The sequence below is a fragment of the Ahaetulla prasina genome, chromosome 6, assembly GCF_028640845.1.
Source record: "Ahaetulla prasina isolate Xishuangbanna chromosome 6, ASM2864084v1, whole genome shotgun sequence".
Lineage (NCBI taxonomy): Eukaryota > Metazoa > Chordata > Lepidosauria > Squamata > Colubridae > Ahaetulla > Ahaetulla prasina.
The window spans coordinates 109,854,055-109,997,391 of NC_080544.1; the positions used below are offsets into that span (position 1 = coordinate 109,854,055).

At 47.0% G+C, this 143,337-nt stretch overlaps 3 protein-coding genes across 3 annotated transcripts; 1 reads left to right on the forward strand and 2 right to left on the reverse strand.

Annotated features, from left to right (window-relative positions):
• Window positions 1-11,997: 11,997 nt before the first annotated feature.
• Window positions 11,998-12,674, reverse strand: LOC131201341 (uncharacterized; the record flags this gene model as incomplete). Its single annotated transcript, XM_058189161.1, has 2 exons — window positions 11,998-12,078; window positions 12,615-12,674. Coding segments are annotated over 2 exons (141 nt in total), but the record flags the coding sequence as incomplete, so codon positions are not given.
• Window positions 12,675-15,238: 2,564 nt separating this feature from the next.
• ECEL1 (endothelin converting enzyme like 1) lies at window positions 15,239-102,109 on the forward strand. Its single transcript, XM_058187323.1, has 17 exons — window positions 15,239-16,049; window positions 64,021-64,089; window positions 67,723-67,833; window positions 70,324-70,416; window positions 71,712-71,836; window positions 75,401-75,623; window positions 77,147-77,245; window positions 78,339-78,413; window positions 84,456-84,559; window positions 86,010-86,068; window positions 89,404-89,455; window positions 91,830-91,897; window positions 94,590-94,714; window positions 95,440-95,505; window positions 99,457-99,552; window positions 100,417-100,493; window positions 101,772-102,109. Exons 1-17 carry the CDS (start codon window positions 15,288-15,290, stop codon window positions 101,869-101,871), a joined length of 2,304 nt encoding a protein of 767 aa, XP_058043306.1. The 5' UTR covers window positions 15,239-15,287; the 3' UTR covers window positions 101,872-102,109.
• Window positions 102,110-106,175: 4,066 nt separating this feature from the next.
• LOC131201342 (intestinal-type alkaline phosphatase 1-like) lies at window positions 106,176-135,876 on the reverse strand. The gene is made up of 11 exons (XM_058189162.1): window positions 135,857-135,876; window positions 131,927-132,081; window positions 125,301-125,416; window positions 124,647-124,821; window positions 121,114-121,286; window positions 118,231-118,365; window positions 114,995-115,067; window positions 113,330-113,464; window positions 112,825-113,016; window positions 111,029-111,145; window positions 106,176-106,441 (listed from the first exon to the last, which is right to left on the reverse strand). Exons 1-11 carry the CDS (start codon window positions 135,874-135,876, stop codon window positions 106,176-106,178), a joined length of 1,557 nt encoding a protein of 518 aa, XP_058045145.1.
• Window positions 135,877-143,337: the final 7,461 nt, after the last annotated feature.

Below are 143,337 nucleotides of genomic sequence, written 5' to 3' on the forward strand. Positions count from 1 at the left end.
CTGTCTTTTTGTCTTTCTTCTTCTTTCTTCCTTCCTCTTCCCTCCCTTCTTCCCTTCCTGCCTTACTTCCTTTCTTTCCTCCTTCCTTCCTTCCTCCTCCTCCTCCTTCCTTCCTTACTCCTCTTCCTCCTTCTCTTCCTTCCTTCCTTCCTTCCTCCTCCTCCTCCTCCTCCTCCTTCTCTTCCTTCCTTCCTCCCTCCCTCCTCCCCTTCCTTCCTTCCTTCCTTTCCTTCCCTTCCTCCCCAGCTCTGGCTGCACCTCATGAAAACAGCCTCAATGCAAACTAAGGTGATTAAGAGACACCTCTTTCAATCTCCACCCTCCCCCCCACATTCCCAAACAGCTTGGCTTACTGGCTTGAGCCCCTGGAGGGAGGCTTCGATCCCACCTGAGGATGAGCCAAGGTTGGAAACGAAAAGGTGATGTTTGAAATATCAGGTGAAGCGGGTTACCCGAAGAAGCCCTGGGCAGGGAAAAGAGATTCTGAAGTTCAAGGGCAGAGGCTGGCTGACTCACAGAGCTGTGGAGGTGGTAGGGACCCCAAAGGTCATCTATTCCACCCCTCTGCATTGTGCAGGAATACCAAGGACACCTTCCATGAGTGAGAAAGAGCAACAAAGATTATTTGAGGGCTGCAGGCTAAAACATATGAAGAACGGTTGCAGAAACTGAGTATGCCTAGTTTAATGAAAAGAAGGATTAGGGGAGATATGATAGCTGTGTTCCAGTATCTCAGGTGCTGCCCCAAAGAAGAGGGAGTCAAGCTATTCTCCAAAGCACCTGAAGGCAGGACAAGAAGCAACGGGTGGAAACTCATCCAGGAGAGAAGCAACCTGGAACTAAGGAGGAATTTCCTAAAACAATTAATCAGTGGAACAACTTGCCTGCAGAAGTTGTGAATGCTCCAACACTGGAAATTTTTAAGAAGAGATTGGACAACCGTTTGTCTGAAATGGTGCAGGGTTTCCTGCCTGAGCAGGGGGTTGGACTAGAAGACCTCCAAGGTCCCTTCCAACTCTGTTATTCTGATCACTACAGGAGGAGGAAGAGAAGAATTAGAATACAAACTGGCTATTTTTTAAATCATTTCTACTGATGTCCTGCAACGTCCACTCTTGCTTCAGATAAGATGCCATCACAGGAGATCTGGGGCTGTGTATGATTCTCTCTTCACACCCAAAATGTAATGCTCACCTACCCAAGATCTTGGATCCTCCGTGGCTCAACACTTCCACGTTAGACCTGGAGCCCATACCACATTTCTGACACCAATACAATTGAACGTGTCCAGAAATATTTTACAAAAAGAGTTCTCCACTCCTCTGAATACAACAAAATACCTTATGCCACCAGACTTGAAATCTTGAATTTAGAAAAGTGAGAACTCCGCTGCCTTCGACATGACCTGAGTTTAACTCATAGAATCATCTATTACAATGTCCTTCCTGTCGAAGACTACTTCAGCTTCAATCGCAACAATACACGAGCACACAATAGATTTAAGCTTAATGTGAACCGCTCCAATCTTGATTGCAGAAAATATGACTTCAATAACAGAGTTGTTAATACTTGGAATACACTACCTGACTCTGTGGTCTCTTCCCAAAATCCCCAAATCTTCAACCAAAAACTGTCTACTATTGACCTCACCCCATTCCTAATAGGTCTGTAAGGGGTGTGCATAAGAGCACAAGCATGCCTACCGTTCCTGTCTTATTGTTTCCTTTCGTTATATCCAATTAATATAGTTATTACATACTCATACATGCTTATATATTGTATAGTTATATAATATAGTTACATGCTTATGCTTATATATACTGTGTGACAAAATAAATAAAATAAAATAAATAAATCTTCTCTAATATACGACAGAGCTACTGATCCAGTTCTACAGATGAATTATTGAGTCTGTCATTTGCACCTCTATAACTGTCTGGTTTGTTTCTGCAGCCCAACAAGAAAGACACAGACTTCAGAGGATAATTAGAACTGCAGAAAAAATAATTGCTACCAACCTGCCTTCCATTGAGGACCTGTATACTGCACGAATCAAGAAGAGGGCTGTGAAAATATTTACAGATCCCTCACATCCTGGACATAAACTGTTTCAACTCCTACCCTCAAAACGACGCTATAGAGCACTGCACACCAGAACAATTAGACACAACGCCATCACTCTGCTAAACAAATAATTCCCTCAACACTGTCAAACTATTGACTAAATCTGCACTACTATTAATCTTCTCATCATTTTCATCACCAATCTCTTTCCACTGTATGACTGTAACTTTTTGTTGCTATCATTAAGGGTTAAATTGCAACCTATGACCATCATTTGTGTTGTAAATGTTTTACCTTTGAAGAAGGTATTTTTTTCCCTTTTTCTTTTATGTACACTGAGAACATATGCACCAAAACAAATTCCTTGTGTGTCCAATCACACTTGGCCAATAAATTCTATTCTATTGCATTCCATTCCATTCTATTCTATTCTATTCTATTCTATTCTATTCTATTCTATTCTATTCTATTCTATTCTATTCCAGGAGATCAGGCTCTCGGCCAAATTCTGCATTAACATCCTGTCCAGATGCTTCACTCTGTGTATCTAAATCTTAAAGCTGCCTGCTTCAAAACTTAACCAAAAAGTCGCCCCCAAATCTCCCTCTTCCACCCTCCTCCCACAGGCTTCTAGTTGTCACCAAATAGGCCAGTTTTGACCAGTGGTGGATTTACTACCGATGTTCTGTCCCCCTCGCCTCAGTCCGAGCGATGACTTAATTAGCTGGCAACTATCAGCTCTGGCAGCAAACTAGCAAGCGTCTGCCAAGTGTCTCTGTTATCTCTCTTGATGAGTCAACCAGGAACAAACAGTACTTCAGCTCTAGTTAAGCAGTTGATTTGCTTGCTACGAAGAGGTATAGCAGCCCTTGCTGCTTTTATATCCTGTGGGGTGTGGCTCCATGACTCAGCACTTCCTAGGCCTGCCCCACCCCTGCTTCTGTTGTTCCCGCCTCTCCTGCCTATGAAACCTAGGGTCTAGCCAGGCCTGATTGCCATCAGCTGGGTCTGGAAGCGTGACCTGGTGGGGGGGAAGAGTCAGGGGACGGAGGCCTCGTTATCTCCTCCATCTGGCCTGCCTCTGGCTCCTGGAGCTGAGCCAGGGAAGCCAGTGCTCCAGAGGTAAGTCCTGATGGCCCTTCCCCCTCACTTCCCAAGTCACTTTCTGGCAGGGGGCCCAGCTCGGGGGGCACAGACACAACAACTGGTTTGTCGAGTGCGCGCACGCTCGCTTCATGCGTGCACATACCCGGTTTGCGTGCACGCTTGCCTTCCGGACTTCTGTGTGCCCTTCCGCGCATGCGCCCAGCCTCAAAAACTAAATAGGATGTTATAGAGCTGGGGGTGGGGCAGAGGGGAGGGGGGGGAACCACCCATGATTTCTGCTATCGGTTCGGGCAAACCGGTCTGAACCAACTGAATACTCACCTCTGGTTTTGACGGACCGAATGGCTGAGGGAATGAATCAAAAGAACCATTTCGGGTTGGGTTTTGTAAGGCTGCACTGTTTCCCCAAACCTGAACACTTCACGGTATTACCTATCACGGAGTTGGAAGGGACCTTGGAGGTTTTCTAGTCCAACCCCGTGCTGAAGTAGAAGACCCTATATAGCAGGGGTCCCCAACCTTGGCAACTTTAAGCCTGGTGGACTTCAACTCCCAGAATTCCCCAGCCAGCTTTCCAAATGGAACTTCCCTGGTCCGACACCTTAAAGCCACAGGACATGATATTGACTTTAAAAAGACCAGAACTATCGCCAAAACTGAACACTTTAACAACAGAATAATCAGAGAAGCCATCGAGATAGAAAAACGCCCACACAGCATGAACAAACGAGATGATACCTCCCGCCTACCAGCCATTTGGAAACCCACCCTTATTGACAAACGAGTCCCTAACACGAGGAATGACACCAGACCCACACTCACGAGGTCCACACAGGATGTCACCACCACACATCCATCCAGAAAGCAGACCCAAACCCACACTGATCATGAAGCACGACTAAGGACCAGAAGCCAGACCACAGCTGCAACTTTAGCCATTTCAAACCCCTCCAATCCATACATGCAGCAGACTGACACCCACTATGAAGATGTAGCACGACCACGACCACGAAGCCAAACAACAGCAATGCAGCTCACCAGCTCAAATCCCCCTGCAACTCAGACTAATCTGAGCACAACCAAGCCCCCACCCAAACAGGACACACCCCCAGCCAATCAGAGCACAAAAAAACCCCATCCAATCAGAGCACAGCCAAGCTCCCACCCAATCAGTTCAAACCCCCACTAGCAGTTAAAAAGGAAGAAACAGCTGCAATCACACATTGCTCCCAGAAGCACGAAGCTGAAGCCTGAAGATGACGAATGAGACTTCGTCGAAACGTCAACCAAGACACTTCCAATTTTACGCGGGAGAAAACCCGAATAACCAAAGACCTACATACAAACACCCGCGAAAATCTCAGAAAACAAATATATATATATATATATATATATATATATATATATATATATATATATATATATATATATATATATATATATATATATATATATATATATATTTCTGAGGTTTTCACCAATTTTACTGTGAGAAAACCGAACAACCAAAGACCTATATATATATATATATATATATATATATATATATATATATATATATATATATATATATATATATATATATATATATATATATATATATATATATATATATATATATATATATATATCCACTGAAAGGATCTTTGAGGCCAAGAGGGAGCCGAGTGGCTTAAGGTTCAAGGCCCAGCCGTATTTCCTCCGTGATGCTAAATCGAACTGGGGGCCGTGTACATTTTTATCCTCCGCCGTGTCTGTTTATTCCGAACGTAATCGGTCAGGCAGAACGCTGTCATTTGCTTATTGACGTTTCTCCAGTGGCTAAGTATCGCCGCCTTTTTTTAAAAGGCATTTATAAATATTTATTGTTTCGCCGTAATGATTGCCGAAGGCGGATTAAAGCTCTCGAATGACTCATAGAGGGGCTTCGGCGGTCAGGGGCACGGCCAGCAGCTCTGGGTGGGGGCGGAGGGGTCTCCCTCTTTCGGTGCCCCCCATCAACCTTTAAATTCCGGAGCAAATCGAAATCCAACCTCTGGAGCTGCTTGTCAAGATAAATTCACAAAGGTAAAATTTCAGCGTGTGATGCCTGGCAGATTTGATTAAACCAGCATGCAGACGTCTTTTATTGTTATTTATTTTTATTTATTTATTTATTATTTAAATTTGTATACCGCCCTTCTCCCGAAGGACTCAGGGCGGTTCACAGCCAGGTAAAAATACAATACAATAAATACAAATTAAAATACAATTAAAAAACTTATTAAAATTGGCCAGGATTAAAATTTGGAGCTAACAACCCATTAAAACCCATTAAAACACTAACCCAGTCCAGCGCAGATGAATAAGTAGGTTTTAAGCTCGCGGCGAAAGGTTGAGGTCCGGAAGTTGGCGAAGTCCTGGGGAGTTCGTTCCAGAGGCGGGAGCCCCCACAGAGAAGGCCCTTCCCTGGGCGCCAGACGACACTGTCGCGCCGGACGGCACCCTGAGGAGCCCCTCTGTGAGAGCGCACGGGTCGGTGAGAGGTATTCGGTAGCAGCAGGCGGTCCGTAAATATCCCGGCCCTATGCCATGGAGCGCTAAAGACATTCACCAACACCTTGAAGCGCACCCGAAGGCCACAGGTAGCCAGTGCAGCCGGCGCAGGATAGGTGTCACTGGGAGCCACGAGGGCTCCTCAATCACCCGCTGAGCTGCATTCTGGACTAACTGTAGCCTCCGGATGCCCCTCAAGGGAGCCCCATGTAGAGAGCATTGCAGTAGTCCAGGCGAGGCGTCACAAGGGCGTGAGTGACTGTGCACAAGGCATCCCGGTCTAGAAAGGCGCAACTGGCACCAGGCGAACCTGGTGGAAAGCTCTCCTGGAGCGGCCGTCAAATGGTCTTCAAAAGACGGCCGCTCATCCAGGAGAACGCCCAAATTGCGCACCCTCTCCATCGGGGCCAATGACTCGCTCCCGACAGTCAGCCGCGGACTCAGCTGACTGTACCGGGATGCCGGCATCCACAGCCACTCCGTCTTGGAGGGATTGAGCTTGAGCCTGTTCCTCCCCATCCAGACCCGTACGGCCTCCAGACACCGGGACAGCACTTCAATGGCTTCATTGGGGTGGCCCGGTGTGGAAAAGTACAGCTGGGTGTCATCAGCGTACAGCTGGTACCTCACACCGAAGCCACTGATGATCTCACCCAGCGGCTTCATATAGATGTTGAACAGAAGGCGAGAGATCGACCCCGCGGCACCCCACAAGTGAGGCGCCCGGGCCCACCTCTGCCCGCCACCACCGTCTGCGACCGGTCGGAGAGATAGGAGGAGAACCACCGATAAACGGTGCCTCCCACTCCCAATCCCCCCAACCGGCGCAGCAGGATACCATGGTCGATGGTATCGAAAGCCGCTGAGAGGTCTAATAGGACCAGGGCAGAGGAATAACCCTATCCCTGGCCCTCCAGAGATCATCCACCAACGCGACCAAAGCCGTCTCAGTGCTGTAACCGGCCGAAGCCGGACTGAACGGGTCCAGATAGACAGTTTCCTCCAGGTGAAGGGGAAACTGATATGCCACCATACTCTCTACAACCTTCGCCGGGCGGGTTGGAGACTGGACGATAATTACCTAAAACAGCCGGGTCCAAGGAAGGCTTCTTGAGGAGGGGCCTCACCACCGCCTCTTTCAAGGCGGCCGGAAAGACTCCCTCCAACAAAGAAGCACTCGTAATCCCCTGGAGCCAGCCTCGTGTCACCTCCTGAGTGGCCAGCACCAGCCAGGAGGGGCACGGGTCCAGTAAACATGTGGTGGCATTCAGTCTACCCAGCAACCTGTCCATGTCCTCGGGAGTCACCGGGTCAAACTCATCCCACACAACATCACCAAGACCGCCCTCAGACGGTCCCGGGTAAACAAGCGCAGGAACGGAAGTTAGTCCTCGGCTTACGACCGCAATGGAGCCCCCAAATTTCTGTCGCTAGGCGAGAGAGTCGTTAAAGTGAGTTTTCTGTCCCGTTTACACGGCCTTTCTCTGCCGCTGTGGCTAAGGGAATCCTGGCGGTTGTTCACTTAGTAACGTGGCTGTTAAGCGAATCCGGCTTCCCCCAGCCTTGATTTTGCTTGTTCAGAAGGTCGCAAACACTGGAGACACTGCGACCGTCATAAATAGGAGTCAGTTTTCGAGCGTCTGAATTTGGATCACATGACGGTTAGGGGGAATGCTGCAATGGTCAGTAAGTGTGAAAAGCCGGACACAAGTCACGTTTTTCAATGCCGTGCAACTTTGAATGGTCACTAAATGAACGGTTTATAAGTTAAGGTTATAAGATCTATAAGTTAAGCACAGGACCTGTGCTTAACTCATAGAATCATCTATTGCAATGTCCTTCCTGTTGAAGACTACTTCAGCTTCAATCACAATAATACAAGAGCAAACAATAGATGACTCAATGTTAACCATTTCAATCTTGATTGCAGTAAATATGACTTCTGTAACAGAGCTATTAATACTTGGAACACACTACCTGAATCTGTGGTCTCTTCTCAAAATCCCCAAAGCTTTAACCAAAAACTCTCTACTATTGACCTCACCCCATTCCTAAGAGATCTGTAAGGGGCGTGCATAAGAGCACAAAACATGCCTGCCGTTACTGTCCTATTGATTCCTTTCATTATATAATATAATATATAATATAACAACAGAGTTGGAAGGGACCTTGGAGGCCTTCTAGTCCAACCCCTTGCCCAGGCAGGAAACCCTACACCATCTCAGTCAGATGGTTATCCAACATTTTCTTAAAAACTTCCAGTGTTGGAGCATTCACAACTTCTGCAGGCAAGTCGTTCCACTGATTAATTGTTCTAACTGTCAGGAAATTTCTCCTTAGTTCTAAGTTGCTTCTTTCCTTGATGAGTTTCCACCCATTGCTTCTTGGTCTACCCTCAGGTGCTTTGGAGAATAGTTTGACTCCCTCTTCTTTGTGGCAACCCCTGAGATATTGGAACACAGCTATCATGTCTCCCCTAGTCCTTCTTTTCATTAAACTAGGCATACCCAGTTCCTGCAACTGTTCTTCATATGTTTTAGCCTCCAGTCCCCCTAATCATCTTTGTTGCTCTTCTCTGCACTCTTTCTAGAGTCTCAACATCCAATTAATATAATTATTACATACTTATGCTCATTTATATGCTTATATATTATATAGTTATTTTTATGCTTATGCTTATATATACTGTTGTGACAAAATAAATAAATAAAGAAAAATAAAGTTGAGGACTAAATGTAAACATGCATGAATAAACATTGAAGGGTGGCGGGTTGGAATTGATTAGGTCAGGGGTCTGCAAACTTGGCTCTTTTAAGACTTGTGGACTTCAACTCCCAGAGCTTTGCTGGCTGAGGAATCCTGGCAGTTGAACTCCACAAGTCTTAAAAGAGCCAAATTTGCAGACCCCTGGATTAGGTCAACGGTGGGCAGCTGAGCGTGGCTGGCCCAGGAATTCTGGGAGTTGAAGTCCACAGGTCCTGAAAGGGCGATATTTATATCCTGGCTTGTATGTCACGTAAACCCCAGCCCTCTTTTCTCCCAAAAATGGAAATTTCCATGTTTGAGCTCCAAATCCAGAAGGGAGGGAAAAAAAAAATTAGGATTGAAAATCCTTGTGAAGTGTTGATAGGCAACATACAAAGCCAGAGATGTTGGCTGCACTGATGGAGAAGTTAAAATATGTGATGGGATTCTTGGTAATCTCTGAGCTCGGTTGTTTTCTTGTAAGACGTTTCATCACCCAACTAGGTAACATCATCAGTGCCAGAAGGGAGGAGAGAGAGGAGGAGGAGGAGGAGGAGGAGGAGGAGACTGTAGGGTTCTTGGTGGTCTCTGAGCTTGGTTCTTTTCTTGTAGACGTTTCATCGCCCAGCTAGGTAACATCATCAGTGCTAGAAGGGAGGAGAGGAAGGAGGAGGAGGAGGAGGAGGAGGAGGAAGAGACTGTAGGGTTCTTGGTGGTCTCTGAGCTTGGTTCTTTTCTTGTAGACGTTTCATCGCCCAACTGAGTAATATCATCAATGCTAGAAGGGATGGTATTTGCAGAAAAGAGGAGAAGAGGGGAGGGGGAGCAGTAGTAGTAGTAGTAGGAGGACTGTGGGGTCCTTGGTGCTCTCTGAGTTTGGTTGTTTCCTTGTAGACATTTCATCACCCAACTAGGTAACATCATCAGTATCATCATTTTCTGCAGGAAAACAACCAGGCTCAGAGAGCACATAGGACCCCAGTGTTAAAACTCCGAGCTACAAATATTCTCTTCCAAATGTGTGCGATAGGTGACTCAATTGTTGGGTGTGTGTGTGTGTGTGTGTGTTTCTCCTCTACTTCAAAGGTGGCCTTGACACAATGTGCTCCAGTTTATTAATCAAGTAAAGTTTCTTCTAACAGTCAGCCCCACTTTGCAGGAACCAACCGCAAGGAAAACCCGTACCAAGCTTAGAATAGAATAGAATAGAATAGAATTTTTATTGGCCAAGTGTGATTGGACACACAAGGAATTTGTCTTGGTGCATATGCTCTCAGTGTACATAAAAGAAAAGATACGTTCATCAAGGTACAACATTTACAACACAATTGATGGCATGTTGAATGTTATTAGCATGTTGAATGAACGAGTCTTTCTCCAATCTTGGCAATTTTAAGACCTGTGGACTTCAACTCCCAGAATTCCATGCTGGCTGGGGAATTCTGGGAGTTGAAGTCCACAGGTCTAAAGTTGTTCAGATGGAGAAGCACTGGGGTAGATTTTCTATTGGGGTAGCCTCCAATGGTTACTTCCCACTGAAAATACAGCCGGAGAGCTATAGGCCTCCTGTGGTACGCCAAGAGGTCACATCACGGGGGGGGGGGCTCCTATTTCCCCCCCCTCCACACACGCACACATACACACATATATTCCAGGCCCTGCAATTTACCCAGAGCAGAGTGACACCGTCGTATAATTGATGGAGTATAAATCTCCATTGGAGACACCCCACTGTGGATGGCGTCTATGATGGGGAAGCATCTGCAATGCAGAGTCGGGCTCCCAGTTGACTCAGTCTGGATACTTGGGGGAGGGGGGAAGAGGGAGGAGGGAGGGAGGATGGAAGGAAGGAAGGAAAAGAGAGAAAGAAAGAAAGAAAGAAAGAAAGAAAGAAAGAAAGAAAGAAAGAAAGAAAGAAAGAGCAAATGAAGAGAAGGAAGGAAGGGAGATAGAGAAAGAAAGAAAGAAAGAAAGAAAGAAAGAAAGAAAGAAAGAAAAAGAGCAAATGAAGAGAAGGAAGGAAGGAAAAGAGGAAGGAAATGGATGATAGGAATAAGTAATGAAAGAGAAAGGAAGGAAGGAAGAGAAAGAAAGAGCAAATGAAGAGAAGGAAGATAGATAGATAGATAGAAAGAAAGAAAGAAAGAAAGAAAGAAAGAGCAAATGAAGAGAAGGATGGAAGGAAAAGAGGAACGAAATGGATGAGAGGAATAAGGAAGTAATGAAAGAGAAAGGAAGGAAGGAAGAGAAAGAAAGAGCAAATGAAGAGAAGGAAGGAAGGGAGATAGAGAAAGAAAGAAAGAAAGAAAGAAAGAAAGAGCAAATGAAGAGAAGGAAGGAAAGAAGAGAGGAAGGAAATGGATGAGAAATAAGGAAGTAATGAAAGAAAGGATGGGAGAGAGGGAAAGAAAGAAAGAAAGAAAGAAAGAGCAAATAAAGAGAAGGGAGGGAGGGAGGGAGGGAGGAATAGAGGAAGGAAATGGATGAGAGGAAGAAGGAAGGACAAAAGGAAGGAAGGAAGGAAATAAATCCCCAGCTAGATCTCCTTGTTCGGCCCAGCACAGTTACAGGCACGTGGATTGTTAGTTCCAAAACCACCTGTTGGGGACCTTAGTCAGGAACCCAGAGGTCATGTAGTCCATCCCAGTCTGAAGTAGAAGCAGCCCATCGTCAGATACAGACACCGGCGCCTGCGACCCCATCCTGAAGGCTTGCGCCCAGTGGATCTCGGAAGCCCCGATCCCCCCAACCCAGTTGCCTCCCAAGCATTGCGGGGGAAAGGGGATCTTCGGAGGAAGCTAATGGGGTTAGTAGTCAGACTGAGCCCTCAACTAAGCCAGGGAGTCGGACTCGCACAGCCCCGGGACTCCCCGGCTGGGAGAAGCCTTTGGCCAGGCGGGTCGTGGGAAGGCCGCTTCCCCATCCCGACCAGCGCCTGCCCCCCCCCCTCCCTGACAAGGGAGGAAGCCGGCCCCTCCCCTCCCCTCCCCTCCCCTCGGGGTCCTCGCCCAGCTGCAGAGGGTCGCGCCTTCTCCGCCTGCCGGCCCCTTCCCTTCCCTGCGCCTCGGAGCGCCCGAGGGATGAGCTGAGCCTTGGGACCCTTCACACGAGAAGCCCCAGCCTCGGGAGGGGGGCGGGAGGCGGCGGGGGCGGGCTGAAGAAGCCCCTTCCTTCCTTTCTTCTCTCCCTCTCCTCCGCCTCCTTTTCTTCCTCCTTTTCTTCCTCTTTCTTCCTCCTTCCCTTCTTCCTCCTCTTCTTCCCTCTCTTCTTCTTCCTCCTCTTCCCCCTGCTCCTCTTCTTTCTCTTCTTCTTCCTCCTCCTCCTCTTCTTCTCCCTCTTCTCCTTCCTTCCCCTCCTCCTCCTCCTCTTTCTCTTTCTTCCTCCTTCTCTTCTTCGTCCCCCTCCCCTCCTCCTCCTTCCTCCTCCTTTTCTTCCTCTTTCTTCCTCCTTCCCTTCCTCCTCCTCCTCCTCCTCCTCCTCCTCCTCCTCCTCCTCCTCTTTTTTCCTCCTCCTCTTCTTCCTCTTCCTCTTCTTCCCTCTTCTCCTCCTCCTCCTCTTCCTCTCCTTTTCTTTCTCTTTCTTCCTCCTCCTCCTCTCTTCTTCTTCTTCCTCCTCCTCCTCCTCCTCTTTTTCCCCCTCCTCTTTCTTTCTTCCTCTTCCTTCCTCTTCCCCTCTTCTCCTCCTCCTCCTCCTCCTCCTCCTCCTCTTTCTTTCTTCCTCCTCTTCCTCCTCCTCTTTCTTTCTTCCTCTTCCTTCCTCTTCTTCCCCTCTTCTTCCTCCTCCTCCTCCTCTTCCTCTCCTTTTCTTTCTCTTTCTTCCTCCTCCTCCTTCTTCCTCCTCTTCTTCCCTCTCTTCTTCTTCCTCCTCTTCCCCCTGCTCCTTTTCTCTTCTTCTTCCTCCTCCTCCTCTTCTTCTCCCTCTTCTCCTTCCTTCCCCTCCTCCTCCTCCTCCTCTTTCTCTTTCTTCCTCCTTCTCTTCTTCGTCCCCCTCCCCTCCTCCTCCTTCCTCCTCCTTTTCTTCCTCTTTCTTTCTCCTTCCTTTCCTCCTCCTCCTCCTCCTCCTCCTCCTCCTCTTTTTTCCTCCTCCTCTTCTTCCTCTTCCTTCCTCTTCTTCCCCTCTTCTTCCTCCTCCTCCTCTTCCTCTCCTTTTCTTTCTCTTTCTTCCTCCTCCTCCTCCTCTTCTTCTTCCTCCTCCTCCTCCTCCTCCTCCTCTTTTTCCTCCTCCTCTTTCTTTCTTCCTCTTCCTTCCTCTTCCTCTTCTCCTCCTCTCCTCCTCCTCCTCCTCCTCCTCCTCCTCTTTTTCCTTCCTCCTCTTCCTCCTCCTCTTCTTCTTCCTCTTCCTCCTCTTCGTCTTCTTACCCCTCTTCTTCTCCTCCTCCTCCTCCTCTTCCTCTCCTTTTCTTTCTCTTTCTTCCTCCTCCTCCTCTTCTTCTTCGTCCTCCTCCTCCTCGTTCCCCCCCTCCCCCAGCTCGGATCCCGGCGTCCCCACGATCTGACAGGTACTCTGGGAGAACGAGCAGCCGCGGTGGGCGGGTCGGGGAAGGGGGTGGTGGTGTCGCACGGCAGACCTCTCTCTTTGCCGCCGCCGCCGCCGCCGCCACCACTCGCATCCGCCGCCGCCCGAAGCGATGCCAGCCGTTCCTCCCCACGCGACTTAACGGGAAGCCCGTGGCAAGAGCGGCGAGAGGTGGGAAGACGGGTGGGGGGCGCTCAGGGCATCTCTTCAGCCCGACCGGCGCCGGTGAGGGTGGGGTGGGGGGTGGGGGAATCACCGTGGGGGGGCGTGTCCGCACCTTCCTCTCCAACTTTCCTCGCGTGCTTTCCTTCTTGCGTGGCGTGGGAGGGGCAACAGGTTCGGCGGTCGCAGGGGACGGGAGACAGGCATGGGGGGGAAGCACCTGGCTTGAGAGGGGAAGGCTTGGCTTGGAGGTGAGGGGGGGGTCTCTCGCGGGTTTCCCCACTGGGAAGGCGCCAATTGGCTTCCCGCGGGGAAGGGGCGACGTAACCAGGGGGTGGGGGCAAGAGGGAGAGGAGGGGGAGATCCTGGTCGCCCTCCCCCCCCCACGAAGTGGTTCCCTCTCGTCCTGAGGGTCCCCCGGCCAGGTAACCGGCTTCGCTTTCTTGCAGGCTGCGCGGAGAGGAGGAGGAGGAAGAGGAGGAGAAAGAGGGAGAGGAGAAGGAGGAAGAGGAGGAAAGCGGGTTACTAGAGGAAGAGGAGGAAGAGGAGGAGGAGGAGGTAAAGGAGGAGAAAGAGGAAGAAGAGGAGGAGGAAGAGGAGGAAGAGGAGGAAAGCGGGTTACTAGAGGAAGAGGAGGAGGAGGTGAAGGAAGAGAAAGAGGAAGAGGAGGAGGAGGAGGAGGAGGAAGAGGAAGAGGAGGAGGTGAAGGAGGAGAAAGAGGGAGAGGAAGAGGAAGAGGAGGGGGAGGAGGGTGCCGGTGGGTGTCCGCCGTCCGGCTTCGGACCCGAGAAAACTTCTGGAGGCTGCTGTCCCTTCGTCCGACCCTTTGACTCGGACAACCCGGCTTCTTTCGGGGCGCTCTCCCTGCGCCCCACTCCGCTGGCGGATCCCGGTTGTCCGGCAAGGCTCCGATCGGGCGCAAGGAGGGAGTGGGAGAGGAGGCTCCCCCGCTGCCACCGTGTCTGCCTGCCCCTTGGGGAAAGCCGAGAGAAAGAAGCCGAGGGGACGAGGCGGGTTTCCTCGAGATCATCCGCGCGTTCTGGGTGGAGGGAGGGGAGATCAGCTACCGCTGGAAGGAAGGCGCCCCTTCCTCCGGCTCGTAACTGATCCCCGAGAAGGCGAGGCGGATTCACCGGGTCTCCTGGCTCCCACGATCTCCGGATCCCTCTGCGCCGCTTTCCAGACGGCGGGGGATCCCGGCGGGGGTCTTGCCCTGGGCTCCTCTCCGGATTATACGAAGCCGGCTCATTTAAGGAAGGGAAGGGGGGAAAACCCCTTTATTTTCCGAGGCAGCATCAGCTGCGAATAAAGGGAAGATTTGCCCGCCCGGCTTCTCTGAAATCTGGCCTTGGAAAAGGAAACAGGAACGGGCTGGTTAATCAGCGGACGAGAGACCACTCGGAGATCCCAGGATAGTTAGCGGTGAAATTTGAGGGAGTGGGGGAGAGAGAAGAGATTCCCCGCAGAAACCAACGGGACCCATTTCCCCCACTCTCCTCCCGAAGGAAGGAGAGCGAGGCGGCCCTAAAGTGCCGGTAGGGTCGATCCCGCTTGACTTTCAATCCCGGATCGAGTCCTGCAAAAAGAGATCGTTTGGGCGGCGGGAAGCTCCCTGCCCCAACGTTGCAGATCCCGGCAGTGGCTTTGTCTCTTAGTGTGTGTGTGTCCCCCTCTACAACCCCACGCGTGTTTTTCTTTTAACATGAAGAGAACAAAGGAGAGACGGAGGAAAATCCCAGCAAGGGACTAGATCCCGCGAAAACGGATCAATGAAACAAACAGATCCCTTTTCCCGTGTTAACTTGAACTCCGTTTTTCCCTTGTCCGGGGTGGGAAAATTCAGTCGCGGGTCTCTTAGGATCATCATCATCTTATCCAGATTTTGATCCTTCTTGCAGCTCCCGAAAATCATTTTCTTTTTCAGAGCGGATCCCTCGCCTCGGACTTTGAAAGAGCGGGCTGATCCCCGGGTGCATCTTTAGTGGGGAATCCTTGAATCTATTTTTTTTTTAAATTTGGTTTTTGGTTTTTTTTGCTCTCTCCAAAGATCTGGTTGAAGAAGCTGCAGCTTTGACGCTTGGCGCGGGCGCCCCCTGCTGGACGCTGCTGTAGAATGGCTGCCCCATGACTCCGGGTTCAAATGTGACTCTGCCGCCAGCATGGAGAAGACTTACTCCTTGACCGCTCACTACGATGAGTTCCAGGAGGTGAAGTACCTCAGCAAGTACAGTAGCAGCGGGGCCCTGCCCAACGGCTTCAACTTGCAGCTGGGCACCGCCGGGACCAAGAAACCTCGCTGCGGCCTGCCGCGTTGGAGCCGCAGGGAGATCTGTTTGCTCTCGGGCTTGGTTTTCGCGGCCGGCCTGTGTGCCATTTTGGGATGCATCTTGGTACTCAAGTATCTAGCTCTGGATCAGGCTGCCTATTGTTTGGAAGGATGCCAAGAACGCCGGGCCTTCACCAAGGCGTCTCGGTTCATCGCCACCAATATTGACCCAACCATTGACCCTTGCAAGGACTTCTACTCCTTCGCCTGTGGCGGCTGGTTGCGCCGGCATGGTATTCCGGAGGACAAACTCATCTACGGCACCATTGCGGCCATCGGCGAGCAGAATGAGGAGAAGCTGCAACGGTTGCTCCAGCAGCCCGTAAGGCGTCCTTACCGGGCCTCGGCCGAGCGGAAAGTCAAAGAGTTTTTCCGTTCCTGCCTGGATATGACCGAAATTGACCGCCTGGGTGCCTGGCCGATGCTGGAGGTCATTGAGGACTGTGGAGGATGGGATATGAGGGCCCTGGGGAGGCAAGGCCGGTGGGACTTGGACGAGCTGTTCTACAAGACGCAGGGGGTCTACAGCACCACCGTCTTCTTCGCCTTGACAGTCAACCTGGACAGCAAGAATTCCTCCCGCTACATCATTCGGGTAAGTGGATGCCACGGATTGGGACAGTGACAGCCACTGTGGGTGGATCAGGAGAAGAAAGAGATGGGGGGTGGGGGGAGAAGGGAGGACCAGAACTCTGGGATCAAGTGAGTCCATAGGTCTTTTGGGTATATTGTGGGGGTTCCCTGCAGGGACACCTGCAGGGACTAGCACAATGTTTCTCAATTTTAAGATGTGTGGACTTCAACTCCCAGAATTCCCCCCAGCCAGCAATAGCATAGCTGGCTGGGGAATTCTGGAAGTTGAAATCCACACATCTTAAAATCGCTGAGGTTGAGAAACACAGGTCTAGTCGTTTGGCTCTCTTGAGAGCTATGTTGACCTCTAGTGGCTGTTTCATGAATTGCACCTGATGGTTTGCGTGACAAAAATATTCCTATTTTCAATAAGTGATCGGTCCAGCTGAGATTATTCTGTTCCCAGCAATTAGAAACAGCCTTCTCTCCCAACACTGGCAAAAACGGTGCACCCCTTTGTTGTGTCTGCAGGGCCCGAGCCGGGCTTCCTGGCAGAAAGTGACTTGGAGAGTGAGGGGGAAGAGCCGGCAGGGCTTCCCTCTGCAGAACCTTCCTCTCTGGCTCCGCTCCCAGAGGCAAGCCAGGTCGAGGAGGAGGAGCTGACATGGCCTCTTTCCCCTTCCCCCTCCTTCCCCCTGGCAACGCCCCAAGAGCCAGCTGAGGAGGATCAATCGTGGCTGGATGCAAGGCAGCGACGCCGAGTGAAGCGTGCGCTGCAAAAGAAAGGAAGGGGCCAGCCCAGGGAGTCCTGAGTCACGGAGCCACACCCCACAGGGTATAAAAGTAGGTGGAGCTGCCTTTGGGCTCCGTGACGGACAAAAACTGACTTTTGGAAACTTTGGTTGCTTTATTGCGAGACTCAGGAATTGGCTTTTCGAACTTCTGTTTACTTCTGAACTCTGGGTTGCTCCAGCAACAGACCGCAGTAGCACTGAAGAGATAAGGAGGACTTGGCAGGCAATCACAGGTTCGTTGCCAGAGTTGATATCTGTAGCAAGAATAAATTGCTGGCAAATAGAGTCAGCTCGTGTGTCTTCTGGGGGTGGTGGTTGAGGGGGGCAGAACATCCTTCGCACACGTATGTCCACAGGAAAAAGGCCCATATGTCATCATGTTGTTGTGATTTTTATCAACTACCTATGCATTTGTCACTGCAACTGGTCAGAAAACCTGCAGATCTTTTGTACCCAGCCCAACCAAGTCTCTTTGTATTTCTTCAGCCTCTTGGAAGAATTCCTGCCGTGTCAGGAGTTCTGTTTTCTCAATATTGATGATGCTTAGACACGAAAGGGGACATGGTGGCTCAGGGGCTAGGATGTTGAGCTTGTCGATCGAAAGGTCGGCAGCTCAGCGGTTCAAATCCCTAGTGCTGCCGTGTAACGGGGTGAGCTCCCGTGACTTGTCCCAGCTTCTGCCAACCTAGCAGTTCGAAAGCAGGTAAAAAATGCACGTAGAAAAAATAGGGACCACCTTTGGTGAGAAGGTAACAGCATTCTGTGTGCCTTTGGCGTTGAGTCATGCCGGCCACATGACCACGGAGACGTCTTCGGACAGCGCTGGCTCTTTGGCTTTGAAACGGATGAGCACCGCCCCCTAGAGTCGGCAACGACTAGTACGTATGTCCACAGGAAAAAGGCCCATATGTCATCATGTTGTTGTGATTTTTATCAACCGCCTATGCATTTGTCACTGCAACTGGTCAGAAAACCTGCAGATGGTTTGTAGCCAGCCCAACCAAGTCTCTTTGTATTTCTTCAGCCTCTTGGAAGAATTCCTGCCGTGTCAGGAGTTCCGTTTTCTCAATATTGATGATGCTTAGACACGAAAGGGGACACGGTGGCTCAGAGGCTAGGACATTGAGCTTGTCGATCGAAAGGTCGGCAGCTCGGCGGTTCGAATCCCTAGTGCTGCCGTGTAACGGGGTGAGCTCCCGTGACTTGTCCCAGCTTCTGCCAACCTAGCAGTTCGAAAGCAGGTAAAAAATGCACGTAGAAAAAATAGGGACCACCTTTGGTGAGAAGGTAACAGCATTCCGTGTGCCTTTGGCGTTGAGTCATGCCGGCCACATGACCATGGAGACGTCTTCGGACAGCGCTGGCTCTTCGGCTTTGAAATGGAGATGAGCACCGTCCCCTAGAGTCGGCAACGACTAGCACGTATGTGCGAGGGGAACCTTTACCTTTACCTTAGATATGAAAACCAGGCTTGCTTGGATCCTGGATAGCTCCATCACCGGAAGGCAAGACAGGAAACGATGGAGGGAAACTAATCAAGGAGAGAAGCAACCTGGAATTAAGGAGAAACTTCCTGACAGTGAAGATGATTAACCGGTGGAACTGCTTGCCACCAGAAGTTTTGGGTGCTTCATCACTGGAGGTTTTTAAGAAGAGACGGGACAGCCATTGGTTTGAAATGGTATAGGGCAGTGATGGCTAACCTTTCACCATCGCGTGCCGGGGTGGGGTGGGGGTAGGGTCAGCACGCGTGTGCCCACACCCATAATTCTATGCACCCCACCCCCGCACCACCACCACCCACACTCCCTACGCTCCTGGCATGCGATGGCCCGGTAGGCTCATTTTTCTCTCTCACTGCACTCCAGAGCCTTTCTAGGAGTCTAGGGAGGGCAAAAACAGCCTTCCCCCTCCCCCGAGGCCAGAAATGTCCCGTTTGCCAACTTCCAGTGGGACCAGAAGGCCCATTTTTTGCTGTCCCCAGCCTCCAGAGCCTCACTAGGAAGTTGGCAGATGGGCAGTTTTCGACCTCCAGAGGGCCTCGGGGGGGGGGCATTTTCACCCTCCCCAGACTCCTAGAGAGGCTCTGAAGGCTGGGGACAGCAGAAAACAGTCTTCCCCACCACCCCCCAGAGGCCTTCCAGAGGCAGGAAACAACCTGTTTCCCTACTTCTGGTAGACCCAGAAGCCCTGAAAAATCAGCTGGCTGCTGTGCACATGCTCACTGGAGCTGAGCTCGTGTGCCCACTGATATGGCTACGCATGCCACCTGTGGCACGCATGTCATAGGTTCGCCATCGTGGGTATCGGGTCTCCTGCTTGAGGAGGAGGTTGGACTGGAAGACCTCCAAGGTCTCTTCCAACTCTTCCGATTGATTGATTCGAAGCCCCAATACTGCACGCATTATTTAATGTATTTATTTTCCCGGGCTCGTGGACCGCTTCAGTCATGAACGACTCTCGGCGGCATTCATCCCCGCCTCGTCGATGGCGGCGCGCACAATGCCGCTAAAATGAAAACAAATCAAGAATATTGTGCAAACTCCAACATCCGACGTATCGGCGTTTCGGATGAGGATAATAATCGCATCAGTCTTTGTTCCTAAGCAGATTCTCCCAATTTGGAATCCTCCAGATGTTGTCAGCCGCCACTCGCAGCCTCGTAGCGTGACAGATTGTCAGGATGGAAACGCGGGCGGGGGGCGGGGATGCTGACTCTTAGGATCCCAGGGGTGGTAACTCCGACACTGCCTTTCTCCTCTTAGTAACCCTATCTTCCGTACTCCTAGGTTACACGGTCCAAACTCCCTAGCTAGCTCCTCAACCCAGCAGCACAGTGCTTTTAACACCACGGGGAGAGCTTTTGTGTACAAAGAATTTGAGGACGGGGGGGGGGGGCAAACCAGCCCCTGGCGGATGCCCCCTCGGTTGTGGTTGTGTGCTGTGAAAATCTACAAGAGTCTGCAAGAGTTAAGAGGGGTAGATTTGCACCAAATGGGGTGCCCGTAATCCTCCCCTCTGCCCTTCAAACATTGTGCCCGTTTGCGGGCCGCGAAATGGACCTTTCAACGCAAACCAAGGTTTTGAGCATGATGGAATTCAGACAATTCAATCGACCCAGAACCTCGGTGAGCTTCTGTTGCACCAAGATGGTTGTTTAATGGTGGGGAGAGGAATGAAAAGGCACTTCGGGTGAAGGGAAATGGGGAAGGGTCCCATTTCTCCGCTTGGCTCCTTTAGTGCTAAAACCAGAGAGATTTGGGGAAAAACAACAGGCACCTTTTGAAGGGCAACTTGTCTTTGGATCAACACAATCCTGGGACCGTTGTAATTTTCCCATCATTTGCTGGGATGGCCGGTGAGAGGAGAGCAGAGGCAGCTCGGATCATATAAAACAGGCAAGAAACAATATTCGATAAGCAGCCGATCACGTCTTCCGCCGTGTTTAATCCGGTGATTGAATGATGTGCACGCAAAGCATCGAGTCTTTAGTTAACCGTACGGTCTCCGTTTGCGGGATATACACAAGATCACAATTCTGGGGGCCTTCCCTCCCCCTAGGTTTTAAGCCTGAGATTAATGGCCGGTTTATTTATTAATTAAGCATCGATCTTGTTGTTAAAATTGACCAGCTAAAAGAGAGACGGCTGACACGGAACGTAATGTCTAAGTTTAAAGAGCAGTGTTTCCTGGAAACGTTAGGATGGGTGGATGGATTTCAGGGCTGGCTGGGGAATTCTGGGAGTTGAAATTCCTGCAAGCAAACTGAGGAATTCTGGGTGTTGAAATTCCTGCAAGCAAACTGAGGAATTCTGGGTGTTGAAATTCCTGCAAGCAAACTGAGGAATTCTGAGTGCTGAAATTCCCGAATTCTGGGAGTTGAAATTCCTGCAAGCAAACTGAGGAATTCTGGGAGTTGAAATCCATGCAAGCAAACTGAGGAATTCTGGGAGTTGAAATCCATGCAAGCAAACTGAGGAATTCTGGGAGCTGAAATCCAGGCAAGCCAACTGAGGAATTCTGGGAGTTGAAATCCATGCAAGCCAACTGAGGAATTCTGGGAGTTGAAATTCCTGCAAGCCAACTGAGGAATTCTGGGAGTTGAAGTCTACCTATCCAATGGTGAGTTTAAGATACCTTTGCTACCGGTTCGCTTGGGCATGCGCAGAGCGTACTTGATGATGTCTGGGCAGGTGGGCGGAGCCGTCTGCCACTGCTATTATTGGTTCACCCGAACCAGGGCGAACTGGTAGCAACCCACCACTGTACCTATCTTAAAATTGCCACGTTTTGGGAAGCACCGTTCCAGAATGATGGAAGATCTGTCTAACCCAGGGGTCTGCAAACTTGGCTCTTTTAAGACTTGTGGACTTCAACTCCCAGAGTTCCTCAATCACTCATGCCTTTTTTCCCCCTCTTGCCTCTTATAAAGTGGAGAGATTGCAGAGGAAGGGATTACAAGAGCGTAAGCTTTGCTGGCTGAGGAACTCTGGGAGTTGGTCCACAAGTCTTAAAAGAGCCAAGTTTGCAGACCCCTGGTCTAACTGAAGGATAATGGCTGGGGAATTCTGGGAGTTAAAAATCTATTCATGCTGGCCAGGGAATTCTGTGAGTTGAAATTCCTCCAAGCAAGCTGAAGAATTCTGGGAGTTGAATGCCTTTGCAAGTCGGCTAGGGAATTCTGGGAGTCGAAGTCTACCCATCTTAAAGCTGCCAAGGTTGAGAAAAAAACCACCAATTTAAGTGATAAGAAACAACCAGGCCATCTTGATTTTTTCTAACTCCTCTCTCCATACACCCCTGCAGTGCAGGCCTCACCTTTGAACAGGATGGAAAGATGTCCCTGCTAGTTTGCTCCCACCCGGACACATGGGCTTTGTAGTCCGAGTTCCAACTCCTTGTTGTACAGCTAGTCCTCACCTTCCCACCACCATTGAGCCCGATATATCTTTCGTTAAGTGAAGCGAGGTTTCGCCCCATTTTACCACCTTTCGTGTCACGGTTGTTAAGTGAATCTGGCTTCTCCCCATTGACTTGTTTGGTCGGAAGGTCGCAAAAGGGGATCATGTGGACACTGCAACCGTCGTAAGTGTGAAGCGGTTGGTCGCTTAGCAACCGTTTAGATTGCTGAAGCTATGACACCCCCACCTCTGTGGTCACATGACTCATATTTATGGCCGTTTGCCGTGCCCCACAGTCACAGAACTGTGACTTACGACGGCTTTTTTGGGAAACCGACATTTGCTTCAGGTTCCCCCGAAAAAAGCAGCCCCCCCCCCAGCAAACCCTGGGTTCACTTAACGACCACTGCAAAACAGGTCGTAAAAATCAGGTCCGGCCCCCAGAGGGCCCTCTTTAAGGCTGTCACGACTGTAACTGGCGGGCTCAATGACGGTCGTAAGTCGATGACCATTAAGGCGGCCGTCTCCAGGAGGGCCTTTTACCAAGTTCGCTTGGTCCGCCAGTTGCGTCCCTTCCTTGACCGGGATGCCTTATGCACGGTCACTCACGCTCTGGTTACATCTAGGTTGGATTATTGCAATGCTCTCTACATGGGGCTGCCCTTGAGGTGCACCCGGAGGCTACAGTTAGTCCAGAATGCGGCTGCGCGAGTAGTAACGGGAGCCGCTCGTGGCTCCCACGTGACATCACTACTCCGTCGTCTGCACTGGCTTCCTGTGGTTTTTCGGGTGCGCTTCAAGATTTTGGTTACCACCTTTAAAGCGCTCCATGGCTTAGGACCCGGGTACTTACGGGACCGCCTGCTGTTACCCTATGCCTCCCACCGACCCGTACGCTCTCACAGAGGGGGTCTCCTCAGGGTGCCGTCCACCAAACAGTGTCGGCTGGCGGCCCCCAGGAGTAGGGCCTTCTCTGTGGGAGCATCGACGCTCTGGAATGAACTTCCCCCTGGCCTACGTCAAGTGCCTGATCTTCGGACCTTCCGTCGTGAACTTAAAACACACCTATTTATTCAAGCGGGACTGGCATAATAGTGTAGAATTTTAAATTTGGGGTTTATTAATATTTTAAAATTTTAAAATCTAAATTTTAATTTATCAGCCTTTATAATTTGCTATGTTTTAAATGTTGTTTTAATTGTATATATTTTGTTTTATCGTTGGCTGTACACCGCCTTGAGTCCTTCGGGAGAAGGGCGGTATAAAAATTTAATAAATAAATGAAATTGAATTTTAAAAGCTAGACGAAAGGAACAAAGCAAAGAGGAGTAGAATATTCTGTAATTTCACGACATTCTTCCATAATAAATGTTTAATTCTGTCTATTAAAATCACTACAATTCAAATCTTAAGGGCTGAATTAAACCAAAGGTTTATGGAATGAAATAATAGAATAGAATTTTTTTTTCCACAGGAAGATAAATTCCAGATGTTTGCAATATAGTTTAGCAGGTTGGAATTATGATTTCCCTCTTCCTTATAGCCATAATATCTGAGCCATTGTTACTCAACCTTGGCTGATTTAAGATGTGTGGACTTAAGTGCACAAAAGTGCTTACCGTTCCTGTCCTATTGTTTTCTTTCATTATATGTGTTTATAGAATAGAATTTTTTTTATAGAATAGAATTTTTTATTGGCCAAGTGTGATTGGACACACAAGGAATTTGTCTTGGTGCATATGCTCTCAGTGTACATAAAAGAAAAGATACGTTCATCAAGGTACAACATTTACAACACAATTGATGGTCAGTATATCAATATAAATTATATATAATATCAATATAAATGATATATATATAACATTATATATCATGTTGTGACAAAATAAATAAAAATAAAAAATGAACTCCCAGAATTCCCCAGCCAGCATGACTTACTCTCTTGTAATATCCCTTTCTCTGCGATCTCTTCACTTTAGGAGGTTAAGAGAAAAAGGAACAGACACGGCTGGCTGGGGAATTCTGGGAGTTGAAGTCCACACGTCTTAAAGCTGCCAAGGTTGAGAAAAAAACCACCAATTTAAGTGATAAGAAACAACCAGGCCATCTTGATTTTTTCTAACTCCTCTCTCCATACACCCCTGCAGTGCAGGCCTCACCTTTGAACAGGATGGAAAGATGTCCCTGCTAGTTTGCTCCCACCCGGACACATGGGCTTTGTAGTCCGAGTTCCAACTCCTTGTTGTACAGCTAGTCCTCACCTTCCCACCACCATTGAGCCCGATATATCTTTCGTTAAGTGAAGCGAGGTTTCGCCCCATTTTACCACCTTTCGTGTCACGGTTGTTAAGTGAATCTGGCTTCTCCCCATTGACTTGTTTGGTCGGAAGGTCGCAAAAGGGGATCATGTGGACACTGCAACCGTCGTAAGTGTGAAGCGGTTGGTCGCTTAGCAACCGTTTAGATTGCTGAAGCTATGACACCCCCACCTCTGTGGTCACATGACTCATATTTATGGCCGTTTGCCGTGCCCCACAGTCACAGAACTGTGACTTACGACGGCTTTTTTGGGAAACCGACATTTGCTTCAGGTTCCCCAAAAAAGCAGCCCCCCCCCCAGCAAACCCTGGGTTCACTTAACGACCACTGCAAAACAGGTCGTAAAAATCAGGTCCGGCCCCCAGAGGGCCCTCTTTAAGGCTGTCACGACTGTAACTGGCGGGCTCAATGACGGTCGTAAGTCGATGACCATTAAGGCGGCCGTCTCCAGGAGGGCCTTTTACCAAGTTCGCTTGGTCCGCCAGTTGCGTCCCTTCCTTGACCGGGATGCCTTATGCACGGTCACTCACGCTCTGGTTACATCTAGGTTGGATTATTGCAATGCTCTCTACATGGGGCTGCCCTTGAGGTGCACCCGGAGGCTACAGTTAGTCCAGAATGCGGCTGCGCGAGTAGTAACGGGAGCCGCTCGTGGCTCCCACGTGACATCACTACTCCGTCGTCTGCACTGGCTTCCTGTGGTTTTTCGGGTGCGCTTCAAGATTTTGGTTACCACCTTTAAAGCGCTCCATGGCTTAGGACCCGGGTACTTACGGGACCGCCTGCTGTTACCCTATGCCTCCCACCGACCCGTACGCTCTCACAGAGGGGTCTCTCAGGTGCCGTCCACCAAACAGTGTCGGCTGGCGGCCCCCAGGAGTAGGGCCTTCTCTGTGGGAGCATCGACGCTCTGGAATGAACTTCCCCCTGGCCTACGTCAAGTGCCTGATCTTCGGACCTTCCGTCGTGAACTTAAAACACACCTATTTATTCAAGCGGGACTGGCATAATAGTGTAGAATTTTAAATTTGGGGTTTATTAATATTTTAAAATTTTAAAATCTAAATTTTAATTTATCAGCCTTTATAATTTGCTATGTTTTAAATGTTGTTTTAATTGTATATATTTTGTTTTATCGTTGGCTGTACACCGCCTTGAGTCCTTCGGGAGAAGGGCGGTATAAAAATTTAATAAATAAATAAATAAATTAAGACCGCGAAGAGAGCAGGCAGGAATTGGATTGTCGGCCTTGCCCCACTGTGCGAATCCTGCATCTCCTTTTATGTTCCTCATCTTTTCTAAAACGGTGTTATAGTTTTATACGCAAGCGGATTATTTCGTATTATCAACCGTAATGTCTTTATAGCGTTCGATAAAAGATTATATGAAGAAGAAGTACGATCGTAGGACGGCGACGCTCAATCCAGGTGGCAGACAATTCATCGGCGACAGTCGCAACGTTTGCGTGTTGTTGTCCCCAGGTGCCTCCCCCCCCTCACACAACCCCGCCCCCTGTGGCCCTAAAGTCCCCATTGCCATTTAAGCATTCTGCTTGGGGAGGGAATGCTGGGCTTTGTAGTCCGAAGCACAGACTTACAACCATTCGTTTAGTGTCCAAAGTTAACACAGCACGGAAAACAGGGACTCCCGACCGTTGTTCACACTTTATGACCGTCGAAGCATCCCCCATGGTCACATGATCCAAATTCAGACGCTTGGCAAGGGACCCCATATTTACGACGGTCCTGGGATCACGGGATGCCCCTTTGGCGACCTTCTGACCAGCAAAGCCAAAGGGGAAGCCAGGTTCACTTAACGACAAGGTTACTAACTTCACTTAATGGCCGTGATTGGCTTTGCCACTGGGGCACAAGGTCAGAAAATGGGGCAAAAACTCACTTCCCAACTGTCTCGCTTAGCAACGGAAACGTTGGGCTCGATTGTGGTCATAAATCAAGGACTAGAGGGATAATATTTCCTGACAGTTAGAACAATTAACCAGTGGAACAACTTGCCACCAGAAGTTGTGAATGCTCCAACACTGGAAGTTGTTAAGAAGTGGTTGGATAACCATTTATCTGAAGTGGTGTAGGGTTTCCTGTCTAAACAGGGAGTTGGACTAGAGATCACCGAGGTCCCTTCCAACTCTTCTCTTCTCTTCTCTTCTCTTCTCTTCTCTTCTCTTCTCTTCTCTTCTCTTCTCTTCTCTTCTCTTCTCTTCCCTTCCATTCATATTCTGTTCTGTTTTGTTCTGTTCTATTCTATTCTATTCTATTCTATTCTATTCTATTCTATTCTATTCTATTCTATCCTATGCCATCCCATTCTTTTCTTTTCTTTTCTTCTTTTCTTCCTCTATTCTATTCTATTCTATTCTATTCTATTCCATTCCATCCTATCCTGTGCCATCCCATTCTTCCCTTCCTTCCTTCCTTCCTTCCTTCCTTCCTTCCTTCCTTCCTTCCTTCCCTTCATATTCTATTCTATTCTATTCTATTCTATTCTATTCTATTCTATTCTATTCTATTCTATTCTATTCTATTCTATCCTATGCCATCCCATTCTTTTCTTTTCTTTTCTTCTCTTCTCTTCCTCTATTCTATTCTATTCTATTCTATTCTATTCTATTCTATTCTATTCTATTCTATTCTATTCTATTCCATTCCATTCCATTCCATTCCATCCTATCCTGTGCCATCCCATTCTTCCCTTCCCTTCCCTTCCCTTCCTTTCCCTTCCCTTCCCTTCCCTTCCCTTCCCTTCCCTTCATATTCTATTCTATTCTATTCTATTCTATTCTATTCTATTCTATTCTATTCTATTCTATTCTATTCTATTCCATTCCATTCCATCCTATCCTGTGCCATCCCATTCTTCCCTTCCTTCCTTCCTTCCTTCCTTCCTTCCTTCCTTCCTTCCTTCCTTCCTTTATATTCTATTCTATTCTATTCTATTCTATTCTATTCTATTCTATTCTATTCTATTCTATTCTATTCCATTCCATCCTATCCTGTGCCATCCCATTCTTCCCTTCCCTTCCCTTCCCTTCCCTTCCCTTCCCTTCCCTTCCCTTCATATTCTATTCTATTCTATTCTATTCTATTCTATTCTATTCTATTCTATTCTATTCTATTCTATTCTATTCTATTCTATTCCATTCCATCCTATCCTGTGCCATCCCATTCTTCCCTTCCCTTCCTTCCTTCCTTCCTTCCTTCCTTCCTTCCTTCCTTCCTTCCTTCCTTCCTTCCTTTATATTCTATTCTATTCTATTCTATCCTATTCTATTCTATTCTATTCTATTCTATTCTATTCTATTCCATTCCATCCTATCCTGTGCCATCCCATTCTTCCCTTCCCTTCCCTTCCTTTCCCTTCCCTTCCCTTCCCTTCCCTTCATATTCTATTCTATTCTATTCTATTCTATTCTATTCTATTCTATTCTATTCTATTCTATTCTATTCTATTCTATTCCATTCCATCCTATCCTGTGCCATCCCATTCTTCCCTTCCCTTCCCTTCCCTTCCCTTCATATTCTATTCTATTCTATTCTATTCTATTCTATTCTATTCTATTCTATTCTATTCTATTCTATTCTATTCTATTCTATTCTATTCCATTCCATTCCATCCTATCCTGTGCCATCCCATTCTTCCCTTCCCTTCCTTTCCCTTCCCTTCCCTTCCCTTCCCTTCCCTTCATATTCTATTCTATTCTATTCTATTCTATTCTATTCTATTCTATTCTATTCTATTCTATTCTATTCTATTCTATTCTATTCCATTCCATTCCATCCTATCCTGTGCCATCCCATTCTTCCCTTCCCTTCCCTTCCCTTCAAATTCCCATTCCCATTCTATTCTATTCTATTCTATTCTATTCTATTCTATTCTATTCTATTCTATTCTATTCTATTCTATTCTATTCTAAAGATTGAGGGAAGGCTGAATTCGGGGAACCAGCCTTCCAAATCCAGCGTGAGTTTTCTTTTGTGTCCAATTGTGTCTCAGGGCAGCGAGCAAAAGAATCATATGGGGGGAGATGGGTGGGCTGGTTTTCACACCTACAGCTTCTCCCCTCCCCCGACTGAAACCTCTGGAAGGAATTTTTTTCCCCTGCCATAAAGGAAATTAAAATCAGTAGGGTAGAACACCGTTTTTCAAAAGCGGCGATTCACATCCCAAATAATGCCGTTGCGATTGGAGACTTTGGCCGTAAGAGACAGCAGGGCAGGGTCTGGCACGGATCAACAAAGACGCCTTTTCCACATTAAAGTCCACGCAACGCTAGACTCACACAAGACTGTGAATGTTGTACCTTGATGAACGTATCTTTTCTTTTATGTACGCTGAGAGCATATGCACCAAGACAAATTCCTTGTGCGTCCAATCACACTTGGCCAATAAATTCTATTCTATTCTATTCTTTATGAAGAACGGCTGCAGGTTTTGGGTTCAGCTGGTCTGGAGGAAAAAAAAAACAATTAGGGGAGACATGATAGCAGTATTCCAGTATTAGAGGGGCTGCCATAAAGAAGAGGGAGCCAAGCTATTCTTCAAAGCCCCTGAGTGCAGGAGAAGAAACAATGCTTGGAAACTAATCGAAGAGGGAAGCAACCTGGAATTGAGGAGAAATTTCCTGACAGTGAGGACAATTAACCAGTGGAACCGCTTGCCACCAGAAGTTGTGGGTGTTCCATCACTGGAGGTCTTTAAGAAGAGACTAGACAGCCACTTCTCTGAAATGGTATAGGATCTCCTGCTTGAGCAGGAGGCTGGACTAGAAGACCTCCAAGGTCCCTTCCAGCTGTGTTCTGATTTTGAAATGAAAATATAGGGTCTCCTGTTTGAGCAGGGGGCTGGACTAGAAGACCTTCAAGGTCCCTTCCAGTTCTATTCTATTCTATTCTATTCTATTCTATTCTATTCTATTCTATTCTATTCTATTCTATTCATTTTTTATATTATTCTAGTCTATTAATTCCATTCCATTCATTTTGTGTATTCTATTCTATTCTATTCTATTCTATTCTATTCTATTCTATTCTATTCTATGATTTATATTGATATATTGATCATCAATTGTGTTGTAAATGTTGTACCTTGATGAACGTATCTTTTCTTTTATGTACACTGAGAGCATATGCACCAAGACAAATTCCTTGTGTGTCCAATCACACTTGGCCAAAAAAATTCTATTCTATTCTATTCTATTCTATTCTATTCTATTCTATTCTATTCTATTCTATTCTATTCTATTGTTTTATTCTTATTCTTATTCTATTCTGTTCTGTTCTATTCTATTCTATTGTTTTATTCTTATTCTGTTCTATTCTGTTCTATTGTTTTATTCTTATTCTATTCTATTCTATTCTATTTTATTCTATTTTATTCTATTCTATTCTATTGTTTTATTCTTATTCTATTCTGTTCTGTTCTATTCTATTCTATTGTTTTATTCTTATTCTGTTCTATTCTGTTCTATTGTTTTATTCTTATTCTTATTCTGTTCTATTCTATTCTATTGTTTTATTCTTATTCTGTTCTATTCTATTCTATTGTTTTATTCTTATTCTGTTCTATTCTATTATATTGTTTTATTCTTATTCTGTTCTATTCTGTTCTATTGTTTTATTCTTATTCTATTCTATCCTATCCTATCCTATCCTATCCTATTCTATTCTATTCCATTCCATTCCATTGTTTTATTCTTATTCTGTTCTATTCTATTGTTTTATTCTTATTCTCTTCTCTTCTCTTCTCTTCTCTTCTCTTCTCTTCCATTCCATTCCATCGTTTTATTCTTATTCTACTCTACTCTATTCTTATCTTTTCCTATCCTATTCCGTTCTAATATTTTGTTCTGTTCTGTTCTGTTCTATTTCAGGCTTAAATTTCTTTTCTCCTAAAAGCTGGCATTTAATATACAGGTAGTCCTCAACTTACAACCACAACTGAGCCCAGCATTTCTGTTGTTAATTGAGATGTTTCTTACGTGAGTGTTGCCCTATTTTACACCCTTTCTTGCCACGGTTGTTAGTGAATCACTTGCAGTTGTTAAGTGAGTAACCCGGTTGTTGAGTGAATCGGGCTTCCCCATTGACTCTGCTTGTCAGAAGGTCGCGAAAAGCGATCACGTGACCTTGGGACAAGCAACGGTTGTAACTATGAGTCAGGCGCCGATTTTGATCACATGACCAAGGGGATGCTGCAAAGCGAAAGTGAAAAATGGTCATAAGTCACTTTGAACAGTCACTAAATGAACTGTTGTAAGTCAAGGACGACCTGTGCCTTGGGTTTTGGCAAAACTAGTCCCTAGCAAACAACTGATTCACTTAATGACCGTTAGTGAGTGTTTGCAAGTTACAACAGGGGCCTCTGGTGGCTCAGACTGCTAAGACAGTCTGTTATTAACACAGCTGCTTGCAATTACTGCAGGTTCAAGTCCCACCAGGCCCAAGGTTGACTCAGCCTTCCATCCTTTATAAGGTAGGTAAAATGAGGACCCAGATTGTTGGGGGCAATAAGTTGACTTTGTATATAAATATACAAATGGATGAAGACTATTGCTAACATAGTGTAAGCCGCCCTGATTCTTCAGAGAAGGGCGGGGTATAAATGCAAATAAAAAAAAATAAAAAAAACAGCATTGAAAAAAGTGACTTATGACCGTTTTTCACCCTTACGACCACTGCAGCGTCCCCATGTTCTCATGTATGACGGTTCCAGAGTCCCAGGGTCCTGTGATCCCCTTTTAGAATAGAATAGAATAGAATAGAATTTTATTGGCCAAGTGTGATTGGACACACAAGGAATTTGTCTTGGTGCAGAATAGAATAGAATAGAATAGAATAGAATAGAATAGAATAGAATAGAATAGAATAGAATAGAATAGAATAGAATAGAATTTTATTGGCCAAGTGTGATTGGACACACAAGGAATTTGTCTTGGTGCAGAATAGAATAGAATAGAATAGAATAGAATAGAATAGAATAGAATAGAATAGAATTTTATTGGCCAAGTGTGATTGGACACACAAGGAATTTGTCTTGGTGCAGAATAGAATAGAATAGAATAGAATAGAATAGAATAGAATAGAATAGAATAGAATAGAATAGAATAGAATAGAATTTTATTGGCCAAGTGTGATTGGACACACAAGGAATTTGTCTTGGTGCAGAATAGAATAGAATAGAATAGAATAGAATAGAATAGAATAGAATAGAATAGAATAGAATTTTATTGGCCAAGTGTGATTGGACACACAAGGAATTTGTCTTGGTGCAGAATAGAATAGAATAGAATAGAATAGAATAGAATAGAATAGAATAGAATAGAATAGAATAGAATTTTATTGGCCAAGTGTGATTGGACACACAAGGAATTTGTCTTGGTGCAGAATAGAATAGAATAGAATAGAATAGAATAGAATAGAATAGAATAGAATAGAATAGAATAGAATAGAATAGAATAGAATTTTATTGGCCAAGTGTGATTGGACACAAGGAATTTGTCTTGGTGCATATGCTCTCAGTGTACATAAAAGAAAAGATACGTTCATCAAGGTACAACATTTACAACACAATTGATGGTCAATATGTCAATATAAATCATAAGGATTGCCAGCAACAAGTTATAGTCATTCAGTCATAAGTGGAAAGAGATTGGTGATGGGAACTATGAAACGATTAATAGTAGTGCAGATTCAGTAAATAGTCTGACAGTGTTGAGGGAATTATTTGTTTAGCAGAGTGATGGCCTTCGGGAAAAAACTGTTCTTGTGTCTAGTTGTTCTGCTGTGCAGTGCTCTATAGCGTCGTTTTGTGACCTCCTGACAAGCAGAGTCAACGGGGAAACCAGATTCACTTAACAACTGTGTTAGCTACTTAACGACCGCCGTGATTCACTTCACAAATGTGCTGAAAAAGGTCATAAAATGAGGCAAAACTCACTTAACAACTGTCTCGCTTAGCAGCAGAAATTTTGGGCTCAATTGTGGCCGCAATTCGAGGACTACCTGCATTAATAACATTCCTAATATATACATTAGCATCGCCACCGGTTACACTTCTGCTAATGTCATTCTGGTTTACAGATAACCTGTTTAGAGAGACCTTGATTTCATAGACACACAAACGCACAAACACGCAACAGACTTCCGTTTAGCAGACCTCGAATGCAGCCAGTCAAATTTTCAACCCTCCTTCGTGGCGCCTCTCGTACTCCAGGCAAGAACAGTTAAATTTATATTAATTTTACATCCTTCTCAGTGATTTACATCCTGTGCATAATAACTCAATTACATAAATGATGCAAATTACACGTTTTGCAGCATCTCTTGACATCCGTTGTTGCTTAATGACACCCTTACCCAATGACGGAGCCACAAATGATGTAATTTGCAATTTAACGGATATTTGGGGATGACAGATGCCCTGTCCCCATTAGAGGGTGAGTTTTTGGGCGGGGCGGGGGAGTCAGAAAAGTCAAAATGGCAGCAGGAATATTTTAAAATAAAGCGCATATAAGCAGTGTTTTCGGCGCCTGGGAACCTGAATTTTTTTAAAAAAACACACAAAACGACGCAATGTCATTTATTGTTCTCTTTAGCACAGGAATGTGCTAGATGAGTCAGTTTGATTGCGGGAACGCAAACCCACAAACCTTCAGCTGCCGGAACAGACAGCTGCAAATTTATCTGTGGTTTTTCTTCTATTATTATTACCGTATATACTCGAATATAAGCCGATCCGAGTATAAGCCGAGGTCCCCAATTTTACCCCAAAAACTGGGGTAAACTGGGGACTCGAGTATAAGCCGAGGGTGGGAAATGAGGCACCTACCGGTTGGGGAAACCCTCCCTCAGCTGAGAAGGCTGCCGGCCTCCCCGCCCCGCCCTCTCACTGCACCGGCAGGGCTTCAGTCCGGTAAAATGTGAAAAAAAGAAAAAAAAAACTCGAGTATAAGCCGTATATACTCGAGTATAAGCAGAGGGGCTTAAAAAAAAAAAAACTTGAGTATAAGCCGTATAGACCCGAGTATAAGCCGAGGGGACGTTTTTCAGCACAAAAAATGTGCTGAAAAACTCGGCTTATACTCGAGTATATACGGTATTCTTCGAGAACAATTTAAAAATCCCTGCAGCTCAGGCAGGGTCTCGGTGTGTTGACAATAGCGTAAAATATACGGAAGCTAAGAAACCAGCGAGGAGGAGTGTGTGTGTGTGTGTCTCCTGTATCTGAGCGGCAATCATGAACACAATCGCGACTTGATTTCAGAGGAGGGAGGTTTAAAAATACAGAATTCTGGTTTCTCAGCAAACCGTTTCAACGTTGAAACTTCAGGTTGATGTGCTAAGGAAGCGTTTCCCCCCCCACACCTGTATTTTTTTTTTTTGAGACGTGTCATTCAACTTGATGGAGAGTTGGGGATGATGGGATTTGGAGTTGTTGCGTCTGCGGGATGGGTACTAAGCGTTGTCGTCCGGAGCTGTATTGACAAAATGCGAGGTCCAGAGGTGAGATTCACATACGGTAGCACTGGAAATGTGAGCGCAGGCGCAACACACATTGGTTTCGCTTGGGCACATGCGTGCGACGTCAAACAACACAGCAATTCGCTCGGATGCATGCGTGAGGCATCAAAAACACAGCAATATAGGATGGAATTGCGCCCACTACCGGTTCGCTGGAACCGGCCAGAACCGACTGAATATCACTTCTGGTTAGGTCATTATATCGCACCAGTGTTTCTCAAACTTGAAATCTGAAATGTGTCGACTTCTACAGAGGAATTATTGAGTCTGTCATTTGCACCTCTATAACTGTCTGGTTCGGTTCTGCAACCCAACAAGAAAAACACAGACTTCAGAGGATAATTAGAACTGCAGAAAAAATAATTGCTACCAACCTGCCTTCCATTGAGGACCTGTATACTGCACGAATCAAGAAGAGGGCCATGAAAATATTTGCAGATCCCTCGCATCCGGACATAAACTGTTTCAACTCCTACCCTCAAAACGACGCTATAGAGCACTGCACACCAGAACAACTAGACACAAGAACAGTTTTTTCCCGAAGGCCATCACTCTGCTAAACAAATAATTCCCTCAACACTGTCAGACTATTTACTGAATCTGCACTACTATTAATCGTTTCATAGTTCCCATCACGAATCTCTTTCCACTTATGACTGTATGACTATAACTTGTTGCTGGCAATCCTTATGATTTATATTGATATATTGATCATCAATTGTGTTGTAAATGTTGTACCTTGATGAACGTATCTTTTCTTTTATGTACACTGAGAGCATATGCACCAAGACAAATTCCTTGTGTGTCCAATCACACTTGGCCAATAAAATTCTATTCTATTCTATTCTATTCTATTCAATACCCAGAAATCACGGTTCAGTGTGATGACTAGAGGATTGTGGGAGTTGAAGTCCAGGCATGCTGGCTGATGAATACTTTTAACAGGTCCGCCCATCTGAAATCTTTGAGAGACACTGAACAACACAAATTGTTGTGCCTCGTCCTCCCTCCTCTCCTCAGCCGGGCCCCTCCCGTCTCCTCCCAGGCCTGCTATCAGATTTGGAGTCTGATAATGAAGATGAATGGCCTGTCATGCCTCCCGCCCCCAGCCCTGGCCCCATGCCCGGACAGGATGTCAGGAATGAACAAACAAACCTCACTCCTACAGCGTGTGAGCAGGAACCGAGCCACGTGCTGGAATTACCAACAGCAGATCCAGCTGAAGAGAATTCACAGTGGAAGGATCCCCGCTTCCGGAGATCTGAGAGGCGACATCAGCAGAAGGAAGGGAGGGGCAGGCCTGGATAAGTGCTGAGTCATAGAGCCACACCCCACAGCCTATATAAAGGACCTGCTTTTGGCATTCCAACTTTGAGTCAAGCAAAAGTCTCATTTAGTTTGCTGAAGTCACAGCTTCGATTCCTGCCTGCCCTGAGAAATCTGAAAGGAATTTGGCAAAGCTGCAGAGGCTTCGTGGCCACGCTTGATACGGACTTCCTAGACCCGGTCGTCGGAGGGGGAGGGGGACACGACACAAATGCCACACCATGCATCAGCTGTGTTTGCCAGGACATAATAGTGTTATGTACCAGGGGTCTCTAATCTTAGCAACTTTAAGCCTGGAGGACTTCAACTCCCAGAATTCCCCAGCCAGGCTTCAAGTTGCCAAGGTTGGAGATCCCTGTTATGTACTATACAGATAGTCTTCGACTTAAAACAAGTTAGTTTAGTGATCATGCGAAGTTACAACAGCCCCGCAAAAAGTGACTTGCGACCCTTTCTCACACTTATGACCGTTGTAGCATCCCTATGGTCATGTGATCAAAATTCAGATGCTTGGCAACTGACTCATATTTATGACGGTGGCAGTGTCCCGGCGTCACGTGATCGTATTTGCAATCTTCGGACAAGCAAACTCCATGGGGAAGCCGGATCCACTTAACAACCGGGTTACTAACTTATCAGCTGCAGTGATTCACTGAACAACGGTGGTAAGAAAGGTCATAAAATGAGCCAAAACTCACCTAACAAATACCTTGCTTAGCAACAGAAATTTGGGGCTCAGTTATGGTCGCATGTCGAGGACTATGTTAAAATATTTATTTGCATTTGTGCAATGAATTTTGCTGATGGAATTAAATCATTTTTCAGTTTATATCACACCCTGAAATAGTGAAAGAGGCGAGCCTGCTAAGCTACTTGCCAAAATCTAACCAAGATTAATAATACTTCTAATAACAACAACAACAACAACAACAACAGAGTTGGAAGGGACCTTGGAGGTCTTCTAGTCCAACCCCCTGCCCAGGCAGGAAACCCTACACCATTTCAGACAAATGGCTATCCAACATTTTCTTAAAAATTTCCAGTGTTGGAGCATTCACAACTTCTGCAGGCAAGTCGTTCCACTTATTGATTGTTCTAACTGTCAGGAAATTTCTCCTTAGTTCTAAGTTGCTTCTCTCCTTGATGAGTTTAGCCCTAATTAAATTTGGCGTGTTGTGTGCGCAATGTTGGAGAAGCTCAAATATACCCTCTGAAGATTTAATAATTAAAAAAAGTATTGGATTGCGCCGAGATGGACAAAACGACACTTGAATTGAAAGGATTGATGGACTCGGATTTTTACATAATATGGGAGAAATGATACAATTGGATCAAAAATAGAAAAATGGGAAAATAACGGAATGTGGATTTAGTAAAAATCTAGCGAATGTAGGCACATACTAGTGTGATGATATGTAAACGGTCGCAGTCATGCACAAGAGTTGAATAAGAATTGCTTAATTGTAAAAACTCAATAAAACAAATTTAAAATGAATAAATAAATAAATTTGGCGTGTTGTGTGAATACAGATGCTAGATCCTTACCTTGCTTGGTGAAGGCTGTTGTGAGCCTTTTATAGAAAGCAGGGGTCTCCAAACCTGGTAACTTTAAGACTTGCGGACTTCAGCTCCCAGAATTCCTTAGCCAGCCATGCCGGCAGGGGAATTATGGGAGTTGAAGTCCGCAAGTCTTAAAGATGCCAAGGTTGGAGAGACCCCCGGTCCAAAAAAATCTAAATTCCCCATTTAACATGAGTTCTATACTTTCTCCTTCCTGCAATCCCATATTTCTAAAATGCACAGTGGCCAAAAAATATGGTGTTTCGCTTAGGCGCAGAGCAGAGCTGGGTTTCAGCAGGTTCTGACCAGTTCTGGAGAACCGGGAGCGGAAATTTTGATTAGTTTGGAGAACCGGTAGTAAAACTGCAGACTGGCCCTGCCCCCATCTATTCTCTGCCTCCCGAGTCCCAGCTGATCAGGAGGGAATGGGGATTTTACAGTAACCTTCCCGTGGATTGGGGAGGGAATGGAGATTTTACAGTATCCTTTCCCTGCCCCGCCCACCAAGCCATGCCCACCAAGCCACGCCCACAGAACCGGTAATAAATAATTTTGAAACCCACCACTGGCGCAGAGATGCTCTCTAATGTTCCAGGGTTGAATTATTGCTTCAGACAAGCGAACCCAAGCACCAGTTAAGCTTCTCATATAGACTCACAGAGTCTCCCCGTGTGTGTGTGTGTGTGTGTGTTTGTGTGTGTGTGTGTGCATGCAAAATTTGCAAAAAACGCACTGGAAGACAGCAAGGATATTGTTAGAAAATCTGATAAGAAAATCGGGCATTTGTGTTTGCCCAGTTTATTGTCGGAAGAATAATTTGTTTGTTCAAGAATAAATAAAAATGAACTACGGACACCTGTGAGGAAAAAAAGAATTATTTATTCCCCAAAGCAAAAGGATTTGTCTATGGGGGCAGCTCAGGGACGCGGTGGCTCAGTGGCTAAGACGCTGAGCTTGTCGATCGAAAGGTCGGCAGTTCAGCAGTTCGAGTCCCGAGCGCCGCGTAACAGGGTGAGCTCCCGTGACTTGTCCCAGCTTCTGCCAACCTAAGCAGTTTCGAAAGCACGTAAAAATGCGAGTAGAAAAACAGGGACCACCTTTGGTGGGAAGGGAACAGTGTTCTGTCCGCCTTTGGCATTGAATCATGCCGGCCACATGACCACGGAGACGTCTTCGGACAGCGCTGGCTCTTCGGCTTTGAAATGGAGATGAGCACCGCCCCCTAGAGTTGGGAACGACTAGCACAGATGTGCGAGGGGAACCTTTACCTTTACCTATGGGGGCAGCTCAGTAGTGGAACTGAGGCGGTTCAGGCCGGTTCGGGCGAACCGGTAATTAAATTGCTGGTTGACCCCTCCCCTCCCCTTCCAGGAGTCCCCATGCACCTCATTTTGGCTCCCAGGTAAGTGCAGGGAGGCCTCCTAGGCCCAAAACGGGGAGTTTGGGGGGGACGTATTCCCCCCCCCTTCCCAGTGGCCTGTTTTTGCTCCCGGGGGTGTGTGTGTGTGTGCAGGAGGCTGAGTGCTGCCTGTCACACCCCCTGGCCACGCCCACCATGGCCACACCCACCCAGCCGGTCATTTAGGGCAGAGAACCGCTGGTTAAATTATTTGAATCCCACCACTGGGGCAGCTACAGAGAAATGCGGCACAGCGACATAGTTTTACAGGGGAACTTGCCCTGGGTGTGGAAGTGTCTACGTGCGGATTCTAGCGTGACCCCTTGAGAGGCGTGTGCGTGTTTGTGTGTTTGTGTGTGTTCATTCCAGAGAAGGGGTTGATTAAATCAAGTGATGTGAATTGGGTCTCTTTCTTTGATCTGTGAGCATAATAATTATGTTTACATCGCGCTAATTAAATTTGGTGTGTTTGCTTGTGTGCGTGTTTACCATCTGAAATAAGTGTTTAATTAATGCTTACGTTTATGTACGTGTAAAGGATTTTGGAGGCTATTAATCAGAAACTTGTGAGTTAGGTAAGATATGATTCCCTCTACAGGTAGTCCTTATGATCACAACTGACCACAAAATTTCTGTTTGCTAAGTGAGACAGCTGTTAAGTGGGTTTTGTCCCATCTAACGATCTTTTTGCCACAGTTGTTAAGTGAATCACTGCGGTTGTTAAATTAGGAACACGGCTGTTGAGTGAATGTGACGTCGCCATTGACTTTGCTTGTCAGAAGGCCGCAGATGGGGATGTTGTAAGCATGAAAAACAGTCATAAGTCGGTGCCGTTGTAACTTTGAATGGTTACTAAATGAATTGTTGTACGAGGAAATATCTGTATATTTCTTAGAGTTTTGTAAATTTATACATTCTTCCCACGCTACTTCAGCAGTGTGGGAAGAAAATTCCGTTTCGATTCCAAGCCGCGAGAAAGGCCCTGAAAATAAAATGGAGGATGGATGCAGGGAAAGAAGTTTCCAGAAACTTCAGTGACGGCAACATGTTTCTGGGGTAGCTGACAAAATGGCTGAGTGAGTGGATGGATCTTTATAGGGTTCTGATTGAGATGCTCCAGGGGGGGGTTGTACAATGTAGTGTTGGAATAAAAATCCAGGTCCAGTTCCAAGCCGGGAATAAAATGGAGGCTGCTTAAGAAAGAAAGATCCATTTATTTGATAAGCAGAACCAACACACACAGCATGCGGTTCTGGGGCAGCTGACGAAATGGAGTTGAGAATGGCTGGTGGTCCATTTTATACCTTCTTGATTCCTATGGGGTCATGTAGGGGTCATGGCTGGCTCTATAGGCAAAAATGCAAATCCTAGGTGTTTTGTCTGAGCTAATCTTGTCAACCTTTGGCTTTGCCTAATTGTGTCGCTTATCGGGAGCCTCAGTCTGACCCAGTCTTTCTGAATGGATTACCAAATCTGCATTTCTAAAAGGTAGCCTCCTCAGTTTCTGCTTGGGGCAGGGAAGCTGGGGCTGGTGTCTGCCTCCCTTAAGATTTTTTTTTTCATTTCTCCTTTACGGGAAATATTTTATCCTACCTTTTTTAAAATACCCCCCAAAATATTTCATTCTCTAGGAGGGGTGGCTGGGTGCTGACTTTCTACGGCAGTGAGCCTTGTGCCCTTTACAATTTCAATGGTGGAGGGTTAATCCTATTATGTTAATCCTATTATGACAGGCCCTGTCCTGTCCTTAGAATTTGGGTGGGGGGAATGTAAATTCCCATTGCCTCCAGCCTGGCTGAAGGCGTTTTTGTTTACAAATAGGATGGCCTAAAATCTTTCTGAATGGCTACAAAATCTGCTAAAAAAAAAATACAAAATCGGTGTCAGTTTTGGAAGGCAATTTTCTTTTTGCTTCTTTTTTTTTTTTATTCAAAAGGTTTTACAGAAAAATTTTCCCCCCCTTTCCCCCCACCTCCCTTCACAACCCCCCTCCCCCCCCCCGACTTCCCGGAACGAGCACAAGGTATAGTTAAAAATAAAACAAACATATGCTAAAAAAATTTCGTCCCAACTTAATTATACCCCTACAATCATCAATTCCTAACTTCCCCCGAAAACAATCAAAAATAATACATCGTAATCGTTCAAAAACAGTCTGATAACTCTTAGTCTGATATCTACTTCGAATATAGTCAATCCATTTTTCCCATTTCTTTAAGTATCTTTCTTGCGTATTGTCTTTCAAAAAGGCTGATATCTTCGCCATCTCAGCCAAATTGGCAACTTTCAATATCCATTCTTCTATTGTAGGTACTTCTTTTTGCTTCTTAACTGCCACATATTTTAGCTGAGAAAGTTGGGAGGGGGCTGTTGTTGGAGCGGTAGAAAGTTAGTCATAACAACATTCCGTATTCAAGGACATCCTGCGTCTGACAGAGACTGCCTGAAGATCGTATCCAATTGAGTGGGAAGAGTTGATTGGACAATGTGATGAACTTGTGGGTGTGGGGCAGGGCTGTGAACTGTCAACTGGGTGTGGAAAACCTGGAAGCTTTCAGTTGTCGGGTTTTCCCAGCTGTGCCAACATGACATCTCTAATAAATTGGAACTTTGAGGAACCTCAAGTCTCAGAGCTTTATTTCCGTTGTGGGTTTTCCTTGGAACCCTGACAACCGGAGCTGCTTTCTGCCTTGGTTAACATTTTTTTTCTCCTTTGGGGAAATATTCTATCCTGCTTCTTTTTAATATTAAGAATAAGGAATATTTTAATCTGGGGAGCGGAAGGGCGCTTCTTACAGCAGGTCAGTGGAGAAAGCCGGCCAGGGACATCTAGAGCAAAGAAGATAGCAGGCAGCCACCACCAAGCCTGCTTTTCCAACTGGCCATAAATCCAGAGATTTATGGAACCTGTAAGCAGGCACTCCTTTCGCTTTCCACTTGGCCTCCCTTTGTGATGGAGTTCCCTTCTATGCAGCTGATGGGCTGACACTGAAGGGTTCTTTTTTAAAAAAAAAACAAATCCTGGATTTCTTCTGGATTTATTGGCCCTCTCTCAGATTTTCCAGAGGTTCCTTAAATCACTGCTCTATCACAACATCTCTAAGATGGGGTAACCCAGGAGCAAGAGGAAGGGTGGCGGGGGGCGGGGGGGGGGGCACAAATGAATAGAATAGAATTCTTTATTGGCCAAGTGTGATTGGACACACGAGGAATTTGTCTTTGGTGCATATGCTCTTAGTGTACACAAAAGAAAAGATATGTTCATCAAGAATCATAAGGTACAACACTTAATGAATAGAATAGAGTAGAGTAGAGCTGAGTTGAGTTGAATGGAATTCTTTATTGGCCAAGTGTGATTGGACACACAAGGAATTTGTTTTTGGTGCATATGCTCTCAGTGTACACAAAAGAAAAGATGCCTTCATCAAGAATCATAAGGTACAACACTTAATGATAGTCATAGGCTACAAATAAGCAATCAAATCATGCTAGGAAACAATAGAATAGAATAGAATAGAATAGAATAGAATAGAATTTTTTATTGGCCAAGCGTGATTGGACACACAAGGAATTTGTCTTGGTGCATATGCTCTCAGTGTACATAAAAGAAAAGATACCTTCATCAAGGTACAATACTTACAACACTTAATGATAGTCATAGGGTACAAATTTAACACTTAATGATACAACACTTAATGATAGTCATAGGGTACAAATAAGCAAACAGGAAACAGTCAATATCAATATAAATCGTAAGGATTTAAACAACAACGTTACAGTCATACAGTCATCAGTAGAAGGAGATGGGTGATGGGAACAACGAGAAGACTAATAGTAGTGCAGATTTAGTAAATAGTTTGACAGTGTTGTGGGAATTATTTGTTTAGCAGAGTGATGGCGTTCGGGAAGAAACTGTCCTTGTGTCTAGTTGTTCTGGTGTGCATTGCTCTGTAGCGTCGTTTTGAGGGTAGGAGCTGAAACAGTTTATGTCCTGGATGTGAGGGGTCTGTAAATATTTTCACAGCCCTCTTTTTGACTTGTGCAGTATACAGATCCTCAATGGAAGGCAGGTTGGTAGCCATTGTTTTTTCTGCGGTTCTAACTATCCTCTGAAGTTTGTGTTTTTCTTGTTGGGTTGCAGAGCCAGACCAGACAATTCTAGAGGTGCAAATGACAGACTCAATAATTCACCTGTAGAACTGGATCAGCAGCTCCTTGGGCAGTTTGAGCTTTCTGTTGTGCAGAAAGCTGGAGTTTAAAATCCTTTTTTGGGGGTTCTTTTTGAGAATTTGTCCATAAAATGGCCGCCAACAAGGAAACAAGGCAGTCAAAACATAGCTTTTTCCTGACATTTCTGAACTAGGAAAATCTCTTTCTTTTTTCCGTCACACCTCAAAATGGAAACTTCTTTGTTTGAGCTCCAATTCCGGAAAGGAAAATTAGAGTCGATCATCCTGGTGAAGGGTTGCTACAAAGCCAGAGATGTTGGTCGCGCTTGATTGAGAGGGTAAATTTGTGATGCGATCCTTAGTGCTCCCCGAACTTGGTTGTTTTCTTGAGGACGTTTCATCACCCAAGTAGGGAACATCATCAGTGCTTGAAGGGAGAGAGGTTTGTGGAGATGAGGAGGAGGAGGAGGAGGAGGAGGAGAAGGGGGAGGAGGAGGAGGAAGACTGTGGGATCTGTGGTGCTCTCTGAGATTGGCTATTTTCTTGATGTTTCATTACTGAACTAGGGAACATCATCAGTGTTAGATGGGAGAGGGGTTTGTGGAGAGGAGGAGAAAGAATGTGGTTCCTTGGTGGTCTCTGAGCTTGAATGTATTCTTGCTAGGTAACCTCATCAGTGCTAGAAGGGAGAGGGTTGGCAAGGAGGAGGAAGAGGAAGAAGACCAGGAGGAGGACCGCGAGGTCTTTAGCGCTCCCCAAGTTTGGTTGTTTGGTTGCCGGTGTTTCTTGCAGAACGCCCCGCTTTCAGGTGGGAGCCAGTTCCTCCTGAGGTCTACCCTGGAATCCCCTCCCTCGGAAACTTACCCCGTGACTTCTGATCCTCCCTCTTGGCCTGTGTAACTGCCACTCATCCAGGCTACAATTAAAGGGGTAGCAGCCAGAGCCCCCATTGAAAAGTTGGGAACCTACGTTTAGGGGCAGGGGTGGGTTGCGCTTATCTTTGCTACCACTTTGCTCGCGCATACGTGCTTGCTTCGCTTGCACGCGCACCACTTCTGCGCATGTGCAGAAGCTTCTGTGTATGCGCAGATCGTATTTGATGACGTCCGGGCAGATGGGCGGAGCCTCCCGCCGCCGCTGCGATCTGTTTGCCCGAACCAGGGCGAACCGGTGGCAACCCACCACTGCTTAGTGGGGTTGAATCAGAGGTAGGTTTCCGCAGGTTCCCTACCGGTTCTGGAGAACCGGGAGCAGAAATTTTGAGTAGTTCGGAGAACCGGTAGTAAAAATTCTGACCGGCCCCGCCCCCATCTATTCTCTGCCTCCCAAGTCCCAGCTGATTGGGAGGAAAGAGGGATTTTGCAGTAACCTTCCCCTGGAGTGGGGTGGGAATGGAGATTTTGCAGTAAGCTTCCCCTGGAATGGGGTGGGAATGGAGATTTTGCAGTAAGCTTCCCCTGGAGTGGGGTGGGAATGGAGATTTTGCAGTATCCTTCCTCTGGAGTGGGGTGGGAATGGAGATTTTGCCGTATCCTTCCCCTGGAGTGGGGTGGGAATGGAGATTTTGCCGTATCCTTCCCCTGGAGTGGGGTGGGAATGGAGATTTTGAAGTAACCTTCCCCTGGAGTGGGGTGGGAATGGAGATTTTGCAGTAACCTTCCCCTGGAGTGGGGTGGGAATGGAGATTTTGCAGTAACCTTCCCCTGGAGTGCGGTGGGAATGGAGATTTTGCAGTAACCTTCCCCTGGAGTGGGGTGAGAATGGAGATTTTGCAGTAACCTTCCCCTGGAGTGGGGTGGGAATGGAGATTTTGCTGTATCCTTCCCCTGGAGTGGGGTGGGAATGGAGATTTTGCAGTATCCTTCCCCTGGAGTGGGGTGGGAATGGAGATTTTGCCGTATCCTTCCCCTGGAGTGGGGTGGGAATGGAGATTTTGCAGTAACCTTCCCCTGGAGTGGGGTGGGAATGGAGATTTTGCAGTAACCTTCCCCTGGAGTGCGGTGGGAATGGAGATTTTGCAGTAACCTTCCCCTGGAGTGGGGTGGGAATGAAGATTTTGCAGTAACCTTCCCCTGGAGTGGGGTGGGAATGGAGATTTTGCAGTATCCTTCCCCTGCCACGAAGGACAGCTGACCATCACGCGCTCAGGCACGCCAGAAACCCGGAAGACAAAACAGGCAAGGTCATGCGTGCCGGGCGACATGGCTTCGCGTGCCACTTTGGGCATGCGTGCCATAGATTCGCCATTACGGGGCTAAGGGGTGAGAGTTTTTTAATAAAAAAAGAAAAGGCAAGGTTGAATTTTATCTCTGTTGACTAGGAAATTCGTTACCAAGCATCCAAATTTTAATCGCGTGACCATGGGGTGGCTGCAACTGTTGTTAAGTGTGAAAAACAGTCACACTTTTTCTCAGTGGCACTGTACCTTTGGAATGGTCACTAAACGAACCTTTGTAAGTTGAGGACAAGGAATAGAATAGAAGGGAAGGGAATAGAACAACAGAGTTGGAAGGGACCTTGGAGGTCTTCTAGTCCAATCCCCTTCTCAGGTAGAAAACCCTATACTAGTTCAGACAAATGGTTGTCTGATCTCTTCTTAAAAACCTCCAGTGTTGGAGCATTCACAACTTCTGGTGGCAAGCTGTTCCACTGGTTAATTGCTCTCCCTGTCAGGAAACTTCTCCTGAGTTCTAGGTTGCTTCTCTCCTTGAAACAAATGTAGATGTCAAAGCCTAACTCTACCAAAGCCATGAATGTAGGCTTGTCTGTCCAGTGGTCGCTAGCAAAAGAAGTGGCTCCTGGACCAAACGGTGCTACGTTGGCTACCTACCAATTTCTTTGTTTCTTTGTTTTCTTCAGAATCTATTGGAAGGAAAATGTGTTTAGCGGTGTGGCGTCTTTGATGCTCTCTGAGCTTGGTTGTTTTCTTGCAGATTTATTTTATTTTATTTATTTCATCAAGTATGTCTTTTCTGACAGATACAAGTGTAAACTTAATTCTATATACATGTAAAGGATACAAATAAAAGAAAACAGTAGGACAGGGACGGTAGGCATGCTTATGCATTTCGCCACATGATCACTGCACATGGATATCCCGTAGTTCAACCCTGGGCTACAAATATTTTCTTCTACTGGTATAAAATATCTCCAAAGCACCTGCAATGGGTGGAAACTAATCAAGGAGAGAAGCAACTTAGAACTAAGGAGAAATTTCCTGACAGTTAGAACAATTAATCAGTGGAACGACTTGCCTCCAGAAACTGTGAATGCTCCAAAACTGGAAATTTTTAAGAAGATGTTGGATAACCATCTGTCTGAGATGGTGTAGGGTTTCCTGCCTGGGCAGGGGGTTGGACTAGAAGACCTCCAAGGTCCCTTCCAACTCTGTTGTTGTTATTATTATGACAGTATAAACAGCAAACGAAATAACTATGCTGGCTTTCATATCACAGATCACTAGTCGAACACTTCCCAAGCGTTTAGGACTGCGTGATGTATCGGCGAATTATGCGAGCAGATCCCAGTAAGGTGGCCTTCTGCAGCTGACCAATGGTGATCTTGTTGTTGTTGTTGTTGTTGTTGTTGTTGTTGTTATTATTATTATTATTATTATTATTATTATCCAGTTAAGCAGGGATTAGTAGCAGACAAACAAACCTAGCAGAAAACAATCTGAAGCTTTCAAATCAAGGCACTACCATTACTCGCTTAGTTTCCACTCATTGTTTCTTGTTCTGCCTTCAGGTAGAATAACTTGACCCCCAGATCTTCTTCTTGGCAGCCCCTCAAATATTGGAAGACCGCTATCATGCCCCCCACCCACCCCTAGTCCTTCTCTTAATTAAACTAGACATACCCATCGGATGTCATGCGAACATCCTGGCTTCTGTCTCCATGCTGGTCTGTGAAGATGCACCAGAGCGGCTGCTCGTGTTCGAAACACGACCCAGAAAAGAAAAAAGACGGGTTTTTTAATAAGTAAACACTGCGCATTCCTCCTTTGCCACTTCTACCATTCACGACTCATTAATTCCTTAAAACACAGTAAGCACAGATCATTTTTATGTAATTCAGCAGGGCTGAACGTGGGCGCCTCGCCTTGTTCTGGTAATTGAATTTCACATTTCGAATAAATGAGGATGTGCGGCCTCCCGTCGCCCCCATCGGGCACCTGTGGCTTTTTATGCGCTCGCTGGCTTCGGAGGTGCGTGCGCGATGCTCCGTCTTGCAGGCCTTTGTCCTCCCCGGTCTTGGCGCCTCGAAGCCCTGATTGCTCCACAGGTCCTCGTTATTCCCAGTTTAATCAAGCATCCCGTGAACAATGCTTGAGGATCTACCGCCTGCCGCAGTTTTGCAATTTTTGAGCCCGATCTGAGCTTTCTCCCTCCCTCCCTCCCTGCCATCTTCACTGGCGCAATTCCCACCCGGTGATGTCAGCCGAGTTCCCGTTTTTCTGACCTTGTGCTGGGCATCCAGCGTTTTCACAATAGCTGCGTGAATGAAACCATCCGTTACATACGGATAACATCAGGGTTACCACAAAGAATAGAATAGAATAGAATAGAATAGAATAGAATAGAATAGAATAGAATAGAATAGAATAGAATAGAATAGAATAGAATAAATATTGGAAGGGAAGGGAGGAGAGGAGAGGAGAGGAGAGGAGAGGAGAGGAGAGGAGAAGAGAAGAGAAGAGAAGAGAAGAGAAGAGAAGAGAAGAGAAGAGAAGAGAAGAGAAGAGAAGAGAAGAGTTGGAAGGGTCCTTTGAGGTCTTCTAGTCCAACCCCCTGCTCAGGCAGGAAACTCTATACCATTTCAGACAAATGATTGTCCAATCTCTTCTTAAAAACTTCCGGTGTTGGAGCATTCATAACTTCTGGAGGCAAGTAGTTCCACTGTTAATTGTTCTCACTGAAATTTCCTAATTTCTCCTTAGTTCCAGGTTGCTTCTCTCGTTGATTAGTTTCTACCCATTGCTTCTTGTCCTGCCTTCGGGTGCTTTGGAGAGTAGCTTGACTCCCTTTTCTTTGGGGCAACCCCTGAGATATTGGAAGACTGCTATCATGTCTCCCCTTGTCGTTCTTTTCATTAAACTAGACGTACCCAGTTCCTGCAACCCTTCTTCATATGATTTAGCCTCCAATCATCCCCTAATCATCTTTGTTGCTCTTCTCTGCACTTTTTCTAGAGTCTCAGCATCTTTTTTACATCGTGGTGACCAAAACTGAATGCAATATTTCCAAGTGTGGCCTTACCAAGGCCTTATAAAGTGGCACTAACACTTCACGTAATCTTGATTCTATCCCTCTGTTTATGCAGCCCAGAACTGTGTTGGCTTTTTTGGCAGCTGCTGCACACGGCTGGCTCATATTTAAATGGTCGTCCACTAGGACTCTGAGATTCCTCTCACAGTTACTACTATTGAGCAAGGTACCACATATCCGGTATCTGTGCATTTTGTTTTCCTTGCCTAAATGTAGAACCTTACTTTTTTCACTGTTGAATTTCATTTTGTTAGATAACGCCCAATGTTCAAGTCTGTCAAGATCCTTCTGTATGTTGAGCCTATCTTCTGGAGTGTTGGCTATTCCTGCCAGCTTGGTGTCATCTGCAAATTTGATGAGTTCCCCATCTATCCCCTCGTCCAAGTCATTGATGAAGATGTTGAAGAGTACTGGGGCTAAAACAGAGCCTTGGGGTACTCCACTGCATACTTCCCTCCATGTGGATGCAGTTCCATTGAGGACTACACGTTGAGTGTGGTTGATCAGCCAGTTATGAAAGATTCTGTTCCACTATTTCTTTGATATTGGTGTAACTCTTGTCCCACGGCGAGTTGGCCATGGCGAGTCATCGTAGGACCCTGCAGATGGATGGCAGCTCCCCCTCCAAAGGCACGGTGGAGGGGGGGGGAAACGATGAGATACCAACGGAGGGGACCCTTTGACATCATGCTAGCGTTGGAAGATGAACGAGAGACAAGTGACAGTGATTGAAAGTGCATATGATGGGCTGCAAAGATTGATCGCTCCCCTGGAAGGCTGCTGTCTCCATTAGCTGATTGCTTCTGGGCAAGGGGCCCTGTCTTTAAGCAGCCGCCCCGTAATGGGGAAGGGGCTTCCAAGGGAGGATGCCTTGCTAGCAAAGTCACTCAAATGACAAGGAGCCAGAATCAGGAGTGGCTCCCTGCAAGAGGGGCTGTGTGTGTGTGTGTGTGCCCCCGGGGCAAAATTATTATGAAAAAATACCGCTGGTCCTTGACTTACAGCCGTTCGCTTAGCAACAATTCAAAGTCGCAGCAGCGCTGAAAAAAATGTGGCTTACGACCGTGGTTCACAGTTACGACTTTTGCAGCATCCCCACGGGCACCCGATCAAAATTCAGACGCTTGGCAACGGATTCATACTTATGACGGTCGCAGTGTCCCCCCGGAGGGGGGGTCACTGTGATCCCCTTTTGGGAGGGAAAGGGGAGGCTTCAGTCAGAGCAGAGGTCTCCAACCTTGGCAACTTTAAGACTTGTGGACTTCAAGTCCCAGAATTCCTCAGCCAGCTTTGCTTGCTCTCTTGTAATCCCTTCCTCTGCAATCTCTCCATTTTGGCAAGTAAGAGAAACAGACACGTCTGCCTGAGGAATCCTGGGAGTTGAAATCCACAAGTCTTAAAGTGGCCAAGGTTGGAGACCCCTGAGTCAGGGTACAGGTAGTCCTCGACTTACGACCACAACTAGGGCCCCAAATTTCTGTTGCAAACTAACCTGGGGTTGGCCCCATTTTGTGACCTTTCTTGCCCCCGTTGTTAAGCGAATCACTGCTGTTGACAAGTTAGTCACACAGTTGGGAAGCGAATCCGGCTTCCCCCATTGACTTTGCTTGTTTGGAAGGTCACAAAAGGGGATCAGGTGACCCTGGGACACTTTGACCGTCATAAATACGAGCCGGTTGCCAAGACTTCGAGTTTTGATCACGTGACCTTGGGGATGCTGCAACAGTCGTAAGTGTGTGAAAAACGGTCATAAGCCACTTTTCTGGGTGCCGCTGTAACTTTGAATGGTCATTAAATGAACGGTTGTAAGTCGAGGACTACCTGTAAAGCCCTACAACAGGGGTGTCAAACTGGATTTCTTCGCGGGCCGGATCAGCATTGTAGTTCTTCGTGGGCCGGCCAGGGATAGCGAGGGGAAGAGACAGCATGGATGCCTCCTGCAGCACCCTGCCAGCCAAAACGGGGTGTGGGGAGGGGGTCTTGTGCCCCCCCCCATGCAGGGGTGAAATCCAGCAGGTTCTGACCGGTTCTGGAGAACCGGTAGCGGAAATTTTGAGCAGTTCAGATATCGTGTCCCACCTCCACTCCGACGAACGAGTCAAGGAAGTCCGTAACAAACTTGGCAACGAAGCCTCTGCAGCTTGCCAAGTTCCTTCGAGGTTTATCAGGGTAGGCAGGAGTCCAAGTTGTGACTTCAGCGATAGGGTCCGGTATCAGCAAACTAGATAAGACTTTGCTTGACTCAAGGTTGGAATGCCAAAAGTAGGTCCTTTATATAGGCTGTGGGGTGTGGCTCCATGACTCAGCATTTATCCAGGCCTGCCCCACCCTTCCTTCTGCTGGCATCACCTCTCAGATCTCCAGAAGCGAGGGTCCACCCAAACTGAATTGTCTTCAGCTGGATCTGCTGTCAGCGTCTGAGAAAGGGAGGGGTGAGAGGGAATAGGCCCGGGTAATTCCACCACCTGGCTGGCTTCCTGCTCTGAAGGCTGAGCCAAAGGAACACACACTGTATGAGTGAGGTTCATTGGGCTTCTCCTTTCACTCCTTGAATCCTCTCCGGGCATGGGGCCAGAGCTGGGGGCTGGAGTCATGACAGGCCGTTCATCTTCCTTATCAGACTCGGAGTCTGATAAAAGGCCTGGTTGGAGACGGAGGGGCCCGACTGAGGAGAGGAGGGAGGACGAGTCACAACATCAGAGAACCAGCAAAGACCACCTCTGGCTGGCTCCAGAGTGGGGTGGGAATGGAGAGTTTGCAATATCCTTCCCCCAGGAGTGGGGGGGAATGGGGATTTTGCAATATCCTTCCCCCAGGAGTGGGGAGGGAATGGGGATTTTGCAATATCCTTCCCCCAGGAGTGGGGTGAGAATGGAGATTTTTCAGGGAGTTCAAGTCCGCCAGGCTTAAAGTTGCCAAGGTTGGAGACCCCTGCCCCAGAGTATCCTAGAACCTCAAACCTCTTTTCCTAACCACTTTACTAGTTACAACGGATTTTGCGTCCCCAAAACGGGGAGAACTGAATACGTTTAGAAGAGACGACACACACACACACACACATAGAGACACACCAGCATGACAAGTAGCAACTTCAGAACCGAGATGGAGAGAAGAGCGTCTAACGCTTGTGTCGCGTCGGTGTCGCCACTCACACTGATTTGAACAAGCTGGCGCCTGCAAAATGTCATCAGGCAGGGGAAGACTAATTTGGCCTCTTCTCCGTAGAGGATTATTATTTCTTTTGTCGTCCCAAAGATCGTTTGGCTTTGTGCACACCATTTTGATTTATTTGCACTTGTCGCCGAACGACAAGCACCAGAGCAGCAGGAGGGCGCGGCCATGATGGCCGAGCTTCCCGCCAAGATGTCACTCTACAAATGCCACTCTCAGGACCTGCCAGGTTCGGCTTGGCGCCTCATAGGCACCCTGCCATCAAAGGCGAGAAGGGCCTGGGAGAAAGGATAGACGGACAATAAAGCTGTGTGTGTGTGTAGAGGTAGTCCTCGACTTACAACCGTTCGTTTAGTGACCGTTCAAAGTTACAACGGCACTGAAAAAAGTGACTTATGACCGTTTTTCACAGTTCCGATGCTTGGCAACTGACTCGCACTTATGACCGTTGCTATGTCCCAAGTTCAGGTGACCACCTTCTAGGACTTTCTGATGAGCAAAATCAATGGGAAAACCTGATTCACTTAACAACCAGGTTACTAACTGATCAACTGCAACGATTCACTGAACAACTGCGGCAAGAGAGATCGTAAAATGGGGCAAAACTCCACTTAACAAATGTCTCACTTATCAACAGAAATTTTGGGCTCAACTGTGGTCGTAAGTCAAGGACTATTTGTACGCGCTGAGAAACAGGCAGGGGCCAATGACAGGTGATAAAAACCAAATAAGCTTGGCACCAGTTTGTACCAGGTATCCAAGGCCAGGCAGCCTGAGAAAGCTTGTGGATTACCCTAAAACATCTGAGTGTTCTCAAAATACTTCAGTGAGTTCCAATTGGTTGAAGACGGGCTGGTCATGTGGGGAGGGCCGGGATGAGGAAAAACCTTTCTGTATTTATTTATTTATTTATTTATTTATTTGATTTTTATACCGCCCTTCTCCCGAAGGACTCAGGGCGGTGTACAGGCAGAATAAAACAACAATAAAAAATACAATTAAAATATAATTTAAAAAACTTATTTAAATTAGCCTGAAAATTTTAAAAATTTACCTTACACTAAAAAACCCCATTTAAAATTAATAAAAATTTGACATTTAAAATTCAATTCAAGCCAGCCCCGCGCGAATAAAAAGGTGTGTCTTTAGTTCGCGGCGGAAAGTCCGAAGGTCAGGTATTTGGCGTAAGCCTGGGGGAAGCTCGTTCCAGAGTGTGGGGGCCCCCACAGAGAAGGCCCTTTCCCTGGGGGCCGCCAGCCGACATTGTTTGGCGGATGGCACCCTGAGAAGTCCCTCTCTGTGAGAGCGTACGGGTCGGTGGGAGGCATGTGGTAACAGCAGTATCTTTTAAGCGTGAGAAATCCAGAGCTCACTTGACTTTACTGCAGCCAGCATCGTTTTAGTAAAAGGACTTTTCACCTCAACCAAGTGGAGTCGAGGGTCTCTCTTTCCTAAGGTATCAGATTGGGGCAGGTCTGACACTTGCTTTTATTTTCTTGCATCTCAGCAAGACTTGCAACTGTAACGGATCCTGCCCACTACAAATACTCCTCAACCTACGACCACAATTGAGCTCCAACGTTACGCTGCTAAGCAAGACAGCTGTTCAGTGAGTTTTGCCCCGTTTTATGACCCTCCTTGCCACTGTTGCTAAGTAAAACCCTGCAGCTGTCAAATTAGTCACATGGTTGTTAAGTGAATCTGGCTTCCCCCTTGACTTTGCTTGTCGGAAGCTCACAAAAGGGGATCACGTGACCCCAGGACACTGCCACCGTCATAAATATGACCTAGTTGCCAAACATCTGGATTTTGATCACGTGACCATGGAGATGCTGTTCTGTTTCCCTCCCCCAATACTCCCAACAAAGAGTCAGTCAAAGGCCTCCTCTTCTACTTTATTTATATAGATAAATGTCCTGGCCACTTCTACCAACGGGCCTGCCAAGTTTCTGGAGATAACGAGGAAATTATAGATAAGGCCAGAATTACTCACGAATATATTCTTCCCTCCATTGATACAGTTTGCCCGCGCAAATTCATTGCTTTGTCCAAGACAAAAAACCAGGAAGTCCCGCCTCCTATTTATAGTCTCTGCAGATGTCACTGCATGACCATCATTCCTTGGCTTTATCCCAACGCTGCTTCTGCTGCGCGCGCCGGTCACGTCTGCGCAGTCTTGCATCACTCCAAAACTGTTCTTGGGGCGTTGCCAAATCAGAAGAAGGCTCGAGAGAATCAGGCCTTGCCGGCCCCTCCTCCTCCCTTTGAGTGGGTGCCAGGGAGGGAGAGGGCCCAAGAGAAGCAGGGCTTGCCTGGTCTTCTCCCTCACTTTCTGAATCATCCGAGTCCAGGAGTCCGGGTCCAGGAACCTGGGTCACAACAGATGCTGCAAATCTTGCAAATGTGGAAAACGATGTAAGTCACCTTTTCCCCTGCCGTTGTTACTTCGAATGCTCACGAAATGAACTGTTCGAAGTTGAGGACTACCTGTACACACACAGCTTTATTGTTCATCTATCCTCCACCCCATTGGGTGAAATCTACTTACCTTCCTAACCGGTTCAGAAGTTACATGCGCACTTGGACCCTCTGCGCGTGCGCAAACCCTTCTGTGCATGCGCAAAGGGTAAAAAAACAGGTTACTTCCTGGTTCAAACCAGGAAGTCACGACAGCTGGACGGGTGGGCGGAGCCTCACGTCGCCATCGCTACTGGTTCTCCGAACCACCGGCTGCCATCGCTACCGGTTTGGCCAAACCGGGTGGCAGTTAAGAAGCAAAAAGCAATTTCACCCCTCCTCCACCCCTCTTCTTGCCTTTGATGGCAGGGTGCCTGTGAGGCGCCAAGCCGAACCTGGCAGACCTGAGTGTGGCGTTTGTAGAGTGACATCTTGGCACATGGATCGGCCATCCTGGCTGCTCCCTCCTGATGCTGTGGTGCTTGTTTATGTCGTTGGCAAATAAATCTAAACGGTGACACAAAGCCAAATAATCATTGAGCTGTCTTTTTTTTTTTTAAATAATTTTTATTTCCATTTTCCAACATCATATTTATGTACAAACTATTATCCATCATTAATCATTATTTTTTATTTATTACTAATTCAGGCCTGCCCGATTGCCACTTCCTTTCTTCACAACCTCCCTCTCTACCCTCTACTACTTTTTCATCCTTAATCTCCTTCACTTTACTACTTCCTCTCCTCCTTCTCCACTCCTCCCTTCTTCCACCCTATCTAACCTTCTTATTCCCCTCCTCCTTCTCTACTCTTTCCTACCTACTTTCTTCCCTCCTTCTACTCCTCTCTCCTTTTCTTTCTGAAATGGCAGTTGAGCATCCCCAATATCATTTTAAATTTTTTAATTTCATATCTTCAAAAATTACTGTGCATTAATAATCAATCCATGTATCATTTTCCCCCCCTTTCCCCCCCTCCTCCCCCTTCCCCCCCCCCCGACTTCCCAGAGCAAATACCGGGTATTATGACCAACAATCACAAGCTAAAGTATACAAAATATACATAACCTCCCACCTTTAAAAATTTGAAACTTTAGATCCCCTCACAATAAAAATAAAGGAGCTTATCAGGCTATGGAAGGAGAGCTCCCCGCAAGCCTCAGAAGCTTTTTCTGTGGCTATATTTGGGTGTCTCAACTTCAGCCTGAATGCTCATCTCTCCCTCTTTGAGAATTCCAAGCTGTTGGACCAGATTTACGATGTCCTGACAGCTCTACAGACTAGGGAGTTAGCAGCCTAATCAAAGCTGCTTCCCAACGAGAGGAGCCATGCCGGAAGCCAATCATTGAGCTGTCTTGGCGGCCAGGAATTTCCCAAGTTTCTGTCGGAAATGGCCAGTGGGCACCAAGTTGGACATGAGAGCCGTGTTCCAATATCTCAGGGGCTGCCCCAAAGAAGAGGGAGTCAAACTATTTTCCAAAGCCCCTGAAGGCAGGACAAGAAGCAACAGATGGAAACTCGTCCAGGAGAGAAGCAACCTGGAACTAAGGAGAAACTTCCAGACAGTGGAACTACTTGCCTCCAGAAGTTGTGGGTGCTCCACCAATGGAAGTTTTAAAGAAGAGATTGGACAAGCACTTGTCTGGAATGCTTGAGCAAGGGGTTGGACTAGAAGACCTCCAAGGTCCCTTCCAACTCTGTTATTCTGAGACTCGAGACTAGAAGGAGTGCAGAGAAAAGCAACAAAGATGATTAGGGGACTGGAGGCTAAAATATACGAAGAAAGGTTGCAGGAACTGGGTATGTCTAGTTTAATGAAAAGAAGGACTAGGGGAGACATGATAGCAGTGTTCCAATATCTCAGGGGCTGCCACAAAGAAGAGGGAGTCGAGCTATTCTCCAAAGCACCTGAGGGCAGGACAAGAAACAACGGATGGAAACTAATCAAGGAGAGAAGCAACCTAGAACTAAGGAATTTCCCAACTGTCAGAACAATTAATCAGTGGAACAACTTGCCTGCAGAAGTTGTGAATGCTCCAACACTGGAGGCTTTTCAGAAGAGTTTAGAGTCTGAAGTAGTGTAGGGTTTCCTGCCTAAGCAGGGGGTTGGACTAGAAGACCTCCAAGGTCCCTTCCAACTCTGCTATTCTATTGTATTCTATTCTGTGCTAAAATGCCGGCAACCCCGTTCCAGAGCAGCAGCGCCCCGTCATTTTGCATCGCAAAGCAATAACTACCGTTGTGCGTCTCCCGGCCTTCGCCCTCCCATCTCCGTTTCATCAGTCACATCTCTCCAAGCTGGCAGAGGACAGGAAATGAAAAAAAAGCTTGGAGGAAAACAAGGGAGCGAGAAGAAAGCCGATAGCGCAACGAATTCACAGCGACATGACGGAATGGGAGGGTGGATCTGGGGTGGGTTGGGAGGAAGGAAATTCTGAGTCATTTTGCATCAATTTGGTCTTTCTGCAGATGGGCAACGAGGCTACTTACCAGTAGTCCTTGACTTACAACCGCAATGGAGCGTGGAATTCCAGCTAGTCCTCGACCTTATGACCAAATCGAGCCTCAAAGTTCCCTGGCTAATGAGAGTTCAGTGACTCCTGGCCCCGTTTTACGAGCTTTCTTGCTGCAGTCGTTAAGTGAACCACTTCAGTATAACATGGTTTGTTAAGTGGGTCTCCATTGACTTTGTTTGGTTTTTTAAATGGGGTTTTTATTGGTTTTATACTGTCCAACCAACTTTGAATTTTCTCTTTTTAAACTGGTTTTAATTTTTGTATCAATTGTTTTATTCTGGCTGTGAACCGCCCTGAGTCCTTTGGGAGAAGGGCGGTATAGAAATTTAAACAAACAAACAAACAATAAATAAATAAATAAATGGTCGCAAAAAGGGATCACGTGACCTCGGGACCGTCATAAATACGAGCCGGTTGCCAAGCGTCCGGATTTTGATGCTGCAACGGTCGTAAGTGCGAAAAACGGTCACAAGACATGTTTTTTTTAACACCGTTGTAACTTCACAGAGTCACTAAATGAATGGTTGTAAGTTGAGGACTATCTGTAGCCCTTGCCTTACAACCATAATTGAGGCCAGAATTATACTTGTAAGTAATATGATTCCTATATGACCAGGAGTAATTTTCAGCCTTTCTCATGATGGTCATTAAGAGAACACTGCGGTCCTTAAGCGAACCCATTCATTCATGCTAGAGACTGGCACAAACCATCGCAAATCATGGCTGGGTGACCGCAGGGCACCGTGGTTGGTCATAAAGCTGACCCACTTCACAAGCCACGATGGGGTGTGGGATCGGCTCAACCATCTAGGATAGCTAGGGGTGCACTGTAAACTGTAAAACATCCATTCCATGGTTGTCGTAACTTTGAACAGGTGTAAAACGGGACCGGTCATTAAGCAAGGATTACCTGTATTAACTGTGTTCACACACTGCTTTTGAAATGATCATTCAACTGACCTGTTTTCTGCATTGCACACAATGCATTAAATCGGTTTTTCTCAACCTTTGGCAGCCTGAAAATGTATGGACTTCAATTCCCAGAATTCCCCAGCCAGCCATGCTGGGAATTGAAATCCACAGGGCCGCGGTGTGGCTCAGGCTGTAAGAAGCGTGTTATTAAAACACAGCTGCCTGCAATTACTGCAGGTTCTAGTCCCACCAGGTCCAAGGTTGACTCAGCCTTCCATCCTTTATAAGGTAGGTAAAATGAGGACCCAGATTGTTGGGGGGGGCAATAAGTTGACTTTGTCAATATACAAATAGAATGAGACTATTGCCTTACACACTGTAAGCCGCCCTGAGTCTTCGGAGAAGGGCGGGATATAAATGTAAAAAAAAACACAAAAAAAAAACACACCTTCAAGCTACCAAATTTGAGAAACCCAGCATTAGTTGAAGAGAAATATCCTCACACTAGCTGGGGAATTCTGGGAGCTGAAGTCCACAGTTCCAGGAATCCACACACCTTCAAATTGCCAAATTTGAGAATCACAGCATTAGTTGGATACGAATATCAACCTCATTGGCTGGGGAATTCTGGGAGCTGAAGTCTACACACCTTCGAGTTGCCAAATTTGAGAAAACACAGCATTAGTTTAACAGAAATATCAACCTCACGCTGGCTGGGGAATTCTGGGAATTGAAGTCCATAGCTTTTAAAACTGGGGAGGTTGAGAAAACTCGGATCTTGGCTGTTCTTGTGCTGCGTGGCATTTCCTCCGTCGAGATACTATTTAGCAGGATTTTATGTGTGCTACGCGCCAAGTATGTCAGTGCAGCGCGAGGCTTATTGTATTGCCTGGTGCCGAAGGATGAAAGCTGGACCAATCAACAGCTCATTGTGAGCAGTTTCCATAGCTCTTGACAAAAATCCATCAAATCCCTTCCAATTTTTTTTCCATTTATGACAGGGAATGATTTTTTAATTTTTCTATTTATTCTAGTAGTATGAATTGTGTCGCGATTTCACCTCTGTTTTTTATGGCTGTAATTGGAGTTTTGGAATACTCCAACAGGGCAGGGTACAAAAATCAGGATAACAAGAGTTGGAAGGGACCTTGTAGGTCATCTAGTCCAGCCCCCTGCCCAAGCAGGAGACCAAACAAATTTTGCCAAAATGTTCTTTTTTCATCGTTTTTATTCATTTTCTAATAGTTCCTTGCTCAGTTTATTAAGTCACGTCTTCTTTCGTCCTCAAATTCTGATTTCTCTATTTTTATTCGTGTTCATTATCTTTCATTCTTTTTTTTTTTAACTGTTTCAATTTTTATCCTAATATATTCAAATATATTCGGGGTTGCCTTTCTTCCATTTCATCTTTTGCTTTTCACAGCAATCATTTCTTCTCTTGTCACTCCTTTCCCTCCCTCCTTTCTTCCTATCTACTTTCTTCTCTCCTCTCCTACTCCTTCTATAAATCTATAAATCCTTATGATTCTATAAATCCTTATGATTTATATTGATATATTGACCATCACTTGTGTTGTAAATGTTGTACTTTGATGAAGGTATCTTTTCTTTTATGTACACTGAGAGCCTATGCACCAAGACAAATTCCTTGTGTGTCCAATCACAGTTGGCCAATAAAAAATTCTATTCTATTCTATTCTATTCTATTCTATTCTATTCTATTCTATTCTATTCTACTTCCCCTTCCTTTCTCCCACTTCGCCCTACTTCCTCCTTATCTAACCTCTCCTACTCTTATTTCCCCTACCTTTCCTCCTCTCCTCTTCCCTTTCTTCTTTCTCTCTCCCTCCTTCTCCCTTTCCATCTCTCTCCTTCTTCTCTCTCTCCATTGCTGAATTTGTTTTCATACCAATATTTCTGGTGCCCAGACAACCCTGATTTTCTCATTTATTATGCATATTTCGCAAACCTCCCCTCCTATATTTTAGTTATTAACATTGTCTTCATCTTATTCCGTTTATATCATACAATCAATTGAGGCAACTTTCAACCTCTTATTTTCTTAAGAGTTTTTGTTCACAATTCAATATTTATTATTTTTCTTCCAATAGCGTACATCATTTACTAGCATTTCAATTTTATTCCCTTTTACATTTTAATTTCAATCATTTTCACTTATAAACCATGCTATCTTTCCCATTTCATCTGCTGGGTTTTCCATTCTTTTATATATTTAAAATTTATTTTCCTTACCATCCACTTTAATTCTCTCTCATTCCCAGCATTCTCAGACACAAACAGAAACAAAAAACATATATCCCATTATATCTTCCGCATTTAATTTATGCTAAAACATATGAAGAACGGTTGCAGGAACTGGGTATGTCTAGTTTAATGAAAAGAAGGACTAGGGGAGACATGATAGCAGTGTTCCAATATCTCAGGGGCTGCCACGAAGAAGTGGGAGTCGGGCTGTTCTCCAAAGCACCTGAGGGTAGAACAAGAAGCAGTGGATGGAAACTGATCAAAGAAAGAAGCAACTTAGAACTAAGGAGAAATTTCCTGACAGTTAGAACAATCAATCAGTGGAACGACTTGCCTGCAGAAGTTGTGAATGCTCCAACACTGGAAATTTTTAAGAAAATGTTGGATAACCATCTGACTGAGATGGTGTAGGGTTTCCTGCCTGGGCAGGGGGTTGGACTAGAAGGCCTCCAAGGTCCCTTCCAACTCTGTTGTTATATATTATATTATATTATATTGTATTGTATTGTATTGTATTGTATTGTATTGTATTGTATTGTATTGTATTGTATTGTATTGTATTGTATTGTATTGTATTGTATTGTATTGTATTGTATTGTATTATATTATATTATATATTAATTTACTTCTCCTCCTACTCTCTTTTTTTCATTTTCATTCATTCATTTCAACGTTTTTTACTACCTTTTTAGAATAATCCATATATTTCTTTTAATTTCCATTATTCCAGAAAAAAACCCCTGGGAGGGGAGGGGTAGCATGGATATGCATGCGTGTCTCCCGCGTGCGTGGCAGAGATCCAAAAATCAGCTGGCCGGCGGGAGGCGCGGCGCATACGCGCGGTGGAGCTGATCTAAGGTGACGGCTCGCGTGCCCGCAGAAATGGCTCCGCGTGCCACCTGTGGCATACGTGCCCTAGGTTCGCCATCCAGGTGTTAGGGGTTCTTACCTGTCAGATATTCACCTGAGTTGGCCAGCTGCTAGGAAAGAGAATTGCTTTGTCTGAAAAGAAAAAGATGAGATTTGTATGGGTAGGACACGTGGGAAAAAAAAGCCCAAAATATTTCAGAATCTGTGGAGTGGAGGGATGCGCTATAGCCGGGGTCTCCAAGCTTGGTCCCTTTAAGACTTGTGGACTTCAACTCCCAGAGTCCCTCAGCCAGCAAAGCTGGCTGAGGAACTCTGGGAGTTGAAGTCCACAAGTCTTAAACGGACCAAGCTTGGAGACCCCTGTGCTATAGGGAGCACTGGAATGCAGAATTCAAGGTTCTACTTGGCAGTAATAAACACATTTCCCCTTTAAGTCCTGAAGGTGCTTTTTTTTTATTTTTTCAAGAGGCAACTGGACTTTCTGCTTTTTTCTTTTGAAGACATTTCGCTTCTCCTCCAAGAAGCTTCTTCAACTCTGACTGGATGGCGGGGAATAGAACGATTTATATTTCTTGCAGACGGCCGGTCATTTGCATCCTTTTTTAGAGGGTCGTTGAGACCGCTTGGAGGTTGATCTGTGTCCTGTGGAAATCAAAGCAAGGCTACAAAGATCTGATACTTCGCTGCATCTTTAACAACGACACGGATTTAAAGAGGGAGGAAAGGCCCATCAAATTTGCCCAAATCATAAACAATATTCAAACGGAGGTTGACTGGTCGGGAAAGGGGCCGCAAATCAAGAGAAAGCAATTTAAAAGAGAGACAAGTACCAATCCCCTTTGGAAGCTCTTTAAATGCACCCGATACGAGTTGGAGGCTGATTTTTAACTCGATAAAATATTTATGCACACGAGGCCATGAGGAGGATGGGCGTGTGTGTGTGTGTGTTTTTGCAGGGATGAAAGCTGAGCTTCAAATATCTCGAATCGCACGGGGTGTTGTTTTTTTATGTCCTTCCAGGCGGCGTTTTGGGCGTTGTGTGTATTTATGGAAAAGATCTTGAAACGCTTTAAAAAAAAAAAATTAAAGCTCTCCTTCTCCGTCGGACTTCTGTTGACCCGATGGACGTTTGGAGTCAGCAGCGTGAAGTCTCTGCAAATAAAGGCAATTGCAGGTTTAGCAATACACACGGAGAGACATATGCACAGGCACGAATTCAGAGAAAGCCTGTTTTATCATCTTTTTTTTATTAGACGCAGGACTTTAGGGGTGTTTTGATTTGCGTTTCTGCATGAAGCAGGGGTTAAATATGACATTAAGTGTAATGTATTTGAATTTTTGGAGGGAAATTTGGGCGGGAAAATGCACGTTGCTGATTGGCTGATGCCTCAGCCAAATTACTATTTAAAGAGGGTTTTTTGCCTGTTGTTCTCCGCTGGGATCACAATAAACTAAAGAGTTGTTGTCACTTGTATCATCTCCTGCCTCGTCATTGCCCGAACCTAACATTAAGAGTGTTCAATTGTCTTCAGTGGCAAGTCCTGCACTTAAGCAGGAAAAACCAGTTGCCCAGGTACAGGATAAGGCAGTACCTGGCTCAACGGCACAGGTGGTCCTTGAATTATAACCCCAATTGAGCCCAACCTTCCTGTTGCTAAGTGACACATTTGCTAAGTCAGTTTTGTCGCATTTTTATCGCGATTGTTCAGTTAGCAATAGCGATAGGAGACTTATATGCTGCTTCACAATGCTTTTATAGCCCTCTCTAAGTGGTTTACAGCATCAGTCTCTTGCCCCCAACAATCTGGGTCCTCATTTTATCAACCTGGGAAGGATGGAAGGCTGAGTCAACCTTGAGCTGGTCAGGATCGAACTCCTGGCAGTCGGCAGAGTTAGCCTGCAATACTGCATTCTAATCACTGTACTGCCACGGAGGGAAGGGAAGGGAAGGGAAGGGAAGGAAGGGTAATAGCACTTAGACTTATATACCACTTCACAGTGTTTTAGAATAGAATAGAATAGAATAGAATTTTTATTGGCCAAGTGTGATTGGACACACAAGGAATTTGTCTTGGTGCATATGCTCTCAGTGTACATAAAAGAAAAGATACGTTCATCAAGGTACAACATTTACAACACAATTGATGATCAATATATCAATATAAATCATAAGGATTGCCAGCAACAAGTTATAGTCATACAGTCATAAGTGGAAAGAGATGGGTGATGGGAACTATGAAACGATTAATAGTAGTGCAGATTCAGTAAATAGTCTGACAGTGTTGAGGGAATTATTTGTTTAGCAGAGTGATGGCCTTCGGGAAAAAACTGTTCTTGTGTCTAGTTGTTTTACGTTCCTCTCTAAGAGGATTAAGAGTTAGTAACGTGGTCTGGCTTCCCCCATGACTTTGCTGGTCAGAAGGTTACAAAAGGGGATCATGTGACCCCGGGACACTGCAACCATCATAAATATGAGTCGGTTGCCAAGCATCACATTGTTCCCATCACCCATCTCCTTCCACTTACGACTGTATGACTGTAACCTTGTTGCTGGAATCCTTACGATTTATATTGACTGTTCCTTGATGAACGTATCTTTTCTTTTATGTACACTGAGAGCATATGCACCAAAGACAAATTCCTTGTGTGTCCAATCACACTTGGCCAATAAAATTCTATTCTATTCTATTCTATTCTATTCTATTCTATTCTATTCTATTCTATTCTAATATGATTTGATAGCTTATCTGTTCCCTATGACTATCATTAAGTGTTGTATCTTATGATTCTTGATGAACGTATCTCTTCTTTTGTGTACACTGAGAGCATATGCACCAAAGACAAATTCCTTGTGTGTTCAATCTCACTTGGCCAATAAAATTCTATTCTATTCTATTCTATTCTATTCTATTCTATTCTATTCTATTCTATTCTATTCTATTCTAATATGATTTGCTAGCTTATCTGTTCCCTATGACTATCATTAAGTGTTGTACCTTATGATTCTTGATGAACGTATCTCTTCTTTTGTGTACACTGAGAGCATATGCACTAAAGACAAATTCCTTGTGTGTTCAATCTCACTTGGCCAATAAAATTCTATTCTATTCTATTCTATTCTATTCTATTCTATTCTATTCTATTCTATTCTAATATGATTTGATAGCTTATCTGTTCCCTATGACTATCATTAAGTGTTGTATCTTATGATTCTTGATGAACGTATCTCTTCTTTTGTGTACACTGAGAGCATATGCACCAAAGACAAATTCCTTGTGTGTTCAATCTCACTTGGCCAATAAAATTCTATTCTATTCTATTCTATTCTATTCTATTCTATTCTATTCTATTCTATTCTATTCTATTCTAATATGATTTGCTAGCTTATCTGTTCCCTATGACTATCATTAAGTGTTGTACCTTATGATTCTTGATGAACGTATCTCTTCTTTTGTGTACACTGAGAGCATATGCACCAAAGACAAATTCCTTGTGTGTCCAATCTCACTTGGCCAATAAAGAATTCTATTCTGTTCTGTTCTATTCTGTTCTAAAAAAAACCTGAATTTTGATCACCTACGCGTATTAAACAGTCATAAATCACTTTTTCAGTTCTGTTGTAACTTTGAAAGTCACTAAATGAATTGTTGTAAGTCAAGGACATCCTTTAAGGCCTGTGCGAGGGGTTTAAGTATCCTAGTGGATCACTGTTGAAGTATGAGCCGGCAGTGTGCTGCAGCTGCTAAAAAGTCCAAAGCAATCCTAGGCTGCATTAACAGAGGGATAGAAATAAAGATCACATGAAGTGTTCAATACCACTTTATAAGGCCTTGGTAAGGCCACACTTGGAACATGGCATCCAGTTTTGGTTGCCATGATGTCAAAAAGATGTTGAGACTCTAGAAAGAGTGCAGAGAAGAGCAACAAAAGATGATTAGGGGACTGGAGGCTGAAACACATGAAGAACGGTTGCAGGAACTGGCCCTGGCTAGTCTAGGGAAGAGAAGGACCAGGAGTGATATGATAGTGGTCTTCCAATATTTGAGGGGCTGCCACAGAGATGAGGGAGGTCAACCTATTCTCCAAAGCATCTGAAGACCAGACAAGAAGCAATGGATGAAAATCAAGGAGATTTCTCCTAATCAAGGAGAGAAACAACCTAGAAATAAGGAGGAATTTCCTGATAGTGAGGACAATTAGCCAGTGGAACGACTTGCCTTCAGAAACTCTGGTTGCTCCATCACTTGAGGCTTTTAAGAAGAGACTGGACAACCATTTGTCCAGAATGGTTCTCCTGCTCGAGCAGGGGGTTGGACTAGAAGACCTCCGAGGTCCCTTCCAGCCCTAGTATTCAACGATTCCCTTTTCCAATTCTAGGATTCTAAATTTGGTTTGTTTGAACCTAACTACTTTTTGGCAGCTTCGGTTACTGTGTGGACGCAGCCAAGGAGGAGTTGTTGGTGGATCACCAAGTAGAATCAGCAATTCTACTTCAGACTCAATACCTGGTGTATTTTTTCTCCACCTGACAGATTGACCAGGATGGACTGACCTTATCCGAGAGAACCCTCTACCTGGGCCAGGATGACGAAAGCGAAAAGGTAAAGAAAGAGAAAAAAAACAGAAATACAGTATATCATGCCCTCCTCAATGCCTGTTTGAAAAAGAGACGGCTTTGCAAACAAATTTATTCATTTATTATTTAGTAATTTTTTTATGCTGCCCATCATCATTACCTCCTTTTTATGACCCCATATAATCCCTTGCGGGGGGGAGTTCTGGGCAACTGAATGGAGCTGAGTGTTTACTGGCCGGATGCCCTTCCTGTCGCCAATGCGGAGGTGTTTTTTTTTCCAGCAGATAAATTCTCATTGTGCCCAGAGACAAATATCTGCCTCTACCTAGGATCGAACTCACAGCCTCCTGATTTTTTTTTAACGCTGCCCATCTCTCTCCAAAATTTGGGGGAAGGCAATGCCGAGCCACCCTTGCAAAGCTGCTTCCTTTAGAAGCAGCCATGTCCATTTCCCACAATGCCTGGCTGCTACGTTCCTGCGCTCTGATGCATTGTGGGAAATTCAGTTTCAGGAGCAAGACGGATCCTCGGGGGAGCAGGTAGGTGTCCGGAAAGCCTCAGAAACAGGGGTCCAAGCAGGGCCCGAGCGGGTTTGAGCATCCTTTAGAAATAGCTGTGTCCGTTTCCCACAATGCCTGGGAATGACGCTCCTGCGCTCCAATGCATTGTGGGAAATTCAGATTGTTTGCAGGACACATCAGCAAGGGAGCAGCTGGGTGCCTGGGAAGCCTGAAAAACTGGGGTGCCAAGCAAGACCTGAGCAGGGTGAACTAACTTCCTTTAGAAGCAGCCGTGTCTGTTTCCCACAATACCCTGAAGCAACGCTACTGTGCTCCGATGCATTGTGGGAAATTCAGATTTTTTTGCAGGACAGGTGAGCCAATCCTCGGGGGAGCAGGTGGGTGCCTGGGAAGGCTGAGAAAAAGGGGTTGCCAAGGAGAGCCAAGGAGGGCCTGAACAGGATGGAGCATCCTTTAGAAGCAACCTTGTCCATTTCCCACAATGCCAGGGAATGACGCTCCTGTGCTCCAGTGCATTGCGGGAAATTCAGAGCTTCTGCAGGATAGCTCATCAGGGGAGCGGGGAGCATCCAGAAAGGCTGAGAAACAGGGGTCCAAGCAGGGCCCGAGTGGGGTTGAGCATCCTTTAGAAGCAGCTGTGTCCGTTTCCCACAATACCCTGAAGCAATGCTACTGGGTTCCGATGCGTTGTGGGAAATTCAGAACTTCTGCAGGATAGCTCATCAGGGGAGCAGGGGAGCATCCAGAAAGGCTGAGAAACAGGGGTCCGAGCAGAGCCCGAGTGGGGTTGAGCATTCTTTAGAAGCAGCCGTGTCCATTTCTCACAATGCCTGGGAATGACGCTCCTGCGCTCAATGCATTGTGGGAAATTCAGATTGTTTGCAGGACACATCAGCAAGGGAGCAGCTGGGTGCCTGGGAAGCCTGAAAAACTGGGGTGCCAAGCAAGACCTGAGCAGGGTGAACTAACTTCCTTTAGAAGCAGCCGTGTCTGTTTCCCACAATACCCTGAAGCAACGCTACTGTGCTCCGATGCATTGTGGGAAATTCAGATTTTTTTGCAGGACAGGTGAGCCAATCCTCGGGGGAGCAGGTGGGTGCCTGGGAAGGCTGAGAAAAAGGGGTTGCCAAGGAGAGCCAAGGAGGGCCTGAACAGGATGGAGCATCCTTTAGAAGCAACCTTGTCCATTTCCCACAATGCCAGGGAATGACGCTCCTGTGCTCCAGTGCATTGCGGGAAATTCAGAGCTTCTGCAGGATAGCTCATCAGGGGAGCGGGGAGCATCCAGAAAGGCTGAGAAACAGGGGTCCAAGCAGGGCCCGAGTGGGGTTGAGCATCCTTTAGAAGCAGCTGTGTCCGTTTCCCACAATACCCTGAAGCAATGCTACTGGGTTCCGATGCGTTGTGGGAAATTCAGAACTTCTGCAGGATAGCTCATCAGGGGAGCAGGGGAGCATCCAGAAAGGCTGAGAAACAGGGGTCCGAGCAGAGCCCGAGTGGGGTTGAGCATTCTTTAGAAGCAGCCGTGTCCATTTCTCACAATACCCTGAAGCAACGCTACTGGGCTCTGATGCATTGTGGGAAATTCAGAGCTTCTGCAGGAGAGATCATCAGGGGAGCAGGGGAGCATCCAGAAAGGCTGAGAAACAGGGGTCTGAGCAGGGCCTGAGCAGGAATGGGTCCAGGGGTGATATTCAGAAACTTTAGCAACCGGTTCTCTGCTTGGTTGATGAGGGGGCGTGGCCATGGTGGGTGTGGCTTATTCTGCCTTCTGCACCACAGGGGGGAGGTGGCGTTTTCGCCCTCCCCAGACTCTGGAGACTTTCCTTGAGCCTCTGGAAGGGCAAAAACTACCTCCCCCGGGCTCCGGAGGCCGGAAACAGGCCCATTTTCGGACTAACAGTACTTCCAGTAGGCCTGTTTTTCACCCTCCCCAGGCTCCAGAGGCTTTCCTCGAGTCTCTGGGAGGGCGAAAAAAGCCTCCCCCAGGCTCTGGAGGCCCTCCAGAGGCTGGAAATGGGTCCGTTTCCGGACTTCCGGAACTTCCGGGAGGCCCATTTCTCGTCCTCCTAGAGCCTCCGTGCAGGGGTGCTGCACTTACCTGGCATCCAAAACGGGTTGTGTGAAGACTTCTGGGAGGGGCAGGGCAGGGTCGGCCGAGTCAGCCAGTCCTTGCAACTACCGGTTCGGTGAACCAGATTAAAATTAGCATCCGGTCAGAGGTGAAATCTAAAAATTTTCCCTACCGGTTCTGTGGGCGTGGCTTAATTGGTGGGCGTGGCTTGGTGGTCAGGTGACCTGATGGGTGTGGCTTGGTGGTCAGGTGACTGAATGGGCATGGCCAAGAATAATAAATAATAAAAATAATAAAATATACAAAACTTGGGAGATCACCGGTCTACCTTTGTTAAAAATAGAGGCACCGGTCTACTAATTGCCTTTTTTTGGGAGGCACTGGTCTACTTCTTTAAAAATAGAGGCACCAGTCTACCAATTGCCTTTTTTTGGGAGGCACCGGTGTACCTTCTTTAAAAATAGAGGGACCAGTCTACTAATTGCCTTTTTTTGGGAGGCACCGGTCTACCTTCTTTAAAAATAGAGGCACCGGTCTACTAATTGCCTTTTTTGGGAGGCACCGGTGTACCTTCTTTAAAAATAGAGGCACCGGTCTATTAGCTGCCTACAGCGCTAATCAGCTGTAGTGCGGCTCTTTGAAGCGCCGCGGCAATCATTTAAGGCCGTTTATAGCTATATCACCACCGAGAGCTTCAGGGACAGAGAAGAGGAACACCGAGTCATGGGCAGTGGGGGGGGGGGCAGGGATTTTTGCTACCAGTTCTCTGAACTACCCACCCCCATCGCTACCGGATCGCGTGATCCAGTCCGAACCAGAAGTATTTAACCCCTGCATCCGGTTCTCCCGAACCGGTCTGAACCAGCTGAATCCCATCCCCTGGATGGGTCCTCTACGAACATTTGAGTTCATCAGCAAAGAAAAGATGTTTTCTACCCTCAATCAACTTGAGAAGGGCCTTCCCCTGATTGCACAAACAGCTTGGCTGCCTGCTCTGTTGGGACCACTCAAGGGACCTGATCCACAGACTCTCCTGGGCTTCCAAAATCTTGTCTTTTTCCAGATCTTGGCCGCTTACGTGGCATTCATGGAGCGCCTTTTGAACCTGCTGGGTGCCGAACACGTGGAACAGAAAGCCAAGGAGATTCTCCAGCTGGAGCAGAGGCTGGCCAACGTGAGTGTGCCGTCTTGTCCTTCTGGGTCCCCTGAGCAAAGCTGGCCCAGAGGGGACAGCCTTCATCGGCCAGCTTCCCTTTCCAGAATAGCCTTTTGGTACATCCGGACAAAGCTTTGGATTCAAAGGTGGGAAACTAGAAATATATGACGGGATGTACCAACATCCTTCATTCATCTGCTCATTGTCCTGTGGCGTTCACGCCACACATTTCACCTGGGTTTCAAACAAACCCATTTTCAGGGTTTGCACATCTCCTGCAGCCATCCACAAGCCTAGTAAACTAGGTTCCAACCACAGATTAAGCTCTGCTAAACTCTCCAAGTTAACAGAATAACAGAGTTGGAAGGGACCTTGGAGGTCTTCTAGTCCAGGCGTCTCCAATCTTGGCAACTTTAAGACTTGTGGAGTTCAACTCCTAGAATTCTGGGAAGTTGCCAAGGTTGGAGACCCCTGTTCTAGTCCAACCCCCTGATCAAGCAGGATACGCTATCTCAGTCAAAAGGTTGTCCAATCTCTTCTTAAAAACCTCCAGTGTTGGAACACCCACAACTTCTGGTGGCAAGTTGTTCCACTGGTTAATCGTTCTCGCAGTCAGGAAATTTCTCCATAATTCAGGGTTGCTTCTCTCCTTGATGAGTTTCCATCCGTTGCTTCTTCTCTTGCCTTCTGGCAGCCCCACAAATATTGGAAGACCGTTATCATGCCCCCCCTTAGTCCTTCTTTTCACTAGACTAGACAAACCAAATTCCTGCAACCGTTCTTTGTATGTTTTAGCCTCCAGTCCCCTAAATCATCTTTGTTGCTCTTCTCTGCACTCTTTTTTTTAAATTTGAATTTATATCCCGCCCTTCTCCGAAGACTCAGGGCGGCTTACACTGTGTTAAGCAATAGTCTTCATCCATTTGTATATTATATACAAAGTCAACTTTTATTGCCCCCAACAATCTGGGTCCTCATTTTACCTACCTTATAAAGGATGGAAGGCTGAGTCAACCTTGGACCTGGTGGGACTTGAACTTGCAGTAATTGCAAGCAGCTGCTGTTAATAACAGACAGACTTAGTCTGCTGAGCCACCAGAGTCTCCACATCTTTTTTATGTCATTGAAAATGACTGAGTTCGATGCCCAGATACATTTTCCTAGAAATTTTACCAGTTGGGAGAAAACATAAGTTTTCAGTTTTTGGGGGTGAGTGGGGAGGTTCTAGCCCAGTGATGGCTAACCTTTTTGCCGTCGCGTGCCGAAAGCGGGGAGAGTGCATGGGGTCACGTGCATGCGTGCCCACACCCATAATTCAATGCACTCCACTCCCTGCGCATGCACACGTGAAACACACACACCCCTGTGCTTCCCCTGCTTTTGGCACGCGATGACACGATGGGCCCGGTAGGCCCATTTTTCGCCCTCCTCAGGCTCCACAGCCTTTCTAGGAGCCTGGGGAGGGTGAAAACGGCCCAAAAATCAGCTGGTCAGGGAAGCGCACGCATGCTGGAATTGAGCTAGGGCAATGCTCGTGTGCCCACAGATATGAAACTGATCAAGCAAAGAAGCAACTTAGAACTAAGGAGAAATTTCCTGACAGTTAGAACAATTAATCAGTGGAACGACTTGCATCCAGAAGTTCTGGGTGCTCCAACACTGGAAATTTTTAAGAAAATGTTGATAGCCATTTGTCTGAAATGGTGTAGGGTTTCCTGCCTGGGCAGGGGGTTGGACTAGAAGGCCTCCAAGGTCCCTTCCAACTCTGTTGTTATATATTATTATTATTATTATTATTATTATTATTATTATTATTATTATTATTATTATTATTATTATTATTATTAATTAGATTTCTATACCGCCCTTCTCCCGAAGGACTCAGGACGGGTACAGCCAGAATAAAAACCCAAAACAATACAATATACAATTAAAACAAAATTAAAAAACTTATTATATAATTTGTCCGAAAAACTTTAAAACATTTAAAATTCTAAAAACCCATTAAAATTCATATAAAATTTAGAAATATAAAATATAAATTTAAAATACAACAAAATTTAAGCCAGCCCCGCGCGAATAAAAAAATATGTTTTCAATTCGCGGCGAAAGGTCCGAAGGTCAGATATTTGGCGTAAACCAGGGGGAAGTTCGTTCCAGAGGGTAGGAGCCCCCACAGAGAAGGATCTTCCCCTGGGGGCCGCCAGCCGACATTGTTTGGTGGACGGTACCCTGAGAAGTCCCTCTCTGTGAGAGGTCGGTGGGAGGCATGAGGTAACAGTAGGTGGTCCCGTAAGTAAGTACCCAGGCCCTAAGCCTAATATATATTATATGACTCTGCGTGCCACAGGTAGGGTAGTTGCGTATGTTCGCCCTCAGGGTTCTAGCCCATGAAGGAACCGGGACAAAAACCTTATCACTTCTGCCTTTCCCAGATGGGCAGAGGATGATGGGACCTAGCTGTGAGAGGGAGTCTGGTCCAACTCTAACTTTCCCCCCCTTTGACAGATAACCATCTCAGAGTACGATGACCTGCGGAGAGATATCAACTCCATGTACAATAAAGTCACACTGGGGGAGCTGCAGCGCATCACGCCTAACGTAAGTGTCGATGGCGGGTAGAGGTGGGATTCAGCCGGGCGAACCGGTAGTGGCCACCTGCGGGTGGGTCCCTTCCTATATTGCTGTGTTTTTGACGCCGCACACATGTCTGGACGACATGCCTGTGAGCGAATTGCCGTGTTGTTTGACGTTGCATGGATGTGTGGACGGCGCGCATGAGCGAATTGCCGTGTTTTGTGACACTGCATGCAGGCGCTCACATTTCTGGTGCTGGGCGAACCAGTTGCTACCGTATGTGAATCCAGGGGCCAGGGAGCATCGAGGGGGCAGGACAGGCCCAAAAGCAAGAGGAACATTGGGCAGAAATGTGGTTGCACTTACTACCTACCAAATTGTCCACTTCTTCCCTTTTCATATTAAATTCATATCACCCCAATACCCTTTTTTTTCCCTGCAAGTTGAGTGGGTCCTCAATTTACGACCACAATTGAGCCCCAGATTTCCGTTGCTAAGCGGGTCAGTTGCGGCACATCTCACGATCAAAATTCAGACGGTTGCAGTGTCCCAGGGTGATCCCCTTTGGCAACCCCGGACTTCCGTTGCTAAGCAGGGTGGTTGTTAAGTTGTTTAAATCAGGGGTCTCCAACCTTGGCAACTTTAAGCCTGGAGGACTTCAACTCCCAGAATACCCCAGCCAGCAAAGCTTAATCTCTTGTAATCCCTTCCTCTGCAATCTCTCCACTTTAAGAGGTTAAGAGGGAAAAAAACAGATTCAGCTGACTGGGGAATTCTGGGAGTTGAAGTTCATCAAGCTTAAAGTTGCCAAGGTTGGAGACCCCTGGTTTAAATGAGTTTTGCCTCCTTTTACGACCTTTTTTGCCCCGGTTGTTAAGCAAATCCCGGTCGTTGTTAAGTTAGTCACACGGTTATTAGGTGAATCCAGCTCCCTCCCGTGGGCTTTGCTCGTCAGAAAGTCGCAAAAGGGGATCTCACACACACACACACACACACACACACACACACACACGGGACGCTGCAACCGTCATAAATATGAGTCAGTTGCCAAGGGTCTAGGTTTTGATCACGTGACCTTAGGCGTGAAAGCCTGCCGGATGAATGAAGGATCGGTTTTAAAAAGACAAGATAGCAGCCACCCTCATGCAGCCTGTCCCATTTTGACCGGGAGGATTACCGTTGCACCGCCATCTTGACTTTTTTGCCCTTCCCTCCATTACACTTCCACGGCCAGCAGCAACTTCAGGATAGTTGGACTCTTATTTTAGGAAGGAATCATTTCAGAAGTGACAAGTGTTCCGCTTGCTGCTTTCCGACAGTTAAAATGGAAGCGTCTTCTGGACAGGATATTCCACGAGCGTTTTTCGGAAGATGAAGAAGTGGTACTCTTAGCCACGGATTACATGCAGCAGGTCTCGGAGATCATCCAAACGACACCGATCAGGTATGGCTGGGGATGAGGGGATGGGAAGGGGCTGCCAGAATAAGGAGAGGGCTTGAAATACCCTCTTTCCCAGCCAGAGAGTGACTGTATCAGCTCCAGTAAAAAGCAGCCATGAGCTGGCTGGGGGATTCTGGGAGTTGAAATCCACGGGTCTTAAGGTTGCCAAACTTGAGAAAGTCTGCCCTCAATCATATGTGGCCAAACCTTGGCAACTTTAAGAGCTATGGACTCCCCAGCTAGTTATGTGGCTGGGAAATTCTGGGAGCTGAAGTCCATCAGGCATAGCTCTCTAGAAGATTCTGGGAGCTGAAGTCCATTGGTCTTCCACTCCTAGAAAAGCTACCTGGGGGATTCTGGGAGCTGAAGTCCATTGGTCTTCCACTCCCAGCAAAGCTCCCTGGAGGATTCTGGGAGCTGAAGTCCATTGGTCTTCCACTCCCAGAAAAGCTACCTGGGGGATTCTGGGAGCTGAAGTCCATTGGTCTTCCACTCCCAGCAGAGCTCCCTGGGGGATTCTGGGAGCTGAAGTCCATTGGTCTTCCACTCCCAGCAGAGCTCCCTGGAGGATTCTGGGAGCTGAAGTCCATTGGTCTTCCACTCCCAGAAAAGCTACCTGGGGGATTCTGGGAGCTGAAGTCCACAGACCTTCAATTTGCCAAGGCTGGGCACATCTGATTTTGTGGAGATCTTCATTAAATGGAAGACTTATCCCTTAAATCAGGGATTTTATTGCAAATGATGCCATTGGAATCAATTACACCCGTAAATTGATGCAGATCGCAGGAATGGAGATTTCACAGCCACTTGCCTTTAATGGACATTCCTTCCCACAAATCCAGTAAATTGTGATTCTCTGCTATTTACTGTATCACATTATTCCGGGGATAAAACTAGTTTCACAAAGGGAATTTTGCAATTTTGGCGGATTTTTATTTATTTATTATTTATTTTTCGCATTTTTATACCGCCCTATCTCCCTAGGGACTCAGGGCGGTTTACAGCCAGAATAAAACATACATATAAATACAGGATAAAACAACAATTAAAAAACTTCTTAAATAAGGCCGAATGTTTAAAATAGAAATACAAATAATAAAACCCCATTAAAACCAAATTCAAAATTTAAAAATTCTAGTCCAGTCCTGCACAAATAAACAGATGTGTCTTAAGCTCGCGGCGGAAGGTTCGAAGATCAGGAAGTTGGCAAAGTCCTGGGGGAAGTTCGTTCCAGAGGGTGGGAGCCTCCACAGAAAAAGCCCTTCCCCTGGGTGTCGCCAGTCGGCACTGCCTGGCTGACGGCACCCTGAGGAGTCCCTCCCTGTGAGAGCGCACGGGTCGGTGAGAGGCAATCGGTGGCAGCAGACGGTCCCGTAAGTAACCCGGCCCTATGCCATGGAGTGCTTTGAAGATAATTACCAAAACCTTGAAGTGCACCCGGAAGGCCACAGGTAGCCAGTGCAGTCTGCGCAGGAGAGGTGTCACATGGGAGCCACGAGGGGCTCCCTCTATCACCCGCGCAGCCGCATTCTGAACTAACTGGAGTCTCCGGGTGCTCCTCAAGGGGAGCCCCATGTAGAGAGCATTGCAGTAATCCAGACGAGATGTCACGAGAGCGTGAGTGACTGTGCATAGGGCATCGCGGTCTAGAAAGGGGCGCAACTGGCGAACCAGGCGAACCTGGTAAAAAGCTCTCCTGGAGACGGCCGTCAAATGGTCTTCAAAGGACAGCCGTCCATCTAGGAGAACGCCCAAGTTGCGCACCCTCTCCATTGGGGCCAATGACTCGCCCCCAACAGTCAGCCGCGGCTGCAGCTGACTGTACCGGGGTGCCGGCATCCACAGCCACTCTGTCTTGATGTGAACAAAACAGCACAGCAGGGGTGGAATCCAATTTTTTTTTTTACTACTGGTTCTGTGGGTGTGGCTTGGTGGGCCTGGTGCGGCTTGGTCGGCGTAGCAGGGGAAGGATACTGCCAAATCTCCATTCCCACCCCACTCCAGGGGAAGGATATTGCCAAATCCCCATTCCCTCCCCATTCTGGGGCCAGCCAGAGGTGGTATTTGCCGGTTCTCCGAACTGCTCAAGATTTCCGCAGAGTGGGGAGGGAATGGGGATTTTGCAGTATCCTTCCCCTGCCACGCCCACCAAGCCGCACCATGCCCACCAAGCCACGCCCACAGAACGGGTAGTAAAAAAAGTTTGAATTTCACCACTGCCCCAACCACTAAACCAGGAATGGAGGCCAGTTGGTCAAGCCTCTGGATTTTGACCAGATGACTGTGGGAAGGCTGCGACGGTCATAAGTATTACAAACGGTTCGGAGCCATTTTTTTCCCCCCAGGGCTGCTGTAACTTCAAACGGTCACTAAACAGACTGTTGTAAGTCGAGGACCCTGCGTGTGTGTGTGTGTGTGTGTGAACTTTGTCCATACTTCTCAATTTGCCCGCTTGGATTTTTAACAATGACCGTGAAAAAGTGGGGAATTCTGGGAGGTGAAGTCCACAGCTTTGCAAGTGGCCAGGAGCCGAGGTGGCGCAAGTGGTTAGAAGTGTAGTACTGCAGGCTACTTCAGCTGACTGCTAGCTGCGGTTGGGCAGTTCAAATCTCACCGGTTCAAGGTTGACTCAGTCTTCCATCCTTCGAAGGTGGGTAAAATGAGGAGCCAGATTGTTGGGGGCAAGAGGCTGATTCTGTAAACTGGTTAGAGACGGCCGTGAAGCACTGTAAAGCAGTATATAAGTCTAAGTGCTATTGCCCTTCCTTCCTTCCTTCCTTCCTTCCTTCCTTCCTTCCTTCCTTCCTTCCTTCCTTCCTTCCTTCCTTCCTTCCCTCCCTCCCTTTTGTGATGATGCCGTGGTTAAAATCCAGTATTGCAGCCTAACTCTGCCCACTGCCAGAAGTTTGATCCTGACCAGATCAATGTTGACTCAGCCTTCCTTCCTTCTGAGGTGGGTAAAATGAGGACCCAGATTGTTGGGGGCAAGAGGCTGACTCTGTAAACCGCTTAGAGAAGTCTGTAAAAGCACTATCAAGTGGTATGTAAGCCTAAGTGCTAGGGCTAAGTGCTAAGGAAGGAAGTGAGAAAGAGGAAGGAAGGAAGGAAGGAAGGAAGGAAGGAAGGAAGGAAGGAAGGAAGGAAGGAAGGAAGGAAGGAGAGGAAAGGGAAGGGAAGGGAAGGGAAGGGAAGGGAAGGGAAGGGAAGGGAAGAGAGGGAGGGACAGAACAGGCGGTGCAGTGGTTAGAATGCAGTATTGCAGGCAAACTTTGCCTTCTGCCAGTTCGATTCTCACCGGCTCAAGGTTGACTCAGCCTTCCATCCTTCCGAGGTGGGTAAAATGAGGACCCAGATTGTTGGGGGCAAGAGGCTGACTCTGTAAACTGCTTAGAGAGGGCTGTAAAAGTGCTATGAAGCTGTTGTGACTCCGGCCCTCGTGGAGGAGAGTGACTCGGAAAGTGAGGGGAGGGGGACATAACAGAAGCGATATATAAGTCTAAGCGCTATTGCTATTGCTATTGGCCACCCCTGCACTAATCCCATCTGATCGTGTTCCTTCCACTGCAGGATCCTCCACAACTACATGCTCTGGCGCATCGCGGTGGTGCTGAGCGAACATCTCTCCACCCCGTTCCGGGATGCCATCCACGAGTTTGCCAAGGAGATGGAGGGAGCCGAGAAGCCGATGGAACTAGCCAAAACATGCTTGAGTCAAGCCAACAAGCACTTTGGGATGGCCTTGGGGGCCCTGTTTGTGGAAGAATATTTCTCCTCCACCAGCAAGGCCAAGGTAGGAGCCTACGGTAGAGGAAGGGTCTCGAGAACCCAGATTTGATCGCCAGCGGGTACACCATCCAGATTTGATCGCCTGTGGGTACACCATCCAGATTTGATCGCCTGTGGGTACACCATCCAGATTTGATCGCCTGTGGGTACACCATCCCCAACACGCCCAGTCCAGGATCTTCCGGACAGCCGGGACCCTCAGATCCTCATAATATTTTATTTATGCATTTCTTAAGAAAATTTATATGGCCGTCTGACTCACTCACAGTGACGCCGGACCACTTGCAGAAACGCAGGTAGTCCTCGTACTTGCAACCATTCTTTTAATGACCGTTCGGAGTTACAACAGCACTGGAAAAAAAAGTGACTTAGGACCGTTTTTCACACTTCACAACCGTGGCAGCCATCCCCAGGGTCACCTGATCAAAATTCAGATGCTTGGCGACTGACTCATATTTATGACGGTGGCTACGCCCCGGGAGGTCATGCGATCCTGTTTTGCGACCTTCCGACAAGCAAAGTCAGGGGAAATGCCAGATTTGCTTAATTTGCAGCAATGGGAGACACCTGAGGGTAGGAAAATTAAATTTGGGGATTTTGACGGGCGCTTCTTAGTTCCGGCTTTGCCTTACTGTAATTCACTTGATCTTTGTAAATGTTGTACCTTGATGAAGGTATTTTTTCTTTTATGTACACTGAGAGCATATGCACCAAGACAAATTCCTTGTGTGTCCAATCACACTTGGCCAATAAAAAATTCTATTCTATTCTATTCTATTCTTTAGTAAATTATACCTTTTTTTTTTCAACCAATGGAATTTAGGATGGTTCTTTCTTAGAAGTTCAGGTTTAGGCTAAATGCAGCATCCAGAACCCGGAGAAACCCGGGCTGTGATTAGGGGTGAAATGCTCCCGGTTCGGACCGGATTGCCTGATCCGGTAGCGATGGCGACGGGTGGTTCGGAGAACCGGTAGCAAAAATCCCTATTCCACCACCCCCCCCATGCCCAGCTGAGCTGCATGATCATCAGAGTTTTTTTGTTTTTTTTTTACTTTTAAAAGCATTTTTTCTTTGGCCGAAAAAATGCTTTTAAAAGTAAAAAAAAAAAAAGCCTCTGATGAGCGCGCGGCTCAGCTGGGATCGTCAGAACCCTTTAAAAGCGTTTTTTCTACAACCTCTTCGGCCGAAGAGGCTGTAGAAAAAATGCTTTGAAAAGGCTCCTCTGGCGATCCCAGCTGAGTTGCCTGATCATCAGAGGCTTTTAAAAGCATTTTTTTACAACCTCTTCAGTTGAAGAGGTCGTCGAAAAAATGCTTTTAAAAGTAAAAAAAAGTTGGCCACGCCCACCCAATCACATTAAACCCCCCTCCTCACCAAGCCACACCCACAGAACCGATAGTAACAAATTTTACATTTCACCCTTGGCTGTGATGCCTAGTGAGTACGGCTTTCTTTCACCAACAAATGGTCTTTCTTCTCCCCTTCTCTTGATTGGACGGGATTCTCCAATCACGTTTTGGGAACAGGTGCAACAGTTAGTGGAAGATATCAAGCACATCCTGGACCGGCGACTTGAAGAACTGGAATGGATGGACGAAGAAACCCGGACAGCAGCCCGAGCGAAGGTGGGGAGCCCCGGAGGGGATCATGGGAATGGAACTACTCAGCCCGAGAAGCTGCACTTTTTAAATTAGGGCACACAATCGCAAATGGTTGTGTTTTGTGTGGGTCAGTCCCCACTCAGGTTGGGAGTCGGTCTGTATTTCTTAAGGTTGCCAAGAATAAGAAAGGCTGCCTTAAAATATTATTTATTACACCAGCAAATGGGCACCTTTTTGAATTCATTACTGGAAACGTCTGTTCTGTTCTGTTCTTATTTTATTTTATTCTATTCTGTTCTGTTTTATTTTCTGTTCTGTTATATTCTGTTCTGTTTCATTCTGATTCTGTTTTGTTCTTATTCTGTTCTGTTCTTCTTCTTGTTCTGTTCTTATTTTATTCTGTTCTGTTCTGTTCTTATTTTATTTTATTCTATTTTGTTCCGTTCTGTTTTATTTTCTGTTCTGTTATATTCTATTCTGTTTTATTCTTATTCTATTCTATTCTGTTCTGTTCTTATTTTATTTTTTTATTTTTTATTTTGCATTTATATCCCGCCCTTCTCCGAAGACTCAGGGCGGCTTACACTATGTTAGCAATAGTCTTCATTCTATTTGTATATTTATATACAAAGTCAACTTATTGCCCCCAACAATCATTTCTATTCTATTCTGTTCTATTCTGTTTTATTTTCTGTTCTGTTTTATTCTTATTCTGTTCTGTCCTTATTCTGTTCTGTTCTTATTTTATTTTATTTTATTCTGTTCTGTTTTATCTTCTGTTCTGTTCTTATTCTGTTCTATTCTGTTTTATTTTTATTCTTGTTCTGTTTTCTATTTTCTTCTGTTCTGTTCTATTCTGTTCTATTCCATCCAAAAAAAAATTTACCCAGGTTCATTTTTATAAATCACACAATGCTTTATGATCTTGAGCTTCTAAACCTGGATTGAATTTTAAACTCTTGTTTAAAAAATTCCTGGTTAGATCAGGAGGGTATGGTGGGTACCGTCAGCAACACCCAGCTGAGACCTCACTTGGGCCATTGGGCACCATGTTGGCAGCCTCTCATACCGATACTGAAGATGTCAGCCGGGTGTTTGAAACCTGCTTCTCTTGTAGTTGAAGCACATGATGGTGATGATTGGATATCCGGACTTCCTTCTCAACCCTGGAGCCGTGGACAAGGAATACGAGGCAAGTATCAGAGAATCCAATTTCCCATCAGGGTAAAACTTTCTATCAAAGGAATCACCTCAACAGATGAAATAAGTCCACCGTTTGCAGCCCTTCGTCTCATCTAAGTTTGATGAATTCAAGGCGTTGCCAATCTGGAATCCCACATAGCTGACACACGAAAGCTGCCCTAAATTCAAGTAAAAAAATTTAAAAGTAGACGAAATCGGGAAGATTTCAAGAAATATGCAGGGACCTTGTGTGATGTCAGGTGATCCCTTGGCGATAACAAAATAACAGAGTGGGAAGGGATCTTGGAGGCCTTCTAGTCCAACCCCTGCACAAGAAGAAGACACTAAACCCACAATGGTAAACGTGTGCCAGAAGTGGCACGCAAAGCCATTTCTCCGGGCATGCGTGCACTGGGCAGTTTTATTTATTTTTATTTATTTATTTATTATTCGAATTTATATACCGCCCTATCTCCCAAAGGACTCAGGGCGGTTCACAGGCATATAAAACATCAATATACAAATTAAAATAATCCTTAAAAAACTTATTCTAGCGCCCGAATTATTAAAAATAGAAATATAAATATAAAATATAAATATTAAAATCAATTTAAAACCCCTCTAAATTTAAAATCTAAGCCAGTCCTGCACAGATGAATAAATGTGTCTTGAGCTCGCGACGGAAGGTTCGAAGGTCAGGAAGTTGACGGAGTCCTGGGGGGAGTTCGTTCCAGAGGGTGGGAGCCCCCACAGAGAAGGCCCTTCCCCTGGGCGTCGCCAAACAACACTGCCTAGCTGACGGCACCCTGAGGAGTCCCTCTCTGTGAGAGCGCACGGGTCGGTGAGAGGTATCTGGTCGCAGTAGGCGGTCCCGTAGATAACCCGGCCCTATGCCATGGAGCGCTTTAAAGGTGGTCACCAAAACCTTGAAGCGCACCCGGAAGGCCACAGGTAGCCAGTGTAGCCTGCGCAGGATGGGTGTTATGGGAGCCACGAGGGCTCCTCTATCACCAGCGCAGCCGCATTCTGGACTAACTGCAGCCTCCGGATGCCCTTCAAGGGAAGCCCCATGTAGAGAGCGTTGCAGTATTCCAGGCGAGGCGTCACAAGAGCGTGAGTGACCGTGCATAGGGCCTCCCGGTCCAGAAAGGGGCGCAACTGGCGCACCAGGCGAACCTGGTAGAACGCTCTCCTGGAGACGGCCGTCAAATGATCTTCTAGAGACAGCCGTTCATCCAGGAGGACGCCTAAGTTGCGCACCCTCTCCATCGGGGCCAATGACTCGCCACCGATGGTCAGCCGCGGATTTAGCTGACTGTACCGGGATGCCGGCATCCACAGCCACTCTGTCTTGGAGGGATTGAGCTTGAGCCTGTTTCTCCCCATCCAGACCCGTACGGCCTCCAGACACCGGGACAGCACTTCGATAGCTTCGTTGGGGTGGTCCGGTGTGGAAAAGTACAGCTGGGTGTCATCCGCGTACAGCTGGTACCTCACACCGAACCCACTGATGATCTCACCCAGCGGCTTCATGTAGATGTTGAACAGAAGGGGCGAGAGGATCGATCCCTGCGGCACCCCACAAGTGAGGCGCCTCGGGGCCGACCTCTGCCCCCCTGTCAACACCGACTGCGACCGGTCGGAGAGATAGGAGGAGAACCACCGATAAACGGTGCCTCCCACTCCCAATCCCTCCAACCGGCGCAGCAGGATACCATGGTCGATGGTATCGAAAGCCGCTGAGAGGTCTAATAGGACCAGGGCAGAGGAACAACCCCTATCCCTGGCCCTCCAGAGATCATCCACCAACGCGACCAAAGCCGTCTCCGTGCTGTAACCGGGCCGGAAACCGGACTGGAACGGGTCTAGATAGACAGTTTCATCCAGGTGCAAGGGAAACTGATATGCCACCATACTCTCAACAACCTTCGCGCGGCGGGTTGGAGACCGGACGATAATTACCTAAAACAGCGGGTCCAGGAAGGCTTCTTGAGGAGGGCCTCACCACCGCCTCTTTCAAGGTGGCGGAAGACACCCTCCACCAAAGAAGCGCCAGAATCGCCTGGAGCCAGCCTCGTGTCACCTCCTGCGTGGCCAGCACCAACCAGGAGGGCACGGGTCCAATAAACATGTGGTGGCATTCAGCCTCCCCAACAACCTGTCCATGTCCTCGGGGCGACAGGGTCAAACTCATCCCATAAAATGTCACCAAGACCACCCTCAGCCGTCTCACCCGTATCACGCAATCTTGGTCCAAACCATCCCGAAGCTGAGCGATTTTATCGTATAGATAACCGTTAAACTCCTCAGCACGTCCCTGCAGCGGGTCATCCCGCTCCCCTGGTGTAGGAGGGAGCGGGTCACCAAACAGGGCGGCTGGGCAGTTATCTGCCGATGCAATGAGGGAGGCGTAGCTCGCCTCGCTTCCCTCAATGCCACTAGGTAAGCCCTAGTATAGGACTTCACTAGTGTCCGATCAGCTTCTGAACGGCTGGACCTCCAGGAACTCTCTAGGCGTCTTCTCCGCGCTTCATCCCTCTCAGCTCCTCGGAGAACCAAGGAGCCGGTTGGGACCTGCGCCGGGTCAGAGGCCGCAAAGGCACGACCGGTCTAAGGCCCCGCCGCGCCCGTTCCCAGGCCGCAACAAGTTCCTCAACCGAGCCGTGAGCCAGACTCTCAGGAAATGGCCCAAGCTCCGTCCGGAACCCCTCCGGGTCCATCAGGCGCCTGGGACGGAACCAGCGTGTCGGCTCCGTCTCCCTGCGGTGGTGAATGGCGGTCAGAAAGTCCAGGCGAAGAAGAGAGTGATCTGACCATGACAAAGGTTCAGTGACTATTTCCTTTAAGTCCAGATCTCTCAACCACTGACCAGAGACAAAATCAGGTCCAGAGTGCCACCCCAATGTGAGTAGGGCCATCAACTACTTGGGTCAGGTCCAAGGCCGTCATGGAAGCCATGAACTCCCGAGCTGCCGTCGATGACGAGCGGACGATGGCAATTTAAAGTCCCCATGACTAAAAGTCTGGGGTCTCAACTGCCACCCGGCCAGCACCTCCAGGAGCTCGGGCAGGGCAGCTGTCACGCAGCAAGGAGCCAGGTACGTGATCAGCAAACCCATCTGGCACCTATGACCCCATCTCACAAAGAGGGATTCGCACCCGGCAATCTGAGGTACAGTGGTCTCCCTCGGCTCTAGGCTCTCTCTAATCACAACCGCCACCCCCCCACCCCTACCCTGGGCCCTCGGCTGATGAAATGCACGGAAACCCGGTGGGCACATCTCAACAAGGGGCACACCCCCTTCCGTGCCCAGCCAGGTTTCCGTAACGCCTATAAGGTCCGCAGCGCCCCCCTGGATAAGGTTGTATATTAGGGGGGCCTTATTAACTACGGACCGTGCGTTGCATAACATCAGCCGAAGGCCCAGGCTCTGGGGGTCTTGACCATCCGGGGAACGGGAAAAGGACGGGGGATCGGGGCGCGCGACCGCTTGCACACATCGGGTGCGCGCCCCCCCAGAACGATATGATCCCCCCCTTCCGCCATATCTGCCCCTCCCACTTACCGTGGAAATCAGGCCACCCTCACCAACAGGAACGCAATCTCCCCCCCTAACCTCCGAACCTATTAAAAAACCGTCACGAGCACGCACAAGGACTGGCTCCCCTCCCGACAGGCTACCCCCAACGCCCGCCTTAACCCTCCCACCCCTCCCCGACGGGTTCTCTCCCCCACCCGTCGGATCCCTCCCCCCCACCCTCCCCTTAAAATTCCCATTAAAATTCCCCTTAAAAAATCTATTAAAACAATTAATTAAAAAACCCCTAAGTCTCCTATTTTTGGCATGCCATCTCTCGGGGTTCCAAAACCCGTCCTCAAGATGGGCCCTCGATAGCGTGGAGGGCCAAACCCGCGAGAGAGGGGAATCTCGCAGGGCAAGAAGGTCAGCCGCAGTGAATGTCCGCATGCTAAAAGTCCGGCAAGCAGACCCATCCTGGACCTGTCACGATGGAAATTGACACACCAGTAGTTCCGGGTGAAAGACAGACGAGATATAGTTCTTAGGCGGCAGATGAAAAACCGCCATGAGTAAATCAGAGCACCAACCCCTCCTATCCCGAGGGGTGGACTATGGACGAGGAAATGGGGGAAAAGGATAAAGTCCTACAGTAGTCCAGCTAGGATTGTCCAGGACCCGCCTCAATTCACCCCACTGGGGCCAAAGATCTTCAAAAGGTCCCCTTGCAGCCGGCCCTTAGGCGTCCTCTAAAATGATGAAAAAAAGGCGCCCGCATGGCCGTGATCGTCCTTCAAGATGACAAAGAGGACGGGCACGTGCCTAATGGCCAGCCACTCCACCGACGAGACGCCTCCCTCCCAAAATCCGGGGGGGGGGCAAAGGACTCAAAAAAGCCCCCATAGACAGCCATAGACGCCCTCAAGATGGTAGGGAGGGCGTCCCCTAGGCCCGTGGATAACCTTCAGAGTGGCAAAGAAGGTGACCATCGGGCCTCTTCATGGTCGCTAAGCCAGGCCGCCAGCTGAAGTAGGCCACTCACCCGCCGGGCCTGCTGGGTCATGCCACCGCGGGACCCAGCCGCCCACCGACAGGCTAGGCCCCCACCAGGCCGGTCCGGCCAGGCCGCCGCCATCGCTGCCACCACCGGAGGGAGAGAGCTCCAAGGCTCCTCCAGGAGCAACGCCAGGCCAGGCCGCCGCCGCCGAAAACTCGACCGCCGCCGCCGCCGTTGGAAAAGGCCCCCACCTCTGACACCGCAGACCAAGGGGCGAAGAGGAGAGGCTCTAAAGCCCTTCCTAGGGCAGAGCTAAGCTAGGCCGCCGCTGCAGCCACCGAAAAGCCGACCGCCGCTGCCGCCGCCGCCGCCGCTGGAAAATGCCAGGCCGCCGCCGGTCTTATCGCCGCCGGGGAGAATGCTCGGGACTCCTCCGAAGGAACCGGGCGCCCGCCGTTCGCCCACCCCCCGACCCGTCGTCCTGCCCTCTACCGGGGGGGGGGGCCAAAGCTGCCCAAAAGCCCCCCCCCGACCCGGTCGGGTCCAAGATAGGCCCGTCGCCGTCACAGCTGTTCAGCGGCGCGGCGCCATCTTGGACATGCGCAGTTAAATATCTCTTCCGGTTCCTGGCATGCTCATCAGAGTGGGTTTCAGCAGGTTCTGACCAGTTCTGGAGAACTGGTAGTGGAAATTTTGAGTAGTTTGGAGATGTTGAGACTCTAGAAAGAGTGCAGAGAAGAGCAACAAAGAGGATCAGGGGACTGGAGGCTAAAACATATGAAGAATGGTTGCAGGAACTGGGTATGTCTAGTTTAATGAAAAGAAGGACTAGGGGAGACACGATAGCAGCCTTCCAATATCTCAGGGGTTGCCACAAAGAAGAGGGAGTCAAACTATTCTCCAAAGCACCTGAGGGTAGAACAAGAAGCAATGGGTGGAAACTAATCAAGGAGAGAAGCAACCTAGAACTAAGGAGAAATTTCCTGACAGTTAGAACAATTAATAAGTGGAACGACTTGCCTGCAGAAGTTGTGAATGCTCCAACACTGGAAATTTTTAAGAAAATGTTGGATAACCATCTGACTGAGATGGTGTAGGGTTTCCTGCCTGGGCAGGGGGTTGGACTAGAAGGTCTCCAAGGTCCCTTCCAACTCTGTTGTTATATTATATTATAAAATGAGGGAAAATTCTTTTAACTCACATCACCATAGAAATTTCGGCTCCGTTGTGGTAGTAAGTCGAGGACCACCTGTAACAGCAATTTAAGTTGTGTCTAGTAAGCCGCTGGTAATCTGTAGGTATCTGAAGACAATCTTAAATGATTCCTGAAGCTTGCCCAAGGCGAGCAGTGTTGTTGCTATGTTTCACACAACTTCCACCTTCTGAATACTGTAGTCTTCCAGGGTGAGTCCTAAGAAGACTACCTCATAGTAGTCAAGTCCCGGTAGGTTTGTTCCACCTGCATCTGTCCATCCTTCCTGAACCTCGGGTTCTTCCTTAAATTTTTGCCCTGAAACGCAACGCGTGTCTTCTGCAGTTCGAAGTCCACCAGAAAACCTACTTCAAGAACATCCTCCACAGCATCAGGTTCAACATCAAGCTGTCGGTGAAGAAGATCCGTCAGGAAGTGGACAAATCCGCGTAGGTCATGCTCCTTTTTTGTAGAACCTTCACGGGTGGATCTGCGGGCGCGGAGAGGGGATTGAAGAGGTCTCCTTTTCTCCCTCGTGGTGGCTTTGAGGCAGGTGTGAAATGCTCCCGGTTTCGGACCGGATCGCCTGATCCGGTAGCGATGGCGGCGGGTGGTTCGGAGAACCGGTAACAAAAATCCCTGCCCACCCCAACATGCCCAGCTGAGCCGTGCGATCATCAGAGGTTGTTGTTGTTGTTTTTACTTTTAAAAGCATTTTTTCTTCGGCCAAAAAAAATGCTTTTATTTTTTTTTTGTTTAAAAAAGTTTTATTTTAATATTCTTATCCAATAACATATCCAATAACATATTTAATGTACCATCATATACAATTAATCGGACCTGCCCAGTCACCACCCCCTTCCTTTTACTCTCCTTCTCTACCTTCTTCTACTTTCCACAACCATCCTCCCCCTCTCTTATCTACGTCCTCTCCTCCTTCCTCCCTACTCCTTTCTTCTTCCTCTTCTATCCCTCTTCCTTCCTTTCCTCTTCCTCCCCTTCTCTTTCCTACCTCCTTCTCTCTTCTACTTCCTTCTTTCCCATCATTCTGAAGTGGTAGCCGGGCAGCTCCGATCTTACATTAATTATACATCTTCAATCATCTTTGTACATTAACTATCAATCCCTTTAAAAAAAATGCTTTTAAAAGTTAAAAAAAAAAAGCCTCTCATGATCGCGCGGCTCAGCTGGGATCGTCAGAGGCATTTTTTCTACAACTTCTTCAGCCGAAGAGGTTGTTAAAAAAAATGCTTTTAAAAGTTAAAAAAAAAAAGCCTCTCATGATCGCGCGGCTCAGCTGGGATCGTCAGAGGCATTTTTTCTACAACTTCTTCAGCCGAAGAGGTTGTTAAAAAAAATGCTTTTAAAAGGCTCCTCTGGCGATCCCAGCTGAGTCGCCTGATCATCAGAGGCTTTCTTTTTAAAGGCAAAAAAGATGATGTTTTTAAAAGAAAAGAAAAGCCTCTGATGATTAGGCAACTTAGCCTTTTAAAAGCATTTTTCTACAACTTCTTCGGCTGAAGAGGTTACAGAAAAAATGCTTTTAAAAGTAAAAAAAAATGACCACGCCCACCCAGTCACATTAACCCCCCCCCCCCAAGCCATACCCACAGAACCGGTAGTAACAAATTTTAAATTTCACCACTGCTTTGAGCATCCCCTAGATCAGGGGTGTCCAACCATGGCAACCTGAAGCCTGGCGGACTTCAACTCCCAAAATTCTCCAGCAAGCACCTTTGGGATTTTCCTGATTTATCTGCAGGACCCCAGTGCTGGGTTGACCCTTGCAACGATCGCAGCAAGTGTCGGTCTCACCCATTGTGACTGTCACCTCCAATGCACCAGTTTCGGATCCAGACCTCCGCTCCTCTCGCTGATAACCCTCTTTTCTATCCACAGATGGCTGTTACCTCCTCAAGCACTGAACGCTTATTACCTTCCTAACAAGAATCAGATGGGTAAGTACGCTGAAGTTTGGCGCGTCTGTTAACTGTGTATGTTATACAGCAATGGTGTCAAAACTCGATTTCAGTGAGAGACGCATCAGGGTTGTGTTTGACCTCGGAGGGCCGGGTTAGGCGTGGGCATTGTGGGCGTGGCCAGCTCAGCATCACTCGTGTCGGGGGTACCTGTGGTGGCCAAATGCTAAGGCAGGACTCCCCTCAGACCCTCCCTCAGTCTCATTATATCCTTCCTTCCTTCTTTGTTTCTTTTTTCTTTCTTTCTTTTTCTTTCTTTCTTTCCTTCCTTCCTTCCTTTCTTTCCTTTCCTTCCTTCCTTCTTTCTTTTTCTTTTTCATGGGCTTTGGAAAACAGCTTGACCTCCTTCCTCTCTGTGGCAGCCCCTCAAATATTGGAAGATGCTATCTCGTCTCCCCTGGTCCTTCTCTTCACTAAACTAGCCATGTCTTCTGTCCATCCATGGTTCACTCAGATGTCTTTCTTTCTTTCTTTCTTTCTTTCTTTCTTTCTTTCTTTCTTTCTTTCTTTCTTTCTTTCTTCCTTCCTTCCTTCCTTCCTTCCTTCCTTCCTTCCTTCCTTCCTATCTAACTACCTACCAACCAACCTACCTATCTTCCTTTTGCTTTGAAAAATAGCTTGACCCCTTCCTCTCTGTGGCAGCCCCTCAAATATGGGAAGATGCTATCTCGTCTCCCCTGATCCTTCCCTTCACTAGACTAGCCATGTCTTCTGTCCATTCATAGTTCACTCAGATGCCTTCCTTCCTTCCTTCCTTCCTTCCTTCCTTCCTTCCTTCCTTCCTTCCTTCCTTCCTTCCTTCCTTCCTTCTTTTCTCCCTCCCTCCCTCCCTCCCTCCCATTTCTTTCCTCCCTCCCTCTCATTCCCATCTCCTTCCCATCTCCTTCCTTCCTTCCTTCCTTCTTTTCTTTCTGTGACGGCACAGTGGTTAAAGTGCATTATTGCAGGTAAACTCTGCCCACAGCCAGGAGTTCAATCCTGACTAGCTCAAAGCTGACTCAGCCTCCCATCCTTCCGAGGTCGGTATAATGAGGACCCAGATTGTTGGGGGCAAGAGGTTGATTCCTTCCTTCCTTCCTTCCTTCCTTCCTTCCTTCCTTTTGTTCTTCCTCCTTCCTCCTTCCCTCTTCATTCTCCTTTCTTCTTCCTTCTCCTCTTCCCTTATTTTTCCTTCCTTGCTCTCTTCCTTCCTCCTCCTCCTCCTCCTCCTCCTCCTTCTTCTTCTTCTTCCTCCTCTTCTTTATCTTTCCTCTTTCCCTCTCTCCTTTCCTGTCCCTACTTGCATGCTCCAGGGGAAAGGGGGAAACATTTCTCCTTTTGTTTTGTTTTTCGTTTGTTTTCCTAGCCCTCTGCCAGCGAAAACAGAGTGGGGGGGGCAGGCACGAGCTCCATTTTCCCTGGCAGAGACACCACAGGCTGGTCCTTTGCTGTTTTCAGGCCAGCCCCATGGGCTGGATCTAAGCACCCGTGTTATACAGGTAGTCCTCGACTTACAACCACAACCGAGCCTCAAATTTCCCATTGCTAAAACAAGACAGAGGTTAAGTGACTTTTGCCTCATTTTACGGCCTTCTTTGCCACCCTGGTTCAGAGAACTGCTGCCGTTGCTAAGTCAGTAAGTCGTTGAGTGAATCTGGCTTCCCCATTGCCTTCGTTTGTTAAGTCAGGAACACGGTTGTTAAGTGAAACTGATTTTCCCCATTCACTTTGCTTGTCAGAAGTGGGATCGCATAACCCCGGGAAGCTGTAACGGTCATAAATACGAGTCAGTTGCCAAGGGTCTGAATTTTGACCACGTGACCGTAAGGGATGCTGCAAGCCGTACGGGTCTGGATGGGGAGAAACAGACTCAAGCTCAATCCCTCCAAGACGGAGTGGCTGTGGATGCCGGCACCCCGGTACAGTCAGCTGCAATTGCGGCTGACTGTTGGGGGTGAGTCATTGGCCCCAATGGAAAGGGTGCGCAACTTGGGCGTTCTCCTGGATGGACGGCTGTCGTTTGAAGATCAGTTGGCGGCCGTCTCCAGGAGAGCCTTTTACCAGGTTCGCCTGGTTCGTCAGTTGCGCCCCTTCCTTGACTGGGATGCCTTATGCACGGTCACTCACGCTCTTGTCACTTCTCGTCTGGATTATTGCAATGCTCTCTACATGGGGCTACCCCTGAAGTGCACTCGGAGGCTTCAGTTAGTCCAGAATGCAGCTGCGCGGGTGATTGAGGGAGCCACACGTTGCTCCCGGGTAACACCGCTCCTGCGCAGTCTGCACTGGCTACCTGTGGTCTTTCGGGTGCGCTTCAAGGTATTGGTTACCACCTTTAAAGCACTCCATGGCTTAGGGCCCGGGTATTTACGGGACCGCCTGCTGTTACCTTATGCCTCCAACCGACCCGTACGCTCACACAGAGTGGGTCTGCTCAGGGTGCCGTCCGCCAAGCAATGTCGGCTGGCGGCCCCCAGGGGAAGGGCCTTCTCTGTAGGAGCACCTACCCTCTGGAACGAACTTCCCCCTGGTTTGCGTCAACTACCTGACCTTCGGACCTTTCGCCGTGAATTGAAAACGTACTTGTTTATTCAAGCAGGACTGGCTTAACTTTTTAACTTTTTAAATTTTTTGAATTTTAATAATTTTAACTGGGGTATTTTATTTTTGGGGTCAAATTTGACGGTTTTAATTTTTGGCCAATTATATAATATGTTATTTTAACTGTTGTTTTAATTTGTATATTGCACTGTTTTAATCTGGCTGTACACCACCCTGAGTCCTTCGGGAGAAGGGCGGTATAAAAATCTAAATAATAAATAAATAAAAAATAAATAAATAAATAAATAAATGATCGTAAGTCTGAAAAACGGTCATAAGGCCCTTTTTCCCAGGACCACTGTAATATCAAACAATCGCTAAACAAATGGTTGTCAGTCAACCAATTAGCAACCGTTAATGTGGCGCTGGAAACAGCGACTTTTTTTGCTGTTGGTCACGTGATCAAAATTAGAATGCTTGGCCACTGGCATGTACTTAATGTCGGTTGCAATGTCCCGGGGTCACGTGATCCCCTTTGGCGACCTTCTGACGAGCAAATTGAATGGGGGGAAACTCCGCTTCACTTAACAACCATGTTCCTGACTTAACAACCGCAGCGATTCACTTAACAACGGTGGCAAGAAAGGTCGTAAAATAGGTCGGAAATTTGGGACGCAGCTGTGGTCGTAAGTTGAGGGCTCCCTCTGTAAAGTTTTGCTGCCTGTCTCATTATGGGAAACTTTAGAGAAGATGCGTTAAGTGTCTCTCTGCTAACTGTGTTTTATTTCTTCAAGTGTTCCCAGCTGGAATTCTTCAACCTACACTCTATGATCCTGAATTCCCACAGTAAGTGCTATTTTTCCTCACCCAGGAAGCCAAAAGAGAACAAAGAACCAGAGGAAGCTAGCAGCTAGTTTGGTTGAGTTGGTTGAGATTGTTTCGGCTATACGGTTTGGGCCTGATTCCTTGCCGAGAATTTCCAAACGAAATGTTTTTGTGAAGTATCTAAGATTATTTTTCAACCTTGGCCCCTTTAAGATGGGTGGACTTCAACTCCCAGAATTCCCCAGCCAGTAGAACTACTGGCTGGGGAATTCTGGGAGTTGAAGTCCACCCATCTCAAAGGGGCCAAGGTGGAGAGACACCTGGATGGATGGACTTCAGGTTGACATCAAGGTGGAGAGACACCTGGGATGGGTGGACTTTAGGTTGACATCAAGGTGGAGAGACACCTGGGATGGGTGGACTTTAGGTTGACATCAGGGTGGAGAGACACCTGGATGGAAGGACTTTAGGTTGACATCAAGGTGGAGAGACACCTGGATGGATGGACTTCAGGTTGACATCAAGGTGGAGAGACACCTGGGATGGGTGGACTTTAGGTTGACATCAAGGTGGAGAGACACCTGGGATGGGTGGACTTTAGGTTGACATCAGGGTGGAGAGACACCTGGATGGAAGGACTTTAGGTTGACATCAAGGTGGAGAGACACCTGGATGGATGGACTTCAGGTTGACATCAAGGTGGAGAGACACCTGGGATGGGTGGACTTTAGGTTGACATCAGGGTGGAGAGACACCTGGATGGAAGGACTTTAGGTTGACATCAGGGTGGAGAGACACCTGGATGGAAGGACTTTAGGTTGACATCAAGGTGGAGAGACACCTGGATGGAAGGACTTTAGGTTGACATCAAGGTGGAGAAACACCTGGATGGATGGACTTCAGGTTGACATCAAGGTGGAGAGACACCTGGGATGGGTGGACTTTAGGTTGACATCAGGGTGGAGAGACACCTGGATGGAAGGACTTTAGGTTGACATCAGGGTGGAGAGACACCTGGATGGAAGGACTTTAGGTTGACATCAGGGTGGAGAGACACCTGGATGGAAGGACTTTAGGTTGACATCAAGGTGGAGAGACACCTGGATGGAAGGACTTTAGGTTGACATCAAGGTGGAGAAACACCTGGATGGATGGACTTCAGGTTGACATCAAGGTGGAGAGACACCTGGGATGGGTGGACTTTAGGTTGACATCAGGGTGGAGAGACACCTGGATGGAAGGACTTTAGGTTGACATCAGGGTGGAGAGACACCTGGATGGAAGGACTTTAGGTTGACATCAAGGTGGAGAGACACCTGGATGGAAGGACTTTAGGTTGACATCAAGGTGGAGAGACACCTGGATGGAAGGACTTTAGGGACATCAGGGTGGAGAGACACCTGGATGGAAGGACTTTAGGGACATCAGGGTGGAGAGACACCTGGATGGAAGGACTTCAGGTTGACATCAGGGTGGAGAGACACCTGGATGGATGGACTTTAGGTTGATATCAGGGTGGAGAGACACCTGGATGGAAGGACTTTAGGTTGACATCAGGGTGGAGAAACTCCTGGATGGATGGACTTAACTTCCACAGAAAAACTGTGCTGGCTGGGGAATTCTGGGAGTTGAAGTCGACCCATCTTCCAGTTGCCGAAGCTGAAAAACGTTGATTTAGGATCGTGTCCTATCTTCCAAACAAGCTTTAATGCTGTAAGGTCTCCTGCCTTGAGGAAGGGGTTGGACTAGATTCACTAGAAGACCTCCAAGGTCCCTTCCCACACTGTGACTCTCTACCTCTATGAACTTTTCCACTTTTCTCCAATTTCTGAAGTTTTACTGGACATCATCATCTTTTAACGACCCCATAATCCTTTGTGGGGTGGAGTCTGGGCAACTGAATGGAGCTGAGTGGCCAGATGCCCTTCCTGCCGCCAATGCGGAGTTGTTTTTCAGCAGCTATATATTCTCAGCGTGCCCAGAGAGAGAAATATCTGCCTCTACCTAGGATTGAACTCAGAAGCCGTCTGATTCTGAGGCGAGATCGCCACCTCTAGGCCAACGCACCTCTCTGAAGTTTTACTTGCGCATCCGCACAGCAAAACCAGCGTTCCAACGCACACGCCTTTTGATCTCAATCTCTTAAACTACAGGGAGTCCCGGTTTAGTAACCGCCTCGTGTCTAAACCATCGCGGTTACGATGGGGATGACAAAATAGCTTTGCTCCCAGTTGCGAATTGCAACAGGGACATAAGTGCCTCTGTCTTGCTGCAATTGGAGGCCCTCCCTTCCCTGTTTCTGGATTCCACAAAATTCCATATTTGTAAAAGTTCAGATCAATTGATTGTCCTCTTCCCCGTTCACCAACTCACTGTGTTTGTCTCACCCTTACAGGTCTTTAAATTATGGAGGGATCGGTACAATTATCGGGCACGAGCTGACCCACGGCTACGATGACTGGGGTGAGCCTTCCTCTTTATTTCTCAGCTCCACGAAAGGGCAGCCTCGGATCCGAGGAAGAAGAGTTGAGGGGGCTGTGTAGCAAAATAAAGAACGGTTGCTGGAATTGGGGTATGTCTAGTTTAACGAAAAGGAGGACTAGGGGAGACATGATAGCAGTCTTCCAATATCTCAGGGGTTGCCCCAAAGAAGAGGGAGTCAAGCTATTCTCCAAAGCACCTGAGGGTAGAACAAGAAGCAATGGGTGGAAACTAATCAAGGAGAGAAGCAACTTAGAACTAAGGAGAAATTTCCTGACAGTTAGAACAATTAATCAGTGGAACAACATGCCACCAGAAGTTGTGAATGCTCCAACACTGGAAGTTTTAAAGAAGATGTTGGATAACCATTTGTCTGAAGTGGTGTAGGATTTCCTGCAGGGGTGAAATCCAGCAGGTTCTGACAGGTTCTGGAGAACCGGTAGCGGAAATTTTGAGTAGTTCAGAGAACTGGCGAATACCACCTCTGGCTGGCCCCAGAGTGGGGTGGGAATGGAGATTTTGCAATATCCTTCCCCTGCCACACCCACCAAGCCATTCCCACAGAACCGGTAGTAAAAAAAAATTGGATTTCACTACTAGTTTCCTGCCTGAGCAGAGGGTTGGAGTAGAAGACATCTAAGGTCCCTTCCAACTCTGTTATTCTGTTCTATTCTATTCTATTCATTTTTTCTATTCTATTTCGTTTTTCTATTCTATTCCATTCCATTCCATTCTATTCCACTCCATGTTTTTTATTCTATTCTATTCTATTCTATTCTATTCTATTCTATTCTATTCTATTCTATTTATTTATTTATTTATTTTTCACATTTGTATACCGCCCTATCTCCCTAGGGACTCAGGGCGATTCACAGCCAAATAAAAATAAATATAAATACACAATAAAACATCCATTAAAAAACTTATTACATAAGGCCGAATGATTAAAAATAGCAATACAAATAATAAAACCCCATTAAAACCAAATTCAAAATTTAAAATTCTAGTCCAGTCCTATTCTATTCTATTCCATTCCATTCCATTCCATATTTTCTATTCTATTCTATTCTATTCTATTCTATTCTATTCTATTCTATTCTATTCTATTCTATTCCATTCCATTCCATTCCATTCCATATTTTCTATTCTATTCTATTCTATTCCATTCCATTTCATTCCATTCCATATTTTCTATTCTATTCTATTCTATTCTATTCTATTCTATTCTATTCTATTCTATTCTATTCTATTCTATTCCATTCCATATTTTCTATTCTATTCCAACTCTGTTATTCTATTCTATGAAATGTTTAAGCTTCTCAGCAAAGAGAAGGGGACAACTCACTGCAGCCAGGTGGGTGGGGCTGGGTGGGCGTGGCCAGGTGGACCCAAACATGTGAGTCTGGCAGAGTGGGCACAGAACAAGTCGCCCTGGGCAACTGGATGTGGATTTATCCTCCCCCCCCCTGCCCCCCTCCCGCATCCTGGTCCTCCAGCTGCAGCTGACCCACAGCAAGTGTTCCATCCTCAGCCGCCAATGGAGACCCCCCCCGCCCCCCCATCCCAGGGAGATTCCCAGAGTGTCTCCCTGATCCCGCTGCCTGCCACCGCAGCCGCCCTCCCCTGGCACCTCCGCAGAGCGGAATGGGGCAACTCACCACACCCAAGTCACTGTGGCCAATTCGCTGTGGCCAACAATTCAATTTAATTATTTGAAATACTTTAAACAGAATTATTTAATTTTTGTCATTTACGTTTCATTTTGTCCCTCCTTTGGGATCCTTTCTCTAATGAGCCTGTTCCACTATTTCTTGGATGTTAGTGTAACTCTTGTCCTGTGGTGAGTTGGCCGTGGCGAGTTGTCATAGACCCTCCATGGAGGCCCCAACGCAGGGCCCAGCATCCTGCTGCTCTCCTGGCCCCCACCTGCTACCCCAAGGAAGAAAGAAGATAGGAAGGAAAGAAGGAAGGAAGGAAGGAAGGAAGGAAGGAAGGAAGGAAGGAAGGAAGGAAGGAAGGAAAGAAGGAGATAAGGAAGGAAGGAAGAAAGGAAGAAAGAAGATGAAGGAAGGAAGAAAGATGAAGGAAGGAAGAAAATAAGGAAGGAAGGAAGGAAAAAGATAAGGAAGGAAGGAAGGAAGGAAGAAGATAAGGAAGGAAGAAAGAGGAAGGAAGGAAGGAAAGAAGGAGATAAGGAAGGAAGGAAGAAAGGAAGGAAGAAGATAAGGAAGGAAGGAAGATGAAGGAAGGAAGAAGAAGGAAGGAAGGAAGATAAGGAAGGAAGAAGGAAGGAAGGAAAGAAGGAAGGAAGGAAGGAGGAGAAGGAAGGAGAAGGAAGGAAAGAAAGAGAGAGAGGAAGGAAGAGAAGAAGGAAGAAAGAGAGAGAGGAAGTAAGGAAGGAGGAGAAGGAAGGAAGGAAGGAGAAAGAAGGAAGGAGGAGGAAGGAAGGAAGGAAGGAAGGAAGTAAAAAGAAAGAAAGAAAGAAAGAAATTTTGCAGGAGGCAAATCATGTTCTACATAAACCGGAAATCAGAAGCCTGGTAGCCTCTTTTCCAAAGACAGAAGCTTTTGTGTTTGTGTGTGTGTGTGTGTGTGTGTGTGTGTGTGTGTGTGTGTGTGTGTTTGTGTGTGTGTGTGAGAGACGCTGTCATTTCTCCAAGCGTTTGTTCTGCAGGCGGACAGTACGACCAATACGGGAACCTGATGCACTGGTGGACCGACGCCTCCTACAGAAAGTTCCGCCAGAAGGCCGAGTGCATTGTCAATCTCTACGACAATTTCACCGTCTACAACCAGAGGGTGAGCCCGGATGCCCACCGGAGAAGTGGGGGAGGGGAGGGGTGTCTCCACCCCTCCCTGAATTTGCAATCTCAAAATACAGGTAGTCCTCGACTTACGACCACAATTGAGCCCCGAATTTATGCTCTTCAGTGAGACGGTTGTTGAGTTTCGCCCCGTTTTACGACCTTTCTTGACACCGTTGCTAAGTGAATCCCTGCCATTGTTAACTTAGGAACACGGTTGTTAAGCGAATCTGGTTCCCCATCGACTCTGCTTGTCAGAAGGGGATCACGTGATCCCAGGCCACTGCGACCGTCATAAATTTGAGTCAGTTGCCAAGTGTCCAATTTTTGATCACGTGACCACTGCACTGTTGCAACGGTCGTAAGTATGAAAAATGGTCCTGGGCCACTTTTTTTTCAGCGCCGCTGTAACTTTCAACGGTCACTAAATGAACTGTTGTAAGTCGAGGACTACCGGTATTTTAACCATCATTTATCTTAACGTTTGAGGCTTCAGATGTTTCGCCTTGAAGTTCACGTTGAATCTGGGAAAAGCCACCTGGATTTGATTTCAGGCAGTCACTAAACGAATGGTTGTAAGTCAAGGACCTACTTGTATTAACATGCCATGTTAGGAGAATCTAGAAAAATGGAGTCATAACCAACTTAAGCATTTCCCAGGATGTGAAATCTGATTATTATTATTTATTTTTTTCCTCTGTTCTCCTCCTCTTTCTGCAGGTGAACGGAAAACATACCCTGGGAGAAAACATTGCAGACATGGGGGGACTGAAACTCGCCTACTACGTGAGTTTACTCGTTTTATTTATTTAATACACGGCTATGATCACCTGTCTCTTAAAAAAACGGGGCAGCTAACAATTAAAATAAAAACAGATTTTTAAAAAAACAAAAAACCATGCAACCGATAATGAAAAGCGTCATTCTCCAAATCTCTGGAGAGAAAAAAAAACAAATGATAAAGGAGAATATTTGGAGCTCTGGAGGATCTTTGGAGCTCTTTGAGCTTGGTGGTTTTCTGGCAGATGTTTCATTACCTGACTAGGTAACATCATCAGTGTTGGAAGGGAGTGGGGTTTGCAAGGAGGAGGAGGAAAGGGGAGGAAGAGGAAGAGGAGGAGGAGGAGGACTGTGGGGTCCTCTGAGCTTGGTTGTTTTCCTGCAGGTGTTTCATGACCCAACTAGGTAACGTCATCAGTGCTAGAAGGGAACAGGGTTTGTGGAGAGGAGGAGGAGAAGGAAGAGAGGGTGGTTAGGACGGTGGGGTCCTTGGCGCTCTCTGAGCTTGGTTGTTTTCTTGCAGACATTTCATTAGCCAAACTAGGTAACATCATCAGTGCTAGGAGGGAGGATGGGTTTGCAGGAAGGAGGAGGAAGAAGAGGGGGAAGACTGTGGGGTCCTTCTCGCTCTCTGAGCTTGGTGGTTTTCCTGCAGATGTTTCATGACCCAACTAGGTAACGTCATCAGTGCTAGAAGGGAACAGGGTTTGTGGAGAGGAGGAGGAGAGGGTGGTTAGGACAGTGGGGTCCTTGGCACTCTCTGAGCTTGATTGTTTTCTTACAGACATTTCATTAGCCAAACTAGGTAACATCATCAGTGCTAGAAGGGAGGAGGGTTTGCAGGAAGGAGGAGGAAGAAGAGGGGGAAGACTGTGGGGTCCTTCTCGCTCTCTGAGCTTGGTGGTTTTCCTGCAGATGTTTCATGACCCAACTAGGTAACGTCATCAATGCTAGAAGGGAACAGAGTTTGTGGAGAGGAGAAGGAAGAGAGGGGAAGACTGTGGGGTCCTTCTCGCTCTCTGAGCTTGATAGTTTTCTGCAGATGTTTCATGACCCAACTAGGTAACATCATCAGTGCTAGAAGGAACAGGGTTTGCAGGAGGAGGAGGAGGAAGAAGAGGGGGAAGACTGTGGGGTCCTTCTCGCTCTCTGAGCTTGGTGGTTTTCCTGCAGATGTTTCATGACCCAACTAGGTAACGTCATCAATGCTAGAAGGGAACAGAGTTTGTGGAGAGGAGAAGGAAGAGAGGGTGGTTAGGACAGTGGGGTCCTTGGCACTCTCTGAGCTTGATTGTTTTCTTACAGACATTTCATTAGCCAAACTAGGTAACATCATCAGTGCTAGAAGGGAGGAGGGTTTGCAGGAAGGAGGAGGAGGAAGAGGGGGAAGACTGTGGGGTCCTTCTCGCTCTCTGAGCTTGGTGGTTTTCCTGCAGACGTTTCATTACCTGACTAGGTAACGTCATCAGTGCTCGAAGGGAACAGAGTTTGTGGAGAGGAGGAGGAGGAGGAGGAGAGGGTGGTTAGGACGGTGGGGTCCTTGGCGCTCTCTGAGCTTGGTTGTTTTCTTACAGACATTTCATTAGCCAAACTAGGTAACGTCATCAGTGCTAGAAGGGAACAGGGTTTGTGGAGAGGAGAAGGAAGAGAGGGTGGTTAGGACGGTGGGGTCCTTGGCGCTCTCTGAGCTTGGTTGTTTTCTTGCAGACATTTCATTAGCCAAACTAGTAACATCATCAGTGCTAGGAGGGAGGATGGGTTTTCAGGAAGGAGGAGGAAGAAGAGGGGGAAGACTGTGGGGTCCTTGGCGCTCTCTGAGCTTGGTGGTTTTCTTACAGACATTTCATTAGCCAAACTAGGTAACGTCATCAGTGCTAGAAGGGAACAGGGTTTGTGGAGAGGAGAAGGAAGAGAGGGTGGTTAGGACGGTGGGGTCCTTGGCGCTCTCTGAGCTTGGTTGTTTTCTTGCAGACATTTCATTAGCCAAACTAGTAACATCATCAGTGCTAGGAGGGAGGATGGGTTTTCAGGAAGGAGGAGGAAGAAGAGGGGGAAGACTGTGGGGTCCTTCTCGCTCTCTGAGCTTGGTGGTTTTCCTGCAGACGATTCATGACCCAACTAGGTAACGTCATCAGTTCTCGAAGGGAACAGGATTTATGGAGAGGAGGAGGAGGAGAGGGTGGTTAGGACAGTGGGGTCCTTGGCACTCTCTGAGCTTGATAGTTTTCTTACAGACATTTCATTAGCCAAACTAGGTAACATCATAAGTGCTAGGAGGGAGGATGGGTTTGCAGGAAGGAGGAGGAAGAAGAGGGGGAAGACTGTGGGGTCCTTCTCGCTCTCTGAGCTTGGTGGTTTTCTGGCAGACGTTTCATTACCTGACTAGGTAACATCATCAGTGATGGAAGGGAGTGGGGTTTGCAAGGAGGAGGAGAAAGGGGGAGGAAGAGGAAAAGGAGGAGGAGGACTGTGGGGTCCTTGGCTCTCTCTGAGCTTGGTTGTTTTCCTGCAGACGTTTCATGACCCAACTAGGTAACGTCATCAATGCTAGAAGGGAACAGGGTTTGTGGAGAGGAGAAGGAAGAGAGGGTGGTTAGGACGGTGGGGTCCTTGGCACTCTCTGAGCTTGGTTGTTTTCTTACAGACATTTCATTAGCCAAACTAGGTAACATCATCAGTGCTAGGAGGGAGGATGGGTTTTCAGGAAGGAGGAGGAGGAAGAGGGGGAAGACTGTGGGGTCCTTCTCGCTCTCTGAGCTTGGTGGTTTTCCTGCAGACGTTTCATGACCCAACTAGGTAACGTCATCAGTTCTCGAAGGGAACAGGGTTTGTGGAGAGGAGGAGGAGGAGAGGGTGGTTAGGACTGTGGGGTCCTTGGCACTCTCTGAGCTTGATAGTTTTCTTACAGACATTTCATTAGCCAAACTAGGTAACATCATAAGTGCTAGGAGGGAGGATGGGTTTGCAGGAAGGAGGAGGAAGAAGAGGGGGAAGACTGTGGGGTCCTTCTCGCTCTCTGAGCTTGGTGGTTTTCTGGCAGACGTTTCATTACCTGACTAGGTAACATCATCAGTGTTGGAAGGGAGTGGGGTTTGCAAGGAGGAGGAGGAAAGGGGAGGAAGAGGAAGAGGAGGAGGAGGACTGTGGGGTCCTTGGCGCTCTCTGAGCTTGGTTGTTTTCCTGCAGATGTTTCATGACCCAATTAGGTAACGTCATCAATGCTAGAAGGGAACAGGGTTTGTGGAGAGGAGAAGGAAGAGAGGGTGGTTAGGACGGTGGGGTCCTTGGCACTCTCTGAGCTTGGTTGTTTTCTTACAGACATTTCATTAGCCAAACTAGGTAACATCATCAGTGCTAGGAGGGAGGATGGGTTTTCAGGAAGGAGGAGGAAGGAGAGGGGGAGGACTGTGGGGTCCTTCTCGCTCTCTGAGCTTGGTGGTTTTCCTGCAGACGTTTCATGACCCAACTAGGTAACGTCATCAGTGCTCGAAGGGAACAGGGTTTGTGGAGAGAAGGAGGAGGAGAAGGTGGTTAGGACGGTGGGGTCCTTGGCGCTCTCTGAGCTTGACTGTTTTCTTGCAGACATTTCATTAGCCAAACTAGGTAACATCATCAGTGCTAGGAGGGAGGATGGGTTTGTAGGAAGGAGGAGGAGGAAGAGGGGGAAGACTGTGGGGTCCTTCTCGCTCTCTGAGCTTGATGGTTTTCCTGCAGACGTTTAATGACCCAACTAGGTAACGTCATCAATGCTAGTGAGCATGAGGTTTTGCCGAGCGGTGCATGTGTCAAAATCCCCAAAGCGATGGGCACAGCATTGCGATCCAAGTCCTGCCCTGCGCCCAGATCTGAACGGGCACTCACAACCACCCAGGGGGCCCTTCCTTCCACCCTGAAGCGAATCGTCTCCAACTTGCCGGATTTGATTTTTCGCCCCCCCACCCATCCCGCAACCTGCAGGCGTACCAGAAATGGGTGCGGGAACACGGCCCCGAAAACCCCCTGCTGTGGCTGAAGTACACCCACGAACAGCTCTTCTTCATCGCCTTCGCTCAGGTACCGTCCCTCTGCAAGGAGCTGGCGGGAATTCAGCGGAACGAGACCCGCCCGCTGGGCGGGACACTGGGAGTCCTCGACTTACGACGGTTCATTTAGTGACCCTTGGAAGTTACGACGGCGCTCAAAACAGTGACTTAGGACCGGTTTTTGTCACGCTTACGGTTATTGCAGCCTCCCCAGGGTCACGTGATCAAAATTCGGACACTCAGCAACTGACTCGCACTTATGACGGTTGCAGTGTCCCCGGGGGTGGGTGGGGGGGTGGGGTCACGCAATCCCCTTTTGCGACCTTCCGACGAGGAAAGTCAATGGGAAAGCCGGTTTTGCTTAACAACTGTGTGAGCTACTTCACAACTGCGGTGTTTCACTTAACAACGGTGGCAAGAAAGGCCCTAAAACAGGGCACTTAACCAGGGGTGAAATGTAAAATTTGTTACTACCGGTTCTGTGGGCGTGGCTTGGTGGGCGTGGCAAGGGAAGAATATTGTAAAATCCCCATTTCCTCCCAATCAGCTGGGACTCGGGAGGCAGAGAATAAGTGGGGGCGGGGCCAATCAGGTGTGGTATTTACCGGTTCTCCAAATTACTCAAAATTTTCACTACCGGTTCGCTAGAACCGGACAGAACCGGCTGAAGACCATCTCTGCCATGGGATCTTTGGCAGTCTCTGAGCTTGGCTGTTTCCTTGTAGACGTTTCACTACCGAACTAGGTAACATCATCAGTGCTAGCTGGGAGGGGTTTGCAATTAGGGATGTGGTAGAGGGGGGGTCTACCTTTTAATAGGCTCTTTGTAGGAGGCTGTGAGACACGAGAGACGGATCTGGAACCCACGTCAAAACAACTCCCTTCTTCCCTGCAGAATTGGTGCATTAAACGGCGCTCACAGTCCATCTATCTCCAGGTGCTGACCGACAAACACGCCCCCGAACATTACAGGTACCAGCAGGGGCATCCAGGGACCCCCAATTGGGGCCAGAGATGGGAAAACATTGGACCCCGAGGGCTGGCTTTTCCCCACTAACAGCCACTGGCTGGGGAATTCTGGGAGTTGAAGTCCAAACAGTTGGAAGCTGCTAGAAGCTGAAAAACGCTGGTTTAGGATTTGGGAGGAAGCTACACAAGGGGTCCAAAACTACTTTTTTGATAAATAGTTTTATTATTATTATTTTGTTTTGTTTTGTTTATTTTATTATTTTATTTTATGCTCCTTTATAATTTTATTTTATTTATTAATTTTATTTATTTATTTATTATTTTATTTATTTTTATTTTATTTTATTTATTATATTGTTTATTTTATTATTTTATTTTATTTATTATTTTATTTTATTTATTATTTTATTTATTTTTATTTTATTTATTATATTGTTTATTTTTTTATTTTATTTTATTTATTATTTTATTTTATTTATTATTTTATTTATTTTTATTTTATTTATTATATTGTTTATTTTTTATTTTATTTTTTATTTTACTTTACTTTGTTTTATTTTAATTATAGTTTTATGAATAACTGAGGCTGCTGAACATACCTACTAGGCCTTCCTCCTCCTATTTTCCCCATAACAACAACCCTGTGAGGTGGAATGGGCTGAGAAACAGTGATTGGCCCAAAGTCACCCAGCTGGCTTTCATGCCCAAGGCGGGACTAGAACTCCCAATCCCTTAGTGATTGGCCCAAAGTCACCCAGCTGGCTTTCATGCCTAAAGCGGGACTAGAACTCCCAATCCCTTAGCGATTGGCCCAAAGTCACCCAGCTGGCTTTCATGCCCAAGGCGGGACTAGAACTCCCAATCCCTTAGCGATTGGCCCAAAGTCACCCAGCTGGCTTTCATGCCCAAGGCGGGACTAGAACTCCCAATCCCTTAGGGATTGGCCCAAAGTCACCCAGCTGGCTTTCATGCCTAAAGCGGGACTAGAATTCCCAATCCCTTAGTGATTGGCCCAAAGTCACCCAGCTGGCTTTTAATGCCTAAGGCGGGACTAGAACTCCCCATCTCCTGACTCTCGGTGCCCAAACACTTCAGCCTCTGAATCTGATTGCGAATCGAAAAGGATGCTACACCTTCCTCCTGATTTGGGGGCTCCTATGGACTAATGTTCTTGGACTAGATGGCCTCCAAGATCCCTTCCAACTTGTGTATGCTATGCCGCTTGAGCTGCGCAATCCTGAGTTTTTTTTCCGCCTTCCTGTCTTTTCTTCTCCCTTGCAGGGTGCTGGGCAGCGTCTCCCAGTTTGAGGAATTCGGACGGGTCTTCCACTGTCCCAAGGAGTCCCCCATGAACCCCACACATAAGTGCTCCGTCTGGTGAAGCGCCTACCTGCCCCGTCCCTGCCTGCACCCAGCCCGGATCAACACGCCTCCCGGCCCATAGCGCCGGAAGGGCAGAGGGAGAGTGGAGAGAAGACCTCCTAAAATTCCTAGAGTGGTCCGGGGGATATGCCCACACCTGCCAACAAGCCCGCACACCCCCCGCACCCCAAATTCTTTGGGGCCCACAGTATAAATAGGTAGTACACAAGTCTAACGCACCTCCTGCGATCTCTATCCATCTGTACAACCGCTCAGGACACAAAAGGAACCGCTTCCTAAAGGACATTTTTCCCGCTGTTTGTTTTGGATTGCGCCCAAGCTTTTTCGATTTGCTTCCGGACCCCGATTTTTGGACGGAGGGGGGGGCGGGGGGAGACAGGGGGGTTTGCTATTCTACCTTATTGTGCTCATGCAGCTTAAGTTCCAAAGCTACGAGTAGTCCTCAGCTTATGACCGTTCCTTTAGCGACCGATCAAAATTGCAACAGCACTGAAAAAAGTGAGTTACAACTAGTAGTACCCCCGTCACCGTACCGCCATGATCACATGATCAAAATTCGGGCACTTGGCAACTGGCACGCATTTATGACGGTTGCAATGTCCTGAGTTCAAGTGATCCCATTCCCAGCCGGCTTCCAACAACCTAAATTAATGGATTCACTTAACAATGGCAGCGATTTGCTTAAAGGTTAAAAAAAAAAAAAGGGATCATGACATCGGACACAACTCACTTAAGAACTGACTTGCTTAGCAATGGGATTTCCAGTCCCAACTGTGGTCGTTAAGTCGAGGACTACCTGTAGCTGATGCAGCGTGTAATCTTTTCGCTGGCCTCAATATTATTACGCTTTGTATTTTAATTTTTTGTTTAAAAAAAAACCTCAAACGGACCAGCACAACGGCATATTATAATTAGTCCATTTTGCTGTCAATCTATCTATATATAAATATATAAATATTCGTAGGTCTTTGGCATATTCGGGTCTTTTCCCGTGGAAGGTTGAGAGTATCTTGGTGACGTTTCGACAAAGTCTCACTCATCATCTTCAGGCTGGTGCTTTCGGCTTCGTTCTTGTGCGAGCTTTGCTTTGCACAAGCACGAAAACAAAAGCGCCAGCCTGAAGATGACGAGTGAGATCTCGTCGTAACATCGCCAAGATATTCTCAACCTTACACGGGAAAAGACCTAAATATGCCAAGACCTACATATATATATATATATATATTTTTCTGAGGTTTTCACAGGTGTTTGTATGTAGGTCTTTGGTTGTTCGGGTTTTCTCCCGTGTAAAATTGGAAGTGTCTTGGCGACGTTTCGACGACGAAGTCTCATTTGTCATCTTCAGGCTGGTGTTTACTGCTTCATGCTTCTAGGAGCGCGAAGCAGTAAACACCAGCCTGAAGATGACGAATGAGACTTCGTCGAAACGTCGCCAAGACACTTCCAGGATGATGGACTGGACTTTTATTTATTCACATGTATTGTAAAACTGAAATTTCCATGAGCAGCTGATGGTCACCGTGTCCCTCAAATCTGCATCCCAGATTAGAATTGGGGTTCAGTCCAGTCCCCCCACTTCCCTCTCCCCATCTGGCCACTTCTTCCTTCTGTGCCCGAAAACCTTGGAGCGAATACTTCGAACAGAGAAGCACAAATCGTCCCATATCGCTTCAAAAAGATCCGTTTGAAACCACACAAGCACACTTTTCTCTGTTGCTGGGAAAGGCCTGGAGGATTTTGCGTCGCGAAAGCGACTAGATCGCTTTATCGCGATCGATCGTGGCCTGATGCCAGCTTGTCTGATCGGTTCCGAGCACTGAAAGAAGCCTCCAGAATGAGTCCCAAGAAGACGGCCCCCAATTCGGAATAACAGAATAGCAGAAGTTGAAAGGGACCTTGGAGGTCTTCTAGTCCAACCCCCCCCTGCTCAGGCAGGACACCCTATCATACTTGCCCAGGCTCTTCTTAAAAACCTCCAGTGTTGGAGCATTCACAACTTCTGGAGGCAAGTAGTTCCACTGGTTATGTTGTTCTCCCTGCCAGGAAATTTCTCCTTAGTTCTAAGTTGCTTCTCTCCTTGATTAGTTTCCACCCATTGCTTCTTGTCCTGCCTTCAGGGGCTTTGGAGGATAGCTTGACTCCCTCTTCTTTGGGGCAGCCCCTTAAGTTATTGGAGGTGAGAATTGCCTGAAGACCAAATGGATGGAGATTGGAACTGGGGCCACACCTCAGACCAAGAGAATTTTGCACCAGGTGCAAAATTCCTTCTTAAGGGATTTTTGGAAGCTTATTATTATTATTTTTTTAAGCTTAAGGGGGCTTAAAAAGGATCCAGACTTTAGCTGGTGGGCTTAAATGGGGTTTGATGGGAGGTCCATGTGGGGTTCCCCCCCCCACACACACACAATCTGATGGTTGGGATTAGAAGTTCTAGAAGCTACAACAACCACTCAAGAACTCTGGGAATTGTAGTCCAACCCATCCCTTAGGCCCTTAGGGTGTCAAACACGGCGCGTCACGTGACATTTCACGAGGTTTCTCCCCCTTCGCCGAGCTGGGGTGGGCGTGGCCTTCGTTTGACGCATCCGGCATGCGGGCCGCCAGTTTGACATCCCTGCGGCTCAGGTGCAGGCGTTAGAGAAGGCAGGCTCACTCATTCATGCTCAGCCAGGCAGCGGCACACCTTTGTGCATGCACACACATGCAATTCACACATTCTCCCACCCTCCCTCCCTGCCTCCCCTTTCTCTCTCCCTCCCCCCTCTCTCCCCGCTCCCTCTCTATCCATCCCCCTCTCTCTCCAACTCTCTCCCTGTCCCTTCCTCCCTCTTTTCTTCCTTCCCTCTCTCCCCTCCCTCCCCTCTCTCTACCTCCCTCCCTCTTCTCTTCCTCCTCTCTCCCCTCCCCTCCCACTCTCTCCTTTCCGCCCTCCGTCCCTCCTTTCCTCCCTCTTCTCTCCCTCTCTCCCCTCTCCCCTCCCTCTCTATCCATCCCCCTCTCCAACTCTCTCCCTGTCCCTTTCTCCCTCATCTCCCCCTCCCCCCTCTCTCCCCCTCTCCCTCTCTATCCATCCCCTTCTCTCTCCCCCTCCCTTCCTCCCCCTTTTCTCTTCCTCTCTCTTTCTCTCCCTGTCCCTTCCTCCTCTTTTCTTCCTCCTCTCTCCTCCTCTCTTCCCTCTCCCTCCCTCAGTCCCTCCTTCCTCCCTCTTCTCTCCTCTCTCTCTCTCTCCCCTCTCCCGCTCCTCTCTATCCATCCTCCTTTCTCTCCTCCCTTCCTCCCTCTTCCCTTTCTCCTCATCTCCTCCCTCCTCCCTCTCTTCCCTCTCCCTATCCATCCCCTCTCTCTCCCCTCCTCCTCTCCCTGTCTCTTCCTTCCTCCTCCCTCTCTTCCCTCTCCGTGTCCATCCATCCCCCTTCTCTCTTGTCTCTCCCTCTCCCTTCCTCCCTCTTTTCTTCTCTTCCTGTCTCCCCCTGCCTCCCTCCCCTCTCCCTTTCTCTCTTCCTCCCTCCCTCCCTCCCTCTGTCCCTCCTGCTCTCTCTTTCTCTCTCCAATGGATAGAGCTGCCTGGCCGCTCGGCCACAGCTGCCCTTTGTACAGAAATGTCGCTTTGTATTTTTATCTGCTGCTGATGACAACATCAAAATAAAAAAAGGCCAAAACCGGGTTTATTGTGCATGGGCAACAGAAAGTCTGGCATTCATTGATCATCCAGGTAGTTGCAGGTATAAAAAAGACAGGTAGGGTCATGGCCCCATCGGAGCCCCGTTGGGAGGAGGAGGAGGAAGAATCGTCTCGTGTCTCCTCTTAACTTTCTCTTTGCACGCTAAACATACCATGAATCTGCAACCATAAAATCTTATTTACTTCTAAAGGAACTTACAAATAGAAGCTTCGAAAGTGTGCCAGAGTCCAGGTATGGGGAATTCTGGGAGTTGAGGTCCACACGGTTTAAAATGACCAAGGTTGGAAAAAAACACAATCTAGAACGAACAGGGGTCTCCAACTTTGGCCACTTTAAGACTTGTGGACTTCAACTCCCAGAATTCCTCAGGCAGACGTGTCTGTTTCTCTTACCTGCCAAAGTGGAGAGATTGCAGAGGAAGGGATTACAAGAGAGTAAGCAAAACTGGCTGGGGAATTCTGGGAATTGAAGTCCACAAGTCTCAAAGTGGCCAAGGTTGGAGACCCCTGATTGAGAAAAACCCACGCTAGGAGAAGATGCTGAGAGGGGAGCTGCATCCAAAGGTGAGGAAAAGGAGGAGGGGACCAGAAAGATTTTACCCAGAATGCCCCAAGAGAGGACTAGCAGATCCAGAGGAGCAGGGGAACCAGGAGGAGACCCGCAAGGCCGACCTTGGGGGCAGCTGCGGATATGTCGGCGGGCAAGTTGCACATATCATAGGGCTGCAAGCAGCCGGCGAAGGCCATGACGTGGGCGACGTAAGATTGTTCCTGCACCCCGTGGAAAAGGTGGGCCATGGGTCCTTTGGCCATGATGGCCACGTCCTCTCCTCCGTGGGTCTCTGAGGCGAGCCACACGGGGGCCTGCTGCTTGTAGGTGCTGTTCTCTGTGGAGAGGAGGAGGCAAGAGATTAGATGGGGAGGAGACACTTCAAAATAAATAAATAAATAAAAGAGCGAGACCTGAACTCGGCACCCTTGATTCTCTGGGGTTCTGCCTCGCTCGAACCGCTGTGAACGAAGCACATGCCCTCTTCGTCACTAGCTCAAAAGAGGGCTAGGGAACCCAGGGGTCCCCTAACCAGACATATACAGAGAGTCCTCGCCTTACGACCGTTCATGCGAAATCACTCGCAAGGACACTGAGAACAGTGACCTAGGACTGTTTTTCACACACAGGACCCTGCAGCCTCCTCACGTTCCCGCGATCAACATTCGGACGCTTGGCAACGGGTTCGCACTTCTGACCGTTTTCACACTTCTGACCGTTGCAGTGTCCCCGTGGTCACAGGGTCAAAATTTGGACGCTTGGCAAACCGGCTCATATTTATGACGGTTGCAGTGTCTTGGGGTCACCGTTGGAGACCTTCCGACAAGCAAAATCAATGGGGAAGTCAGGTTCACTTAACAGCTGCAAGGTAAAGGTAAAGATTTCCCTTGCGCATACATGCTAAGTCGTTCCCGACTCTAGGGGGCGGTGCTCATCTCCGTTTCAAAGCCGAAGAGCCAGCGCTGTCCGAAGACGTCTCCGTGGTCATGTGGCCGGCATGACTCAACGCCAAAGGCGCACGGAACACTCTTCCTTTCCCACCAAAGGTGGTCCCTATTTTTTCTACTTGCATTTTTTACCTGCTTTCGAACTGCTAGGTTGGCAGAAGCTGGGACAAGTCACGGGAGCTCACCCTGTTACGTGGCACTCGGGATTCGAACCGCTGAACTGCCAACCTTTCGATCGACACGCTCAGCGTCTTAGCCACTTAATAACGCCCCTTCAATGAGCCAAAGCTCACTTAACAACTGTCTCGCTCAGCAATGTAAATTTTTGGGCTTGTGGTTGTAAGTCAAGGACTCACTGTAAGCAGCAAGCTAGAGCTTTGATTATGACATCATCGTGGTAGCCATATTGACTTTTTTGACCTCACCCTGCAAACACCCCTACCTAAATCAGTGACTGAAGTGCTTTTTCCCTCCAAGTTTTAATTCCGCCTCAGGCAGCATCCAGACGACCCTTGGTTTCCAAGCAAAGCAAGGTCTGCCCTGATTATTGCTCAGAAAGGAGACCACAAGGAGATCCCAGATTATAAACTCGATGAGAAAGTCTAGGGGGGAAAAAAACCTGGGAAAAGGTAGTAGCACCTGCATTGTTGTTATATTGTCAACTGTGTAGTCCAATATTTCTCAACTAGTGTGCTTGGACTTCAACTCCCAGAATTCCATGCTGGCTGGGGAATTCTGGGAGTTGAAGTCAACACATTTGAAAGTTGCTAAGGTTAAGAAACACTGGTACGCAGAGTGTTTTTAATATTATCCGCAGCTGCTTCTTCCTTATATTGTTCTTACTCAAAAGCTGCCTTCCCCCCCAACAGGGCGCCCTCTGGGCAAACTGAACTACAACTCCCATCGTTCCCAGCCATTAGCGCCATCAGGCTGGAAGAGGGATGAGAAACGCAAAAGTCTGTAGAGATTCTCAGTCATCCATCCATCCGTCATGGTTGTCCCAAAGATGCTTTTTCAGGAGACAACTGGACTTCCTTGTTTTTTTTTTCTTTTGGAAGAGGTTTCGCTTCTCATCCGAGAAGCTTCTTCAGCTCCGTTCCCCGCCGTCCTGTCAGAGTGGAAGAAGCTTCTGGGATGAGAAGCGAAACGTCTTCAAAAGGAAAAAACAAGGAAGTCCAGTTGCCTCCTGAAAAAAACACCTTCGGGATGAGAAACGCGGTTTGCTCCAGTTCAAAATTACAGCTGCGAATTCTGGGGGCGGGTGTCTGTGTGTGTGACTGACTGCATCCACCCATCGCGGGCTTTTAACCACCCACCCAATTCGGCTCCTGTTATCCCTCTTACCACTTTCTTCCACGGTCACATCCGGTCGGCCTTCTGTGGTGATCTGGTAGCCTGGCCCGTTGCCGTAAACAATGGAGGTGTATGATTTGCCGTCGAGCGCCTTTTCAGGTGCTAAACCTGGGAGGGAGAAGGAGCCCTTCTGAGCAACGCTTTGCAACCTCTCGGCCGTTAGGACTACAAAGCCCATCGTGGAGAATTAACCTGCTGGCTACTTGGAGTACAATAGGAGGCCCCTAACTTCCCTGTTGTGCCTCGCTCGCCCCCCTCTCCGCAGCCGGGCCCCTCTCATCTCCTGCCAGACGCTGATAGTACAGAAGAATGTCCTGGCATGCCTCCAGCCCCTAGTCCTGGCACCATGCCCGGATAGTCCAAGCAAGCGAATGGCCTGACATGCCTCCAGCCCCCAGTCCTGGCACCATGCCCGGACAAATGGAGCAGCTGGGCCCCTCCCCCACAGCATGTGAGCCTGGGGAGTGTGAAGCCAGTCACGAGCTGGAATTGCCGACAGCTGGAGGCTGGAGGGACCCATGCTTCCGGAGAGTGGAGAGGTGACGTCAGCAAAAGGAAGGGAGGGGCAGGCCTGGATAAGTGCTGAGTCATGGAGCCACACCCCATGGCCTATATAAAGGATCTGCTTTCTGGCATTTTTTGAGTCAGGCAAAGTCTAATCTGGATTGCTGAAGTCACACCTTGGACTCCTGCCTGCCCTGAGGACTCTGATAGGACATTGGCAGAGCTGCAGAGGCACGCTTGATACGGACTTCCCCGACCCGGCCGTCAGAGGAGGAGTGGGACACGACATCCCCTCTCAGGAAAGATAACCCCAAAATATGTGTATTATCTTCAGTGGTGAAATCCGAACCGGTTCACTGGGTGCGCGCATTCGCACTGGGAGCCAAATGCGTGCTGCGTGCACATGCACAGTGCACACCAAATTCACAGTGCATGTGCTTGCGCACTATGCGCCAAAAGGCTTGGGAAGGTAAGTAGAACAGCAATGGGGGGGGATCAGCTGTGCCGCGTGATTTAGCTCTGCTAGAAAGCATGAAATCCTGCTTTATAGCGCACCTAAACTTGTGGTACAGCTGATCATCGGAAATACCAGTTCGGAGAAACCGGTAGCTTTTTTTAACTACCAGTTCGCCTGAACCGGTAGCTTTTTTTTAAACTACCAGTTCACCCGAACCAGTAGTTTTTATCACTACCGGTTTTCCCGAACCGGAGAGAACCGGTAGCATTTCACCCCTGATTATCTTCCTCATCTTGAATCACACTCTAAATTCATCAAGATTCAAGTTATCTCGAAGGGTGACCTAGGAGAAGGTGGCTACGAACATCCGAAGCTGGGAAGAAGACACACTATGAGATGTACGAGGTCGTGTCTTATGGTCTCTTCTTCCAGAGATCTTACATCAGCCCAGGCACCTTTGAACAGCTCCATAGACCAGTATTAGCAACCTTAAGATATGTGGACTTCAAGTCCCAGCATCCCCTAGCCGGCTACGGTGTCTGGGGAATTCTGGGAGTTGAAGTCCTCCCATCTTAAGGTTGCCAAGATGGAGAAACAAGGCCTCAGATTATTAGAGTTCTGTTCTGTTTTACAAGGTTTTTCATGGTTTCCCCCCATATTCTCACCTTTCCCGACCCACAGATTCTACAGTGAAGGCCCATAGATTCCTCATAGAGGCCTCCACTGTAGATCTCATGACCTCCTTGGGGGCCAAATAACCTCTTCAGATCCTCCTCTCCCAACCTTCACCCATGGTGACGCTGCACCCCCGTCCTATACCGAAAATGGAGGTTCCCCGAAGGGTGTAGCCTCCAAAGCTGAAGACGTGAGAGTGGTCGGCGGTCACAACGGTCAACGTGTCATCTTCCTTCGTCAGCTCCCCGGCTCGTTCGATGGCCTTGTCGAACTCGATAGCCTCCGTCAGGGCTCGCTTTGCAATACCACTGTGGTGTCCGTGGTCAATTCTGCCTCGTGCAAAGGGAAAGAGCAGGTGCAATTTTTAAGATCGGTGGGACTTCAACTCCCAGAATTCATAGCGCAGCTGGCTGGGGGATCCTGGGACTTGAAGTCAACACATTTGAAAGTTGCTAAGGTTAAGAAACACTGGTACGCAGTGTGTTTTAATATTATCCAGCTGCTTCTTCCTTATATTGTTCTTACTCAAAAGCTGCCTTCCCCAACAGGGCGCCCTCTGGGCAAACTGAACTACAACTCCCATCGTTCCCAGCCATTAGCGCCATCAGGCTGGGATGAGAAACGCAAAAGTCTGTAAAGATTCTCAGTCATCCATCCATCCGTCATGGTTGTCCCAAAGATGCCTTTTCAGGAGACAACTGGACTTTCTTGTTTTTTTTTTCTTTTGGAAGAGGTTTCGCGAGAAGCTTCTTCAGCTCCGTTCCCCGCCGTCCTGTCAGAGTGGAAGAAGCTTCTGGGATGAGAAGCGAAACGTCTTCAAAAGGAAAAAACAAGGAAGTCCAGTTGCCTCCTGAAAAACGCAGTTTGCTCCAGTTCAAAATTACAGCTGCGAATTCTGGGGGCAGGGGTTTGTGTGTGAGACTGACTGCATCCACCCATCGCGGGCTTTTAACCACCCACCCAATTCGGCTCCTGTTATCCCTCTTACCACTTTCTTCCACGGTCACATCCGGTCGGCCTTCTGTGGTGATCTGGTAGCCTGGCCCATTGCCGTAAACAATGGAGGTGTATGATTTGCCGTCGAGCGCCTTTTCAGGTGCTAAACCTGGGAGGGAGAAGGAGCCCTTCTGAGCAACGCTTTCCAACCTCTCGGCCGTTAGGACTACAAAGCCCATCGTGGAGAATGAACCTGCTGGCTACTTGGAGTACAATAGGAGGCTCCTAACTTCCCTGTTGTGCCTCGCTCGCCCCCCCCCTCTCCGCAGCCGGGCCCCTCTCATCTCCTGCCAGACGCTGATAGTACAGAAGAATGTCCTGGCATGCCTCCAGCCCCCAGTCCTGGCACCATGCCCGGACAGTCCGAGCAAGACGAATGGCCTGACATGCCTCTAGCCCCCAGTCCTGGCACCATGCCCGGACAAACGGAGCAGCTGGGCCCCTCCCCCACAGCATGTGAGCCTGGGGAGTGTGAAGCCAGTCACGAGCTGGAATTGCTGACAGCTGGAGGCTGGAGGGACCCACGCTTCCGGAGAGTGGAGAGGCGACGTCAGCAAAAGGAAGGGAGGGGCAGGCCTGGATAAGTGCTGAGTCATGGAGCCACACCCCATGGCCTATATAAAGGATCTGCTTTCTGGCATTCTTTGAGTCAGGCAATGTCTAAATTGGATTGCTGAAATCACATCCTGGTCTCCTGCCTGCCCTGAGAACTCTGACAGAACTTTGGCAAAGTTGCAGAGGCTTTGCGGCCACGCTTGATACGGACTTCCCTGACCCGCCCGTCAGAGGAGGACATCCCCTCTCAGGAAAGATAACCCCAAAATATGTGTATTATCTTCAGTGGTGAAATCCGAACCGGTTCACTGGGTGCGCGCATTCGCACTGGGAGCCAAATGCGTGCTGCGTTCACGTGCACAGTGCACACCAAATGCACAGTGCATGTGCTTGCGCACTATGCACCAAAAGGCTTGGGAAGGTAAGTAGAGCAGCAATGGGGGGGGGGGATCAGCTGTGCCGCGTGATTTAGCTTTGCTAGAAAGCATGAAATCCTGCTTTATAGCGCAGCTAAACTTGTGGTACAGCTGATCATCGGAAATACCAGTTCGGAGAAACCGGTAGCCTTTTTTTAACTACCAGTTCGCCTGAACCGGTAGCTTTTTTTTTTAACTACCGGTTCACCCGAACCAGTAGTTTTTATCACTACCGGTTTGCCCGAACCGGAGAGAACCGGTAGCATTTCACCCCTGATTATCTTCCTCATCTTGAATCACACTCTAAATTCATCAAGATTCAAGTTATCTCGAAGGGTGACCTAGGAGAAGGTGGCTACGGACATCCGAAGCTGGGAAGAAGACACACTATGAGATGTACGAGGTCGTGTCTTATGGTCTCTTCTTCCAGAGGTCTTACATCAGCCCAGGCACCTTTGAACAGCTCCATAGACCAGTATTAGCAACCTTAAGATGTGTGGACTTCAAGTCCCAGCATCCCCTAGCTGGCTACGGTGTCTGGGGAATTCTGGGAGTTGAAGTCCTCCCATCTTAAGGTTGCCAAGATGGAGAAACAAGGCCTCAGATTATTAGAGTTCTGTTCTGTTTTACAAGGTTTTTCATGGTTTCCCCCCATATTCTCATCTTTCCCGACCCTCAGATTCTACAGTGAAGGCCCCTAGATTCCTCATAGGGGCCTCCACTGTAGATCTCATGACCTCCTTGGGGGCCAAATAACCTCTTCAGATCCTCCTCTCCCAACCTTCACCCATGGTGACGCTGAACCCCCGTCCTATACCGAAAATGGAGGTTCCCCGGAGGGTGTAGCCTCCAAAGCTGAAGACGTGAGAGTGGTCGGCGGTCACAACGGTCAACGTGTCATCTTCCTTCGTCAGCTCCCCGGCTCGTTCGATGGCCTTGTCGAACTCGATAGCCTCCGTCAGGGCTCGCTTTGCGATACCACTGTGGTGTCCGTGGTCAATTCTGCCTCGTGCAAAGGGAAAGAGCAGGTGCAATTTTTAAGATCGGTGGGACTTCAACTCCCAGAATTCATAGCGCAGCTGGCTGGGGAATTCTGGGACTTGAAGTCCCCCACCCCCAATCTTAGAGTTAGGTTAACAGACACCGGTTTGGAGCTTTCCCTGACTTGTGGTGACCCATCTTGTGTAAAGATAAGCTATTCGTTCGCCCCTCCGCCCCACCACGATCGTTACCCGCTATCGGTTCCTCCATTGATCGCTAGGGGACTTGAGAAGAACTCAAGAAGAAGCTTTCATTCATCATGGTAGGGACCCAAGACTTATCTTCGACAAAGAGATAGAAGCCTTTTGGGTTGGCACTGAGGAGTTTGATGGCCACTGCGGTCATCTCAGCCAGAGACGGGTCAGTGCTGTTGTCTCGGTTCAGCTCGTATTTCATATCTGAAGGTTCAAAGAGCCCTGAGAAAAGGAAGAAACGGGGGATGGACCCAGTGGTGGGCTGCACATTTTTTTAACAACCAGTTCTCTGGCTGGGTAGGAGTGGCCGGTTGGTCATGTGACTGGGTGGGTGACATCACACCTAGCCCCGCCTCCCGGCCACTCGCCTCAAAGGCAGAGGTAGGATTCAGCCAGTTGGAGCTAATCCTACCACTAGCTGGCCCCGCCCCTGCCTGTTTTTCAGCCGTTTTTCGGACCATTTTTGAGCTGTTCTTCAGGCCATTTTCGGGGGCATTTTTCAGATTGTTTTTGGCCTGGAAAACGACCTGGAGAACAGGCCAAAAAATGGCCGGAGGCGGGGCCAGCCAATGATGGGATTTGCCGGTTCGCCGAACTGCGTAGAATCTTAACTACCGGTTCGTGTGAACTGGTGCGAACTGGCAGCAGCCTACCTCTGGATGGACCTTCACACCACCAGGGAAGGGCAAGGTTTGAACGTCCAGGGTTCAAACCACTCAAGCACCTCACACGTGTAACACCGACCAGATATAGATATGACGGCTGCATTCACACAACACGTAAAGCTGGGTTGACGGTATCTCGGTTCGCTTTTGGGTGGGCTCCGCAAGTTGCTGATTTTATGGTTCAATCTAAGTTTGGGGAAACTAGTTAGAAAGAAGGAGGACATTTTTAACTCCCTTCTCTTTATTCTTCCATCAGCAAACACAAATGCAACTCTGTTTTGAGTGTGCACTTTTGAGATGGGGGCTAAACTGCAGGTCGGAATGCTGCTGTCTAAAACCTTCGCTCTTGATTTGGATAGGGAAGTCCTTTCTTTCTCCTGTGTAATGTCACACACACACACACACACACACACACACACACACACACATATAAACTGTAATTGTGAGCACCCTGAAAAAGACCCTATCTTTGTCACCGGCTTCTCCAGGATCTGTAAATTGAGTTTAATAGCTTTAGAGAAAAAAAAATCAACGGCACACACAGAGCCACCAGGGCTCTGGTGGCTCAACAGGCTAATGCAGTCTGTTAACAGCAGCTGCTTGCAATTACTGCAGGTTCAAACCCCACCAGGCCCAAGGTTGACTCAGCCTTCCATCCTTTATAAGGTAGGTAAAATGAGGACCCAGATTGTTGGGGGCAATAAGTTGACTTTGTATATAATATACAAATAGGATGAAGACTATTGCTTGACATAGTGTAAGCCACCCTGAGTCTTCGGAGAAGGGCGGGATATAAATGCAAATAAAAACACACACACACACACACAAATACACACAGAGAAAAATACAAAAACACACACAGGGGAGGCAAAAAGAGCATTTTGAACCCTTTAGAATAGAATAGAATAGAATTTTATTGGCCAAGTGTGATTGGACACCCAAGGAATTTGTCTTGGTGCATATGCTCTCAGTGTACATAAAAGAAAAGATACGTTCATCAAGGTACAGCATTTACAACACAATTGATGATCAATATATCAATATAAATCATAAGGATTGCCAGCAACAAGTTATAGTCATACTTTACCCATGAGACGGAGAACGTTTGGGTCCCCGGCAGCTTTCAAGAGCTCAGTTCGGTTCCAAACATATTTGCTGCCCTAGAACAGAAAGCCAGAGACTGGTGAGAGAGACCCCCGGGAGGTGGGGGCTGCAAGTTGGGTCAAAAAAGTCATAATAGCACGCATCACGGTGCAGTTGAAGCTCTACTTGCAGCCATCGTGATATTTTTTTTTCAATTCCACCAGGGTTTTCCAACCTCGGCCCCTTTAAGACGTGTGGACTTCAACTCCCAGAATTCCCCAGCCAGCATGGGGAATGGCTGGGGAATTCTGGGAGTTGAAGTCCACATGTCTTAAAGGGGCCAAGCTTGAATTTTACCTCGTGGACACCCCTGTCCAAGGCTAAATGCTACAGACAAAATTTGGGCTCTAATTTTCCCCCTGTTTTCTCTTGAGCGTCACGAGAAGCTTTCTCAGCTTGGCACAAATCATGTGTTATAGATAGTCCTTGACTTATGACGGTCACGTAGCGACCATCTGAAGTCACGACAGATCACCTAAAAGGGACATTCCACCCAGTTCTGAATTCCGACGTCTGCCTCCTCTTCCAATCACGTGGCCGCAATTCGGAGCACTGCATTTACAGGTAGGCCTTGCGTGATGACCTTAATGGAGCCCACAGTTTGTGTTGCTAAGCGAGACATTTCTTAACTGAGTTTTGCCCCATTTTACGACCTTTCTTGCCACAATTGTTAACTGGATGGGCCTCTGGTGGCTCAACAGGCTAATGCAGTCTGTTATTAACAGCAACTGCTTGCAATATTGCAGGTTCAAGTCCCACCAGGCCCAAGGTTGACTCAGCCTTCCATCCTTTATAAGGTAGGTAAAATGAGGACCCAGATTGTTGGGGGGCAATAAGTTGACTTTGTATATAGTATACAAAATGGATGAAGACTATTGGCTGACATAGTGTAAGCCGCCTTGAGTCTTCGGAGAAGGGCGGGATATAAATGCAAATAAAATAAATAAATAAATAAAAAATGGATCACTGCGGTTGTTTAATTAGTCCAACGGTTGTTAAGGGAATCTGGCTTCCCCACTGACTTTGTGTTGTGACCCAGGTTCCTGGACCCGGACTCCTGGACTCGGATGATTCAGAAAGTGAGGGAGAAGACCTGGCAAGCCCTGCTTCTCTTGAGCCCTTTCCCTCCCTGGCACCCACTCAAAGGGAGGAGGAGGGGCCGGCAAAGCCTGATTCCCTGGAGCCTTCTTCTGATTTGGCAACGCCCCAAGAACAGTTTTGGAGTGATGCAAGACTGCGCAGGCGTGACCGGTGTGCGCAGCAGAGGAAGAGTTGGGACAAAGCCAAGTCATAATTGTCATGCAGTGACATCTGCAGAGACTATAAATAGGAGGTGGGACTTCCTGGTTTTTTGTCTTGGACAAAGTAATGAATTTGCGCAGGCAAACTGTATCAATGGAGGGAAGAATATATTCGTGAGTAATTCTGGCCTTATCTGTAATTTCCTTGTTATCTCCAGAAACTTGGCAGGCCCGTGGGTAGACGTGGCCAGGACATTTATATATATGTAAATAAATCAGAAAAGGAGGCCTCTGACTGACTCTTTGCTGGGAGTATTGGGGGAAGGGAAACAGAACACTTTGCTTGTCAGAAGGTTGCCAAAGGGGATCACGTGACCCTGGGACACTGCAGCCGTCGTAAATGTGAAACAGCTGACAAGCATCTCAGTATAAATCCCATGACCCTAGGGATGCTGAGTCACTTGCCAAGTTTCTGAATTTTGAGCACGGGAATGCCGTGAGAGTCATGAATGTGCAAAAGAGTCGTGTCCAGAGGCGGGATTCAGCCGGTTCAATGTGGTTCGGGCAAACCGGTAGTGGCTACTGTGGGAGGCTCCTCCCACATGCCCGGACATAATGCGCAAGCGAAGTGTCAGATTTGGGGGAGCGGAGAGAGGGGGTTAGGAGAGTATGTGCTGGGTGTTAACAACTTATTTTGCATTTTTGTCTGTTTTGTTTTCCAGGGTGTGTTTTCTTCTGCAGGGGGTGGGGGTGGGACGCCTGTCAGCTTTGGAAGCCATACTAGGCCGAAAGCTTCCACACGCTGCCACTTTCTCCTGTGTGGGAAAGTAGGGGGGGTGAGGGCACAAGGGATTATTAGACATAACAGTTGTGTCTCGTCCGATCTCACCACAGCCGGGGTCTTCTTATCTGCTTCCGAACACGGAGGAATGTTCTAGTATGCCTCCCGGCCCCAGCCCTGGCTCCATGCCCAGACAGGCTGAAGAGGAAGAAATACCTCCAGCCCCCAGCTCTGGCTCCATGCCCAGGCAAACGGAGCAACTAGACCCCCCCCCCTCCTCCACAGCATGTGAGCCTGAGGGAGGTCAATTGCCAACAGCTGCCGACTGGAGTGACCCTCGCGTCAGAAGACTTGATAGGCGGAGGCAACAGAAGGAAGGGAGGGGCAGGCCTGGATAAGTGCTGAGTCATGGAGCCACACCCCATGGCCTATATAAAGGATCTGCTTTCTGGCAGTCTCTGAGTCAGGCAAAGTCTAAACATATCTTGCTGAAGTCACTTTCTACCTGCCCTGAGGACTTTGCTAGGACTTTGGCAGAGCTGCAGAGGCACGCCTGATTCGGATTTCCCTGACCCGGCCGTCAGCCGAGGAGTTGGACACGACAATAACAACATTCTTCCTGCCGGTCAAGGTCAGGCTGGGCTCACATCTGGAGAAGGAGTGGCCCGAGTGATGTCTCGAGATGGGACGGTTGGAGATTGGAGCATGTGATCGGCAGAGGGGTCATGAGGGTCGGGATTTCGGAGTTTGTATTACTGAGGGAGGAACCCGGATCCCCAGATTCGGATTTCCGCCAACTGTGCCAGTGTACCTATGCGAGTAAGAGAACTTCGAAAGATGTTTGCTTTGGCGTCTTTTCTGCAATGAGGGTTTTCTGGAACGCTGACATTAAGAGCATGCGCAGAACGCCGTGCGCATGGGCACAGGAGGCGCTTGCGAGCAAAGCACGCTCACATTTGCCAACCGGTAGGGAAGGTAAGTGAATTCCACTTCTGGTCATGTCCCTTTTTTTTCCAGTAGTGGTGTAACTTGGAAGGCTCACTAACTGAATGGTTGTTAAGTCGAGGACTACCTGCCACTCCCGTTCTGCTCGAGAAAGTTTGGGATCTGTAGTTCCACCAGAGCCGGAGAAGAGGCAGGAAAAGAAACGACGCTTACCGGCGAAGCTTGGAGCCATTCCTCTATTAGGTTCCTCTGATCTTTACGGGTCCCTTTGGAGGAGCTTTGGGTGCGGTATTCAGGGTCTGGGGTGTCTTTAGGAGTCATGTATTTCCTGCCTCCACCCAGGATCACCTGCCAAAGAAAGGACAGTGTGCAGAAAACATTATTTGCTGGGGGTCTTGGTGCTCTCTGAGCTTGGTGGTTTTGTTGCAGAAGTTTCATTACCCAACTAGGTAGCATCATCAGTGCTGGAAGGGAGAGGGGTTTGCAGAGAGGAAGAGGAGGAGGAGGAAGAGGAGAGGAAGGACTGTGGGGTCCTTGGTGCTCTCTGAGCTTGGTGGTTTGGTTGCAGAAGTTTCATTACTCAGCTAGGTAGCATCATCATTGCTAGAAGGGAGGGGGTTTGCATGGAGGAGGAGAAGAGGAGGGGGAGAAGGAGGGGAGAGGAAGAGGAGGGGGAAGGAGGAGGGGGAGGAGGAGGGGAGCAGAGGGTGGGGAGGAGGAGAAGGAGGAGGACTATAGGATCCCTGGTGCCTCTGAGCTTGGTGGTTTTCTTGCAAATATTTCATTATCCAACTAGGTAGCATCATCAGTGCTAGAAGGGAAAGGGGTTTGCATAGAGGAGGAGGAGGAAGAGGAGGAGGAGAGGAGGAGGGGGAAACCATTAAAAAAAAGTAGGAACTGCAATAAAATGGCTTGAGTAAACTTCAGGGTTAAAATCAACATCATTATTATGATTTAAAGGACTCAGCTTCATGGGAAAGTTGTGGTTCTGGTCTTTATTTGAAATTGTATTTTCAGAGCAGCTACAAAAGCTGCCGAAACTCAGAGAGGTTAGCATGGCAAGAAGGGATCTCAAGTCTAGTAAATGCTGGAAATGCAACCAAAAATCTGGCACATACTGTCATATGTGGTGGGCTTGTGCTAAAGCCAAAAAAAATGGGACAAAAATACAAAACACGTGGCTAGAAAAGATGTCAGGAAAACATGTAGAACTTAAACCTGAATTTTTTTTTTTCAATTAGGCGTAGTACCAGAAAAATTTGATCGACAAAGTGTATATTTAATATTGCATGTTTTAATAGCAGTGAAAATTGTATTTGCGCGGCATTGGAAAAAGGAAGAAAAAAGGACTAGATCAGGGGTGTCAAACTCAATTTCATTGAGGGCCCCATCAGGGCTGTGGTTGACCTCCGGGAGAGGGCGGGGGGCTGGGTGTGGGTGCGGCCAACGGTGGGTGTGGTCAACTGGGTGGGCGTGGCCATCTTGAGGCCACTCCCCAAACTGCTGGCATGTTTCCTCTTCTCATTGGGAAGACCAGGCCGAAGCTACATTGGCCCGATTTTTCCTCTCCCCACTGGGTAGACCAGGACTGCCCCCCCAAGGCTGGATCCAACCACATCGCAGGCCGGATGCGGCCCACACAGGCCTTGAGTATGATACCCCTGCACTAGATGAAGAGATAATTAAGATGATATTGTTATTTTTGACATCAATACAATTGAGCGTGTCCACTCCTCTGAATACAACAAAATATCTTATGCCACCAGACTTGAAATCCTGGGTTTAGAAACTTAGAACTCCGCCGCCTTCGGCATGACCTGAGTTTAACTCAAGTGTAGGCCAGGGGGGAGTTCATTCCAGAGCGTCAATGCTCCCACAGAGAAGGCCCTACTCCTGGGGGCCGCCAGCCGACATTGTTTGGCGGACGGCACCCTGAGAAGGCCCTCTCTGTGAGAGCGTACGGGTCGGTGGGAGGCATAAGGTAACAGCAGGCGGTCTCGTAAGTACCCGGGTCCTAAGCCATGGAGCGCTTTAAAGGTGGTAACCAAAATCTTGAAGCGCACCCGGAAGACCACAGGAAGCCAGTGCAGACTACGGAGCAGTGGTGTTACATGGGAGCCACGAGCGGCTCCCATTACTACTCGCGCAGCTGCATTCTGGACTAACTGCAGCCTCCGGGTGCACCTCAAGGGCAGCCCCATGTAGAGAGCATTGCAATAATCCAGCCGAGACGTAACCAGAGCGTGAGTGACTGTGCATAAAGCATCCCGGTCAAGGAAGGGACGCAACTGGCAACTTGGTAAAAGCCCCTCCTGGAAACGGCCGCCAGATGTTCATCAAAGGACATCAAAGGACAGCCGACCATCCAGGAGGACGCCCAAGTTGCGAACCACCTCCTTTGGGGCCACTAACTCGCCCCCAACAGTCAGCTGCGGATGCAGCTGACTGTACCGGGATGCCGGCATCCACAGCCACTCTGTCTTGGAGGGATTGAGCTTGAGTCTGTTTCTCCCCATCCAGACCCGTACGGCTTCCAGGCACCGGGACAGCACTTTGACCACTTCGTTGGGGTGGTCCGGGGTGGAAAAGTACAGCTGAGTATCATCAGCGTACAGATGATAACTCACCCCGAAACCACTGATGACCTCCCCCAGCGGCTTCATATAGATGTTGAACAGGGTAGGCGAGAGAATCGACCCCTGAGGTACTCCACAAGTGAGGCACCTCGAGGACGACCTCTGCCCCCCTGTCAACACCGTCTGCAACCGGTCTAAGAGATAGAAGGAGAACCACCGATAAACGGTGCCTCTCACTCCCAATCCCTCCAACCGGCGCAGCAGGATACCATGGTCGATGGTATCAAAAGCCGCTGAGAGATCTAATAGGACCAAGGCAGAGGAACAACCCCTGTCCCTGGCCCTCCAGAGGTCATCCACCAGCGCGACCAAAACCGTCTCCGTGCTGTACCCGGGTCGGAAGCCGGACTGGAACGGGTCTAGATAGACAGCTATCTATCAATATTAATACAACTTTTTTTTTTAAAAAAAAGAAAGGTTCTGAAACAAGGCCGATGGGTTTCCGGCTCCTCCGACTTACCGTCAGGTTCACGTTTTCAATGAGCTGCAGGGCAATATCCTTGCAGCCCCCCCTGAGCGCAGACTGAGGCAGGCTGGCGTCGCTATACCAGTCTCGGTTCACCACGTGAGCGTAAGTGCCAGCCGGGGAAGCGTGCTGGACTCGCGTGGTGGTCACAATCCCCACCGACTTTCCTGCGGTGGAAGAAGAAAGGGCCGTTCACACAATCAGCCTGAAAATGGGTGCCCATAAGCAACCGAATGACCGAGACGCTATGTATAAGGGCCTCTGGTGGCTCAACAGAGTAAGCAGTCTGTTATTAACAGCAGCTGCTTGCAATTACTGCAGGTTCAAGTCCCACCAGGCCCAAGGTTGACTCAGCCTTCCATCCTTTATAAGGTAGGTAAAATGAGGACCCAGATTGTTGGGGGCAATAAGTTGACTTTGTATATAAATATACAAATAGGATGAAGACTATTGCTTGACACAGTATAAGCCGCCCTGAGTCTTCGGAGAAGGGCGGGATATAAATTCAAATTTTTAAAAAAAAAAGGAGAAGGAGGAGGAGGAGGAGGAGGAGGAGAAGAAGAAGAAGAAGAAGAAGAAAGGGAAGGGGAAGATGAAGATGAAGATGAAGATGAAGAAGGGGAAGGAGGAGGAGGAGGAGGAGAAAGGGGAAGAGGACGGGGAAGGGGAAAGGGAAGGAGAAGATGAAAAGGGGAAGGAGGTTGACTCAGCCTTCCATCCTTTATAAGGTAGGTAAAATGAGGACCCAGATTGTTGGGGGCAATAAGTTGACTTTGTATATAAATATACAAATAGAATGAAGACTGTTGCTTAACACAGTGTAAGCCGCCCTGAGTCTTCGGAGAAGGGCGGGATATTAATGCAAAAAAAAAAAAAAGTGAAAACAACACATTCAGACGAAACAGGCATTCAAACCAGAAAGATAAACAAATGCAGGCAGTCCTTGACTTACGACCACAATGGTGCCCCAGATATTTCCATTGCTAAGCGAGTCAATTGTTGAGTGAGCTTTGACCCATTTTACAACCTTTCTTGCCACGGTTGTTAATTGAATCACTGCAGGTGTTAAGGGTCCTTGAGTGTCTCAGACTGCTAAGACAGTCTGTTATTAACAGCAGCTGCTTGCAATTACTGCAGGTTCGAGTCCCACCAGGCCCAAGGTTGACTCAGCCTTCCATCCTTTATAAGGTAGGTAAAATGAGGACCCAGATTGTTGGGGGCAATAAGTTGACTTTGTATATAAATATACAAATAGAATGAAGACTATTGCTTGACACAGTATAAGCCGCCCTGAGTCTTCGGAGAAGGCGGATATAAATTCAAATTTTAAAAAAAAGGAGAAGGAGGAGGAGGAGGAGGAGGAGGAGAAGAAGAAGAAGAAGAAGGGAAGGGAAGATGAAGATGAAGATGAAGAAGGGAAGGAGGAGGAGGAGGAGAAAGGGAAGGGAAAGGAAGGGAAAGGAAGGAGAAGATGAAGAAGGGGAAGGAGGTTGACTCAGCCTTCCATCCTTTATAAGGTAGGTAAAATGAGGACCCAGATTGTTGGGAGCAATAAGTTGACTTTGTATATAAATATACAAATAGGATGAAGACTATTGCTTGACACAGTATAAGCCGCCCTGAGTCTTCGGAGAAGGGTGGGATATAAATTCAAATTTTTAAAAAAAAGGAGAAGGAGGAGGAGGAGGAGGAGGAGGAGAAGAAGAAGAAGAAGAAAGGGAAGGGGAAGATGAAGATGAAGATGAAGAATGGGAAGGAGGAGGAGGAGAAGGAGAAAGGGGAAGGGGAAAGGGAAGGGGAAAGGGAAGGAGAAGATGAAGAAGGGGAAGGAGGTTGACTCAGCCTTCCATCCTTTATAAGGTAGGTAAAATGAGGACCCAGATTGTTGGGAGCAATAAGTTGACTTTGTATATAAATATACAAATAGGATGAAGACTATTGCTTGACACAGTATAAGCCGCCCTGAGTCTTCGGAGAAGGGCGGGATATAAATTCAAATTTTTAAAAAAAAAAGGAGAAGGAGGAGGAGGAGGAGGAGGAGGAGAAGAAGAAGAAGAAGAAGAAGAAAGGGAAGGGGAAGATGAAGATGAAGATGAAGATGAAGAAGGGGAAGGAGGAGGAGGAGGAGGAGAAGAAGAAGGGAAGGGGAAGATGAAGATGAAGAAGGGGAAGGGGAAGATGAAGAAGGGGAAGGAGGAAGAGGAGGAGGAGGAGAAGGAGAAAGGGGAAGAGGACGGGGAAGGGGAAAGGGAAGGAGAAGATGAAAAGGGGAAGGAGGTTGACTCAGCCTTCCATCCTTTATAAGGTAGGTAAAATGAGGACCCAGATTGTTGGGGGCAATAAAAGTTGACTTTGTATATAATATGCAAATGGATGAAGACTATTGCTTGACATAGTGTAAGCCGCCCTGAGTCTTCGGAGAAGGGCGGGATATAAATGCAAAAAAAAAAGTTAATCCTACGGTCATACGGTTAAGCGAATCCAGCTTCCCCATTGACTTTGCTTGTCAGAAGGTCGTAGAAAGTGATCGCGTGATCCCAGGAAACTGCAACCGTCATAAATACGATTTAGCGGGCAAACATCCTAATTTTGATCACATGAGCATAGGGATGTGGCAACAGTTGTAAGAGTGAAAAAGTCGTAAGTCGCTTTTTTCCAGTGTCGTAACTTTGAACAGTCGCTAAACAAGTGGTTGTAAGTCGAGGACTACCTGCATTGCTTGCAAATTTCCATCCTTTCCATTCTGACATGCAAAAATTTGGTGTGCATGCAACAATGAAAGTGAGAGTGAAAGTGTAGGTATAGGTGCAAGTGTAATTGAAAGTGCAGGTGAAAGTGAGGGTGTAAGTGAAAGTGAAAGTAGGTGAAAGTGAAGGTGTGGGTATAGGTGAAAGTGTGGGTGGAAGTGAAGGTGTAGGTGAGTGAAAGTGAATGTGCAGGTGAAAGTGCAGGTGAAAGTGAAGATGTGGGGTGAAAGTGATTGTGGAAGTGAAAGTGGCAGTGTAGTTGCAAGTGAAAATGTAGGTGAAGGTGAAAGTGTAGGTGAAAGTGAAAGAAAAGCAAAAGCAAAAAGTGAAAGTAGTTGAAAGCGAAAGTTTAGATGAGAGTGAAAGTGGTTGAAAGTGAAAGTGAAGGTGTGGGTGAAAGTGTGGGTGAAGGTGAAAGTGTGGGTGAAGGTGAAAGTGTAGGTGAAAGTGTGTGTCGAGGTGAAGATGTAGTTAAAAGTGAAAGCGTAGTCAAATGTGAAAGTGTAGTTGAAAGTGAAAGTGTAGTTGAAAGTGAAAGTGTAGTTGAAAGTGAAGGGGTAGTTGAAACTGAAAGTGTGGGTGAAGGTGAAAGGGTAGGTGAAAGCGAAAGTGTAGTTGAAAGGGAAGATGCAGGTGAAAGTGAAAATGTAGATGAAAGTGAAGGTGTAGCTGTAGGTGAAAGTGAAAGCAAAAGCAAAAGCAGAAGTGAAAGTGAAAGTGAAGGATTTTTTCTAAGCCCACCAACTCCAAATTTCCCCATTCCAGTCCTCTCGTCCTTACCAGCCAGCTGAGCTCGCTTCAGGACCGAAATGACTTCGTTGCCCTTGGTTGTATTGCACTGGTTATACCGGGCGGTGGCACTCACACCAATGGTTCTGTAGTTGGCCTTCACCCCACAGAGGTAGGCAGTGGCCGTTCCCGCACTGTCAGGCACTTGGCGGTCCACGTTGTAGGTCTGCACAAGAGAGACAGCTGGGAAAAAGCCCCAAGTATTCATGTTCCCAGCGTCTCAAAGCACCTTCTCTGGGTTGGGATTCTCTCTTCCTCCCTTCCTCTTCCCTTCCCTTCCCTCCCCTTCATCTCTTGTCATCCCATCCCATCCCTTCCTTTCCCTTCCTTTCTCCTCTCTTCGTCTCATCTCATCTCATCCCATCCCTTCTCTTCTCATCTCTCCCTTTCCCTTCCCATCCCATCCCTTCATCTTCCCTTCCCTTCCCTTCTCTCCATCTCTTCTCATCCCATCTCATCCACCCCATCCCATCCCATCCTATCCCTTCCCATCCCATCATCGTCTTGTCTTGTCTTATCTTATATCTTATATCATCTTATCTATGTCCCAAGGACTTTTGAGGGCAGGGAAAGACTAGTTCCCCATCCACTAAGAAATCAACCCAGAGCTCCAAGGTCACGCAAATAAAACCATCGGCTTCCTACCTTGGAAAGGGCAACGTAGGGAAAAGCATCCATACTTAGAGGTGATTCAGGAGCCACCGGGTTCTGCATGTGCCCCTTCAGGATGCGGGTGGCTGTGATGGTGGGAATGCCCATCCCTGCCAGGAAGAGAAACTCAGCATGAGAAAACCTGCGGGTGTTGTGGTCCGCCAGCAGCCTGAGGAGCTGGCAGCGGAGTCGGCCAGTGAGGAGGCTGGGGAGGACAACGGGCCAATCCTGGAGTCAGGGGAAGGCCCAGATGAGGGCTCTGCATCGGAGGCAAAGATGGGGCCAAGGCCATCTGGGAGTGATGCGCAGACTCCAGAGCCTCCAGAGATTGACAGCAGAGAGGCAGAGGAACAGGAGGAGCCTGTTCCTAGTGCACACATGCGAAGAGCTGCCAGAAGACAAGAGCAGCTCAAGCAAAGAGGGCAACTCGGGAGTAAGGCCAGGAGATGATTGGCCCCTCCCATAAGGCTTAAAAGAGCAGCAACGAGCCGTTGAGTTCTTTGTGGAAAAGCAAGGTTAATTCCAGTGCTTCTTGTCAGCATCTCTTGAACTTTGTAGGGGTTGGCTGGTTGCCAAAGACAACAAAGGTTGGTGATAAGGCCACAGGACTGTTTATAAAGAATTTGTCTTGGACACTGTTTTAATAAAATAAGTTTGTTCCGGACTGAATTGCGTTTGGTAATCACTACTTGGGCCTCGGTCGCAACAGAGGGGCTGAATTAGACCCTACTTCGGTCTGCAACAACCGTTCCTTCTAAGGGAAAAAAGAATCTACTCCATCAGTCCTTGCAAATATCAATTTGCATGGAGGTCACCTTGTTGTGTCTGCGCCCCCTGAGCCGGGCCCCCTGCCAGAAAGTGACTTGGAAAGTGAGAGGGAAGGACCATCAGGACTTACCTCGGGAGCACCGGCTTCCCTAGCTCAGCTCCGGGAACCAGAGGCAGGCCAGGTGGAGGAGATAACGGGGCCTCCATCCCCTGACTCTTTCCCCCCCAGGCCACACCTCCAGACCCAGCTGATGGCAATCAGGCCTGGCTGGACCCTAGGTTTCGTAGGCAGGAGAGGCGGGAACAACAGAAGCAGAGGTGGGGCAGGACTAGGAAGTGCTGAGTCATGGAGCCACACCCCACAGGATATAAAACCAGCGAGGGCCGCTATGCCCCTTCGTAGCAGGCAAATCAACTGCTTAACTAGAGCTGAAGTACTGTTTGTTCCTGGGTGACTCATCGGCATCAAGGGAGATAACAGAGTCACTTGGCAGACGCTCGCTAGTTTGCTGCCAGAGCTGATAGTGCCGGCTAATTAAGCCATCGCTTGGACGGAGGCGAGGGGGGACAGAACACACCTTCTCTCTCTCTCTCTCTCTCTCTCTCACACACACACACACACACACACACACACACCGAGGACGAAAAGTGACCTGGAAAGATGCCACCTCTCCTGTCCTTCCGCAGTTGCTCCTGCAGAAACCATCGTTGCAGCCTCTTTCACACCCACAACCGGCAAAAATCTATAGCAGAAGCAAATTCGGGAGGAAATAAATGTATTTACAGTATGTCACAGAAGTGAGTCCACCCCCTCACGTTTTGAAAATATTTAAGTATATCTTTTCATGGGACAACACTGAAGAAATAACACTTGGCTCCAATGTCAAGGAGTGAGTACAAAAGCTTGTGTAACAGTGTAAATGTGCTGTCCCCTCAAAAGTGTCCCCTCAAAAGTCCTTCGGGAGATAGGGCGGTATATAAATTTGATCAATAAATAAATAAAAAACAACGCAACACACCGCCATTGATGTCTAAACTGCTGGCAACAAAAGTGAGTACTGTGTACTCACTCCTTTATGTTGTAGCCAAGTGTTATTTCTTCAATGTTGTCACATGAAAAGATATACCTAATGTCGTGTCCCAGTCCCCCTCCGACGACCGGGTCTAGGAAGTCCGTATCAAGCGTAGCCACGAAGCCTCTGCAGCTTTGCCAAATTCCTTTCAGATTTCTCAGGGCAGGCAGGAATCCAAGTTGTGACTTCAGCAAACTAAAGGAGACTTTGCTTGACTCAAAGTTGCTTGACTCAAGCTGATCCTTTATATAGGCTGTGGGGTGTGGCTCCATGACTCAGCACTTATCCAGGCCTGCCCCTCCCTTCCTCCTGCTGAGATCGCCTCTCAGATCTCCGGAAGCGGGGATCCGTCCACTGTAAATTCTCTTCCTCTGGATCTGCTGCCGGTAATTCCAGCACGTGGCTGGCTCCCTGTAGGAGTGAGGTTTGTTTGTTCATTCCTGACATTCTGTCCAGGCATAGGGCCAGGGCTGGGGGCTGGAGGCATGCCAGGCCATTCCTCTTCATTATCAGACTCTGAATCTGATAGCAGGCCTGGGAGGCGACAGGAGGGGCCCGGTTGAGGAAAGGAGGGAGGATGAGGCACAATGCCTAAATATTTACAAAATGTGAGGAGGGGGTGTCCTCACTTCTGTGGCATACTGTATTTGCATTTTGCCAACAATACACACAAAAAAAAAAAAACCCAACCGCTCGATTTCCTAGGAATATAATATACAGAATACATAATAAATACAGAGCTGGAAGGGACTTCGGAGGTCTTCTAGTCCAACCCGCTGCCCAAGGCAGGAGATAACAAAATAACACAGTTGGAAAGGACCCTGGAGGTTTCCTAGTCATAATTCATAAGGGGTGGGGGGAGAGAAAACCTAGCCAAGGTGAAAATCAGGGATGCTGAGTATATAACACAGGGCAACCGGTAGATCTTTCGATGATGTCCTGGGACAGTGTAAGATCCTTGGTTTTTACGGTTGTCTTTGTGTTCTTTGATGGAAGCATTTTCCTGAACCGGCAGGAAAACTATTACAAACATTCTGGCTAAAATCTCAGCTGCCTTTCTTTACAAACCAAGAAATGTTGCTATTACAATAGGAAGATTCAGCAAGAGATATTGAATCTTTAGGAGATTCTGAAATGCTAGTTTCATTTAAAGCGACCAATCAATCAATCAATCAATCAGAATTGCCGGCAGAAGTTGTGAATGCTCCAACACTGGAAATTTTTAAGAAAATGTTGGATAACCATCTGACTGAGATGGTGTAGGGTTTCCTGCCTGGGCAGGGGGTTGGACTAGAAGGCTTCCAAGGTCCCTTCCAACTCTGTTGTTATATTATATTTTTAAGAATAGAGCTGGAAGGAACCTTAGAGGTCATCTAGGCCAACCACCCTGCTCAAGCAGAAGACCCTATATCATTTCAGACAAATGGCTGTCCAAACTCTTCTTGAAAACCTCCAGCGATGGAGCACCCACAACTTCTGGAGGCAAGTAGTTCCACTGGTTAATTGTTCTCACTGTCAGGAAATTTCTCCTCAGTTCCAGGTTGCTTCTATCCTTGATCAGTTTCAGCATCCAAGCCTTGCCTTGTTCCTTGTATGCTGACTCTCCTGGGCCGCCGCTGGCTGTTTTGGTTCCCCTTTGTCACCTAGACCTTAGCTCGAGCCCATCCAGTCTTCCAATAATTAATTCCTGCAAGCGAAACTCAGCCAATCAGCTCTTCCTATTGGACCCCCCTGAGTCAGCCCTTGTTGAGTGAAGCAAATTGGGGTCTGCCTTAGGTCGATCCCCTCTTCTTTGTGGCAGCCCCTCAAATTTTGGAAGACTGCTATCGTGTCCCCCTAGTCCTTCTTTTCATTAAACTTTCATTAAACTTTCATTATCTTGCGTAGCTTCTTCTCCAAAAACACTGCACTACTAACCAGAGCATATAAAACATTTGCTAGACCAATTCTTGAATACAGCTTGACTGTCTGGAACCCATACCTCATTTCGGACATAAATACAATTGAACGTGTCCAGAAATATTTTACAAGAAGAGTTCTCCACTCCTCTGATTACAACAAAATACCTTATGCCACCAGACTTGAAATCCTGGGTTTAGAAAATTTAGAACTACGCCGCCTGCGACATGACCTGAGTTTAACTCATAGAATCATCTATTACAATGTCCTTCCTGTCAAAGACTAGCTTCAATTGCAACAATACATGAGCACACAACAGATTTAAGCTTAATGTTAACCACTCCAATCTTGATTGGAGAAAATATGACTTTAGTAACAGAGTTGTTAATACTTGGAATACACTATCTGACTCTGTGGTCTCTTCCCAAAATCCCAAAAGCTTCAACCAAAAACTGTCTACTATTGACCTCACCCCATTTCTAAGAGGTCTGTAAGGGGCGTGCATAAGAGCACAAGCGTGCCTACCCTTCCTGTCCTATTGTTTCCTTTTGTTATATCCAATTAATATAGTTATTACATGCTCATACTTATATATATGCTTATATATTGTATAATTATTTCATGCTTATGCTTATATATACTGTGTGACAAAAAAAATAAAAAAAAATTAAAGTAGACATATCCAATTCCTGCAACTGCCAATGGTATGGTTTAGCCTCCAGACCCACGATGATCTTTGTTGCTCTTCCCTGCACTCTTTCTAGAGTTGGTTGGGCTCAGTTGTGGTCATAAGTCAAGGACTATCTGTATATAAATATGTTCATCCTTGGGTCTTTTGCATTTCAGTATTTAATGCAACTCCACTTCCTCTTTTGTTAAATTTGTTTCTTTTGAACAAGTTAAATCCTCCTGACAGTACGTTCCGGTCATGGATTTCATACCACGAAGTTTCGGTAATAGCAAGAATGCCGTACCTGCCCTGATGTAGTAGGACTTCAAATTCTCCACATTTGTTCCTCATACTTTGAGCATTCGTGTACAGGGATCGGAGTCCTGGAACTTGAAGTACTAGTAGATCACAACCTACTTCTTGGTAAGCTAGTAAAATGTGGGATAGACCAACTCCCAGAATTCCCCAGTCAGCGGTATCTATTTCTTTTTCTCTTAACCTCTTAAAGAATTCTGGATGTTGAAGTCCTCCAGGCTTAAAGTTGCCAAGGTTGGAGACCCCTGGCATAGACGGCATCACGACCAGATAGATTCATAACTGGCTGACAAATCATACTCAGTGAGTATTTCTTAATGGTACTACATCTATACGGAGGGAAGTATGCAGTGGAGTACCCCAAGGCTCTGTTTTAGGCCCAGTACTCTTCAACATCTTCATCAATGACTTGGACGAGGGGATAGATGGGGAACTCATCAAATTTGCAGATGACACCAAGCTGGCAGGAATAGCCAAAACTCCAGAAGATAGGCTCAAGTTACAGAAAGATCTTGACAGACTTGAACATTGGGTGCTATCTAACAAAATGAAATTCAACGGTGAAAAAATTAAAGTTCTACATTTAGGCAAGGAAAACAAAATGCACAGGTACAGTATATGTGGTACCTCACTCAATAGTAGTAACTATGAGAGGGATCTCGGAGTCCTAGTGGACAATCATTTAAATCTGAGCCAGCTGTGTGCAGCAGCTGCCAAAAAAGACAACACAGTTCTAGGCTGCATCAACAGAGGGATAGAATCGAGATCATGTGAAGTGTTAATACCACTTTATAAGGCCTTGGGAAGGCCACACTTGGAATATGGCATTCAGTTTTGGTTGCCATGATGTAAAAAATCTGGAAAGAGTGCAGAGAAGAGCAACAAAGATGATTGGGGGACTGGAGGCTAAAACATGAAGAATGGTTACAGGAACTGGGTATGTCTAGTTTAATGAAAAGAAGGACTAAGGGGTGACATGATAGCAGTCTTCCAATATCTCAGGGGCTGCCCCAAAGAAGAGGGAGTCAAGCTATTCTCCAAAGCACCTGAGGGCAGGACAAGAAGCAATGGGTGGAAACTAATCAAGGAGAGAAGCAACCTAGAACTAAGGAGAAATTTCCTGACAGTTAGAACAATCAATCAGTGGAACAGCTTGCCTGCAGAAGTTATAGGTACTCCAACTCTGGAAGTTTTTAAGAAGAAATTGGACAACTATTTGTCTGAAATGGTTTAGGGTTTCCTGCCTAAGCAGAGGGTTGGACTAGAAGACCTCTCACGGTCCCATCCAACCAACGGTGGGATTCAGCCAGTTCGCACCACTTCGGGAGAACCGGTTGTTAACTTTCTGAGCAGTTTGGTGAACTGGTTGTTGGAAGAAATCATTAGGGCAGAGAACCAATTGTTAAATTATTTGAATCCCACCACTGCATCCAACTCTATAATTCTCTTATTCCTTTCCTACATTTTCAAAGCAAAACGGACAACGGAAAGATATATTTTTCATTTAATTCCATTTGTTCACCATCAATGAAACATAATAACCTGGTTGGATCAGGGGATTAAAAACATAAACAAATAAAGATATTTTTTTTCTTGCAATGTTGAAATTGTCGTGCTGAGTTGGGAAAATCTTGAGTTGGGAAGCGAGATTTCTACAGCCACTTGAAGAAGAAAACCAAACGCTACAATAATTTCATATGAAGAGAGAGAAAAGCCAAGGAATAATAATAACAATAATAATAACAACAACAACAACATGTTTAAATAATAAATAATAAACATGTTTCATGTTTAATGCAACAACAACAACAAAAATAATAGTAATATATTATAGTAATTCTGGTTCAGCAACCTCTCCAGCCTGGTTAGGCTTCACCCTGGAGTAACTTACTCACCATCTCCCAGAAAGAGGATGAGGTTCTTGGCCTTGTAGTTGCGGTATTTTAACTGGCTTGCTTTCTTAATGGCTTTATCTGCCAGCTGATCCCAGAACGATGGTTTTTGTTCTTCCACTGGGAAGGCAGGAGAGAGAAAGGGATTAGAACCAACACTGGATTGTTCAATTATTCAATTGATCTGACTGAGATGGTGTAGGGTTCCTGCCTAGGCAGCGGGTTGGACTAGAAGGCCTCCAAGGTCCCTTCCAACTCTGTTGTTATGTTATGTTATGTCAATTGTTCAAATGTTGTAGCTTATTGATCCTTAGAGCTGATGCTGTAAATCTGTGTATCCTCGGCAACTTTAAGATGAGAGGACTTCAACTTCCAAAATTCCCCATCCAACCTTTGTGGCCTTCAACTCCCAGAATTCCCCAGCCAACATTTGTGGCCTTCAACTCCCAGAATTCCCCACGCAACCTTTGTGGCCTTCAACTCCCAGAATTCACCACGCAACCTTTGTGGCCTTCAACTCCCAGAATTCCCCACCCAACCTTTGTGGCCTTCAACTCCCAGAATTCACCACACAACCTTTGTGGCCTTCAACTCCCAGAATTCCCCTGCCAACCTTTGTGGCCTTCAACTCCCAGAATTCCCCACCCAACCTTTGTGGCCTTCAACTCCCAGAATTCACCACGCAACCTTTGTGGCCTTCAACTCCCAGAATTCCCCATGCAACCTTTGTGGCCTTCAACTCCCAGAATTCCCCACACAACCTGTGTGGCCTTCAACTCCCAGAATTCACCACGCAACATTTGTGGCCTTCAACTCCCAGAATTCACCACGCAACCTGTGTGGCCTTCAACTCCCAGAATTCCCCACGCAACCTGTGTGGCCTTCAACTCCCAGAATTCCCCACACAACCTGTGTGGCCTTCAACTCCCAGAATTCACCACTCAACCTTTGTGGCCTTCAACTCCCAGAATTCACCACCCAACCTTTGTGGCCTTCAACTCCCAGAATTCACCACACAACCTGTGTGGCCTTCAACTCCCAGAATTCCCCACACAACCTGTGTGGCCTTCAACTCCCAGAATTCCCCACGCAACCTTTGTGGCCTTCAACTCCCAGAATTCACCACTCAACCTTTGTGGCCTTCAACTCCCAGAATTCCCCACCCAACCTTTGTGGCCTTCAACTCCCAGAATTCCCCACCCAACCTTTGTGGCCTTCAACTCCCAGAATTCACCAGCCAACCTTTGTGGCCTTCAACTCCCAGAATTCCCCACACAACCTGTGTGGCCTTCAACTCCCAGAATTCACCACCCAACCTTTGTGGCCTTCAACTCCCAGAATTCACCACTCAACCTTTGTGGCCTTCAACTCCCAGAATTCCCCACCCAACCTTTATGGCCTTCAACTCCCAGAATTCCCCACCCAACCTTTGTGGCCTTCAACTCCCAGAATTCACCACACAACCTTTGTGGCCTTCAACTCCCAGAATTCCCCAGCCAACATATGTCAGCCAGAATTCTTGGGAAAGTTGGTTGGGGGATTCTGGGAGTCAAAGTCCACCCATCTTAAAGTTCTCCAAGTTGAGAAACACTGCTACATACAGGTAGTCCTCAACTTATAACAGTTCATTTAGTGACCGTTCCAAGTTAAAAATGGCACTGAAAAAAGTGACTTATGACCATTGTTCACATTTATGACCATTGCAGCATCCCCATGTTTGCATGATCAAAATTCAGATACCTGACAACTGACTCATATTTATGACATTTGCCGTTTCCCGGGGTCATGTGATCACCTTTGGCGACCCAAAAGTTCCATCGCTAAGCAAGGTGTTTAAGTTGTTCACGTTTTGGCCCATTTTACGACCTTTCTTGCTGTCACTGTTAAGCGAATCACTGCGGTTGTTACACAGTAACACGGTCGTTACGCGAAGCTGGCTTCCCCCTTGACTTTGCTTGTCAGAAGTTTTGCAAAAGGCGATCACATGAACCTGGGACACTGCGACCGTCATAAATGCGAGTCAGTTGCCAAACGTGCATGAATTTTGAGCACATGCCCACAGGGATGCTGCAACGGTCGTTAAGTGTGAAAAACGTTAAGTCATAAGTCACTTTTTTCAGTGCCGTTGTAGCTTTGAGCGGTCACTAAACGGACGGTTGTAAGTCGAGGACTGTCCTGTATTTCTTGATCCACTTTAAAGATCGCCCTTCTCGCTCCCGGAGTGACTTGGTCTTCCATTCTGTAAAATGGGAACAGCCTTGATTTGACTGGGGTATTTTTTTTTTATTATTTTTTTTACAATTCTATGGAGTCTTGGCTTTTGAGAGTTTTTTCTATTGAAATCGTCAGTCTGGAGCAGCTGAAAATTACTAAGTATAATTCTTTATTTGCAATTATTCTCCTCTGCCCTCACACGAGCTCAGATAGTAGTAACTGTGAGAGGGATCTTGGAGTCCTAGAGGATAACCATTTAGATACGAGCCAGCCGTGTGAAGCAGCTGCTAAAAAAGCCAACACAGTTCTGGGCTGCTTAAACAGAGGGATAAAATCAAGATCACGTGAAGTGTTAGTGCCACTTTATAATGCCTTGGTAAGGCCACACTTGGAATATTGCATCCAGTTTTGGTCGCCACGATGTAAAAAAGATGTTGAGACTCTAGAAAGAGTGCAGAGAAGAGCAACAAAGATGATTAGGGGACTGGAGGCTAAAACATATGAAGAACGGTTGCAGGAACTGGGTATGTCTAGTTTAATAAAAAGAAGGACTAGAGGAGACATGATAGCAGTGTTCCAATATCTCAGGGGTTGCCACAAAGAAGAGGGAGTCGGGCTGTTCTCCAAAGCACCTGAGGGTAGAACAAGAAGCAATGGGTGGAAACTGATCAAGGAGAGAAGCAACTTAGAACTAAGGAGAAATTTCCTGACAGTTAGAACAATTAATAAGTGGAACGACTTGCCTGCAGAAGTTGTGAATGCTCCAACACTGGAAATTTTTAAGAAAATGTTGGATAACCATCTGACTGAGATGGTGTAGGGTTTCCTGCCTGGGCAGGGGGTTGGACTAGAAGGCCTCCAAGGTCCCTTCCAACTCTGTTGTTATTATTATTAAGCTGTGATCTAAATGCACAACCTGTTAGCTCTGCTCTTATTATATTTACACCGGGGGTGGGCTTCAAAAATTTTAGCAAGGGATTCTCTGCCTGGTTACTGGGTGGGCGTGGACGGTTACTTGTCTCAAAAGGTAGGTCTCCCGACTGAATAAGTGGGTTGGATTAGATGACCTACAACAGGGGTAGTCAACCTTTTTATACCTACCGCCCACTTTTGTCTCTCTGTTAGTAGTAAAATTTTCTAACCGCCCACTGGTTCCACAGTAATGTGTCGTGTATCGTCATCTGCGCATGCCTCTTGTGCATCGTGGATTGGGTTTGAGGGGGCGCCGGCTACCAGCTCTGTTTGTCTGTTACAGCTGGGTGGTATGGGGGGAGATGCGCCAGCTATTCTGGGACAAGGCTCTTTTGTTTGCGGTCGCACTATAGCGCCATTTAATTTCACTTACGTAACACGAACTAAACTTATGCGCAGGCGATACCAATAGTATATTTTCAGAAATTTAAATTGTCATGGAGAATTTTATGAAAACCTAATGAAAATGTTTTTAAATAATGCTATGAAATTTTTTTAAAAAGTCAAATAAATTTTTTTAAAAAAAGAAAGTGCTTCAGTATCGGATAAAATCCCTACCGCCCGACATGAAAGCTGGAACGCCAACTAGTGGGCGGTAGGGACCAGGTTGACTACCACTGACCTACAACTTCCCTCCATTCCAACTCTGTCATTCTGCACTCTGTATTCTTGCTGTTATTTTTAATTGTTGAGAAACGGGCGACTGCACCAATCTAAATGAACACATGAAATAAAGACATAAATTACCGGGAAACCGGCTTCTGCATCGCTTGAGGCCAAAATAAACGCCAAAGCTCAAATTAGCAAACATGGTTGTTTCCCCCTCCAGATAACAGGGATAACTGTGCAAAATATTCATTGGTGTAAGAACGTAGTTTTTGTATGTTTTTATTTATTGCAGTGCTGCCATTTGGCCAGAGACAAAGAACGGCCATTGGTTGGATTCTGGAGTGTCCAGGAGGAGGTCAAAAAAGTCAAAATGGCCACCTCAGTAATACAAAAAAAAAAACCTCTCTCCCCCACCCCATAGCCCTCATCTTGACACCACCATTAACCATCAGGCAGAAGTCCACTTGCATTATTTCAGTCAAACCTAACGTTTTTCATCATAGCCTCTGGATGCCCCAACTAATGTGTCCCATTTTACAGATGGGAACACTAAGGCAATGAATTGGAGTCTATTGGATCCATCCTTCCTTTTGCAACTGGAGCCTAGGAATTGTGGGAATCTGAAGCATAAGGGGGTGTTCCCAGCTATGGGTCACCTCCCCAAAATTTAACACTGAATCTTCACCTGGCCATCTCTGGTTCAACACCTAGTCTAGCTATGTCTCTAGTTTTTCAAACTTGGCCATTTTAAGATATGGGGATTTCCTCAGCCAGGCTGTGGAATTCTGGGAGTTGAAGTTCACATGTTTTAAAGGGAATTCTGGGAGTTGAAATAAACACATCTTAAAGGGAATTCTGGGAATTGAATACATGTCTGAAAGGGGATTCTGGAGTTGAAGTTCAAATGTTTTAAAGGAATTGTGGGAGTTGAAATAAATATATCTGAAAGAAAATTCTGGGAGTTTAAATAAACATGTCTGAAAGGGAATTCTGGGAATTGAAGTCTACACGTCTGAAAAGGAATTCTGGAGTTGAAATAAACACGTCTTAAAAGGAATTGTGGGAGTTGAAATAAATATATCTGAAAGAAAATTCTGGGAGTTTAAATAAACATGTCTGAAAGGGAATTCTGGGAATTGAAGTCTACATGTCTGAAAGGGAATTCTGGAGTTGAAATAAACACGTCTTAAAAGGAATTCTGGGAGTTGAAGTTCACATGTTTTAAAGGGAATTGTGGGAGTTGAAATAAACACATCTTAAAGGGAATTCTGGGAATTGAAGTCTACACGTCTGAAAAGGAATTCTGGAGTTGAAATAAACACGTCTTAAAAGGAATTGTGGGAGTTGAAATAAATATATCTGAAAGAAAATTCTGGGAGTTTAAATAAATATGTCTGAGAGGGAATTCTGGGAGTTGAAGTCCACAGGTTTTAAAACTGCCAAGTTTGAAAAAGACAGCTCTAATTGGATGCCTCCCAAATGTACATGTCCCATCTTCTCCCATCAGCAGCTGAATATTATAAATCCAGAAAGAAAGCCGTGTCTGAATGTACAAAAAATTGGAAAGAAAAACAGTTTGTAATTTTTGTGGGGTTTTTTGTACCTTGGAGTTTGCACCTTCATTCAGCATCAAGATACTTGTTCCTTTTTTTTAATCAGGATTGTGATAAACCGAAGGCTGGAAACTTCTCCTTGGCTCTTGCTTGCAAAGTAAGCACATGTCAAGATTACAGTGGCCCCAATGTTTATTTAACAATTTAGCCCCATCAAGTAGAATCAATTGCTCATTAACTGCTTGGTTTATGATGCAGAAGGGCGGTTTTGATAAAATGTCAGCTCCCAGCCCTGATATGACAATCATCAAGCATTCAAAACTGTGGGAAAACAGGAAGAGGATAGCAAAATGCACAAGAGAAAATGTTTTCAGGCATTTCTCTCTGAGCCAAGGGTCTTCAAACTTGGCAACTTTATGACTTGTGGACTTCAACTCCCAGAATTCCCCAGCCGGCGTGCAAATTACCTGTTCAGTCAGGTAATTACAAATTGCAAACTGTTTTTCCCCCCCCTCCAATTCTTCCTAGGTAACCAAATTCAGACATGATGCCTTCCCAGGCCTTCCTTCTGGAATTGTAATGCTCCGCTACTGACGGGGAAGATGGGACATGTAGTCCAGTATATTCGGGAGGCATTCATTAGAGCTGTGTTTTTCAAACTTGACAACTTTAAAACCTGTGGACTTCGCGCCTCAGAATTCCCTTTAAGATGAGCAGACTTCAATTCCCAGAATTCTTTATCAGATGTGCAGACTTCAACTCCCAGAATTCCCTTTATGAGTTGTGAACTTCAACTCCCAGAATTCCCTTTATGAGGTGTGGACTTCAACTCCCAGAATTCCCCAGCCGGTGCAAATTACCTGTTCAGTCAGGTAATTACAAATTGCAAACTGTTTTTCCCCTCCAATTCTTCCTAGGTAACCAAATTCAGACATGATGCCTTCCCAGGCCTTCCAAGATGGGACATGTAGTCCAGTATATTCGGGAGGCATTCATTAGAGCTGTGTTTTTCAAACTTGACAACTTTAAAACCTGTGGACTTCGCGCCTCAGAATTCCCTTTAAGATGAGCAGACTTAAAATTCCCAGAATTCTTTATCAGATGTGCAGACTTCAACTCCCAGAATTCCCTTTATGAGTTGTGAACTTCAACTCCCAGAATTCCCTTTATGAGGTGTGGACTTCAACTCCCAGAATTCCCTTTATGAGGTGTGGACTTCAACTCCCAGAATTCCCTTTATGAGGTGTGGACTTCAACTCCCAGAATTCCCTTTATGAGGTGTGGACTTCAACTCCCAGAATTCCCTTTAAGATGTGCAGACTTCAACTCCCAGAATTCCCTTTATGAGTTGTGAACTTCAACTCTCAGAATTCCCTTTATGAGGTGTGGACTTCAACTCCCAGAATTCCCTTTATGAGGTGTGGACTTCAACTCTCAGAATTCCCTTTATGAGGTGTGGACTTCAACTCCCAGAATTCCCTTTATGAGGTGTGGACTTCAACTCCCAGAATTCCCTTTATGAGGTGTGGACTTCAACTCCCAGAATTCCCTTTAAAACATATGGATGTCAACTCCCAGAATGCCCTTTAAGATGTGCAGACTTTAACTCCCAGAATTCTTTAACGGATTTGTAGACTTCCGCTCCCAGAATTCCCTTTATGAGGTGTGGACTTCAACTCCCAGAATTCCCTTTATGAGGTTTGGACTTCAACTCCCAGAATTCCCTTTAAAACATATGGATGTCAACTCCCAGAATTCCCTTTAAAACATATGGATGTCAACTCCCAGAATGCCCTTTAAGATGTGCAGACTTTAACTCCCAGAATTCTTTAACAGATTTGTAGACTTCCGCTCCCAGAATTCCCTTTATGAGGTGTGGACTTCAACTCCCAGCATGGCGACTGAGGAATTCTGGGAATTGAAGTCCACAACAAACTATGACATCAAAACATTGTTAGCCGAGGTTAACAGACAGCTAGTCTTCAACTTATCATCACAATTAAGACCAAAATTTCCATTGCTAAGCCCGGCAGTTGTTAAGTGAGCAGCGCCTGGTTTTACAATCTTTTTTTTGCCGTGGTTTTGCCAGATTCGCTTAATGACTGTCATTAAGCGAATCTGGCTTCCCCAATTGACTTTGCTTCTCAGAAGCTGGCCAGGAAAGTTGCAAACGGCGATCCCATGACACCAGGACGCTGCAAATATCGTAAATATATGCAGATTGTTCAAGGGCCCCGAATTTTGATCCTGTGGTCACGCGGGGATGGCTGCAGCAGTCGTAAGTATGAGGACTGGATGCAAAGTCACTTTTTCCAGTTTTGCTGCAGCTTTGAATGGTCACTATACGAATGACAGTAAGCCGAGCATACTACCTGTACTCTTTTCAAATTAAATTCAAATTCAAATCTTTATTGTCAGTGCACAACGTATGTACAATGAGATTGGTTGAGCTTCCTAAATATTTTATTTTTTATTTTTATTTTTGTCACACAGTATATATAAGCATAAGCATGTAATAACTATACAATATATAAGCATATATATATATAAGTATGAGTATGTAATAACTATATTAATTGGATATAATGAAAGGAAACAATAGGACAGGAACGGTAGGCACACTGGTGCTCTTATGCATGCCCCTTACAGACCTCTTAGGAATGGGGTGAGGTCAATAGTAGACAGTTTTTGGTTGAAGCTTTGGGGATTTTGGGAAGAGACCACAGAGTCAGGTAGTGTATTCCAAGCATTAACAACTCTGTTACCGAAGTCATATTTTCTGCAATCAAGATTGGAGCGGTTCACATTAAGCTTAAATCTATTGTGTACTCGTGTATTGTTGCAATTGAAGCTGAAGTAGTCTTCGACAGGAAGGACATTGCAATAGATGATTCTATGAGTTAAAATCAGGTCATGTTGAAGGCGGCGGAGTTCTAAATTTTCTAAACCCAAGATTTCAAGTCTGGTGGCATAAGGTATTTTGTTGTATTCAGAGGAGTGGAGAACTCTTCTTGTAAAATATTTCTGGACACGCTGAATTGTATTCATATCAGAAATAACAATATCATCTTAATTATCTCTTCATCTAGTGCAGGGGTGTCAAACTCAAGGCCTCTGTGGGCCGCATCTGGCCTGCGATGTGGTCGGATCCAGCCTGGGGTGGGGGCAGTCCTGGTCTACCCAGTGGGGAGAGGAAAAATCGGGCCAATGTAGCTTCGGCCTGGTCTACCCAATGCGAAGAGGAAACATGCCAGCAGTTTGGGGAGTGGCCTCAAGATGGCCACGCCCACCCAGTTGACCACACCCACCATTGGCCACACCCACACCCAGCACCCCCTCCCCCGGAGGTCAACCACAGCCCTGATGGGGCCCCCAATGAAATTGAGTTTGACACCCCTGATCTAGTCCTTTTTTCTTCCTTTTTCCAATGCCGCGCAAATACAATCTTCGTTGCTATTAAAGCATGCAAGTCATATTTTCTGCAATCAAGACTAGAGCGGTTCACATTAAGCTTAAATCTATTGTGTGCTCGTGTATTGTTGCGATTGAAGCTGAAGTAGTCTTCGACAGGAAGGACATTGCAATAGATGATTCTATGAGCTAAACTCATAAATCTCATATATCGTTGGCACCCTAACAACCTTGCCAGGAGTAAATAATCCACTATGATTATTTGCCAAAACACATAGTTGGGATGTTGGCTGACATATCCAACCAGATTTCACACACTTTCTTTGCAAGGGGAGGTGGCTGTGAAAGACCTATTTATTTTTATTTATTTATTTTTGTCACAACATCATATAAAAGGATTATTTAGTATATAAACATATATATGAGTAAATATTAGGAGGTATAAGCATCAATATATATATATGTAGAAAGAAGAAAAGAAAAACAATAGGACAGGAACGGTAGGCACGTTTGTGCGCTTATGCACGCCCCTTATGGTCCTCTTAGGAATGGGGTGAGGTCAATAGTAGAAAGTTTTTGGTTAAAGCTTTTAGGATTATGGGAAGAGACCACAGAGTCAGGTAAAATATTCCAAGCACTGATGATTCTGTTACAGAAGTCATATTTTCTGCAATCAAGACTAGAGCGGTTCACATTAAGCTTAAATCTATTGTGTGCTCGTGTATTGTTGCAATTGAAGCTGAAGTAGTCTTCGACAGGAAGGACATTGCAATAGATGATTCTATGAGTTAAACTCAGGTCATGTCGAAGGCGGAGGAGTTCTAACTTTTCTAAATTCAAGATTTCAAGTCTGGTGGCATAAGGTATTTTGTTGTATTCAGAGGAGTGGAGAACTCTTCTTGAAAAATATTTCTGGACACGCTCAATTGTATTGATGTCAGAAATAACAATATCATCTTAATTATCTCTTCATCTAGTGCAGGGGTATCATACTCAAGGCCTGTGTGGGCCGCATCCGGCCTGCAATGTGGTCGGATCCAGCCTGGGGGGGGGGGCAGTCCTGGTCTACCCAGTGGGGAGAGGAAAAATCGGGCCAACGTAGCTTCGGCCTGGTCTACCCAATGAGAAGAGGAAACATGCCAGCAGTTTGGGGAGTGGCCTCAAGATGGCCGCGCCCACCCAGTTGACCACACCCACCATTGGCCACACCCACACCCAGCCCCCCCTCCCCCGGACGTCAACCACAGCCCTGATGGGGCCCTCAATGAAATTGAATTTGACACCCCTGATCTAGTCCTTTTTTCTTCCTTTTTCCAATGCCACACAAATACAATCTTCGTTGCTATTAAAGCATGCCAGTCATATTTTCTGCAATCAAGATTGGAGCGGTTCACATTAAGCTTAAATCTATTGCGTGCTCGTGTACTGTTGCAATTGAAGCTGAAGTAGTCTTCGACAGGAAGGACATTGTAATAGATGATTCTGTGAGCTAAACTCATAAATCTCATATATCGTTGGCACCCTGACAACCTTGCCAGGAGTAAATAATCCACTATGATTATTTGCCAAAACACATAGTTGGGATGTTGGCTGACATATCCAACCAGATTTCACACACCCCACTTTCTTTGCAAGGGGAGGTGGCTGTGAAAGACCTATTTATTTTTATTTATTTATTTTTGTCACAACATCATATAAAAGGATTATATAGTATATACTGAGTATAAGCCGAGTTTTTCAGCTTTTTGTGCTGAAAACGCCCCTCGGCTTATACTTCTACGGCTTATACTCAAGTTTTTTTTTTTGCCCTCGTTATACTCGAGTATATACGGCTTATACTCGAGGTTTTTTTCACATTTTACCGGACGGGGAAGCTGCCGGTGCAGTGAGAGGGTGGGCGGGGAGCCGCCAGCCTTCTCAGCTGAGGGAGGAGGGTTTTAACCGTAGGTGCCTCATTTCCACACTGCTTATACTCGAGTCCCCAGTTTACCCCAGTTTTTGGGGTAAAATTGGGGACCTCGGCTTATACTCGGATCGGCTTATATTCGAGTATATACGGTATTTATTTTTATTTATTTATTTTTGTCACAACATCATATAAAAGGATTATATAGTATATAAACATATATATGAGTAAATATTAGGAGGTATAAGCATCAATATATATATATGTAGGAAGAAGAAAAGAAAAACAATAGGACAGGAACGGTAGGCACGTTTGTGCGCTTATGCACGCCCCTTATGGTCTTCTTAGGAATGGGGTGAGGTCAATAGTAGAAAGTTTTTGGTTGAAGCTTTTAGGATTATGAGAAGAGACCACAGAGTCAGGTAAAGTGTTCCAAGCACTGATGATTCTGTTACAGAAGTCATATTTTCTGCAATCTAGATTAAAGCGGTTGACATTAAGTTTAAATCTGTTGGTTGCTCTTGTATTGTTGCAATTAAAGCTGAAGTAGTCTTTGACAGGAAGGACATTACAATAGATGATTCTATGAGTTAAACTTAGGTCTTGTCGAAGGTGACGGAGTTCCAAGTTTTCTAAGCCCAGGATTTCAAGTCTGGTGGCATAAGGTATTTTGTTGTTTTCAGAGGAATGGAGAACTCTTCTTGTGAAATATTTCTGGACTCGCTCAATTGTATTGATGTCAGAGATGT

Excerpts from the sequence above, each read along its gene's own strand:
- ECEL1 (XM_058187323.1), top strand. The coding sequence starts at position 15,288 with ATGGAGAAGACTTACTCCTTGACCGCTCACTACGATGAGTTCCAGGAG. Across the intron at positions 89,456-91,829 it reads TATGATCCTGAATTCCCACA|GTCTTTAAATTATGGAGGGA; the intron begins GTAAGTGCTATT and ends TCACCCTTACAG. Across the intron at positions 100,494-101,771 it reads CACGCCCCCGAACATTACAG|GGTGCTGGGCAGCGTCTCCC; the intron begins GTACCAGCAGGG and ends TCTCCCTTGCAG.
- LOC131201342 (XM_058189162.1), bottom strand. The coding sequence starts at position 135,876 with ATGCAGAAGCCGGTTTCCCG. Across the intron at positions 132,082-135,856 it reads ATGCAGAAGCCGGTTTCCCG|TGTTGGTTCTAATCCCTTTC; the intron begins GTAATTTATGTC and ends TGAACAATCCAG. Across the intron at positions 111,146-112,824 it reads CCGGGGAACCTCCATTTTCG|GTTTAGCACCTGAAAAGGCG; the intron begins GTATAGGACGGG and ends TCTCCCTCCCAG.